The sequence below is a fragment of the Crocodylus siamensis genome, chromosome 5 (genome assembly GCF_052110815.1).
Source record: "Crocodylus siamensis isolate JL-2025a chromosome 5, ASM5211081v1, whole genome shotgun sequence".
NCBI lineage: Eukaryota > Metazoa > Chordata > Crocodylia > Crocodylidae > Crocodylus > Crocodylus siamensis.
Genome location: NC_143399.1, coordinates 197,273,332 through 197,417,510, shown reverse-complemented (window position 1 = coordinate 197,417,510; position 144,179 = coordinate 197,273,332). Strand labels below are relative to the sequence as shown.

Genomic DNA, 144,179 nt, shown 5'->3' with positions numbered 1-144,179 from the left:
GAATGTAGTCGGGGAGAGCATCGAAAGCCTTCAAAATATATTGCAACTATTGCTTCGCTTTAGCCATTAAGCCAGTTACTGTGTCTAGGAAGGACATGTGATAGGTTTGAAGCAATCTCTTTTTGATAAATGAATTTTGACTGTTCCTAGGTTTGAGAGATTTTTTTAAGTCACCTTATTATCTACTAGGTACTGACAAATTAATAAGCTGTTCCAAAATCTTTCTAGGGCTCAAACCTAGGCCAGCCGGTCCACAATTCCTCTTCGGTTTTCCTTTCTCCAGCTAGTACAAATTAAGAACATACCTTTATCCCCTGCTGAAGATAAGGCTTTAGGCTCTGCCAAGGCAACCTTTTTTTACCACAAACTAATGGACTGATTATAAATAGAATTATAAAAAATGAGGGTGAGGAGGGACTTCAGGAAGTCACAACTAGTCCAGCCCCCTGCACAAAGCGGGACCAGCCCCAGCTAGATCGTCCCAGCCAGGGCTTGTCTGTTCTCAGTGGTGACGTGACAGAACAAGGAGCAATGGTCTCAACTTGCAGCAAGAGAAGTTGACACCATCGCCACCACCTCTCTGGGTAACCTGTTCCAGTGCTTTACTACCCTGCGCGTGAGCAAGGTTTCCCTAACATCCAACCTAAACCTCCCTTGCTGCAACTTGAATGCAGGTAAGGGAGCTCACTTCTTTGTCCAGATTAATCTGGATACTCCTCTATGACTTGCTCCTGCGCAAGTAGCTGTCTGCAATAGGGAGTAGGCACTGTAACGGCAGCAGCAGCCATCAGGACACGGAGAGGGTTTGCCATCTCCTCGAAGCAGTCATCCTCGGTCTTCTGGAGCCAGCTGGGAGCCCACTGCTGAAGCCCAGGCAGGTCAGCGCACTGATTGAAGGCAAATGCCTGGTGCCGGTCTTCTTCCTAAGCACAGGGAGGAGCACAGAAATGAAGCTGTGGGCCTTCTGAGTCCTCTGATCCAGAAGCCCCAATTGTGAGGACCTAGACAGATTGGGCAGAGGCACGGCCCAGACCCAGGTGCTGTTCAACGCTGAGAAGCCATCTGCCAAGGTTACTTTGCCAGAGTCAAAAACAAGTGGTTCTCCAATGTTTTATAGGTCCCGCTACCTGCTGGCTTAGAAGCTGCCAGGAAGAGCACGCCAGATGGGGACAACCCCATCGGTGCCCGAGGGAGCCTTACGCAGCGCGGGACACCTGCCCCAAGGTTCACGGAGGTATCAGAGCAGGCGACCTTTTCCATCTAGGCTTCTCATCAGGGGCTCAACCAGTGCAGGCCCCTTGTCCGATGACCCTGAAACGCAGCCTCTAGAGGATACTTTCGGGTCACGCCAACAGCATTGTCAGGGTTGGCGTAGCTGGTCTTCCAGCCTGATGTCCTCGCTGTTTAACACATGCAGCATTCGTGTATCCTTCTGGTTCACAAAGTGTAAAAAGGCTGGTTTGCATCTTACAGCCCCCTCGTGCCGTTTGCACCCTTATCCACATGCTTTCTTCACCCTCACACTCCCAGCCCCCTTCCTGCTGGCTGTCCTTACAGCCAAGCGGGTTGGCATGATGCAGGCATTACTGGCAGATACCCATTCTCACTCCCACAGGTCGGGGGGTGCTGAAGCCTCGTTGTTCACCTGAGCAAAGCCCTGAACTTCCCCAACCAGCACACTCAGATCCCAGAGGAGCCAAGCTTCATGTTTTATATAGCTTCAAGCACACAGGACAGGCTGTGACAGATCAGGCTGTTTCCTCCCAGGGATCACTCAGTGCAGCACACGCTGCGCTCCACGTTGTTCCCATCTTGCATCAGAGACACTCACCACGAGCCCAAGTACCTTCTGCAATTCGCCTAAGAAATGCGATAATTTTGCTCAGAGTTGGCAGGAGCTCGGGCCATGCCTTTACTACGCGTTAGCACTGAAGTTGGCCGCCTGCCCGCTGTGAGCAGGCTGCTCTGAGGTCTCTACTTAGCTGACTGCAGCAGGGTGTCCTCGGGGCCTCCTGCTCTTTGAGGATGACCTTGTTTATCACCAAGTGACTCACAGCAAGCAGAATTTCTTCCTGGCGATGCTGCGGTTCGTCGAGATGTTGCATCTCCTCCCATGCCTGCCCTTATCCCTGCTGCTTTGATGTCTATGGTGGATGGGGCCCCTGAACTGGTGAAAACACCAGTTGGGGAAGAGACCAAGCCAGCAATACACTGGCTCAAAGGCATGATTTGAAGCTGAGTTAGACTTGTGCAAGCTGCAGTGTGGACACTTATTTCTGTTTTAGTTTAGCTTAAACCAGGGCTGTCCAATTTTGGTGCAGCCAGGGCCCACACTTGGCCCCCAGGCTCCTCTCCCCTACCCCCTCTCCCTTGGGGTCTTTCCCTACCCTGGGTCACTGGGGCAGCTTCACTCCCTGTGGCAGGGAGGGTGGGGGCACGATAAGGTGCAGGTGGCAGATGCATCCTCAACAGACTTTGCCAGGCGAAAGCTTCGAGCTCCCATGTAGGAGAAATGAGCTCAGCAGGAGGGAGACCACGGCGCCTGGACTTCTAGCAGAGGCGCAGCTTCTTTGTGGGTCTCATCACTTCTTTACACGTCCATGCCAAGTAATCTCTTGGAGTACTGCAGGTGCAACTTGGAAGAGCGTTTGGCATAAAATCAGCTCCCTTCCTTGGGGCCCTGCACACCGAGTTTGAAGAGCCACCCAGGAGAGGCTTCATCCCCGCAGGCACTGTGGCGGTCAGCTGCTGCCTGGAGACCCCCCTCGCCCCCACCAGCGTGTCCTGCTCCCGGGCCCAGTACTGAGCACAGAGGGGGCCTGGGAGCAAGACACGCTGGTGTGGGCAAGGGTAGCGATGCTTAGGAGTAGGGGCTTTAGAGTAGTCCTTGGCATGGAGGGTCATGGCTGAGGGAGGTTTTCCAAGACCAGGGCCCTCATAAGATACCTGTGACTTTGCTGCAATCCCACCATGCTGAGGGGTGCAACAGGATCGTAGCAGGCCAGATGCCCCAGAAGCTGAGAAGTGGCATGGAGTTTACTAGCCCATCTGCTCAGCATTTAGTAAATGGTTTGCAGTCCCACCTAATAGGGCTGGAAAGGTGAAGGACTGGGCAGAAAGGGACAGCCAGCTGCCCTGGTCCAATCCGGATGTGGAGGGACAGATAAGAGAGCGCTTTGGGCCCATTCTTCCATAGACGGTGGCCTTGTCCTGTACAGTCGAATGAACTGGGCTTTGCCAGCTCCAGCGGGGATCGTCCCGGTGCACCGCAAGCTAGGTTGGGGCAGCCTTTTTTGAAGACCCAAGAAAAAAAAAATAGCTGAACGGGCTGCAGAAGCTGGTACCACGACATGTTTTCTTTCCAGGGAACTGATCCCTTCCCAGGGCCTGAGGAAAAAATCCAAGTGGAGACATGGGACTGCCCCTTGAAGTTTTCGTTTCACCTAATGAGGAAGAATTTGGGACCTGTTAAGCTCCTCCTGCTTCCTCCGTATTTCATTCAGACAAGACGGCAGCTTCTTGAAAGCCATCCAGTTGCTGTAATTAATTCTGGGTGGCCAGTCCGGGAGAACAAGCGTTACTGTTAACAAAGCTTTTTTATGTATTAACTTCCTGGCGCCTTCAGACAATTTGCAGAATGTGGCATTCAGGTCTCTGCAGATTAATGACACACAGCACCAGTGGGGTGGCCAACTGACTACAGCGCTAGGGAAAGTGCGCTTCCCCCGCTACAAATACATCAGAAGAATGGTACTTCTGCATTTCAAAGGCTAATGTTTAACAGACTCCCATTCAAAAGAGCTGCCTGTGGCATGTGAGAAATCAGACTATACCCAGACGGCTGTACACTTGGGCGGGTGGGTGTTGCAGGCAGGAGCTTGCTTCCAGTGAGGACTGATATCATGAAACATCCTTTCTTGTGAGGGAGAGCAAGGGGGAGACGAGGGGGACGTGCACCTGGACTGCTCAGCTGAGGTCAAAGGAGCACTTGTGGCAATACACCGGCTCAAAGGCATGATTTTAAGCTGAGTTACACTTGTGCAAACTGCAGTGTGAACACTTATTGCAGTTTAAGTGAGTTTTAGTTTAACTTAAACCAGGGCTGCCCAACTTCCTGGTTGGTTGTACGGGCAACCAACATGGGTTTCTTTCGAGGCAGGTCCTGTCAGACCAATCTGGTGGCCTTCTGCAATCAGGTCACAAAATCCTTGGACCCAGGTGTCGCGGTGGATGTTGTCTTCCTGGATTTTCAGAAGGCCTTTGACACTGTGTCTCACCCCACTCTCATTAAGAAACTGGGGGGCTGTGGTGTTGACACCCACACAGTCAAATGTGTTGCCAACTGGCTGAAGGGCCGCACCCAGAGGGTGGTGGTGGATGGGTCGTTCTCGACCTGGAGGGACGTGGGCAGTGGGGTCCCCCAGGGCTCGGTCCTCGGGCCCGCGTTGTTCAACATCTTCATCAGTGACTTGGAGGAGGGGGTAAAAAGCACCTGTTCAAATTTGCTGATGACACTAAGATGTGGGGGGATGTGGGCACGCTAGAAGGGAAGATAGGCTGCAATCGGACCTAGACAGGTTACGGGGGTGGGCGGATGAGAATAGGATGGGATTCAACACTGACAAGTGCAGGGTGCTGCACCTGGGGAGGAAGAGCCAGCACCATACCTACCTGTTGGGGAACTCCCTTCTCGTCAGGGCAGAGGCAGAAAAGGATTTTGAAGTCATCATTGCTGCCAAGATGAACATTGACCACCAATGTGGGGACACGGTCAGGAAGGCCAACCGCACCTTGTCCTGCATCCACAGATGCATCTCGAGCAGGTGCAAGGAGGTGATCCTCCCCCTCGATGCGGCACTGGTCAGGCCACAGCTGGAGGACTGCGTCCAGTTCTGGGCGCCGCACTTCAGGAGGGATGCGGACAGCATGGAGAGGGTCCAGAGGAGGCCTCTTGCATGATCGGGGACAGCAGGGCAGGCCCTACGAGGAGAGGCTGCGGGACCTGAACCTGTTCAGCCTTCACAAAAGAAGGCCAAGAGGGGATCTGGTGGCCGACTATAAACTTACCAAGGGGGACCAGCGGGGAGTGGGAGCACTACCCGGAGTAACAAGGAATAATGGCCATAAGTTGTTTGAGAGTAGGTTCTGGCTAGACATCAGGAGACACTACTTTATAGTTTCATAGTAGCTAGGGTCAGGAGGGGCTTGAACATATCGATCATCTAGCCTGGTCCCCTGCCACAGGCAGGAATGAATGCTGGGTTCACAAGACCCCAGACAGGTGATCATCCAACCTCTTTCTGAATTTGCCCAAGGTAGGGGCGAGGACCATGTCCCTGGGAAGTTGGCTCCAGATTTCGGCCACCCTAACTGTAAAATATTGCCTCCTGATCTCTAATCTAAACCTATTCTCCATCAGCTTATTACCATTGTTCCTCATCACCCCAGGTGGTGCTGGGGAGCAAAGGGCTCTTCACAGCCGGGGCGACTAGGAGCTGGAACCAACTTCCAAGGAAAGACCTGGAGGTCTGCAAAAGGAGGCTAGACAGCCACCTAGCTGGGGTCGTTTGACCCCAGCATCCTTTCCTGCCCATGGCAGGGGGTCAGACTTGATCTGCTCAGGTCCCTTCTGACCCTACCAACTATGAAACTATGAAATGATGAAACTCTGGTGCAGCCAGGGCCCACACTTGACCCCCACGCTCCTCTCCCCTACCTCCTCTCCTTACCGTGTGGCAGTGGGAAAGGTGGTTACAGGGCCCCACGGACCATGTTGACTGCTGGCAGGCTGCTAGGTGGATAGTCCTATCTTAAATCAATGCCTAATCAAATCTAAACTGAAATCAGCTTGGTTTAAACTGGCAGAAGATTTTATTCAGCATAATGACATCTGTTTACAAATGGCGTCTGCAGTTAGGCCGGTGCAGCTTTCTGATGTAAACACAGTGTTTGGTCCAAAATCCTGGTCTCTTGCACAGGTGTGCAAAAAGTTAGTCTCACACCATTGTTGGTGCAATGTAACTCTAGTAAGTTTTGTAGCGTTATGTTATAGCCATAGATATGGCCACCATGGTCCCCCTGTTTTAAAATCATAGAAAATGAGGGGTGGCAGGGAGCTCAGGAGGTCACATCTAGTCCAACCCCCTGCTCAAAACAGGACCAGCCCCAACTAGATCATTCCAGCCAAGACTTCAGCCACTTGGGTCTCTAATGATGGAGAGTCCACAGCCTCTCCAGGTAACCTGTTCCAGTGCTTTACTACCCTCCTCATGAAAAAGTTTTTCCTAATATCGGACCTAAACTTCCCTCCCTGCAACTTGAGCCCATTGCTCCTTGTTCTGTCATCTGCCACCACTGAGGACAGTCCAGCTCCATCCTCTTTGTAACCACCGTTCAGGTAGTTGAAGGCTGCTATTAAATCCTCCCTTGGTCTTCTGGTCTCCAGACTAAAGCCCAGTTCCTTCAGCTTTTTCTCACAAGTCATGTGCCCCAACCCCATAACCATTTTCATTGTCCTCTGCTGGACTCTCTCCAATTTGTCCACATCCTTTCTGTGGTGGAGGGGCCCAAAACTGGATACAGTACTCCAAATGTGACCTCCCCAGTGCTGAATAGAGGGAAAGAATCACTTCCCTCAGTTTGCTGGCAATGCTTCTACCAATGCAGCCCAGCATGCCATTAGCCTTCTTCACAAGAAGGCCACACTGCTGGCTCACATTCAGCTTATTGTCCACTGTCACACCCAGGTGCTTTTCTTCAGAGCTGCTGCTTAGCCCATGGGTCCCTGGCGGTGCATGGGATTGTTATACCCTAAGTGCAAGACTTTGCACTTGTCCTTATTGAACTTCTTTTCATCCACTCCTCCAATTTGTCAAATCTCTCTGAATCTTAGCCCTACACTCCAATAAATTTACTCCAGCTTAGTGTCATCTGCAAACTTGCTGACCGTCCACTCCATCCCATCTTCCAGGCCATTGATGAAGATATTGAACAAAAATGGCCCAAGGACATGTCATGTAATACTAGCTGCCAACTAGACATTGATCCATTGACTACTACCCTTTGAGCCCAACAATCCAGCTGGTTTTCTATACACCTTCCAATCCATTCATCCAACCCATACTACCTACATTATGTATACTACTTGTGCTTGCATTAGGGTCGACTGTGTAGTTTTACTGATAGGTGTTAGACAATGGCTTTGCATAAGATGGTTTGGAAACGGTTGATCCCAACTCTGGTGCAGCTAGGTGAGCTCTGGAGGTCCCTTCCAGCCCTACTTCTCTATAATTCTATGAATCAGGCCCAAAGGAGGTCTTCTGGATTGACATGAGTGGAAGTGAGAGCACAGCGTGGCTTTCCAGTGCCCCAGGTGCCCGAGTCTGTCAAGACAGAGCCTACAACACTTGTTCAGAAGGTAACAGGCCATGTGGGTGTTGGGCTCGGACCGTTGTGCTCTGCAGTGTGTGACTGCCTGAAGGGAACCAGTGCAGCTGAGAAATAAGTGAATGCAAATGAGGAAATTTTACTTAGAACACAAGCTATTTTCAGAAATGCCAGCCGTCCTACAAACAGTTTGTTTGGGTGGATGTTGAGCCTCAGATCTCTCTGAACCAAGTGAAAACATAGGGCTAAGAGAGAAAGGACTTGGGAGACATATTCTTCAGTTCCATTAAAGTGAATATAATTGTGAAGCCAGACACCTTCTTATTCAACAGACCAGTTCTGGGTCTGAATTCAGAATCACGTTTGCTGACAAAGATAAAAATGCCACTGCTTTTTCTTCCCACAAAGCCCGGTGTACATCAACGGGTCAAGAGTTGTGGCGGTATTGCAGAAAGAACCCCTCTTGATATTCAGAGCCCAGGTTTTTCTTCGAAGGGGCTGAAAACCTAAAAAAAATCAATCTTTTACTGATTAATTGGGAAAATTTTGAATTGAATTAGGGGGTGAAAGCTTATTTATCCTGCCTTTTCTCAGAGCAGTACCCCATCTTGCAGGTCAGCTTCTGATACAACTTGTAAAACAGGCTGTTGGGAACAAAAGGTACCTGTAACCTTTGGATTGCAACCTTACTCTGGCTCGCGGCGAGGGACCGCGACAACTGCTCTGTTTGAGACACTTTCACCAATAGCACCTAAGGCTGGCATGAGGATGGCCGAAGGGGGATCTAGCCTCTGTGTCTTCCTGCCCTTGGCTTCTCTTCTGAAGCCACCACCAAGAAAATCAGCCCGTCAGAACTAGGATCTGGGGTATTGCCGCTGGAGTTTGGCAAGGCAAACAGTGGATGCTGTAAACGTTGTTGGCTTGGGCTTGAGGCTTCTGGAGCAGAAAACTGACTGCAGGAAAGTAGCTTAAGTTGCTCTTGAAAGATCTTGAACAACTGATTGGGATATAGGAGAGTAACAGGAGGAACATGGTAGGGAAAGATCAGGCTGAGACAATTAAGAAGGCGACGGATTTCTGGTGGGAATGGATGGGAAGGGTGTAGCTATGCAATGTAGATGTGAACTGGAAAGCCTGCTCACGCAGAAGTGATCTTGCTAACGGTTACTTTCCAGGTCTCACCACACAGCAGTTGTGTTATGCTTTCCCATGCATGAGGGAGCCGCTGTGAGCTGAGGTCCCAGATCTGTGCACACCGCTTGCAAATGACTTGCAGTTGGGTGCTTCAACAGTAAATACTGCGGTGTAGCAACGCCTTCTGCTGACCTGCCATCGCCACCGTTTCTGAGAGCCTCACAAGCATTAGTGCCCTTACGCTTACACCTCTGAAAGGTAAGGAACCTCAATCTCCATCTTACAATGGGGGAACTGAGGCACAGAGAAAAGTCTCCATGGCAAGCCCCGCGGCACTGCACACCCTTTCACTCCTGCCCAATAGACTCCAAGCCCAGACTTTGGACAGTGTAGCCTTTTCGGTACAGCCCTGAACACGCACGAGGAGCTACCAGCTTGTGCTTGGTATGTGCTCAGGGCCATAGTAAGCTGGATACCCGGCCTAATTTCACCTGCCCTGAGCAGGTGCATGGGTGGCATGGGCTGGGACATGCTTCCTGGTGAGGCGGAGCAGGCCACACAAGACATTTGTGGTGGAGACAGGAATTAACCCCCCTATGCTCCTAAAACTTGGGCCTGTGCTCTTCCTTGCTGGTGTAGCTGCACAGGCATCCGCTGACACTGGTGTAACAAGCTGACGAGTTGATTTAGGTTTGACTAGAGCTGCACTCGAATCCATGAACAACAGTGAGTGCTGGCTGGTGAGCAGGGGCTTGTTGACATAGGGAAATGACTAGAATAGCTATGGCATAGCAGGCTACTCCACAATCACTAATGTGGAATAGCCTCTGTGCGGACACTGTGTTGTGGCATAAAAGCCACCAGAGTGATGTGTCTCCTCCCACGTCCAGAGTGAAGCATCCGTCGGGGAGCTAGTCCAACCCAGCCCCTCGCGCAGAAAAAATCCAAGGTGTTCCCAGGGCACTCCTGACCCGGGCAGCCCTGCTCCCAAGAAAAGTACATCATCCTAATGCATCATAAGTGCTCAGGACTGTGAGAAGGAGAGGCAATAAAGATGAGAGGTTCTTTCCCCAGGAGGTTTAGAGTTTAAATCAGCCTTAATAGACCAAGGGATGGCACAGCAGAGTAGAGGCAGGAGATCCCAAGCTAGAAACTGCTTTCTGTAACCAGGAGTTGAACCACAGTCATTTCATCTGTGGCTTGGGTACAGAGCAGGATGCAACCCTGATGGGCACGACTGCTCCACTGGAGACCCAGTTCCTGCTAATGAGCGCACTGGACTCAGATGCCACCGGGGTAAAACAAGTTAACGCAGTAGCTTGCAGTGCAAGGAAAGGGCCCATATAAACAAGGCCCGGGGTAGCGATTAAGTAAATACCTTTTCTTTGGCAGTATGCTTTCTGTTGTACTCGGTAGAGGTGCGATAACGAGCAGTACACACAAGCCAGATAGCTGTACATGTTGTCAAACACACGGCTTAACCCTTTCCTGGGACAATTACATAAGCATTTCTTTGGTTTAGTAACCATAGGAACAAGCTGTATTTGCTGATATCGTTACCCTGGTAAAATGCTGGCTGGGTCCCAGCTGAGCTCCAGACATGCCCAGCCCTCTGTTATAAGGATCCTTAAAGATTTTTTTCTTTAAAAATGATGTCCCGTGAAGAAGTCTGCTAACCGCTAACAGATGTGCCTCTGGCCATGCTGCCTTCTCTCCAAATCCAGCATTAGGGACAAAGCAGCAAGTCGAGACAATCCTGGCCCTGCAGCAGGTTGGAAGGAGCACGCCTTAAACCCACATGCAGTGTGCGGAGACTTTGGGGGCAGACCCAAGAGTTGTGGCTTCTGCTGGTGGGACCTAGAAATGCAGTGAGCTCTGAGCAACACCAGGCAGTTTCCCTGGGGGCTAGAGGGCTGGGTGGGAGTCACTGCTGAGAGAAGGGAAACCAGAAGGTCTCTGAATGTGGACCCTCTTACAAGAGCCAAAGAGAACTAGCCACAAGTGTGGGTCTTCTTTGTTTGGTTGGGAGTGAGATGACAGGCCTGGTGGGTGATGACAGGCACTAAGCCAGGTTTTCGGCAAGCATATCCTTGAGAAGTAAAGTGCCCTAGGAGACAAGGGTGCCAGCCGACATCTCAAGAGACCTTGGCTGACATTCGAGCCTCGCCGAAGTCATTGTGTCACTGCTGCTTTCTTTTCCCAGCTTAGCCAGGGCCTGGGCCATCTCCCTACAATTTGTCTGTCTTGCCTACTTAGAAAGTAGCAACAGTCCCTCGTGATATCCACGGTCAGCGCTCGCCGCAAAGAAGTGTGATCGTGGCTGAGGCTCCCAAACTGCCTACCGCTGGCTTCCCTGGACTCAGGGCCGCTGGTATCCAATCTCAAGCTGAGAGGCAGGTGGCTCTGCCCAGGTCATCGTTGGTTTGGATGAAGAGTATGTGTTATACAAGCTCCTCCGATTGTGGGACTTGGCACCATAAAAAAGGAAGGGGTTGCTCTTGATAAATAATGCACGACAAGCCTAATGCAAGGATTCCCTGGGTAGATATTGCGACTGCAATGCTATGCTTGACTTCCTTTCCATTTGAAAGCTTAAGTGAGACTTAAATTGTGCATAGGCCTTTGGGTGCTCTCTCTCTCTTTCTCTTGCTTATTCTCTCTTCCATGGGGTGACTCTCAGCTCAGCTGTAAATTAGGGCTCACTGCAGAAAAGTCATAAACCAGCCCACTACAATGGTTCTAGCTTCCCCAAAGAAGGAAAATTAAGTCTACACTGATCGAGATGACAAGTGGCATTGGGCTGGACTGTAAGTTGTGAGTCTCAGATTTGAACCCTGTGCCAAGAAACCATTGTCTTCAATAAGTGTTTTTAGGAGGTCTCTCAAGCCAGAAGCCCAGCTTCTGGAAGCCAGGCCTACACCCATGGCAGAGCTGTTTCCAGCCCAAGGTGCCTGAGTAGTGTAAATCATAACTGTGGAATATTGAATAACAAGCCAAAGAGCAAATGAAATGCACTTTTCATAATTTTTGCACAGTTTCCAAAAGTGGCTGCATTTTTCAAGGCTGTGATCAACTCCCAGAGCAGAGAAAGAGGTTAACTGTAGTGAATACACTATTTGTTAGGAACGATTTTCTCAGCTGTAAAAGTAATAATAATTTTAAAAAAAAACCAAAAAAACCCTGTAATGACTATTATGTAACACACTGTTAGCTGTGAAGATGGCATGTGTTTCCCCCACACATAAAGCTGTTTAGTCATAATTTTAATTTATGGAGTCTGTGCATATTATTTCCCGTTATGTTAATTGTACTTCAATTGAGAGAAGAATAGAGCCCATTGTATTGATTCATCAGCCATATGAGCTGTGAGTAATGGGTTTAGGTCCTGAAGGGATCGGGAAACTGTAATGATGGCTTTATGCAGCACTGCACATTTTTCTAAGCTGAAAGAGTATGCTGTTCTAGCCACGTCCTTCCGCTGTGCCCATCACCACGGCATCTGAGACCCAACAGCTTCAACCGTGTCCACTCAAGTCAATGGAAAGACTGCCAGCGACTGGAGTGGGTTTTCTATCTCTCCTAATGACAACACTGGCTAAAAGTATAGAGCATAGGCAGACGTCTCCAGCTCTGTGGGTTTGGCTAGTACTGCCTGCCTCTCCCAGTGACTGGGGACTTGCTGTTCCAGCATGAAAGGGTTCGCGGAGCCTGATCTAGCTTGCTTTGCATTAATGGGACGCCTGCCATGTTGTTCAGGGGGCGGCCTCTGGTCCCACCTAAGGGCAGCCACATGGTGGTGTGGGCATGTGATAGGAGAAACAAGCTCAGGACATTGTCTCTCCCTTCTGCACCTCCTTCATTTGCTGAGTCTTCCCGGACAGTGGCAGCAGGAGCTGGCAGCATATAGAATAACAGCCGACTTCATAATAGCCTCTTTGTGCCAAGGAGTTTATGTTTGATTTGAATAGTATGCAAGAGAAGGCCCGGGAGGAATTTCCTTCAGTGATTCAGTATCATATCTCTGCAAGGCCATAACTTTAAAGTGACAAACACTTCATTTTTATAAGACTGACTTGTAAAAGGCCACAAATCTGCCTAGTCTATTTTCTTTTAATTCTATTTCTGATGCCTCAAAACAAAAGGAAAAAAAAAATCAGCGTTCTGGCTCTTAGCCTCCCTAAAATAGCCTACCAGGCTATTCTGGTACTGCCAATTAGTGCCACTAAGCCACTGCAGGTTCTGCCAAGCCAACGGTGCCAGAGTATATTTAACGTGCACCCCCGTGCCCAACAGGCCAGACAGAGTCTGATGTCGGTGCAAAGGCAATGCCATGGAAGCTGGCGGTGCTCTGCCTGATTTAATGTGGAAATAAGAGTGGGATCGGGCCAGTGGGCACACTGCAGGCACCGCTGTGGGCAAATGCAGGGTCACAGTTGGTGGCATCAAGAGGTTCTTGACTCAGTTGCTTGGAAGCGGTGATGGCTGTTCAGTGGATCCTTGCATTGTGTGTTTGTAATCCTGGGCTTGTGCTCCTTTCCAGGTCTTTCTGTTTTGCATGATCTCTGTCAGTCATTTCTTGCTCGGGGCTTTATTAGCTTTCGTTTTTCCTGTGCCAGGCAAACCACATAGGGTTTTCTTTTAATACTTACAGGCAAAGAATGAGTGATTCCTTGCCTGTTTCGTACCCGGTCTGGACCAGCATCTCAATGAAGAGTTAAACTGCACATTGAGCAACCAGTCGAGAGAGGTTTCCCCTGTGGGTCACAGAGCAGGGTTTCAGAAGAACCTAAGACCTTTTATGACCAGGAGTAACTAGTCCCAGGATGCAGCGCTGGGACATCTGCATAGGTAGCATTGGACAAGCAAAATCCTCAACTGTTGTAGATCTGCTGATCTGCAGTGAAGCCAGGTGGAGTTGCCAAGTGAGACTGTGGCATCACAGCAAAAAGTGGTGTGGGGCAGCAGCTCCCAGAGCTTGGCATACAAGGTGATCTGTACAGGGAGACTCTTTCCTTGCATCACCATCATGGATGGTATCGCACAAGCAGCTTATGGGGTATTCCTCTGAAACATCAGGCCCTTCTCACTGCCAGACCTTTCATTACACACTCAACTTCATCTTTATCCAAGTACCTTTGGGCACTGACAGACGTCCAGCCCCTGCCCTAACTCATGGTGCTTTACATAAAGCACCATGAGTTAGAGTGCTCCCCACCACGACACAACAAAGTTCACCTGTTGGGTTGAGGCGGGGAATCAAGCCTGCCTGCAGGAGCCTGCCTGCAGCCTCTCTCTCCTAGCTCTGCCCCCCTCTCCCAGTTCCCGTGCTGTCTGCAGGAAGGGAGGGTGGTTGGGGAAGAAGGAGCAAGCTGCAGGCAGGGGTTTGCCCAGCCTGAGCTGGAGGGGCAGGGCTGGGAGGGGGCCGTGAAGCGTGGGCGCTCCAATCTACCCACTCGGCCTCCAGCTCAGGCTGGGCAAACCCCAGCTGCACCTCGCTTCCCTTCTCCCATTCCCTCTCTCTTCTTGCAGACAGCACCGTGGGCAGGGCTGCATTAGCCCAGCTCAAGCCTAGGGAACACAAGTACCCTAAGGCACTCCAAAGCCGAGCACCTTCATCTGATCCCTCAGCTGATAAGGGCCACTTGGTGCTGCAATCAGCCACTTTAAAAGTGCTGTACAGCATAGCTGTAGAGCGCTTTCAGGGGGCTACTTGCATGGCAAACATAACTTCTGTCTGTGCCCTTAGCGTCCTTTCTTTCTGTAGCTGAACTGCAATCTGCAGGTGAAGAGCTGTCTTTTGGGATATTTTTGACCCTCTCTAATTTGATATGAAACCAGCTCTTTCTTGTCTCACTTCCAGAGATTTATATTCAGAACGCTGGGCTCAGTCCTCATCTCATGTACTTAAGTCAACAAAGGTTTTTCCATTATTCAGAGAGAAAGAGAAAGAGATCCAGACATTTAAGTCATTTTTTCTTAAACATGGGTGCTTGAATTAGGCACTGGTGTACCGGCAGCTCGATTTTCAGAGCTGCAGCTCTCACATAGGTCAAACAAACTTCTGGGTACCTAATGTCTTGCAACATGTAGGGCCCTACATATCAATTTAGGTGACGACATTCACAGCCAGATTCAAATCTACCTATGAGGCACAAGAGAGTATTTAGGCACCTCAGTGTGATTCTGTTTCACCCTGCTTGATCCCCAAGAAATCAGTTAATGCCATAGGTGACCGGCATTAGGTGAGTGCCCTCTGTCTCCTTTGGTGACTCAGTCCTAAGGGGCTGGTGACTGCAAGTTGCACAAATAGATTCATAAATGGCTTTTCATGGACTTGAGCAGGGTACAACAGAACCGCACTTAAGTCTACTTAGATGCCATGTCGTTGGAAGAGACTCCGGTCCTTCAGTTCCCAAAAGGGAATATTTTGGCATTACTATTTTCCCAGTGAAGGATGATTAAGAAAAACACACACCCAACCATGTGTAGGAAAAGGAAATGGTTGCACTTTAAATGATTAATAGGGAAGATTAACTTTTCTCCTTCACAGAGAGCACCTCTTCCTACGACCTTTTTTAATGTGGATGCCTCTATCCCTATTAAAAAGAGTGAGGCAACAGCTCAACAAATAGCAACATCACCACCTAACGGGCAGCACTGGCAGTACTCCCTTGTGCCACTAACCCCTGCAAAAAAGGAGTCCTAGCTTTCTGAGCCCTTCTACTTCGCTGTCCGCTACAGCGCACAACAGACTAGGATGCTGTGGGACGCTCACGGGATCAAATCCAGCTGTGGCGGCTATGAGCTCTCAGCAGATGACGGCTCTTGGATGGAGTGTATGATGTGAGGCCAGCAGTCTCAAGCCAGCGCTCAGTGGTCAATAATGCATGCCACAGACCCACCACAGAGGGGTATGAATTGGCATCCTTGTCTCAAACAAGAGGCAAAGGCCTGACAAAGCCGAAAACCAGAACTGCCTTTTTCACACCCTGCCTTCCCTCTGGGCTGAGATACACGGGTCGGGTAGAAAGCCTGGTACTGCTCCTACTGCTGCATCTGTTTCATGGCTAAACATTGAGGCTGCGTCACTTTGGGGAGCTGGCCCCTTTCACAAGGCCTGAGGCCTACAAAGATCCCAGCCTGGGACACCTGAGTCCATAATGAAGATCCTCCAACCCTAGCTCAGCCAACCTGGAGGCACCGATAGTTTCAACACCAAAGTTGCCTTGGTGCCTAGATGTCTGCTGCTGGGCATCTCCAGAGCCACCTCGCTCCAGACAGGGCTGAGCATCTGGGTGACTGGGGCCCTTCTGGGCTTCACAGAGCATATGGTGTCTTTTCTGCCTCTTGTGCAGGGCCTGCTCTGATGCCAACGGGAAGGCATTACCCCAAATCATGTTGTGCACAAAACACAGCCAGAAGGGATAAGAGGGTAGGTGCTGCCTTACTGAACCCCAACCCCTAGGAGACAGAACTAGAAGTAGGAGATGTAGTTTGAATTCCTTTCTCTATGGGAAGGTTGCAAACACCCATGTCCCACCTGCCTGGAAAGCGCTACAACCACCAGGCTCAAAGCTATTCTGGGAGGTGGGCCGGGGACTGTCTTCTACCAAAGCTTTACAGTAAATGCTGAAATATTTAATTGGAGAATGGACTGCAATCCTGGTCCTTTCCCAAGGTGAGTGCCCTACCAGCAACAATGATGAATAACGTAGCAAGATCTAGATTGCAGATAGGTTGGATCCAATAAGCAGCAGTGCACTGGAGGCTATTAACTGTTACACTTCCTTGGAGGAATAAAGACTAGAGCTTAGTGGTGTTTAAGTGCTTTAATACCTAAAGCATTCAAAGTGCTTTCCAGTAATTAAGGCTGAATAGTTGTCATGAGACAATGGAGTCTATTTTATTCATGCCTCCAAATGCCCATAATTTTTGTCTGCTGGGTCATGGATGGATGAACAAGTGGGTCAAGAGAGGACACAGAGGTGATCAGAGGCTGGGGAGCTAGCTCCAGTGAGGGACTTCAGCACCTAAACCAGGTCCTGGGTGGAACTGAGGCACCTTTGTTCTAACTCATGAGCCAAAAAACCCCTATTAGGGCTTTAATTGTAGGCAGCTCCCAGAGCCCTTAACCCCTGGATTGTCCACATATTAACACCTGAAACTAATTTCCAGCACACTTTAGACAGCTTAAAGTTTTGCCATTCCAGGGTAGGTTTATCTCTGGCCCTTGTTACACGCTGCACTTCGAGCTGCTCAAATGCTGACCAGTCTTAGTGCTTGCTTGAGTTTGGAGCAGTCACACCGTGAGGCTAAAAACCTTCTGACTGTCCCCTGCTTGCACAACTGTGACGTGCCACGAGATGCCTGGTGAGCCAGGACAGGTTTCTATCCCTGCTCTATGGACAGCGGTGTGAGAGATTGTGGGGGGGCAGACTTGAAGCCGGGAGGTGGAGAGTTAATGAGATAGGGGAGGGAAATGAAAGTGGAGGTGGAAAGGAAATGAGTGGGGGGGACGGGTGGTGAAATGAAGGAAGTCAGCCACTGAAGGATAAAATAAAAAGTTAAAAAAAAAAAATCATTTAAACAGAAATAAAGAGGAAGTAAATGAAAGATGGCCTCATGTTTTAATAAATTGGGATTTTGGATTGAGGTGTAGGGGTGCTGGTCATGCTTTCTGGGGTGGCGGGGAGGTGGGAGTGGTAAAGGAAAGTGCTTCTGAGGGAGCTACTGCCCCTGCCCGGGGAAGGAATATTAGGGAGAACCTCACAGAGCTAAATCCTACTTCACCCACTTTGGGTCTGGCATGTAGCCTGATGATCCTGATGTGAGAAAGATGTCCAGTGGTGGCTGTGCAGACACACAGCTCTCCTACTCTTTCAGTGGGGCACAAGTATGGAGCTTACGCACCCCCAGAGGTGACTACTGCCTCCCCCTGCGGGGACACACAGTGCTGGACACAGGTTCCAGCAGCCAGCAGGTTGTTGCCTCTGGCGCTGGGTTTGCAATTAGGGAGATGCGTCAATCTCTATTCGCACCAGTGGGATATTTTAACCCGGGGTAGTGGGCGTCCAGCTGCTCAGAGTCCTGCTTCCCCTCTCCCCCTTTTTGTCTGGACGGCTAGACATCTGTGGCTAGGTACAGACATTCAAAAGCCTGAGGCGGGACCTATTTCACTTGCGCTGTTTTCTGTAAGCGGTGTCGTTTAGGTCGGTAGCAAGCAGAACACACACTTTTCCTTTGTGGGGAGGGAGGGGGTGCAAAACTTGAACTTGGCTCTGCCATTTTTAAACCAGTCTTTTTGTGCCCAACTTCTGTTCTGTTACAGGTATAGACCAGTTTCCAATGACTTATCCTGGTAAAAGTGTAATGTCTGCACCTGACCTACATCAGCATCATAAACACCTTTCTCCCATAGCCTAGTGGTAATAGGGGCCTTGCTCTGGGCATGAGGGCTTCTAGGCCCACTCTGCTTCAGAAGGTTTGGACTCACATCTCAACCTCCCAGCAAAAAACCCTGACTCCCAGGCTGAGAGTCAGATGCTTTAAACAACTCTCCTCATCAAGCTGACTCATTAAGCAGTCAAGAGCTAAGGTGCCAGAAGAAGCAAGCATCAGGGACCAATCTCTGTGCCCAGAGAGGAGGACACTGTCCTGGAAAGCACAAAACCCTGGGCTCTTGCTCTTGCTCCTAGGACTGTTTCTGTATTTTACCCACTGCTTCCTGAACGTTAAGTGCATCACCCGTACCCACGTACGCCTAGATGCGCACCACAGAAGTCACAGCACAGCTCCGCATTGCATCTGAGTAACATCTGGCTCAAGAGAAATGCAGCGGTGCCGGCGGGTGGGGATCCTGGCCTACGGGGCCCTGGGTGCTCTGAAAGCAAATGGCCACCTCTACCTGCCGGTGTGCGCTGGAGGTGTGAGGAGTGGAGAGGGATCACCTGAGCAGTGTGATTTCAGGAGACACTGGACATGGAGAATCAGCACAGGGCAGGGTGAGCTAGTGACAGAGAATTAGAGCTGGCTGAGCTTTGCACACATGTGGGCTCCCTTATTTTCTGAAAGGAAACCTCAAGGTCTCTATAACCAACTCAGCGGGCTTTTAACTCTGGCCAAACACAGGTGCACGCTCCTTCCAGATAGGGGCTCTGACCGAAGAGGTCTTCTGAATGAAGAAATGAGTAGCGTGAAGCAGCCTGGTGCTCAAAGCCTGTGCAGACAGTGCAGTCGGAGCATCCCCCTCCCAGGGAGCAAGTTATGGGCAGCACGGGACAAAGTCTGGTCCTTGCCTGCCATGCCGCCAAGGCAGTTTTCCAAGGCAAAAGCAACAGTGGAATCAGGAGCTCTCTCCCTTCCTGCTAGGGCAGCACCAGGCACAGGCAGGCTCATTTATGCCTGTGGTCCTTCTGTCCCCAAATTTCATCCCCTCTTGGCCGCCCCGACAAGAAGGTGCCCTCAGGCCTTCATGACTTGCTGATTAGGGCAGTGTCTGCAAAGTGAAGAATCAGCGTACAAATCCCCAGGGAAGGGGAGGCTAGGACCTGGGTCCACAGACCTCCCTTTTTGTAGGCAGGCGCTCGAAGCACTAGGATGCCATCGGACGCTTGCTATGGTTTTGGTCATCTCCAGTTCAGAGGCTTATGCTGTACTTCTGTGTTCACAGTGCAGATGAGTTACATTGGACTGTCTCTTCATCTGGCCTGAGTCACCTGTGAGCACCCACAGTAGGGACAAGTGTAGTTGCATAGGACAGAACAGCAGCTACATAAGGCAGGTAGCCAGGTACAAGTGATCCATGAGATTACGTGAGGTGAAGCAGGATGCTGCTGGGTAACTTAAATGCCTAAAAACAACCTAAGTGATGCTTATGTGTCTTAGCAAGAAAACAGAATTGGGGCCTGGAGCAACATCCACACCTCCGACCTCGTCGTGTCCAGAGTTCATCTGGTTCTGCTTCACCCGTCTCCTATTAGACTACTTGACCAGGTACAGACCTTACACTTTTACCAGTATAACTGATTGTAAACTGGTTTACAGCCATAACAGAACATAAGTTCAGCATATGTATGTTGGTTAAAAAATGGTGGAACCTGGGCTAAGATTTCCCACAGGGCGAATGTGTTTCTGTTCACTACCTATCTAAACTACACCACTTCCAGAAAACCACGTCATTCAGACCAGTTCTCTCTCAGGGTTTTGAATGCCTGTCCCTTGCCCATAAGTTAGGACAGGCCCTGCCAGAGGGCCCCAGCTGCAGGAACCATCATGGGAAGACACCAGTCTGAGTCCTCATCTGAGTGAGGAAAGGGAGAGGATTTTGCTGAATGCCGTTCTATGGCTTGTGTGATGCAGGACATTACAATGCCCCCTTCTTGCTTTAATAGCCATGACGGACATGAAACACTTTCTCAAGAGAGTCTTCTCCCACAATCAATGAGGAAATGAAAATCCCATGCTTACAAGGCCATGCTCCTCCAGCTGAGAGCACTGGAGAAAGATCTCTTTGCTCTAAGCTTTTGCTCTCTGTATTTTGCCCAGTTCCTAATAGCACAGATGTAGACAGATGGACTCACCCGGTGAGACTGGAGAGAAGCAGTGGCACCTCAGGTAGAGGAAATAAAGCAATATGTGAAATGGGGTGCGGGCAGAGTCATTTGCAGTCTAGGCAGCCTGATTTAATCACTCAAAGCCTACCAGCTCTGATCCACTCACATTCTCCAGGCTCTAGGGCTAGATGTGGGCAACCCAGTCTCAGGCACAGCATGACATGAGATATCTCATCTCACACAAGCTTGCCTCCATGCCATAGTCCCACCTTGCAACAGGGTGGTGAGGCCCAGTATCCTCAACCTCCCCGGGGCAGCAGAGGCAGCACCAATACTTCCTTGAACAACCAGGCATTGTGAGTTTGGGTGCACAGACCAAGCTCACTGTACTTCTGCTCTTTCTGCCGCACAGGGTCCTGTGCAGGAGCGGTGTTGGCAGAAGCAGCAATTCATGGAGATAGCAAACCACAGAGAGGTCACAGAGCGATTGGTTCAGGTTCTCTGCAGACATAGGCACACATCCGCCGCACCTGACTTACACTTGAGCTCTTGCTTTCTTTTACAAGTAGGAGACCTACAGATGTGTTTTGAAGGACCGCTGAGATTTTGATGGAGTCACATGACTCCAACAGCCTGGGTTTGTAGTGCCGATGCCTTGATCCAGCCCAGCCAGGTTTACGCACTTGAAGAAAGATTTACATGTCTGCTTCCAACACTTTTCCAACATGCTCAGCATAGGTGTCCCAGCTCTTCTACAACAGCCCTCAACAGCAGTGCCAGTCTGCAAACCACGGGAGATGGCAAAAAGCATAACTCCTGGGTGCTGCCATGGGAGAGCCGAGTAGCAGTGTGGAATTCAGGAGGACGCCTAAGCAAAGGATTGAATTGACTCATCAAAGGGACATACCCTCGACTCACCGGCACAGTACAACCACAGGTGCAAGCTCTTTGACATGTTTTCCTCGGCCATCCAGTATAATTTCAATCAGACTTGGGTTCAGCCCCAGTGAACTGTTCTTTGTGTATGAACTGATCTCACTGAGGCACTGGGCTATTTTGCTGGTCGTGCTACAGTCCTGAGTTGTGAAATATGGATAGTATTGAGAACTGGGGACAGGGGTGATTTTACTTTAAGTTAGACATCAGGGGCCAGAAGTCTGGTCAGGGAGCCAAGGCCAGCAGTTCAGAGACATGCCAGAGTCAAGAACCAGAGTCAGGAGCAAAGATCAATGTCAGAAACTGGAACAAGGAGCCAAAAGCAAGAGTCAGGAGTCATGGGCCGAGGTCAAAGCCTGCACTGAGCAGCCAAAGTCTGAGGGGGCTGGGCTGATATCCTGAAGCCCAGCTTCCTGCAGCCAGTCAGGTAACTGGCCTATTGCAAAGAGGGAGCCTATATATGTGACAGGTCATAAAGTAAAAGGATTACTCTCAGTCAGGCATTCTTGCACTTGATGCACCCTTTACCCTAATGTGCAGTGTCACCTGCTCATTGCTGGCATTTGAGTCCATGTCATCTGAGCAATTCACCCAGGTGGCCTGAGGGAGATGGACTGAACTTCGTAGGACTCCACAAGTACAAGGTCCAGTCCTGAAGTCTGCCATCATTACTCATGGGGGGCATCCTTCCAGCGTGGAAATCATTTTACCTTGGATGCTCACCTCTCAAACCAGACAGAGCATCTTATCTGTGACCGTGTTAAATTGTGTAGAGAGGACCAAGAGGATGAGCATGTGCGTCTGCCCTCTAACCTATCCTGACAGCAGGGGAGCATCCATTAGTGCCACTGAAGTGGTTTTAGTTCCAAGTCCCAGCCTGAATCCAGCTTATTCAAGGCCTCAAATACCAACAGCAATCAGAGCATGAAGTTGGCCTGTGGCTACCTTCAGTATGAGCCTGCTCAGGACTGGCAATGTTGGCAGTGTAGGGGAACTGGTTAGGGCCAGTGAGCACAGGCAGGGGAGCTGAGTATGTGGGGGCCTGAGGGCCTGGGCCCTCCTCGGGAAGAGGGCTGTCACCTGAAATGCATAAAACTTTCCACATGTCCATCATCTTAGACCTCCCTCCCTGGCAAAAATAAAAGTCGGCGCATTTGAACACACGGGTGGTTTCGGCAGTGTTAGTTGGACTGGTGTGTGTTTGGAGGAGGCAGTGTCAGTTCCTCATGACTTTTTTACAAGCCAGAAAAAGCCAGGGTCAGATTCACAGGTCTTGGATCAAGACTCCAGTTGGATGTGTAGATTTTCTTGATGAATGAAAGTACAGTGGCTGAGTATGGGAATACCTTCAGCTGTTTGAGAAGCTATTTCAGATATTAGTGATCTTTGCAGCCTTCAGCGTTAGCACCTGCCAGGCTTAGTAGCTTCTCTTCCAATAGCTTTCAGTCTTCAGGAAAGGGCAAGAGTTACAGTGTTCATGAGGGATGAGATGAATCCTTTTACTAGCTGCAACTCAGGTAGGTCCTCTGTTTGCAACAGGTCAAAAAATATGTTAGCAATGATCCAGATAGTCCACGATAACACCAGGTCTGCTGCCCTAGAAGAATGAACTCTTGTTTCTAACAAATAAATAGGACCAAAGGGCAAGAAGTCAGTTGATTTGCAAGAGCCAGCCTTGCTTTCTTGCTGGTTAGCTTGCGTTCCAACTCAGGTTGGAGTCTTAAAGCTGCTGCCTATGAAACCTGTTCCCCCATGGCCAGAACAAGAGTTTGCTTATAGACAATCATAGGGAGGTCAGGTTGAATGGGCCCTTGAGATGCCATCCAGTCCAACCCTCTGCCCGAGGCAGAATCATCTCTGTCCAAACCACCTTATACAAATCCAGTCTTTTATCAAAACTACACAGTCAACCCTGACACAACAGAAGACATAACACCCTAATCTCACGGGTAAAGCAGGGGAACCACAGATCTGCTGCTGCAAAGGTTGTTAAAAAGAAAAGTCCCAGTCCCATCCTCATTAATAGGGTGACAAACAAAGTGGAATGGCTATGGGGAATCAACTGAACTCAAGGGTTAAAATAGCTCTTTTACAGCATCCAGACTTCATGCTGTCTTTCTCAGCACACTCCACTCTGTCTCGGGCATAGCAGTTCCACCAGCCAGGCTGAGAACAGGTGGCTCAATCAACTACTGAGAAAAATCATTTTCTGCAATTTGGCAGGAAGGCTGCCACTATCTAAAGGGAAAGAACAGATGGAGAAACCCAGATTTGCATTTCATAGTGTCGCAGTATATGAGATTGCATGATGTCAGCTGGCAGGACACAACCTTGGACGACCTCACACTGCAGAAACATTGCATGATTACTGTTTCCAAGGGCTTGGGTGCTTGTGCAGATGCAGGATCCCCACACTCTCATGTCAGCACAATGCCCACAGGCACACACGTCATGTAGAATCGTCTCCTTACTAAGCAACTAGACCGCAAACTCTTTAGAGAGTCTCCTCTTTCTCAGTTCCTGCTCTCCGAAGCCCTGTCTTGATCTGGTTACTCAAAGCATGCCTTGCACTCAGCGTAGATCCTCATTCATAAAGACTACACTTTGCACATTTAGTAGCAAATGTATGCATGCAGTTTCCTGATCTGTGCGCATGCATGGCTGAACAGGCATCTATCTAACTTTTGTGTGCATGCAAATCACGTTCTGTTTCTGTATGTGCACAAGAAAAGTAGGCCTGTGTCTGCACCCTCAGAAGAAGGCTTCTATGAACTTCCTGAGCCTATCTTGAGCATCTTTCCCTTCTCCCCACACTATCCTAGCTCTGCTGTATAACACCACTGTTTTCTTTGACTAGGCACTACCTATTGTCTCTTGCCCTGAGCAGGTGGCCGGTACTCAGATGATTTTCTTTAGGAAGAGAAATAGAGGATGGAGTCAAGGATTTATATGGTTCAGTCCTGCTGATTTACAAAGCATGTTCACCAAATCCTACATTCCCTTGTTCCCAGGTGCCAAGTTTGGCTTTCCAACCAGTCTGGTGCCCCAAAGAGCTATGTTTCTGCTTTATCTCAGATTCATGATCGCAACTGCCTCTCTGGCTTGCCCTTCTTTTCTCATTATTTACTGCTGCTAATACATACACATATCAGCACAGCTGCAAAGAGTGTCTCAGCCCTTGTATTCACAGTCAGTCCCCAGGAAAACCTTCTTTATTCCTCCTGAGTTAGCTTTTACTCAGGCCTTCCAGGTGGCCAGTACCTTGGGTGGTGGCTTCTAGTGTTTAACTTTCCTTTATAAAGTTTAATTGCTTTTCCTCCCATGCAACCTTGATCATCAGCTTTACGGAGCTCTGCAATTCTTCATAAATCCAAAGATATCCCTCACCCTCACTGGAAGCAACCAGTTCTTCAAGACCACAGTGCAAACACAGGCACCTTTAAATAGACTGCAGAAGTTAGTGGATGCATGAGAAGCTGGTGTGCTCTAAAAATGTGGCCATATAATATCATCCTGGTGGTCGATGGCATAACACAAGCAGATTTTACTGTGTAGTAAAAACTGGATGCATGATCAGCTCTTTCAAACTGGCTGCCTTCAGTAGGCCCTATTAACAGTGCCTGGCTGCTAGGTGGAAGGGAGTCAGCTTGCATGAAGCCTACAGATTAAATCAACTAGGGGAGTAGATCCGTGACACGTTCTGCATGGTGACTTCCCAGCCAGCAAAGTTACTATGTATTATCCAACAGAGTGTGAATGATTTACTGTGTGGTACGGTTGTGCATCAGCTGCCTGCTCCATTGTGAAGCCAATTTACTCTGTGGTCCACCACGTCCTTCTTCCAGCAAGTCAGCTGGGAGGAGTTCAAGCCTGAGATCAAAGCCAAAAGGAGCCCTTTAAAGGGCAACATTCTTCATAAATAAAAGAAATAGGGGCTGTTGTTTAATTTACCCACATCCAGTACTGTTTGGATTGGCCTCCTTGATTAAACACCATGTCTCTAGTGCTGAAATATCCCGTCATCCAGCTCAGACTGACTGTGTTCACTGTGAGCCATGCATGAGAGCAAGCCATCAGGGCTACAAGTGAATACAAACTTAATTAACACTCAGAGTCCCCTTTGCCCACAGCCGTGCCCAAGGCACTGTAGCAGGCCGCGCTTTGTGGCTCTGGCTGAGAGCAACGGATTGCACCCACCTGTCAAAGGAAACATGATTTAAGACAGTGCTTCTTGCCATAAGACCAGAATAGCATCCTGGGGCGTGGAGCTGCAAAGGATTGTGGCATCTGGTTAACAATTTTTGAGCTATTTGACGAGGGTGGAGTGATGCTTCTGTCCGAGGAGCTGTGAGGGTGGAGGATTGAAGGCCCTGGAGGGGGGGCAGTTTTGGGAGAGGAGGCTCAACCTGCTGTGGTTTGGCTTTGGCAGGGAGAGTAGCTGCTCCTGGTGCAGGGGGACTGCCAGGCTGCCTATCTCCAGTCTGGCGCAGCATCGCTGTGTACCGCTCATGAGCTCTGTGTATGCACTAGAGGGCTAAGAGCACCCCTCAAATCCTTGTAAGGAACAAAACGGTGTAATAATGTAGGGTGAAAAGCCCAGAGCGCACGTGGGGAACATACCGGTTGATTTCCTTATCAGAAGACAGGGTAGATATGCACCTTTGTAGACTAATTAAATGAGGTATATGTATATGTATAGAGAGAGAGAGAGAGCACAAGTTTTTGTGGGCTGAAACTCATGCCATCAGATCAAACAGCAAAGCATGCAGCTTAATCACTGCTGAGCACGACTTGGTGCCAAAATGCTCAGACAAGGGACTCTCAGATCTAATCTTCCCTCTCATTTCTAGTCTGCTTTAGCTCCTGGTGGGGAGGAGGTTAATGCCTGAACCAGTCAAATGTCAAACACTCATCCTGATCAAAATGATGAGAGGAAGCCCTGCGTCCAGCCCCAAGCAGTTCTCACTCCAAGCTGTGCCACTCACAAATTGGGCCAGTCAGCCACAAGTGGAGTCTTGCTGTGTGCATATATGTATATATATGGATATATATACGAATTTATGGATCACGTGCATGCATAAGAGGTCTAATTCACTGCCTGACAAGCAAGCCCAGTTCACGAGTGACACGGCTTGTCAGGTGTTTCACAGATCCGTGTGTTGTCTGAGTTATGTGTGTATGAACGTCTGAGGGGGCCCATGCAGGTGGCATTCTCAGAGCCTAACACACACCAGCCGAGGCAGATACCTCTCCTGCAGTGGTGACTGCTTCCTTTTTTAAAAACGTGGCTGGAGGATGAAAACAAGGTAGTACGTAACAGCACTCACCCAGGATGGAAGACAGCTAGGTACAATACCCAACCCTCTGCCTGAGGGGGCTCAAAGCCACATTTTTTACCCTGGGAGAGAGCCCTCACCACAGTTTTATCAGTTACATGAAGATCCTGCACGAGCTGTGCAAAAAGGGTGCCAGGAGTCACAGAGCTAGAAGAATATACCTGGAGCCTGACCGTGGCAGCCTCCTGGTTAGGGAACCGCCTGGGAGAGGGAGCGTTGGGTTGCAGCTCCTGCTCCATGGACTGCAGATGTATAAGCTGGACAGATGCATAAACAGTTCCTGGCGTCATCACTATTTGCAAGAGCTGGGCAACAGCAATGCCTTCCCCAGTATTTTACAAGAGTTGTCTCTGGCTGGTGTTTGAAAGACAGTGTAGGCAACTACCTTTGGGAGAGAGCCCAGGCTGAGGTCCCCAGTAGATGAAGGCCCATCCCTGTGACCCCGAGTAGGATGGACACAAGACACCCTTCTGTGCTCAGCATTTCCTATTGGTAAGCTCTACGGCAGGGGGTGGCCAACCTGTGGCACAAGCCACCTCTCTGTGTGGCACGTGGGAGATCAGGGAGGGACTGGGGAACACAGCAGTTGATAGGGCAGGGAGCAGAAAGCAGAGCAGTAGATAGGACAGGGAGCAAGGGGCTGGGAGCAGAAAACAGAGCAGTAGATAGGATAGGGAGAAAGGGGCTGGGAGCAGAAAGCAAAGCAGCCGATTGGGTAGGGGAAGGGGGCTGTAATGGCACTTAGGGTGGGCATGCCTACCAAAAAGGTTGATCCCCACTGATCTAGGGAGCTTGCTGCTGAGTGTTTTCCTGCCCAGCTTGCTGAGTGGTGCACACTGACGGTGCTCTCCCTTTGCACTCCCTAACACAGGATTCTGGACACTACCCCAGGGGGCAAGCATCTAAACATTAGGCTTTGAAACTTTTAGACACCTTTGCAATTGTTTGCATCTAGTCCTTGGTGCTGTCTCCAAATATCAGAGCCCTAGAGCCCTGGATATGCATCTTTTCAGCTATTATTTAAATCAAAATGAGGAAATTAAAATATAAAGGGTGAGGCATTTAAGCCTGTCATTTTGCTCAGCTCTCGAGACTGTAGCCTGTTATATTATATAGGACAGTACTTCACCATTTGGATGACTTTTAAAAATCTAGTTTCTTTTGTCAGGTTCAAAATATTTTTACTTGATGCTACAGCAAAAAAAAAATACAGGCATGATGAGATAATGGAGTAAAAAACATTCTGCAATATCAAAAACTGCTAAGGTGAGATACCCAATATTATTTTTTCACCATCAGGAGAAGTCTTTTTGTTAATATATGTGAGCATCTAGAACAGGTAATCAAGGGTAGTCAAATAACTTGGTGATCAGTAGCAATCAGTACAGATACCCAAGTGTATTATTATAACCCTTACAAAAATTATTCACTGATTTCATCTTGGTGTGAACCTCTGATAATATACAAGTTGTATTGGTAAATCAGTAAGGAGATCTTGCTGATAAACTGTACCTGAAAAGCAGTTGTCTTCGATACATTTGTATGTGAATATAAAGGATAACATGGAAAGTTTTCATCCTTAGAACCAAAGTGGCTTTGTGCAGATGGATGCATTAAGTATTTTTTTGATGTGATGGTGCCCTCTTGTGATGAATGTAGTTAATAACAGGCATGGATTCTGTCCTGCTGGAAACGATTCGTTCAGGCGGTTGCTTGCGACTTTTCAGCTCTCGGAAGAAAGACAAGGCAGCACAAAGTCATTAATGAGTTGAAATGGAAATAACAGTAAATTAATCAGGAATTCTACCATTTTAAAGCATTATCTATGTACAGGGGCAGATCCGGAGGGGCTGCAGTGGCACAGCTGCATCCCCTTTAGGATAGGACCATGCTGAGATAGACCTCTGGGGACTTTTTTAAAGTCCCCAGAGCAGGTGAAAATACTCTTTTTTCCCCTCCTGCTCAGAGGCATGACCCTGCCCACAAATTCCCTGCTGCTGCTGTTTTCTGGATGTCTCAGGGGAGAAATGCTTCAGGGCCACTCCTGCCCACTCCAGCCAGGCTGTGCAGGGCCTGTGCTCAGCTGGGACAGTGACAGTAGCAGCAGCAGTGGAGATGTGAGAGATGATTCGCCCTCCCTGTGCCTACTCCTGAGGACAAAGGAAGGTGGGGGAACCCACCCACTGATCACCACTGCTGCTGTCCTGTTATGTTCCCAACTGAGCCCAGCCCCTACGCAACCCTTCCAGAGCAGGCAAAAGTGGTACTTAAGCTTCCCCCACCCCCAGGACAGCTGGAAAAGCAATAGGTGGGGGATGGGGAGCAGGGGTGGGGAGGAGACATGACTGTGACCCGGGAGGGAAGGTGGGGGCAGGACTTTTACCTGGTTTGGGAGCTTAAAAAATTCCCAGACACTCTCCCTGCCTGGTCTGCCTACACCAGTGGGTGATGGTGAGGTTGGGCAGAGGGAGATGCTGTCAGTGTGAGATGGAGCCATCCCTAGAGCATGGCTTACTGCTCCTGTACACCACTTTGCCATATCCTGGATCCACCCCTGTCTATGTGTATGGCATAAGAGGATTTAGCAGGGGAAGTTTTCCCCATATTCTCCTGCAAGATCCACCACCCAAACTATAATTAGCCATACAATGAAACTGTTAGCTGCAGATACCAGTTACACTAGTTTCATAACCTACTATTATTGGTGAATGGTTCTGAATCATCCCCGAAGTAGCTTAAAACAGTCCACAGAAACATTGTATATATTGCTGCTAATCTCCAACTGTCTGGGATGTTGAATTCCAACATCCCCAAACCCCACTGCATGTAAGTCATGATCAGGGAAAAGTAGTAAAAAAGTTTTTACCTTCTATAGCCTTTCATCCAGGCCTGCACTCAACACTCTGTTAGCAATAAGGGCCTAGAAGACATTTATTTCCCTCCATCCCTCATCTCTGTCCTTTTCTTCATATTGCACCATGAAACTCAATGGGTAAGTACACACAGTCAAAAAGCTTGAGGCTTAATCGATTCAATCTTTCCAGGTTAGACTAAGCTGCATAGATTGAACTGATAAACAAGTGAACAGACATTCACTTTTGATTCTGAAAATACAGCCAAGTGCCTGTAGTGGCCCAGGCCAAGAAGCAAAGGGGAAGCTGGGGGGAAGGGGGGCTAGAGCATGCTTCCCTGCTTGGCTGGAGCAGGTAGCTTAGGCCAAGGCTAGTTTGCTCACCCTGTAAGGGGTGCAGGGGGGTTGCAGAAGAGGTGCAAAGTATCCTGGGATGCTGAGGGACTGTGAGTTAATTTGAATCTGAGAGGATCTGAGACAGAAGTTCAATAAACTGATTTAACCTAAATCAGTTAAATCTGATATTACATCCATCCAGGTTTATCTTAAACCAGTTTTGGTCATTTTGAAAGCAGTTTATGCACACTGAACTTCTGTTGTGTTACAGATTTGAACTGGTTTCTGATCACTTATACCAGTTTACATGTAATTTTTGTCCCTAGCCAATGAGTTCTGACCTTCCCTCTTGGTGAGCTGGAATGGATAGAAATGTTCCTCATATAAGGAGTCAGGCCTCCAAGATACTACTTCATTGAAATGCCTCCTAAAAATTCACCTTACACTTCCACCATAAATTTAACAATTAGTTTTTAAAATCCAGTCTAGCTCCTTTTTCTGGGTTCCCCAATGCAAGGTGTTGTCACATTTTCCCTTTGCCTGTCCATGAAAGCTCAGTCTTCCAAGCATTTTACTCATTTATAAGGTAGGTAGGTAAGGTGTGATTCATAGTGTGAAGTTACTCTCACGCTTTAACTTTACCTGTTGAGAGTTGTCTGAGTGAATTCACTGTGGTTACTCCCAGTGCTTAAACTGAAGCCAATGTAAAAATCTTTGCAGAAACAGGGAGTTGGATTGTAAAGTCTTTGGGCTGGGATTAGCTTTGTTTTTCTGCCTTGTACAACCTCATGGGTATTGTCAGAGTGACATAAATACTAATAAGCCTTATCTCAATTGAAAGCTGAACCAAAGACAAATTGATTAGTTCTGCTGTAGATTTTGTACCTGGAGCTGCCCTCTTAATGAACTGAATGTTGCTAAACAAATCATTAATTAAAAGACTTAAATTTTTTCTTCTTAATTAATTATTACCCATTTACTATCTCAGCATCTCACAGTCTTCAATATAGGCATTCTAACAACAAGATACACCTGTGGATGTATCTACATCGTTCAAAGACTGACACCTCAGTGAAACATGACCCTTCACGTCTACACCCTGAAAGGGTGTAATGTTGCTGACTTGCATTTTGAAAACCCAGGAGTTTCTTTCTGTGAAAAAGCTCCAGGAAGGTTATTTGTTCCATAATTTCTGCACTGCGTACAGCGCTATCTAATTGATAGCCCCAAAATCTTCTGTTCATGGATCATTATGCAACTGTCCTGACAATGTGTCTCACTCTTTGGCCTTTCCCTCATCACTAGGGAAGCTTCCATTGTGATATACCACTGCGAGATTCCTTCATGAAAATAGAGCCTCAGATGCCATCTCTCCAACTCAGTCTTCATGGTTCATCCAGTCCTAGGTCCCTCTGCTAAAGCAACCAATTCAGTTGCTCATTAGTGCCAAATGTACTAAAGGACACAATGTACTAAGAACTGAACTGAGGCCAAACTGAGTTGAGACAAAACTACAAAGAAACCATGCTGTTCTTACTACTTTCTGATGGGAGTGGCTTTGAACTGGTGACTTAAAGATGGAAAATACAGCTGTTCACCAACCCTAAGCTGTACCAACTCTCCAAGTTGGGAGCTTGTCTAATAAAGTGTTAGGACTCGTGCCCTACTTGTGTGATGCCCTTGTTAATTAAGTACAACTACACTTTACTCTGCCTGAGCTGTTCTGTTTTACTAGATTGGAAGACACAATAGTATGGGTTTTGAATTCATTGATTCTTTATTATTATTTCAACCAATATATTCTAATGATGATCCACAGAGATGCAATTAGCAGGCATGTCTTTTCATTCTAATGATAGTTCATATCCGTGTATAAGTTGATCCTTCCTTAGTATCCACCATTTTTCTTCATAGTCTGAAAAAAAGAAGTGGATTCAGTGCAGAACAAACTCGACTACCTTTCCCCATTGTTTTTAAATGAATGGAAGATATAAATACTGTTCCAATCTCCAGTTGCACCACAGTCCTACCCTACAGTCCAGAGGAGAGTCACACGTGTGATCAGAGGGCAGGAGAACAGGCCTTATGATGACAGGCTGAGAGCTATGGGACTCTTCAGCCTGAAAGAGCGCAGGCCCAGGGGGGACCTGGTGGCTGCCTATAAGTATATAAGAGGTGAACATCAGGATTTGGGGAAACGTCTGTTCACCAGAGCGCCCCAAGGGATGACAAAGTCAAACGGTCACAAACTCCTCCAAGACCGTTTTAGGCTGGACGTAAGGAAGAACTTCTTTACTGTCTGAGCCCCCAAGGTCTGGAACAGACTGCTGCCAGAGGTGATGCAAGCACCTACTCTGGACTCCTTTAAGAGACATTTGGATATTTATCTTGCTGGGATCCCTTGACCCCAGCTGACTTCCTGCTCCTGGGGCGGGGGGCTGGACTAGATGATCTTCCAAGGTCCCTTCCAGCCCTAATGTCTATGAAATCTATGAATACAGCAAATGTGGCTCCCAGTTTTGCAGATGGATGCTGGGATGTGGGGGGGGGGGAGCTGTGTTCTCTGCTAGAGAATTTGCCTGGAGCCCAGAAGTAGCTGGCCCACTGAGCCAAACTCTCGTGCTGAGATCAAGAGCTCTTTATTCATGTCCAACCCCCAAAACAGATTTGTTTATTTGTGGGTACAGCTTATAACTGAATCTGCTCAGTGGGGAATATGAAACCAGATGAATGCAAGTGGCTGTGGTATATATGCAAAAAGTGCTGTACAGGGGTCCATTTCAAAATGTACTGGGACATTTATGGATGTTAGAAGCAGAAGAAGCCAGTAACATTATCTAGTTCAGGTGTGGCCAACCCGTGGCATGTGTGCCGCAAGTAGCACAGGCTGCTGTGTGTGGCATGTGAGCCCCAGACACTCCGAATGGAGGCAGGAAGCAAAGGGCTCTCTGTACAGCAGAGTGGAGAGAAGATGCTGCTGTAAGAGGAGGTGCCAGGTGCCCCTTCCCAGGCCCTGCAGCTCCTGTCAAATTCAGGGCTTTGCATTCTTGCTTACCACATAAAACTGTGTGGGGTTTGCAGAACCAGGGAAGGAATACCCTGGCCCCTAGCAGTGCCGGTTCCTTTTAGTGTCCTTTTACTACCATGTGGCTGTGGCCTGAGGCTGAAGCCCCCCCTGCCTCCATTCTGGCACCCTATAGTTTCATAGTTTCATAGTAGCTAGAGTCGGAAGGGACCTAGGTAGATCATCTAGTCCGACCCCCTGCCTTAGCAGGAAAGAGCACCGGGGTCAGATGACCCCGGCAAGGTGCTCATCTAACTTCCTTTTAAAAATCCCCAGGCTAGGAGCCTGCACCACTTCCCCTGGAAGCTGGTTCCAGGCCCTAGCCACCCTGACTGTGAAGTAGCGCCTCCTAATATCTAATCTAAACTTACCCTCCGCCAGTTTGTGACCGTTATTCCTGGTCACTCCTGGCAGCGCACGGGGGAACAGGGACTCCCCCAATACCTGCTGATCCCCCCTGACCAGTTTGTAGCAGGCCACAAGGTCCCCCCTTAGCCTTCTCTTGTGGAGGCTAAACAGGTTCAGGTCCCGTAGCCTATCCTCATAAGGCCTGCCCTGCTGACCCCTGATCATATGAGTGGCCCTCCTCTGAACTCTTTCCATATTGTCCACGTCCCTCTTGAAGTGTGGCGCCCAGAACTGGACGCAGTACTCCAGCTGCGGCCTGACCAGTGCCACATAGAGGGGGAGGATCACCTCCCTGGACCTGCTCGAGATGCATCTGTGGATGCATGATAGGGTACGATTGGCCTTCTTGACTGCCTCCCCACACTGCCCTGGGTACAAACTCTCTCAGGTCTGCCTCTGGGGTGGGGATCAGAGCAGCACTTGGGATGGAGGGGAGTCTTAACTGGTGGCGCACCTGCCAAAAGGTTGGTCACTACCAATCTACTCTGATTTCTTGCATAACACAGGGCAGAGAATTGCACTAAGGTTCTGGTACCACATCTATTATTGCAGCAAGTGGCTAAAGCTTGACTAGCCAGACAGATAGCACAGCAGGCAGATAGCCCAGCTGATCTTAGAATTGTCTTGTTTTTCTACTCCATTCTTCATAATGCCATCAATTAATGGGCTTGGGCCAACTTCTCTCTGGCGTAACCCCTTGAGCTTCCTGGGAGTTATACGCCGGATGAAATAAGTCCAGTGACTTGAGAGGCACTTACGTCATAAATCCAATCGATGTAGGCGGATACTCGGGTGAAGACTGTCGGCTTCCTGTAGGTATTACAGTAGGGGACAATGCCAAAGCTAACGATCCCATGGATTTTCCAGCGACCTTCCGTGTGACACTGCAGAGGACCCCCTGAATCACCCTGGAACCAGAGTGAGGGAAAATGACACACTGTTGGTTTGACCCAAATTCTCAGAGTAATTCAGGAATCAAGGCTTGGAAAAGTGGAAACAGTTGATTAGCTGTTGGGGTGACTGAGTTCTTGGAGGTACAGCCCCTGGAAGAGCTAAAAGTGGAGCTATAACTAAAATAGTTTTACAACATCTTGTCTTGCTTCCCAAATGGGGGCCAGCTAAGGACTAATTTGGATGCAGGTGCAAATTGGAGTGGCCTCAGATGCTTGCATAAGAAGTGAGCTGGGCAAGGCACGCATAGTATGCTTGGGGGAGGACCAGGAGAGTAGATGGAGCAAATTGTCTCTCCTAGTGGCTATCTGAAGCTGAAGAAGGAAGGTTAACACCTCCAAAGGTTACATTTCTGCAGCCTTGCTCCTTTGTCATGGAGATATCCCTTTAACAGGGACTCTGGACATTGCCAAAGCTTTGACTGCAGGGCAACAAGGGAATCCTGGACATCCGTAGGAGATGCTAGTGAGAGAGTCAAGCTTCTTTGCTGCCTTCCTCAGAAGAGTTGAGGAGAAATGTGTAAAACAAGAACCTGGGAGCTTCCCTTCCATTAACCTCCTCGTTTCTGTGCACAGGGTGGGAGGAAGGAGGGATTTGGAACAATAGCAAATCAATAGATGATTCTCAGGAGATGTAGTTTGCTTGTCAGAGGGGTTTTGCACTCCTAAGCTGCTGCAGGCTTTGGGAGGAGTGTGTTGTAGGGGATTAACAATTTGTGTGATAATTGGGTTGAACTGGAAAGGAAGGAAGGAAGACATGAGGAAGAGAGAAGGAGTCCCAGGAAATCCCAGAAACTATGGCTCTTACACTGCACCCGGATTTCATGCCGTCTCCACCAGCACAAACCATGGTCACCTTGGCTGCCGAGCCCCACCAGTCACTCTGAGAGCAGATGGCATGGTCGACCACTGGAAGCATCACTTCCTGCAGCGTGGCCGGGATGCTGCCCCCGACTGAAAGGGAAGGAACAGTGTTTAACCACTCTCACTACAATAGACAAAGGTCCAACGCAGCCACCATCAATGATATAGAGCCCAACATTGCTGTGCAGCCAGAGTCACTGAGGGGAGCACAGCTTGGAGTGTCAGAAGCTAGGGTGGGCCCAGAGCAAGAGTAAAATATCCCTTGCTTACCCAGTGGATCTATTCCCCATGTGTATTCAGCCAGACCTGCTGACCTCAGTGACTACAATACCACTTAAAATCATGATGACTGGTTGTGGATGCCAGGATAAACTGTGATCACTGACAGCATTTTAAACACAGCGATTCTGGTTCACATGCTATTTCACATGTCAAAATGTGATGCTGTCCCCCGACACAAGCAATGTCTGCCTTGTAGAAGGTGCTGCTGCTTTAACTACAGTGGCAATGCTACAGTGAACAAGCCCCCTGTTGTGGACAGGAATTTTTTTCTGCTGCCAGGTTTATAATAGCTCCTCTGAATGGCAGCAGCCTTTGGCTGCAAAGCTGAGTCCAAAGCAAGAACTTTGTCAGCAAAGGTGGGGCAGTTATGGGGAGTGATCTTTCCACACCCTTCGCTGGCATAGCTCAACTGTCAGAATTTAATAATGCAGAGATCACACCATCCTCTAGGTCCTGTCACAGCAGGGCTTCAGCAGTGCACAGTGGTGAATTTTTCTCTCTTTCAGAATGTCTTGGCATTCAATTCATTTTGGGGCAGGATTCCCTTCAGTCACTCTTTGCATTGGAGAAGATGCATGTCAGCAGATTTGATTCACACAAGGGCTTGAATCTGGCATGGTCTTTCTAAACTGCAAAACATTTTTTTCCACTTACTAGTAGTTAGTCCCCATCCAGTAATGTAGCATGGATAGTTATTAGGCAAGATGTCTCCTGCGGCTGGAAGCAATCCTATCTCAACAAAGCCGTTATCATAGGCAGAAGCAGAGAGACGCAGCAAGGCAATGTCATTGCTGAAACAGGACACAGATAATAGGCTTTCAGATGCCTGGCTGGAAATTCTAGAGTCAGTCAATAGCCAAAACCTGACATTTCAGTTGGTTTTCACTCACCTCTCTAGATACGTGTATGGCCACCATCACCCATGTGTCTGAGACCTCACACACAATAATGACCCCATGAGACAGGGAATTATTAACCCCACTCTACAGGTGGGGAACTGAGGCACAGAGTTTAGCTACATCTAACATAGGACTTTAGAGACCTAGATCCAAAATTGCCATTCTGAAAACCCCTTCTTAGGTACCATGTAACCCTGGAAGCATCTAAATCCAAAGATGTGACCTAACAGTTCCCCTGTTGCCTGTAAACTCTATTTCTATTCATGCACAGGCCGAAGTCTGACAGAGATCCAGAAACATGGTGTTACTTCGCCCAAGTCCCCTTGCCAGACTCCATCCCATGCATGTTCTCCGAGTATACCATAATGCACCCTAGCAAGACTGGGCTTTCTGCAGGATGCAGTGGTTACTACCACTTTCTTTGAAAACATTGGTAGTGATGGTTCTGTCAAAGCCCTTCTTTTATAGGCTATCCTGGTGGCTACAGATGAGCTATCAAACATACGGCCTGCAAGCCAGATCCAGCCTATGGGGCCCTGTCACGTGGCCCCCAGTGCTACCCCGGCTCTGATCAGGAGGCTGTAGGGGAGGGGGTTTGTGGATAGGAGAGCTGGGTTTAATTCCCTCCCCTGCCTGAGGGTATTGAAATCCACATCGCCCACACCTGCCTCTCACACACTAGGGAGGGAAGAGACATGAAACCCATTCCCTGGTCCCAGACCTGTTTTGTCTAATGACTGTATCAAGAAAAATAGAGAAAGAGGCCTGGGAGCGGGCACCAGAAGCCTCTGCCCTCCTGGGTAAGTGTCCTAACCACTCAGCTACAGAGCAGGGCTCCCTTTTGCCCATGCTCTCTTTCTAGCCTACTGAATCTTGAACAAATCTGCAGCATGTTTGGAGACTGCCTCCAGACAGTCTAGTCCATGAACATTTCCTGGGAAGAAGAAATGGGTTTGAGCCCCCATGGCTAAAGAGGGCACTGAGCCTAGACCTCCCACTTCCTGGTCAGGAGTCCTACCCACCAGGCCATTACAAACAGAGGGTGGCAGCTCGTCCCCCCCAGCAGTTATATCGTAGAACAGAGCGAGCCACACTCCTTCTTGGACAAAAAGAGCACAGGTGCCTCTCTTCCAGAAGTGCCACAGGGCTGTGGCCCTGAGTGGACGGAGTTACCTTGGGGGTATGATTTCAGACCTTCCCTTGACCTTAGCATTCCCCCATTGATTCATGCCAGGCACGTCTACATGTGTCTCTATGGCAATGTTGTTACTGCGCTGTGATTTAGTACTTCCCTTTGAAGGCACTAAATCATGGTGCAGTAACAGCCCATACCGCACCTTACGTGTGATGTATGGTTATTTTCAGCAGCTACTTCACCGTAGCGGCGCACTATACCAAGCAGCGTGTCGCTACAGTGAAGTAGCTGCTGGTCACAGTATTGTTATGCCCTACATGTAGGCTGAGCCTCTGCTCAGCCTGCTGGCTATTTCGGGTCTCTTTGGGAGCCACCTCATTCTCCCCAGGCACTGTGTAGAGATCCCGGAGCTCTGGACACTGGTCTGGATTCCATTTGGGGAGGGGCACCCAAAAGTCAGGCAATGCAGCACCTACTTTTTAGTCTGTCTTTTTATTAAGTCTGTCCCTAAGTGGCTTGCTGAAGGTCATGCAAGAAGCTAGCAGACCAGGAACCCAGGTCCAGGGCTTCCAACTAGACTTTCCTCAGCAGATATTGGAGAGAATCTGGGCAGAGACATTTGTGGGAACAGGCACTAGTATAAATAAGTCATGTGGCAAGGTAGTATTTGAGATTAGTTACCCATTCGCAATGTCAGAGGGGTCCCAACCCTCATGAATGAATATTCCATCAACACCGATAAAATACTCAGTGCCATCAAAGTCAAACAGATTGTGGTCACCCAGAGCCACTCGGTATATTACTTCAGTTGGCCTAAAAATAAATTGCAAAAGAGTTACTGTACAGTATCCCCCTACCTCCACAGAAATAGCTTTGTATCACAGATTCTGTGGCAGTAAACTTCCCTGCCCACCCCCCTCCCATTACAGTCATCTTTGTAGCATTTTCCATCTCAGGATAAGTTTCAGCCAAATATTCTGTTGTATTAGGGACGTATATCTGTATTTTGCTGGTCAGGGAACAAAAGCTGTTCTTTCTGTCCCCTTGTTCAGCTGCCTACAGCATTCTCAAACTAGCAGGAATCTGGAACTGTTCATGTTGCAATTATCGGTCTGTCTAGAATGGGATGATGAGCACGGTATGAGTGCTTTGTTTAATGATGTATTGGCCAACGGCATAAGCAATTAAAAATGTGTTCATTTGTATATAATGCATTGTATATATGGTTTATTATTTATGGCTTATATTATGATCCTATTTATATGGGTATGTTACTCAGCACATAAGCTATGGCTGAGAATGGATGAAGGCAGGGTTTCTCTCTCTCACCCTCAGCCTCTATAAATAATAATACCAATTTAAATGTACTGAAAAACTCAAATTGATGCAATCACATATACCATTATGTAAATATACAATCAACCAATTGCTTTCCAGAAGTCAGCAGTTATATGTAAATATCTTCAGTGAATCTAATAAGAGGTTTTCTATATATCATGAAACTAACTGCGTATTAATACCATCTTGCCTTGACCAGAATGAATGTGCTGAGAACTCGGAGTGTTTGAGTGGCCCAGCAGCGGTCCAGAGTGAGATCTGGGACTTGTACCGAGAGTTAAAAGTCTTTTACTATTGTACTTACATGTTGATGCAGTGGGCAGCTGTCATGACCCATGTAGCACTAATGAGTGTGCCACCACAGACATGGTAAAAATACTCAGGAGCATCTGCATACGCAAGTTGGAGGGACACCTGGATCAAATGGCAAAATACGATATGTCAAAGTTTTGTTCATGACACTGCCATGGTGCTTGTGTGTGCTATTCTGATTAGCGATGTGGCACATTACCTGGCTCCACCTGTGGCTGGCAAAAATAATGAGAGGTTCAGAATGACTGAAAATGCAAACAGACAGACACTTGCTTTTTGTGTGTGCTTTGTTGCCAGTTGCTACTAGTCCAAGCTCAGCATGATACAGAGCAAGGCTGTCTCCAAGGTCTTGCCCGACCTAATTAAAAAGGCCCTTTTTCAGTGGAATTACTTCATTCCAGCTGATGTGACTCAATTGTTCACTAAAAAGCAATATAGACAAGGATTAACACTTCTAAGAGCTATCTGGGTGGAAAGAACCATTTTTTGTTAGCACGGACAAAGGCTGATGAAGTGGTTCAATATAATAACAATATGTATGAACACTCGAGTCTAGTGTGCTACAGAAAGCTACTCCTTTGGGATTCATCTGCAGGTGAAATATTTGAATGTGGAACATCTTTATCATGAATCTCTGAAGAAACCTGTAGGCTTGGGTATAATTCTAAGGTATAAATGAAGCTTTATGGAGTCAGGGAAACACCTGTTTAAGACATGCGATTCTTTGGGACGAGCCGTCAAACAAAAATGACCCATGGGGTGGGCCCACGGCTGGGTGGGGTTTGGGGAGAAGAATTCTGCCAGTGACTGCAGAGAACCATCTGTTCAAATCTCTCTGTGCTTCAGTTTGTCCAGCTCTGACATGGGAATATTACTTAAGAACACCCTTCTCCTAAATAGCTGCATTTGATTAGCACCCAGGTAGCAGTGACTCCTTGAGCTCCCTCTCAGACATCATTCTGCAAGTTAAACTCAAAATTGTTGGTCTCAGCAGAGTCCTTTCCAAGGAGTGCTGCTGATCAGGAGAGAGTTACAAGGTGTCTCTGGTATATCTGCATGACACAATGCCAATGCAACACAGAGAGACGCATGTACTGGCAGCAGTACAAATACAGTAGTTGTGCTATTGTGGATACACTGCTTCCAGTACTTCAGCCAGCTTCTTTAAAGCTAGTTTGGGTTTCTGTGCATGGCACTGCTTTGTGCCATGTAGACAGAGGACAGAACCATCCCTTCAGTGTCATTCTTAAATCAAAGCTGATAAATTCATTTTTTATTTTACAAAGTAGGATTGCCAACAATTAAGGCTATACAACGACTTACTTTTAATGTAAGATTTTTAACGCTAACAGTCTTAACAGATGCTCCTCTACACAAACTGTTTCACGTTATCCAATAGATACAAAAGTAAAATGCTTGCAATTCCAAAGTGCAAAAATATCAAAAGATAGAATATAGAGCAAGTGAAGCATAGCTTAGTAAAGTAAACCAAAGAAATTTAAAAGAATACTCAAGTTAAAGACTCACTAACCTATAGAACCAATGTTCATATGTATTTAACTTTAAGTAATATCAGAACAGTAGGCTGGAAGAAATAATACACAGTAATAACATTAACAAGTAAATATTGTTAGACCCCAATCAATGCGGCGCCCAACGACTAGGGAGACAATGATCCAGATACCTGTGGATCCTGTTACTCATTAGCCAGAGCGAGCAGGGAGCAAGCACCAGCACACATTGCTCGCAACAGCTTTATTCAGAATGGAGACAGCTTCGGACTAGCTCCCAAAAAACCAACAAACCAGACAGCCACGCCGAACAATAGTTCTTTCCACATTTATACACCTTGGTTCATACTTATTAACATTTACCCCGCCTATGTCCCTCCTTTGGTTCCACCCATTTCTCCTCCCATCTCAAGCTCTGCCTCTGTTTACCGTTTGCTTCCTTAGCACGGCATTGCCTATGCATTTCATTCATTTACATGCCTGTCTGCTAAGAGCGCATGCGTAAGACTTTGACCCCCCCGTTTTCTCCCAGTCAGTTGTGGTTTCTTGCTGGTTCTTTCTGGTTTTTTGCTGACTTCAGCACCATCTCCAAGGCCATACTTCTGCTTTGTCCCCTAACGATAGCCATTGGTCTGTACCCTATTTTTATACAACACATGCACTTTGCACCCTATCCGTTTGTTAGGGATCTGCTTACTTAAGCATTAGCAAAGTTACTTTTAATGTAATATCCAGCCTTGTGACCGGCAGCTTTTGCTAAGACACAAGAAAAAGCCTTTATTCAGCTGCACACCCAGTGCTCCCCAAGATCCAAATATTGTCACCCTAATGAATATATCTTGATTTGTATTTTCCTTTCATTTCTTAAGGGAAATTTCTTTATTTGCTTTATAAGAATGGGAATTAAAAGTCTACCTCAACTGCAGCATAATTCACACACTATAACCATCTAAAATGGAATACCCTTTGAGTCACTTAAAACTTTCATTCTGTGATTTTTAAAAGGGGACTTACAATAATTGCTGATGGATTCTTTTAATTGCTCCTAGTTTTGTTATTTTTACCGAGGGCATGTAAAATTGTGGTTTGTATGGTACCACTAAATATTATCAGTGACATCTAGATATGAGAGGTCAGTGAAACTAACCTCATCTTTGTAGTGAGGGTGAATATTATTTGTTAAAAGAAAGTAGATTTGTTAAAAAGTAGTTAAATTCTGAGAAGAGGCTCTGTAAAATTGTCAAGAGGTTCTATGTAACCACGTTAAATCGCTATATCTATGAACAAAAAGTTTTTTTTTTTAAATACAGGGAATATCAACTCACACTGGGAGCTGAAATTCACAGACGTCTTTTGTAGACTCACACATCATTGCTGCTTAAGAGAAAAACTACATTTTTAAACTTGTGTTACCGTATATATTGCAGTGTAGCCCCAGCAAAACATCATGACCAATGGAGGTAATGAAAGGATTTCCCTCCTGTCTCTCACATATCTGAAAAATTTTAATTTCTTTGGCTGTATTAGGATTTTACATACATTAGATACCATGAGTTAAAAATATGCCTTTTCCTTAGTGAAGACCAAGCCTAACTAATAAAAATGGAGAAGTTCAATTAACAATTCTAGTGAAGAAACCTAAACAACACACAGAATCAACCCATCCTGCCATAGCTCTACCAGCAAACTGGTGCTAAACAGGAGTAAACATGTGTTTTTGATGAAAAAAGACACAAATGATTAGAGCTGTACAAGAAACAAACATATATAAGGATGTGCCATTTTTCATCTAATCGATCACTTGTGTAATCCGAATCATACTTTAAACAAGCAGTCTCTCCTAGGAAACTGCAGCCTAGTCAAAACAACTGTCTGTTAGTTTTTTCTGTGGTTTTAGGAGTAATGTTTTTCTAAATTCTTGATCCTGAGCCGTTCCATATAGAGACTCCCTGCAGCTGCAGTTAGGGCCGGGGCGGGCAATTATTTTGGGTAGAGGGCTGCTTACTGAGTTTTAGCAAGCCATCAAGGGCCACATGCCAGGCAGCCAGGGGCAGATATATTAATTTTCCAATTTTTGGGGGGCCGCTCGAGCTGGATAGAATGGCCTGGCGGGCCAGATAGAATGGTCTGGCGGGCTACATCTGGCCAGCGGGCCACATTTTGCCCACTCCTGAGTTAGGGGATGGTTTGTGAATGCCAGCTGCTGTTTCGTATTTGTGTGCTGGATGGACAATAAGTGTTAGTAAGGTTATTGCTTTGCTCTGGCTCGATCCAGTGGAACTCCGGCTACATCTGACATCCTGCATTTTTGATTTGCTGTCATGTTCTCACACTTTCTGTTTTACTGTGCAGATTTCAAATTTAAAAAAATGAAAAAGGCTTTACCTGCCACTTCCAGCTGTTCGGTCGGGCCTCTTGTCCTCCAATTACTCGCTCCGTTAACATCTCATTGTGAACAGCATAGCTCAGGGGATTTCCAGAAATTGCCCCTAACCACAAAGAAATGAGCATAGTTTGCCACACAGCTAATCAATGTCAATCAGCTTGGATTTAAGGTCAGCAGCAAACTTGTGCTGCATCCTGCAACCAACTAAAAGAGTTTGAGAAATCAGGTAACTTTCTCAGTGATGAAAGAAGTTGTGGTTAGCATAGGTGCCAACTTTTATTTTTGACGGGGTGAGGGTGGGGCGGTAAGATGATACCGCCCACCCCATTGCACAGCCACAGCCCAGCTGAGTGGTCCCCACGGGGGGCAGGGGTGCAGCCGGATATAGGCTGACTGCTGCAGGCTCGGAGCTCCCCACCCTGCTGCCCTCTCCCTGGGAACTGCCCCTCAAGCTGCGGACAAGCAAAACTCATCCCTGTGTGTGTTAAGGCGCTGCGGGGTGACAGCTGCAGGGATGGTGGCCCCTGCTGTGGCCACGACGCCTGCCAGCTGTCAAGGAGGTTGGTGCAGCGGGGTTCTGGGGCCCTGCACCCCTCGCTGCTGATAGGCAAATCTCATGCCATGGGTGCTTGTGGGACTGACTGTCTGTCTTGGGGCGTGGGAGACACTACTGCAGGCCTGGATGCTAAGCTACTGTGTTACCAGTTACCAATCAATCATGATTCACTCAGGGACCAGCTCAATACACAGGACCTAGATAATGTAGCCAGTTAACTGCCATCAATTAGCACCTACAAAACCAGACTAAGGAGAGGAAAGAATCAATAATCAACTGCCCCAAGACAGACACAGCACCCCCAGGCCCAGCCCTTGCCCCATTCCCTCCCTCACCGTGGGGGAGGCCTCAATCTGCACCACTCCATAGATTTACCTGTAGGCAGCTGGGTGAGCTGCTCTCCATGGCTACCTGGGGCTGTATTTCTAGCCACATGCATGTGCACCCCTGTGCACATGCCCGTGACACCCCCTGAGTCCTACTTCCTGCAGCCCCTTGCTGGCTGGAACTCTGCCTGCCAGCTTGCAAGGGGGAACCTGCTATTTTCCACATTTTTCCATGTTGAATGGAAAACCTGGAACCCTGCTTGATACTGGGAATCCAGGAAAATGCTGTCCCGGAGTCATGCAGCCCAGGACTGGGACTTGATGTTCCCATTTCAGGACTGCCTTTTCTAGAGGGGGGCCAGGGCCCTCAGGCCTCCATGTACTCAGTGCCTATGGTGATTAGGGAATTAAGAGTTGTTAATGATGGTTAAACAATTAACCAGTGTTAAAGGTGATTAGACACCATGGTACCAGGAGGTTCATAGATTCATAGACGCCAGGGTCAGAAGGGACCTCAACAGATCATTGAGTTTGACCCCCCTGCCTAGGCAGGAAAGAGTGCTGGGGTCAAATGACCCCAGCCAGATGCCCATCCAACCTCCTCTTAAAGACCCCGGAGTTAGATGAGCACCTTGCCGGGGTCATCTGACCCCGGTGCTCTTTCCTGCTAAGGCAGGGGGTCGGACTAGATGATCTACCTAGGTCCCTTCCGACTCTAGCTACTATGAAACTATGAAACTATGAAACCCCCAAGGTAGGGGAGAGCACCACCTCCCTTGGAAGCCCATTGCAAATTTTGGCAACCCTTACAGTAAAAAAGTCTTTCCTGATATCTAGTCTAAATCTGCTCTCTGTCAGTTTGTGACCATTGTTCCTTGTTACCCCAAGAGGGGCCCTAGTGAACAGAGCACCTCTGATCCCCTGCTGCATCCTGCTAATGAATTTGTAGGCGGCCACAAGATCCCCGCTCAGCCTTTTCTTGTGGAGGCTGAAGAGGTCCAGATCCCTCAGTCTCTCCTCATAAGGCTTGTCTTGTAAGCCCCTAACCATATGAGTGGCCTCCTCTGGACCCTCTCAAGTCTATCAACATCCTTCTTGAAGTACGGCGCCCAAAACTAGATGCAGTACTCCAATCGTGGTCTGACCAGGGCTGCATAGAGGGGAAGTATCACCTCCTTGGATCTATTGATCATGCCTCTGCTGATGCATGATAAAGTGCTGTTAGCTTTGCTGATGATTTCATCACACTGACAACTTATGTTCATCCACTATGACTCCAAGATCCCTTTCCACTTTTGTGCTGCTGAGAGGGTCATTTCCCAGCCAGCAGGTGTGCTGGATAGTTTTGCACCCTAGGTGCAGCACTCTGCACTTGTACTTGTTGTACTGCATCCTATTGTGCACTGCCCACTTTTCTAACCTGTCCGGTCTGCCTGCAATTGTTCCCTACCCTCCAGAGTGTGCACTTCACCCCACTATTTAGTATCATCTGCAAACTTAGACAGAGTACACTTCACATCCTCATCCAAGTCACTGGTGAAGATATTGAAGGGTACAGGTCTAAGGACCGAACCCTGCGGAACCCCACTACCTACATCCTTCCAGGTTGATACCTACCCATCTACTACCACTCTGAGTGTGACCGCTAAACCAATTTACCACCCACCAGACTGTGTAAACATGTATGTCACAGACTCTTAATTTATTTATGAGAATGGGATGAGATACTGTATAGAAGGCCTTGCTAAAATCCAAGAAAATGGCATCCACCTCTACTCCTGCATCTAAGTATTTTGTGACCCTGTCATAAAATGAAACCAGATTGGTCAGGCATGATCTACCTGCTATGAAAACATACTGGTTTCCCTGCTGCATTATTTTTCCCACTAGACTCCCACAAATATGATCCTTCACAATCTTTTCAAAGACCTTTCCAAGGATGGAGGTGAGACTGACTGGCCTATAATTACTCAGATCCTCCTTCCTCCCCTTCTTGAAAATAGGGACCACATTGGCCCTTTTCTAGTCCTCCAGAACCTGACCTGAGTGCCATGAGTGCTCAAACAGCCATGCCAGTGGTTCTGCAATGACACTGGCCAATTCCTTCAGTACTCTCAGATGCAGCTCATCTGGGCTTGCTGACTTGAACATATTCAGTCCATCCAAGTGACTCTGCACCAAGTCAGCATTGACAGTTGGTGGGCTGCTATCCCTCTGATGCCCATCTAAGAACCCATTAGGAGACTTATCTTGACCCCTGTTCAGGAAAACCAAGGCAAAAAACTCATTGAATAGCTCAGTCTTGTCCCCCCTGTCTGTCACTAATTGCTCCTTCTTGTTCAGTAGGGGTCCTATGCTGCCCTGCACCTTCCTTTTACTCCCTACATACCTAAAAAAATACTTTTTCTTGTCTTAGTTTGTGTTACCAGCCTCAGCTCTGCAGTTGCTTTGGCCTTTCCAACTGCCTCCCTACAAATGCGGGCCAAGTGGGTATACTCCTTGGTAGCTTCCCCCTGCTTCCACTGACTATATGGTTTCTTTTTTGCCCTTTGACTCCCCTAGATTTCCCTGTTTAGCCAAGGAAGTTTTTTGGCTCCTTTCCCCCTTTTGCCTCATACTTGGATTGTCTCCCTCTGTGCCTGAAGGATTGCCTTCTTTAGGAATGACCACCCTTCCTGGACTCCCATCTTGCCAATACTCTTATCCTGCAGTGTGTCATTGACTAGACTTCTGAGCACACTGAAGTTAGCCTGCCTGAAGTCAAGCATTTCCACCCTACTAGTAATCTTACCCACCCTACACCGTATGGTGAATTCAATTTATTGGTGGTCACTGTCCCCAAGGTGGCCGTGAATCTGCAGCTCCCCTACCAGGTCCTTCCCTGTAGCCAACACCAATTCCAGTAAGGCATTTTTCCTAGGGGGACCGTATACCTCTGTTAGGTGAAGGTCCTGTATGCACGTTAAGAACCTACATGAATGGTTGGATTTGGCTGACTGCTCCTCCCAGCAGATGTCCGAGTAGTTTAGGTCCCCCATGACAACTATGCCCCTAGACCGTACGGCCTCTGAGAGCTGCCTCACGAATTCCAAGTCTAGCTTTTCCTCTTGGTGTGGTGATCTGTAGCAGACCTCCACCACCAAGTGCCTTTCCCCTCAACCTCCATGTATCCTAACCCACAATGCCTCAACTTTCTCCTCCTCTGATCCCATTTTGACTACGGCAGATGTATAATGCTCCTTTACATAGAGAGAACCCCACCCCCTCTCCTCCCTACTCTGTCTTTTCTGTACAACCTGTAGCCCTCAATGTGTACCACCCAATCATGGGTAGGAACCTACCAGGTTTCTGTTAGCCCCGCTAAATCAAAGTTATTATCTACATGTGTGAGTTCTTCCTGCTTGTTCCTCATGCTCCTAGCATTAGTATAGAGGCACTTGAGCCTTCTGAATGGTGCCCTTGGTGCCCCCCTGTTCTGGTGCCCAAAGGGCTCCTTGGTACTTACCTAGGGTGTACTGCTGCATGTCTCGCAGTTTGTATGTTCTGTTCATAGTTTTTCTTTCAAACTCGTATTGTTTTCAAAGTCAAATGGTTATTTTGAAAATGGAAGCTTTATACTGCACCACACAGTTCCCTTTTTATCCCAACTCAGGTCAGCAATACTCGGGCTAGCGAACTATGAGTTCAAGACCCTTGCAATGAATTTGGCATTACCTCACTGAAATGCTAATGGTTGCATAGGCCACTGGTTACAATGGTGGAAAAAATTTATGGTAGCAGTTCTAGCATAAACAGGATCATTGACCTCCCTTAGAAATGAGAAACTGATCTCTCTTCTTCCAATGACTACTAAAGATCCCATTTCACTATCTAAAAGGAGTAGGGTATGTTCCTAGCATTCTGAGTAATTCCTCTTTCAAGAACAACAGATCCAGGATGTTCAAGAGTTTGGACTTGTCTTCCATTAAAACAGGTTGCCAGCATATATATATATATCTATGCATATATATATGCTGGTAGGCCTCAGTCTTACCACTATATATATATATATATATCACTATATATATATATATATATATATATGCACACACACAGACCACTATATATATATATATACACACACACACACACAGGGATATATATATAGTGGTAAGACTGAGGCCTACCAGCGTATCACCCTACTGGAGACCAGTTTTTTGAATGGAATAAGCTATTCTTGCAAAAGGATTTTCTGGTTGGTGTAACTGAGGGTACAAACAGGTGTTACAATGTATACAGTGCTACAAACTCCTTTATAGTGCCACAGAAGTCAAGTGCACAGATGTGCACACTAGGGCTGTGCGAAGCTTCAGTCCTTGATTTGATCTGGTGGAGATTCGGCCCGATTTGGTGGCTGAATTGCTGAATCCAAACTGAATCAGAGAACCCTTGAATCTCTCCAAATCAAATCATAAGCCTCCCAATTGATTTGGCGATTCGGACACAGACACAGATTTAAAAGTTTTTTCTACATACCTCAAGGTACCAGGTGGCTCATCAATGCTGTGATGCTGGGACGGTTGGAGCGTACCACAGGAGCGCGAGGGGCTCCCCAGCACACTTGGCAGCAGACCCAGAAGTGGACCAGAAGCACTTCCAGTCTACTACTGATCCGCTGGGGACTGAACTAGGTCCCCCGACCCACACCCCCTCAGCTCAGTGACTGGTGCCTTCTGGGTCTGGGGTGGCACCCAGGGTCCCCCCGTGGCCATTCACTGAGCTGGGCCCCCCAGCACACTCCCTGGCAGACCCAGAAGTACTTTTAGTCCACTTCCAGGTTTGCTGCTGAGCATGTGGAGGCCCTCCTGCACTCCTGTGGGACACTCCATCCGCCCCAGCATTGCAGTGTTCCCAAGCTGTGCTGGTACTGCAAAGTATGTAGAAAAAACATTTAAAGCTGTGTATATGTCTGAATTGCTAATTCTCCAAATCAGTATCAACTCTTCAGATTTGAATTTGGCTGAATCAAATCAGGGACAATAATCCAAATCAATGAATCGAGCACTGTCTCCGATTCAGGTCAAATCTGAGTTGAATAGGGCCCGCTTTGCTCACCCCTAGTGCGCACTCTTTGTAGCAGCTTGTCGAATGTCTGTCTAGTGCCAAGTAGTGCTACAGGGAATCTCTTGGTGCCTCCACTCCACAGTGCTCTGCTTTCCCCATCAACCCCTGGAAGGGGGCAGGTTGGGGAAGCAGGAGAGCAGTCACTGAGCACAGCCTCAGGGAACTGCAGCTTGCTCTTTTCCCTGTCTATGTGCTCTGCCCCAGGATCAGGCCATCAGTGAACCTGGTCCTGGTCCTCAGCTCACCGACAGCCCATTCCCAGCTGAACTGCTCTGCTTGCTTTGGCCCACCAGGGACAGCAGGCTGTCATAAGCAGGCTTGGAAAGGCTCCCTCCCCCAGTATGTTTGGGGGAGCAGGCCTGAGGAGCCCCTAACAGCCCCTGGCTGGAGGCATACTGAAGCATTCCAGGGTGGATCCAGGGGGGCTGCAGTGGTACAGTCACAATCCCCTGCTATTGCCACCACTATCCCCAGCTGACCCAGGCACAGGGGAATCCCCAAAGCTGTTTCTTTCCTGCTCTAGCTGTAGGGAACAGCTGTGCGGGATCCTGGGCTTGGCTGGGGACAGCAGAAGCAGCGGGACACATGGGGGAGGCAGTGACATCTGGCTGCCACAGTGCTGCCAATGCGATTGAGCAGCTGTGGCAGCATATGCTGGTTTTGTGCCTTCCCCAGTACGTGCCCAGGATTGCTGCCCTGATCACAGTAGTTACACCGGAGTCCTGCAGCTGTCCCATGTCCCTCCTAACAAGGGCCAGGCACTGGAAGGAGGAACCCCTGCTGCCACTGTCATCCCTGGGGTAACCCCCATACTAAGGTCAGCTGGGGACAAGAGCTGCAGTTGGAAGGTCCCCCCTTTATGTGCCTGCTCTCTGCCTGGCTCCCCAGAGGTCCCCGCCAGCTTGGGAGCTCCAGTCAAGCCTTGCCTCCTTCCCCTGTGTTCATTCAGCCACATGAACTCCAAAGTTCTAGTATTTCATTCATTTTTTTTAAATCAATTATGAGAGAACTTACATATCAATGGTACTTCATAAAACCTAGCTTCATTTTTTCCCAAGAAATTCTCCTGTTGCTAACAATTTATGTTGCAGATGTATTTAAATAAGCATGACAAGATTCTCATGCACTTCCAAGTGTGTCTGTAGGGGTACATCTCACTTGGATTTAGTGGTATAAAATAAAACCACCAGAAATACAAAATTAAATTCCCCAGGCCAAAAGATCCCGCTTTTTTCTCAGTACACTGTACACTGTACAGTATAAATGTTGCAGTAGCAACATGCTTATGTCTTAATGTGAAACCTCTGTTTGTTTAAAATTAAATTTTTCTGGTGGTTAATCAGTACTGACAAATTCTGAGGGGATTCTTGTCCATCTCGTCTCAACTAAAGGAGGGTGCTACTAATAGCACATTAGTGCATCTGGAGAAAAAGCAGAGATGCTCTAGGCTCCCTCACATATTCAAAGACTACACCCTCCAACCCGCTCTTTCTGCCACCTGAAGTCTTCTAATTATTACTTACCCAGGCAGCTAAGAAGGACCAGGTAGCAGAGCATTTTCAAAATGAAATGGGATGAATTTTCCAGTGAAACATCTTTTTATACTAATCCATCTGATAAACAGTTTATAAGCTTGTTATTTATATCATTTATCTTTGCTCCCTCACTGTTACCCACTAAAGTGACCAAAGTGGTCTATGTATAGGAAAAACAAATATAATGTGTTAGTGACACAACCCAAGGTTACAAAAATGTTTTCTCACCTGCACAATTCCCAAGGAGCAGAAAAAGCTGAGTAAGATATTTAGTATATACTCAAATTATGAACAGAAGGGAAACCCATGTGAAACATCCCAGCACAGCATATTAATAGGTACCAATGTCTATATGTATAGAGTTACATGTTATGTGTACACACACACACACACACACATATATATATGCGCTATACATATAGCATTTCCTGCAACAGTATCTTTAAATTGTCCTCCCCTAAGCTACACAAATGGAAAACCAATTAAACATAACCCTCTTAAGATGACAGATGTAGCCACAGAGGCTGAATCCAGACGTGCAGGCATATGCAGTCATGAATGACATGTGCCTCCGGTGGCTGGGGGGGTCATGGCGACAGTGGGAGCGCAGCGGTGGGAATGCTGTGGCGGCAAGCGGGAGCTCCCGTAGACCCCGCCAGCACTGTCCGTGGTGGGGGAGAGTAGGGGGGCTGGCAACCATCCGCAGACACCACCAGCAGAGTCAACAGCGGCCAATGGGAATCACTGAATGCCTGTAGACGCCACTGCCAGTGGCATCAGCAACAGGGAAGGAGAGTCATGACTTGCCACAGGCGCCACTGACACTGTCAGTGGTACCTTTTTGTAAGGGGTGCACCGCCACGCTCAAGGGATGCCCAAGTACTCACGTGCACTCCCTACGCATTGCCCCTGCATGTAATTTGTGGTGCCACAAACCTTTTTGTGGCACCACAAACCACACACCCAGGAAAGCAAACAACACACTGGCATGCATTAACCATTGCATCTCATGCAAAACTAAGGAAGTGATACTCCTATTGTACTCTGCAATGGTGAGACGGAAGTTGGAGTACTGCGCCCAGGTCTAGGCGTCACACTTCAACAAGGACGTGGAAAACTTGAGAGAGTTCAGAGAAGAGCCACCCGTATGATCAGGGACTTGCAAGGCAAGCCATACGAGGAAAGGCTGAGGGACTTGGGCCTCTTCAGCCTACAGAAGAGAAGGCTGAGAGGGGACTTGGTAGCAGCGTACTGCCATTTCAGGGGAGTACAACAAAAACTCGGTGAACAGCTGTTTACAAGGGCACCCCTGGGGAAGACCAGGAACAATGGATACAAACTCCTGGAAGGCCGCTTTAGGCTCAATTCCAGGAAAGACTCTTTCACAGTCAGGGTGTCCAGACTATGGTACAAACTCCCTTCAGTGGTAGTGCAGTCCCCTACCCTGGAAATCTTCAAAAGGAGACTGGACAGTCACCTTGCTGGGGTCACTTGTCCCCAGTTGTCTTTTCCTGCCTAGTGCAGAGGGACTGGACCGGATGATCTACAAGGTCCCTTCCAGCCCCACAATCTATGAATTTCCTGTGCTATAGCAGAGAGAAGCAGTGACGGTGGGAGCCTCCCCTGTGTTGTAGTGGTAGCAGCAGGGCTGGGTACAAGCATCTTCCTGCCCATGCTCCTCTGACCTGAACTGGCTCACACCAGTCGGCAACCTAATTATATTGCCAGTCACTGGATTAAGACATAAAAACAGCCATTTATGATCAGACTTGAAGTCCAACTACTGCCATATTAAATTTGCTTCAAAGAAAGGTTCAAGAAACTTTATAACTTACATACCTAGGGAGGTCACTTTCCAAGCCCTGTCAGCTGGTGGTTGTTTTGTGTCTTGGAGCCTGAGGGTTTATAGAGCTTAAATGTTTTTACTGCATGATATAGAAGTGTAACTATTATCATAGAAAAATTCTCTTTCCATTAGAAATTGTAGTGAGGTGGTGACCAAGAAGAATAAAATTACCTGGCTGATGTTATAACTAAAGAGGGGTCAAAAACAAAGTCTCTCCAAACCTTGTCAAATGTCAGTGGCATTCAGATTTGAATTAACGAGGGTCTATTTTTTCCTAGCTCCACCTCAAAGAAGCTGAAATCTCTTGAGAACAGCCGTTTTCACAAAGTTGTACCTTAAGATTGTATCTCTTGGGGCAACCATCAATTGAGATGATACAAATCTTGCAAAGTCATTTGGTCTTATCTAGTCTTCTCTTCAGGACTTGTTATATTTTGATGCCATCAGATTTGAACCTTGGTCCTGACGCAGCCACAACCACAACTGTAGTCTAAACTTGATTCACTCATCTGCTTGATCACACTTTGCCAGATATTTTCCTAATTATAACAGAAAAGATAAGTCTGTCAAATTTATAGTTCCAAACAAGACAGTACTTGTGAGCCTAAACACAGTGAAACCCTAAGACACCACTTAAATGTAAAATAATGCTAGATCATGCCCAGTCCTTGGAAGGAAGGAGAGAGCAAGAGGTTTTTACTCCCTCCAACTTTGCAGATTCCATGCAAAGGAAAATGATAGTTCCTAGACTTGGTGGGAATGCCACAGCTGCTCCGGGCATGCACCTCTTGGGCCACATAGGTTGTGTCTACACATGCATTAAATCTGGGAGCAAACTGCTCCCACTTCCTGGAGCCCTGCAATTAGCCCCTGCCACCACCAGTAGGAGCTCCAGGGGGCCAGGGGCCACCAGGGGGAGCTCTACACACGATGCTTTACTGTGCAGTAGCATAGTTGACTGCACAGTAAGCATGTGCATCTACACATGCCCTCACTCCCCAGTCGTGATGGTGAAACAGGGATTGGGAGATCGTTATGTCCTAACCCCAGCTCTCCGATCACGATCTTAGAGTGGGAGGCTTGGAGCTCCCTGCTGCTGGGCAGGAGGACACAGAGCCTGCCCAGGCTCCGGTGGTGAAGCCACCCTAGCAGCAGGCTGCTCCTGGAGGCAGGGAGTAATCTCCAGGCCCCTGGTGGCCAGCTTACCAAAAGCAGATTTGTGTCTAAAAATTTACTCATATTTAGTGAGATTTACTGTGCAGTAGGTATGTGCATGTATAGACACACACACTTACTACACAGTAAACTATGCTACTGTGCAGTAAAGCGTCTCATGTAGATGCACCTATAGAGTATCAACAGATAGGATGCCTAGCCAATTCTTATCCTTTTGTTCTGGCCCGTGAAAGCAACACTCATATGTGAGCAGTAGCTAAAACATTCCCAATGTACTTTGCAGGGCCTGCAGTGTTACCCCAGAAGCTGGCTTTAGAAGAGGTCCTAACAATGCAACCTAGCCTAGGGGTGGGCAATTATTTTGTCTGGAGGACCACTGGACAAGTTTTGGTGACCTGTTGAGGGCCACACACATAATATCTTTCAGAAGATAGCATTTTAACTAATTATAGTTAAAAAAAAATCATATACTAAAAATCAAACATCTACCCTAACATATTTTAATTTCATTTAAAAAATAATTTTTGTCCTGATTTGTTTTTTGGGTAGTATATAAAGAGCAGGGGCAGGCAGTTATTTTGGGTGGAGGGCTGCTTACTGAGTTTTAGCAAGCCATCGAGAGCCACATGACAGGTAGCCAGGGGCAGATAAATATTAATTTTCTACATTTTTAAGGGCCCCCCTGGGTTGGATATAATGGCCTGGCGGGTCGCATCCAGCCTGTGGGCCGCATTTTGTCCAGCCTGATATAGAGATTGCATAATAGCTCAAAATAAAGTCTACCTCTTTTATATCATGTGTAGGTGTGTGGGGGGTGGGGATGCGGGGTGGGTGTGTATGGGAGGTAGGTGTATACATGTGTGGGGGGTGCTGCCTGGGCATTATGTGCTAGGAGCTGGCCTGGGGTGGGGAGAGAGGGATGGGGAACGGGGAGGGGGGCGGTGCATATAGCAGAGCTTGCTTGGGCGGTGCAGGTGAAGGTGCAGGGACAGGTGTGCTCCACCTGTTCCCCGTCCAGCCCATGGCACCACATACCCAGCCAGGTTGGTGGAAGCAGCTGGGTGGTTCCCGTCCCAGTGCATGGAGTTCCAGCTCCTAGCTGCCTTCCCCTTGGCTGGCTGCATCTTCTCCCCACCTGGCTGGGTGTGGTGCCTGGCATGTGTCCCCACAGTTTTCCCACACTGTCTGCTGCCTGAAGCAGTGCTTCAGGGGCAGTAGGAGGAGAAGGAGCTGCTGGAGGCAGGGGGAGCTCAGCGGTACCTGAACGGCTGAAGCCACACTGGGAACAACCCCTGCAGGGAAACTGTACATGTTGGCTCGGATGGGGGCAGGCAAGAGCATGGCACAAGCTGTTCTGGGTGGAAGCGGGTGGAACTTGCCAGCATGCAGAGTGCTATGGGCTGGATACAATCGATTAGCAGGCACCCATTCACAGACAGGATCCAATCAGTTGGAGGGCCAGATCCAGCCTGTGGGCTGCATTTTGCCCACCTCTCATCCAGGACATAAAGAAGTGCTAATGAAACAAACATTGGAAACAATAGTAAGGAACATACCTATTACTTTATCAGTGGAGTCCAACGATTTGTCTTGTCTTGTCCATACCCTGTCCACAACACTGGCATGACACATTTGTTTCAGAGAAAGCTGTAAGAGGTTTGATGTGACTTTTCAGCGGATGTGACTGATGTTGAAAAGAAAGGATCCCCACCCCCTGAACATGATAATTAATTTTTAGCTTCTTTCTTCCTCAACCAGAGAATGGCCTTCTACCCAAAACAATCTCTTTACTGACTTTCACTGAATTCATCTTTTCTGTTAGCTCTGGCAAGCCTCCATGCTTTCTATGGCTTATTTGTTATTCCAAAGGCTGTTACTTGTTCCCTATGTACAATTTTATTGAAAGACACTGTTGTCTATTTATTCTCATTTTAAACATCTTGCCACTTAGCTTGATTAATTGTTTGTCCATAATCTGTACTCTGCAGTGATATACATGGCACCATACTCATTTTGCAGCTGAATGGTTTTGATGTAGGGTTATGTTGTAAATGCCCAAAGGAGAAATAAATTACATTGAGGATGATGAACTACAGCTGTTTGCGGCAATTCGCTGCTTTAGTCATTGTTTTAAAGTGCAGATCTGGAGGGACTGTCTGATTTCTATTCTGTGCATTGACTGCAAGCCTCGTAAAAGGAAAGTCCTTAGAAGGTATCTGAATGAAAATGGGATGGGGACTGCTGGGTCTAGGAAGCTGCTCCATGCGAGGGGCTGGCATAAATTCCGATCATGAAATTATCAGGTTCACTGTCTCCTGTAAGATTGACAAATCAAGCAACAGGATTGAAATCCTGGACTTCAAAAATGCTGACTATGACAGGCTCAGGGCATTAGTAGGGGAGGCAATGTGGGACCAGGAAGGCGAAGGTTAATGGGGTGCACGAAGAGTGGTCATTGCTCAAAGATATGGTCCTTGAAGCACAAAAGAAAACTGTTCTTGCAAAGAGGAAAGGTAGCAGAAGGGCTGGCAAACCCTCCTGGCTTAACAGGGACATTGCGATCCTCTTAAAAAGAAAAAAGCGGTGTACACATAATGGAAGCTAGGGATGGTCCCCAAGGAGAACTATACAATAGTGGCCAGCACTTGTAGGGAAATGATCAGGAAAGCCGAGGCGATGACTGAGTTTAGGTTAGCCATGGGAGTCAAGGCCAACAAAAAGTCTTTCTTTAGGTATGCAGGCAGTAGAAGGAAAACAAATGGAGGTGTGGGACGCCTGCTTAACACCTCGAGGCAGCTGGTAACTGACATTCAGGAAAAAACTGAACTCCTGAATGCCCATTTTGCTTGGGAATTTCACCAGACCAGGGGGATCTACATAATTAGGGATCTACATAATTGGTGGGGGCTGCCCCCCGATTTTGTGGGGAGATCACAGGTGCAGGCAGCCATTTCACAAGCAGGACACAATGCCCCTGATTGGCTGAGGGGCCCTGGTGGGCCTTCTCCTCACTGCTGACTGGCTGCAGGGGCTGCCTGCCATGTGGCCCCACCCCTCACCACTGATTGGCTGCAAGGGCTGTCCATTATGCAGCCCCACCCCTCACTGCTGATTGGTGGAGAGGGATGGAGCCACATGACAGGTAGTCCCCGCAGCCAACTATCAGTGCAAGACAGGGGTGTAGCTTGCCTGTAGCTCTTCTAGACAGCAACCCTTCCCCCAACCCTGTTTTCCATCCTGCTGGACTGCTGCAGGATGCTGAGGACTGCTGCCTTCCTCCAAGGAGAGAGCAGTTTCTTTTCTGCAAGTTTTTCCCCCCGTGGATTTTGCAAGCATTGCTTGGATTTCATGGACAATACTGGATTTTGCAGAATCTGCAAAATCATGAATTTGGTAGGTCCCTTAAAATAATAGACTATAATAGAAAAGGGCTGGAGGCAATCATTCAGGAACAGGTTCAGTACACTCCTCAGCCAGACAGGGAGATGGCTCCTTGGACCGGAATATCTCCATCTGAATATCCTAACCATTAGAGCAGGGACAGGCAATTATTTCACCTGGAGGGCTGCTTAAAGACTTTTTGGTGAGCTGTTGAGGGCTGCAAGGGCAGCCCCACCCCATGCCAGGTGCCCCACCCCAATTGCCATCTTGGGACCAGAAGTCCCACCCCCTGACTTCTGATAGTTGCCCCTGGAAGCCCTTCGTCTCGCCCCTGGAAATACTCCTTTTGGGAGGGGGTGTTGACATCTTGGAACAGGGAAAAAAAACAAATTATATGCTAGAAATCAAACATTAACTATAACATGCTTTAGAAAAAAACATTTTTGTACTGATTTATCTGTGTTTGCATGGTGTATATACAGGAGGCTGCATAAAGCCTCAAAATAAAGTCTTATTCTTGTATATTGTGTGTATGGGGGGGATGCGGGGTATGGTTGGGAGTGGGTGTAGAATGTGTGTGGGGGGTTGTCAAGGTGTGGGGGTGCGTGGGTGGGTGTGGGGGGTTTGTAAGAGGGTGTGGGATTTGTGGGTGGGTGTTGGGTGGTGTGGGTGTGGAAGCGTGTGGGATTTGTGCAGGGGGTAGGTGTGGGCCCTCCTGCCACATGCCCCCTCTTGTGCACAGCCCCTGCCACTGACGGCACCAGTCCCCCTGCCACACACATCCTCCCGCACACATCCCCCACCAATGGTGGCAACAGAAGCAGGAGGCAGAAGGCTCTCGGAGCAGTCATGGCCATGGCAGGCAGAGCTCTCCAGCAGTGCATGGCTCCAGCTGAGTCCCGGGAGCTGCACATGGAGGTACGGATCCAGCCAGGCACAGCCCACTGGCACGCACCTTCAGACCAGACTGGGTTGGGTCCATGCTAGCATGTGGGGCTTGCAGCACTGCTGGTGGGAGTTGCATGGCATCAGGCCAGGCCCAGCCAGCTCTGTGCCTCTACATGGGGCTTCCAGTACTCTAGCAGTGAGCTGCAAATGGTGGCAGGGAGCCCACCTGGCCTGATGACGCACAACTCTCTGCTGCTCCTGGTTGGAGTGCTGGAAGCCCCATGTGGAGGCATGGAGCTGGCCTGGCCTGATGTGCAGCTCCCACCAGGAGTGCTGATCCCCACATGCTGGAATGGAGCCAGCCCAGTCTGGGTTGAAGGCATGCAGCAGTGGGCTGGGCTGGGCTGGGCTGGGCCAGGCTGGCTCCATGCTGCCACGTGCAGCTCATAGTTTCATAGTAGTTAGGGTCAGGAGGGACCTGAACACATCATCTAGCCTGACCCCCTACCACAGGCAGGAATGAATGCTGGGTTCACAAGACCCCAGACAGGTGATCATCTAACCTCTTTCTGAATTTACCCAAGGTAGGGGCGAGGACCACCTCCCTAGGAAGCTGGTTCCAGATTCTGGCCACCCTAACTGTAAAATATTGCCTTCTATTTAGCTCATATTTTAGTGATTAAAATAACTCCTGGGACTTGGCTGGACCTGGACCTGCACACCGCTAGGGAGCTCTGCCTGCCGTGGACATGAGTGCCCCGTGGGCCAGCCACATACTGTTGCTTCTGGTGGGGGCTGTGCAACATGGTGAGATGCCAGGGGGGGGCCATACCCACCCACATACACCCCCCATGCCCACCCACAAACCCAGCACCACCCTCCCGCTGCAAGCAAGCGCTCTCCTTCCCAGTTTCTGGATAACCTCTCTGACTAAATGGCAGAATGTGCCAATCCCTATCACCACTTGAAAATAAAAGAGTGAAACCTAATATGGAAAAAATGGGTATAGATGAACTCAGAAGAGGTTTTGGGCTCTGGGTCCTGAGTAGATAGAGATTCCTGGCTGAAGCTGATATAAAGCACGTGTGATCTGGAGACGGACAGAATCTGGGACACACCATTTTCTACAGCAGTAACTATTGCCTACCTCTAGGCTCTGGTCATAAGCATGAAAGACTCTGGAGGAGTCTCTGGTGGGGGGCTGCCCTTGCTTTCTCAAGTACAGATAGCGGGCAGGGAGAGGGCATCTGATGAAAAGATTGGGGCACGGCTGGCTGAGGTCCTGTCCCTCCTGCCCTCACCTGGCACATACTAGATCAGTGGTCCTCAATCTTTGTAGCCTTAAGGCACCACTGCATAACTCTTCTGATTTTAGATTCCAACTCAGTGATTTTCAACCAGGGTGCCATTAAATTCTGAAAAATCATGGTGTAGTGCCTTGAAGTTAAAAAGGTTGTGAACCATTGACCTATAAGATAAAACTCTGTCCTTCTTTACCTTTTTACACATTTTTAAAAATAATGCCTCAACAAACAAATAAAAAGTACAATAAATTTAATGAAGCATTGAAAATAAAGTTCAAAACCAGAAACCACAAAATTTCATAGTATAGTACTTGCTCATTTATTTTTAGTGAATAGATTAATACATTTATTTCAAAAAAGATGGTTTAGTCTTATTAACTATAAAATATAGCCCATATTTGCTGGTAAAAGAACTTGAAATATTACATTTAATAAGTCTGTGAGGCCCCAGGAATACTCTAAAGTAGCGGTGTTAAGCAAATAGCCTGCTCCAGTCAGTTTCTCATAAGCCAGACTACCCTCCTTCACAGGTCTGATTTGACTTATGGGCTTGTTGTTATGACTGCCAAAGCCCATGAAGCAGTGACATTAATCCCCAAGGCCCTTGGAACTACTGTTTCAATGCAGCTCTGGAAACCAGGGAGTTAATGCCACTCACTTCCTGCACCCCAATAGCCATTGCTGAAATCAGGGGTTTAGTCATACTTAGTGACTAAAATAGGTAACAGGAAAAATGGGGAGGGCAAGCAGCAATGGTGTTTAGTCTTTGGGTTTTGAAACCATGCTGAAAGTGGGAAGAACGCCATTGCCACTCACAGGTTGTCCAGCCCATGGGAAGCCTGAAGGTCTGGATCTGGCTTGCAGAAAATCTCGTTTAGGATCGAAACAAGTTTGACATCTCTGTTCTAAAGCAATCCTTCAAAACTTTAAACTCTGATATTAGCATTATGCCAAGCCTGAATCTGGTGTACAAGAAAGTCTTTTTATCCCTTCCCAGTAGGATAAAGGAGCTTTCACTTGGATATAAACACAGTCTACTCCTACTGGAAGGCTTCTTCACCTTGCCAGAAAGGGGTCTTAAATAAAAATGAGAATCAGGCCCATTGTTCTCTTTAGAAAGTCTAAAATTCATAATCCTTACTGAAGATACGTTTTTATTTCTAGTATGTGTCATATTTCTATGTCAGAACATTTTATATTAAAAAAGAACTCTATTTTTAGGGTTTGAGACCTCTTTGAGCCTTTTCCAAAATCTCTTCTCTAATTTTGGGGTAACTTGGGCACACCTTCAAGACCTAATAAAAAAGAAAAGATTGTCAGTTATAACTTAACTTAATCACCCTATGTTTCATGATGTAATTAACAGTTTTATGTAGAACTTACATCATGACAAACTTCTATTGCTTCCACATATCTCTTATCTTTTAGGTAGTTAAAAGCAAGTTTGAAACCTGGAAAAAAAAGGGAAACGAACATGCTGTAATTGGAACACAAGCCTATATGTCCACTTAAGTCAACAGATTGTATTAAACAGTGCTTCAGACAAAAAATGATAATTAACTAAAATGAAAATAGGATATACTAAAATTGAACAAAGGATTATGAACTTGTAAATTGTGCTGCAAAAATTTCTCTGTGGATGTTTAATTGGATTAATGTATGTGTTGTGTTTGGTTATTAAAAAACAAGGACACAAAAGAAAAATTGCTAATGGATAAAAAGAAATTACTGTAATATAATTCAGCTTCCCAGGATGTGATGGACATTTTTCAAGATGAAACTATTTCTCCTGGGATGCAAAGGGGCAGTAAATCTATCGTAAAAAGTAACTGGGGATCCTCCTGTGCTCAGATGCTTGATAAATGGTTCCTCTGTGACTAACCTCTCAGGATCAGATCTGGACTGGCAAACTGGTATAGAAGGGGTTGGGTGAAATTTAGATTTTCAATTTGCAAAAAAGTTTCAGAAAATTCCACTCCAGGTGCCACAAAACCCACTCACAGCAACTACATTTTGGGCTGCCACAATGTAGTGTCTAAACATAGGTTTCGACACATGCACAGAAGTGCTCCAGTCTGAGGAAGCAGGCATTTAGCCGCTATCTGCTCTCTGTTGTGACCCAAACGTAGGGGAGACACTCATCCTTTCGGCATGCTGCAAGCACGTCTAGCAAACACAAACAGCATGAGTTCAGTAGGAAGCTTAGCAGCCACCGTCACTTTCACTCAAAATAGAAAAAATGGTGCCTACCTACAGCATAAGAGCCCAGTGGATAGAGCATTTGTCCACAAAGCAGGAAACCGAGCTGTAGGCCCCAGAGTGAAGGGATTCAAACGTATTTCCCAACTCCACGGAGATTGCTCATGCCACCAAGATATACAATAGTCTGAGTGAAGGCTTTCCCTATCTTTTCTACTGAAACCGGATCACTGAGCACTACCATGGGGATAGACGAGCTTGCAGAGAGAGGCTGAGTTCATAGCCTCATGGGTTCCTGCCAGATGTTAAATTAAATCGTGCTATGGGATCTGAAGAGTTTTATCTGGATGCCAAAACGAGTGTGTGCTATGGCAGATGTTCAAGGTCTGGCATGGTAGGATGCATGATTTTGGGGATCTTGGATAACATTCCTCAGATCCTATTGTGCATCTACCAGTGCTCAGGGAACCTAACATCAGGGAACAGCTCCTTGGTGCTGGGCTGCCTGCAAGCCCTTTAAATATAGTTTCATAGTTTCTAGGGTCGGAAGGGACCTGAGCAGATCATCTAGTCCGACCCCCTGCCATGGCAGGAAAGAGTACTGGGGTCAAACGACCCCAGCAAGGTGTACATCTAGCCTCCTCTTAAAACCCCCCAGGGTAGGAGCCTGCACCACTTCTCCTGGAAGTTGGTTCCAGATCCTAGCTGCCCTGACCGTGAAGTCGCGCCTCCTGATATCCAGCCTAAATCTACCCTCTGTCAGCTTGTGACCGTTATTCCTGGTCACTCCTGGCAGTGCTCAGGGGAACAGGGACTCCCCCAGTGCCTGCTGGTCCCCCCTGACTAGTTTATAACAGGCTACTAGATCCCCCCTCAGCCTTCTCTTTTGGAGGCTGAACAGGTTCAGGTCCCGCAGCCTCTCCTTGTAGGGCCTGCCCTGCTGTCCCCTGATCATGCGAGTGGCCTCCTCTGGACCCTTTCCATGTTGTCCACATCCCTCCTGAAGTGCGGCGCCCAGAACTGGACGCAGTACTCCAGCTGTGGCCTGACCAGTGCCACATAGAGGAGGAGGATCACCTCCTTGGACCTGCTCGAGATGTATCTGTGGATGCATGCCAAGGTGCGGTTGGCCTTCCTGACTGCGTCCCCACACTGCCGGCCCATGTTCATCTTGGGGTCAATGATGACTCCAAGATCCTTTTCCGCCTCTGTGCTGACAAGAGGGGAGTTCCCCAACCTGTAGGTATGCTGCTACGTGGGCAGCCCTGGATCATGGAGTGGCCTCCAAGTCCTGGACTCTCTGTGTGCCGGCATGTTCAAAGGGCATGCGTGCAGTTGGGATGCACACATGACTTTTAAAGGAGAAGGCATGCAGGGAGCCTAGGTTTGGAGAGTGGCTCATCAGTCTCAGGGTCTGTGTGCCAGCATGTTCCAGGGGCACTTTAAATGGGTGCATGAGCAGCCCAGCATGGTGGAGCTTGTCTCTGATGAGAGGCTTCCCATGAGATGGTAAGTTTAAATGGTGCAGTGGCAGCCCAGCACCAGGGAGTGGCCAGATGTTAAAACTGATTAAAAAGATTTAATCATGAATTCTCTTAGGTGGATCTGTAAATGTTATTGTGGGTTCATCGTTTTTATTGTGGGATAACTTGCCTGAAGGTCTGGCATGTTTCAAAAAAGTTGCATGAAACTCACTTTTAACCCATAATACATGTAACATCTCGAGGGGGCCACGGTTCTCCCTCAGCTCTGTGAAGATCTGGTTTTCAGTCCTTGTTCTTGGATGGTTTATACATTTTACATTAGTCAGTTATTTGAAAAAAAATCCTGAGTAGGGCCTGGAACTCAGGAATCTTGTCGAAATGTAACTCATCTCTATACAGGACTCTTCTGAATTTAGTCCTCCCTATACATAAAAAGTACCATGTCCCTGGCCAAACAATAACCCTTCACTTTTTGTCCAATATTATTATTAGCTGTCAGTAAACTCTTGGCAGTATTAAACTCTTAGCTGTCATTAAAGTTCTTCTTCCTGTATTTGTTACACCTTTTTTTAACCCCACCAACATCATGTTGATTACATCAGTATAACTGAAGACAGAAATTACCATAGCCCAAGTATTTCTTGCATTTTTAGACCATGTAAAATAAAGTTGCAGGATATTTAATATAATCTTTTACAATGATTCAAGAATGAATATGCTGGCTAATTTTCAAGGAGGATTTAAAATAGAATAAGTTTTTATCAACTCACCAATGGCAGGGTTTGCTTGATTACTATATTTCCAAGCTAATTTGTAATTAGCTGCAGCATCCTTATAGGCCTGTTCTTTCTCCATAATAAAACCCATGTATTCATAAGCTTTTGAACACGACTAAAATGGATTAAAAATTAATATATTTTTACGTCATTTTAGCATTCTCTAGATTGTAAATCAGGATCCTAAATTATATTTTCTATTTAAATACATTAGTAAAACAATACAAAAACACTAGATTTTGTCTATTTTTTCCCTTAAAGGTGTAGCTTGATGCTTTACTGTCTAGCTCATAAATATGTACACTAAAACAGGATATTCAACTTGGCTAATCTAACATTGATTTTACAGCCTTCACTTTTACATTTCCTGATTTTTAGGATTTTAAATGTGAAACCATAACTAACTAGTTAGCTAATTAATTATAAACCACTTCTTGCATTTAGGGTCAAATTCTGCTCCAACCAAAATTAACTGTAAAATTCATGTTTTGGTAGTGTAGGAGTGATGTTGTAGCTGTGATGCTCCAGGAATTATGTGAGAAGCTAGGATTGTTGTGGCTGATATCTTTCACTGGACCAACTACATGGTTGGGATAGACTTAGACAAGCTTTCAGATGTGAAGCATTCCTCTTCAGGTCATATTTAAAAGATTGTCTAAGTCTATCCCAACCATGCAGTTGGTCCAGTGAAAGATGTCACCCACAACAATCCTTGCCTTTTTGTCAAATTCACAAACTGAATGAGATGAGAATCTTAATCATCATGACAATCACATTGATTTTATTCCATTAGTCAATTTTACTGAAATCCAGGTTCCAAACTGTAGCTGGTGTTCAGAGCTTTTACTTTTTGGGCTAACTATCAATGACTCTTAATGAAACCAGTTTTCCCAGCATTGCTTTGGCATTCATACTCCAAGCTAATCAAAACGCATTTTTACTTTTCAAGATCTCCTTGTAAACATCTTTTCTTCTCACCTTGTTGTATTGTAAACAGCGTTTCAGTTGCTCCATTGCAAGATCATACTTTCCACTGTTGCAGTATATATCAGACAGTAAAATCCAACTTTTTTCCAACTCTTCTGCATCTGAGACAGTCCAGTTAGCTTTAGCTAACCGTTTTAGTTGGGTTCTAGCCTTAGGAGTCTGCTTAAGGATCATGTAGGCTTGTGCCATTGCCAAAATGGCTTGAACACTTTCTCTCTAAAAATATATACATATCGTACAGATTAGAAAAATTAACAGTCAAATAAAAATGCCAGTTTGAAGAACAAGCTCTTTCCATGATTTGGAAATATTATGGGTTTCACTGTCTTTTATAAGAATTAGCAATACTGTCAATGGTTTATTAAAATGAATAGGTTTCTCAGTATTTCTGATTGCAGTACTTAATTTGCCATGAGAAGATCAGAGATGCCAATTTAACACATACCAACACTCCTGCTCTAATCTTAGAATCCATCCACATAGTGTCAACTGTATCTGGACGAAAGCTCTATAACAAAGCTAAGTATATAATTGTGACGGGGGCAAGCTTGGGGCTGAATCTCAAATCAGCTCGCCCACCTCTCTATGTAGGGCAGGCTGCCCAGTCTCGCTTGCCACGACTTTGCTATTAAAATACACTGGCGATAAAAGCGGGAGGCTGTCCATTCTATGCCCTGATGCCAGGAGACGCTATCCACATCTCTGTACCTCCCCTATACCATGGCCCATTCCTTGCAGACAGCATCCAAGATGTTATCATACTCCTGGCCACAAGCCGGACCAAACCTAGTCCTCCACCAGGTCTCACCCACACACACACACTCATACTGCCCCTCTCTCACAGGATCCTCTCACACTCCACCCCCTCTCACACGGTCTCTTGCTTGCTGCAGTATACTGTGCCCCCTCCACTCTGCCCTGCTGTCTCCTGGAGCAACCCTTCTGGCCATCAGGCTTATCTGAATCATGCCTTGGCTGGCGACATGCAGTCTCTTGAGCCTCTCCCATGACCCTCACCTGGGTAGTGCCAGCCAGTTCACCAAATGGAAGACGAACTTTGCCTAGCCCCTCACCGGGCTCCTTATACACAACACCATGATCTTGTGGGGGGTTGGCCCTTATGTTGCCCTTCTGGCCTTCCTTCAGCTCTACTCAACACACCCCCTGGGGCTGCCCTTCTGACCATCCCTTCAGCCCTACTCAACCCCAAATTACACGCAGTCCTTCAGGTCTTGAACACGCATCTTACTCTGGGTGGGCCCACTAACACCCCTGCTTTCTCAGGGTCTCTCAACTGCCCCCTTCTCTAGGACTCCACAACTGCCTGCTCCCCAGGGCCTCCAGGGTCTTATATCCCTGTGGGCTCCTGACCCCACTCCTCCTTCTTAGTAACCCACCCAAAGGTGGGGGCTTGGGTTTAGGTGCCTCGACCCACCTTACACGGGGTAGGTTCATGGTCCCTGTATTTAAGTGGGGCTGTCACGCCACTGGCAGTCCCACCAGGCCTCCCTATCTTGGCAGGTTACAGTTTTAGATCATGTCCAGGACCACTGAGGACTCCTCTGTCCCCATAGCCTCACCCTTACCCCCAAGGTGTTCCAGGAGCAGCTCAGCCTGATGTTGTCTCCTTGGCTGCTCAACACAGACTATTGCTGCTCTGGCCTATGTTAAAAAATGGCTGCCCTCATTAGGCACCTGGCGGCTGCCTGCTCTTGCCCTTAAAGTGGCAGGCACCAAAGGTGCACTGCCAGAATAACATTATTAAGTCAACAGGCACAAACCAGGGGCAAGGGATTCATTCAGTAAGCTGCTAAGTGCTCTAGCTTCTGTTTGGCAAAGCATTTAAACATATGGATAACTTTAAACCTACATAATTGTTTGGAAGGGTACTTGTATACTTTCAGCTAAGCATGCCATGAAAAGCTTTGCTAGAACAGGAACACCCTTGAACTGCAGAGTGAAACCCTTGTTCCCCAATATCCATTTGACTGGAATGAAAATTCCTTGAGTTAACCAGAACCTCAATAATGCAAACTTATTGTACACTTCACATGATTAAGGATTTATTAATGAAAAATGATAAAATACTTTTAATCATAATTTAATCAGGGCATTTAAAAATATTCTTGATAAAAAAACCAAACATGCATGGGGCTGTTAGCATGCTACAACAGAACAGAATGCAAAATGCACTGAAGAATTTCTTACCTCGTTTTGGGCCATTTCTATAAATGCACTAAGAGCTTTCTCCACATTACTTTTGTCTTTAGTGGTCATCAGACAGTAGTTCTGTAGCATCTTCAGTTGATTTTGGTCATCTTGGGATCGAGGATAAAACTCCTTCAGTAGTTTCTCAGCTGTACACACCCCATGTTGCTGAGCTTCTTGTTTCTCTTTTAAGTTACTGATAACATTAAACCTCTGATATTTCAAAACGTGTTAAATATAGATGAATGGTAAAAGCAACTGCTGCGCTCATCTTTCACTCTTAATCATACCAGAGCAAGGATGCATTTATAGTTGTACATACACAGAAGCAGATTTTATATATATTCAATATTATTAAATCACAAAACCACTGCGCCCATCCAGAACAGAGCTGAAGCACCTTAAATTGCCATTACTTGTATACCTACTTTGTAACTAAGAACAGGCTATTATGTTTTAGGCTTCTCAGTATAGTAGTTTTCACAACCATTAAATACTTCTCAACATTTTTAAAGACAGGCAGAGGGCAAGGCAGGTAGCACTTTAGAGACTAATTGGTTCAGGAAAGCATAAGTTTTTGTAAGTGACAGCCTACTTTGCAGACTAACATGGTTAACTACCTCTCTCTACTCATGGATGGCAACATTTTTAGAGGGAAAACAAGTATGTCAAAAGTTTCTATTTTGTGCTGGTGAATATAGTGAAGAGGGGGCAGCTGAACTGAAACCCTCTGTCTCTGTACAGAAATGACCAGACCTTGAAAGTTATTCTCAAATAGTTCTTGGGAGATGAACCTGATAGTCTAAGACTTTTCTCTGTTACTAATCATTTCCAGAAGTGCTGGTCTGTTTTCTTACCTGTTCTCTTCATTAAGGCCTTCAAACACGTCTCCTCCTAATATCTCATTATCAGGATTAAGACAAATCTGAATCATACTGCTGATGGCTCTTTGGCCCCACTCACTGTCCTTTCGAGCTTTGTTGAAATACTTCAGTGCTTGATTGGGTTGTCCCATGTGCCTGTTTGAGTAGAATATATCATGTCTAGTTATAACATGTCTGTGAGACTGTCATCAATCTTAATTATAAAGGCATTTCCATATTTATTTACATAAAGTTTTAATAAAATCTAATATTTCTCTTAAGTATATTATGGTTCCACGTACATGAAAAATTAGCTAGGCAAATTACTAAATTAATGCAGTTACATTGTTTCTAGAACCTAAGCTAGTTCATTTAAGAGTACCCTATAAAGATATCTACAGAATAAGGTTTTCTGTTGCTTTTTTTTGTCTTTGAGCACTTTAAAGCCCCTACAGGTGATACTAAATGAGCTGACCCGTGCATTGTATTGTATCGTGTGTTTCGAGAAAACTGTTTATTAAGTTCCAATCAGGTCTACCTGTGCAATCCACTGCTGGCAATCAAGTTTCACAAGTAGCCCTGAATATGCAATTTGAACTCTGTATGGCTTCAGAGCTCAATAATGAGCAATTTAGGCCTGTGGAGTTTTTACTATACATGAGAAGGAAAGAACCTCAGCCTGACTGTCACATCCAAGATGGAGCCTGTAATCTAAAATCTTTCCACTTGTTCTAATCTTATGTATGAATCACTAAAATATAGTATAGAAGTTCGCAGTCATGTTTTAAAGCAGGACCAAACTTTAGGGCTCAATTAAAGTAGGTAATCTTCTACTTTGATTTTCCTGATTGAAAAGGTGTTTTATAAAGAACTATATTTTATTCATTGCAAAACCTTATTTGATAGAATTTAGTGTATTAAACCAAAAGAACTCTGGCAAAAACTTGACCCTACTGAAATCAATGAGAGTTTTGCCAGTGACTTGAAAGGGGCCAAACTTTCACTCCTTGTTGCTGGAGCTGTATACAACCTCAAGTCTCTTGTAATAAACCTTCTGAAGTTGACATACAAGTCAACCAAATGTCTTCTATTTTACTCTGTTCTTTTATTTCATAGATTTCATAGACATTAGGGCTGGAAGGGACCTCGGGAGATCATCGAGTCCAGCTCCCTGCCCAAAGGGCAGGAAGTCAGCTGGGGTCATAGGATCCCAGCAAGAGAAGCATCCAATTTACTCTTGAAGGTGTTCAATGTAGGTGCTTGAACCGCCTCCGATGGCAGGCTGTTCCAGACGTTGGGGGTCGGACAGTAAAGAAATTCTTCCTTATGTCCAGCCTGAAACAGTCTTTAGTAGTTTATGACCGTTCGACCTCGTCATTCCTTGGGGCGCTCTGGTGAACAGATGTTCCCCCAGATCCCGGTGGTCACCCCTGATAAACTTATAGGTGGCCATCAGATCACCCCTGAGCCTGCGCTTTTCCAGGCGAAAGAGTCCCATGGCTCTCAGCCTGTCATCGTAAGATCTGTTTTCCTGACCTCTGATCATGTGCGTGGCTCTCCTCTGGACTCTCTCAAGTTTCTCCACATCCTTTTTGAATTGTGGAGCCCAAAACTGGACGCAGTACTCCAGCTGCGGCCTCCCCAAGGCCGAGTACAAGGGGAGAATGATGTCCCGGGATTTGCTCGAGAAGCATCTATGGATGCACGCCAGCATTTTGGTTGCTTTACTAGCCGCAGCATCGCACTGCAGGCTCATGTTCATCTTGTGGTCAATAATGACCCCCAAGTCCCTTTCATCTGTAGTGCTAACCAACGTAGCACTGCCGAACCTATAAGGGTGCTGCAGGTTTTTCCTCCCAAGGTGGAGAACCTTGCATTTATCGGTGTTAAACACCATGAGGTTCTCGTCTGCCCATTTGCTGAGCTTGTCCAGGTCAGCCTGGATCACCCGCCTATCTTCTGGCATGGATGCTTTGCCCCAAAGTTTGGTGTCATCGGCGAACTTGGCCAGTCCACTCCTGACTCCAATGTCCACATCATTAATGAAGATGTTGAACAGGATGGGTCCCAGGACAGAGCCTTGAGGGACCCCACTGGTCACAGGGCACCATGATGAGTGACTGCCATCAATCACAACCCTCTGGGTCCGACCACAAAGCCAATTTCCCAGCCAGCAGATCGTGGTGGAGCCAAGGCCACAACTGGCCAGTTTGGCCAAGAGGTGATCATGGGATACCAGATCAAAAGCTTTTTTGAAGTCAAGATATATGACATCAATCTCTTCTCCCTTGTCCAGGAGATAGGTCACCTGGTCATAGAAGGAAATGAGATTGGTCAAACAAGACCTACCCGCAAGAAACCCGTGCTGGCTGTCCCTTAGGATGTTAGCCTGGGCCAGTCCCTCAAGGATGGCCTCCTTAATAAACTTTTCTAAGATCTTCCCCAGGATAGAAGTCAGGCTAATGGGCCTGTAGTTAGCCAGATCCACTCTCCTCCCTTTCTTGAAGATCGGCACCACATTGGCCTTCTTCCAGTCTTCGGGCACTACACCAGAGCACCAGGAGTTTTCAAAGATCTGTGCCAGGGGCTGGGCTATGATGCTCGCCAGCTCCTTGAGTACCCTGGGGTGCAGGTTGTCAGGGCCAGCTGACTTGAAGGTATCCAGCTTCTCAAGGTGTTCCTTCACGAGGTCAGCATTGATGGAGGGTAGGGGATCCCCCTTACCCAGATTTCCCTGTCCCATAGCAGGCATGGGCATCCCGTGTGACTGATGAAAGACTGACGCAAAGTACCTATTTAATAGGTTGGCTTTTTCCTGGGCGTCAGTTGTCAGTTGCCCCATCTGGTTTAGCAGGGGTTCAACATTGACCTTGCTTTTCCTCCGGCTCCCCACATATCTGAAAAAGGACTTTTTGTTGTCCTTGATGCCTGAAGCTAGTTGGAGTTCAGTTGCAGCCTTGGCTTTCCTGGTTTGCTCCCTGCAGGACCGGACCAGCGCGGAGTAATCCTCCTTGGAGGTGAATCCCGTCCTCCATCCTTTGTAGGCTTTCCTTTTTAGCAACAGTAGGTCCGCTAGGTCTCTGGAGAGCCAGGGGGGCTGCTGTGCCTTCTTGCTGCCTTTCCTCCATGTTGGAATAGATTTAGCTTGTGCACTGAGGATCGCTTCCTTCAGAAGCAACCACTCTTCTTGAACTCCCCTCTCCCTGGGGTCATGGTCCCTGAGGGCCTGACCGACTAGCCTCTTGAGCTTGTCAATGTCGACTTTTCTGAAGTCAAGGACTTCTGTGTTGCTGACTGACTTGCCAGCTTTACGGCGGATGGTGAAGGTGATCAGCTCATGGTCACTGTCACCCAGCTTCCCATCAATCACTAGGTCACTGATTAGGTCGTCCCCCGTAGCCAGTACCAGGTCAAGCAGCGCTTTGCCTCTCGTTGGCCCATAGACTTCTTGAGTCAGGTAGAGGTCATACCTATGACTGTACTGTATTCATTTGGTCTTTTTCACTATATGATCTAACACACTTCCTATTCCCACACAAAACCTATTTGCTTAAATATGTACTGAATTCAATTTCCAAGCAAACCAATCTGCGAAGAATAGTTCTCATGAACCAAAATGCTTGTTTCAGTTCACCAACTGAACCCTGGAAGTGGAAAAATCGGTAAAGGCAGAATGAGTATTCGTAATATTTACAAGTATTACTTTGTACAATTTACCAGCAGTAAAGTCCTTCGCAGTAGTTATAACCAGGCTCTAAAGGTATTCGAGTTGAATGTTTCCTTGCCATTTCAAAGAAGAATGTAGTTTTATCAAGCTTACCACTTCTTCTTAGCAAATCAATTAATCTTTCCATGACTGAGAAGTTATCTACAAATTACACAACACAACAAAGTAAATGTTATCTTCATATTTAACTAATGCAGATTGTATCAATCTTTTTTAAGGTGTTTTGCTGTTGATAGTTATCAACATATGGTAATGCTGCTTGAAGAATTCAAAGCTGGGAAGAGGCTAAGCCTTCCAATGACGAAACAAAGGAACCTCGAATTCACCAACTTTTTCACGTCTTTAAAAGTGCTAAAGCAGGGCTGTCCAACTTGCAGCATGCAGGGGGTTAATTCATGCCCCCCAGGCTCCCACCCAGCCATTGCTCTCTCCATCATTCTGTCTCTCTCCATCACTCCAGCTGGAGCAAAAGCTGGGGTTTCCAGGCAACTCTTCCCTGCTTTAGCTTCCACTTCTCGCTGTGCTGGGAGAGCCGTGACATGATGCAGCAGAGGAGCCTGGGGTCGGTGAACTGAGAGTGAGATAGGGCACTAGCATGTGTAGTACAGTGTGGGAAGGCATCTGCTTGCATAGTGCAGGGAAAGTAGGGAGGTCCCCACATGTGCTGTGCTATTGTGGGGGGAAAGGGGAAAACCCAGGAAGCACGCAGTCAAGGGGACCCAACAGCTCGAGCTGATGTGACTCGCATGGCAAGTAACCACTAGTGTGGTCCAAAAGGCATGTGCGTCCAGCCACTTAGAATATGGACAGCCTTGTGCTAAACCACAGTCACATTTTAGACTTATTCATCTTGTCCTTTTAAGTGTCATGGCATCACAAAAAATCTTCATATTATAGATGATGGTACTTGGAAGCTTCGTAGATTAAAGAAAATAAGGATATCACATAATTTCCTTAGTTATCCTTTTAAAGTGGGAACCTCCAGAAAAAGAATTTGATTTAATAGTAGATACCTGGTGCTTTATCCAGAACCTTCTGATAAAGGTATATAGCTTGTTCATACTTTTGTTTTCTAAACATAAGATCTGCCATCATCTAACAAAGAACAAAAGTGTTGCATGAAAAGTTGCAATGACATAATTCCTTGCAGTAACCAGAAATTATTCTACTTTTCTTGAAACATGACAAACAGAAAAGGATATATTAAAAATAATGGTGAATGGAAACTAAATGTAAATAATCTGAAATATGCAATACAAAACCTTCTGCAATATCCTTGCTTAATTTACACAAGGGGTGCATCCAGACAAGCATGCACGTGCGTTTCTTTGGAGACAAATAGCAACGGCACATATTTGTTGGGAATGCCCCTGCATGTGTGCTCTGGCACAGGGCAAATTATTCCAGATGGGATATGGGAGGCTGGGGCCAGTACCTGGGCTGGCCCCAGCAGCCTTACCTTAGGTCCTGGGTGGCTCCTGGGGCTGCAGTGATGGTGACCCGGGAGTGCAGAGCTGGGCTGGCAACCAGAGTGTGACTCTGGCTGACTAGGCTTTAGTTCTGGGTGGCACATGCTGCTGCCACATGCGCCGTGCCATTTTCTCTCAGCATGCTTTTTTTTTGATACCAGAATTTCCCAGTATCTAAATTCGGCTCCGTGATGCAAATATGTAGCATGGAGAACCAAATCACATATGCAGGGTGTGTTTTGTGGTGCCTCAAAAGCCTTTGAGGTGCTGCACAGTGCAAGTACATGCTCATGTGAACGCACCGTGGAGTTATTCTGGAATATCTAATTCCAGAATAGTTGTTCTGGAATCACACCAGATAGGGGTGCAAAGATGGCTTTTTTCCCAAATTAACTTAATCAATTTAGGAAACAAATCAAGCTAAACCATAAAAGGGCCCAGTGATCCCAAAACAAGAGTGTTCATATATAAAATTATTCCAAAGTAGCTATTCTGCTACCTTATTCTGGAATAACTGTCATATCTACATGAATCTTTGGATGGACACTTGAATATATATAAGAATACTCCAGCTTCTTGTTTTGGGGCTGAATCTTGTCATATTTCCTTAGGGGGCTGCATGTTTTCTGTGCCTATGGAACATGCCATGAAATTAAGTCCTTGTCAAAGATTTTAAAGCTTTCAAAAAGGTATGAGAATTTTCAGTTTAAATATTTCTCATCATTATGATTACAGTAACCAGAGCCTCAAAACATGAACCAACAGCAAACTTATACAGAACTGTCCATCTGCAGTCAGTCTGCTGACAGACACAGAAGTTGAGAAGCATGAATAGCCCCATTCATTTAAATAGGTTAACTACAAAATGCAGATAAGATGTTTTCATTGTCAAGATTGCTAGCTATTCCAGATAAAAGTGACTATTGCACTGAATGCCACATCTTGTGACTTAAATTGCATTTTATTAATATAGTGTATGTCTAGACTGCAGCCCTTATTGGAAGGACTAGAGATTCAAAGAACAGGCTATCGAGGTTGTGCGGCTAAAGAAATATGATAATGAATATGTAAGAGGAAGAGCAGAATGGATAAAGAGAAGAAGAAGTTAAAAGATTTTTCTGTGTGCTTGTGGCTGGTTTTATTTTAGTAGGCTTGTTTCTTTAAATAACATTGAAGAGCCCTGAATTGGGAAATGGTTTCTTTGACTGTTACATATTGAAAGACATAATATAACAAGTAAAAACATATAAATTTAGCATGTGGAAAACTTCCATGCCATCTACTGGCTCAATCTTAGTTTTATGTTATAGGACACTGATAAGTAGTTTGATGTCACCAAATGATGGTTAAATGCATAACCTGAAAAGGAATTCTTCAGCCCCAACATCTACTTCGTACCGCCTTTAACGACATCCTTCATGAAACTGACCATCCTGCTTCCTAGCATTCTAAAACAGCATTAACAGATCAGGATGGGCCTGTCAACTTCCAGGCTGGTATTGAAGGCCCTCATGAGAAACAAGATGATGAGCCCCCATGAATAGGCTGACCAGTTTGGCCGGAACAATCCTGGATTTTGGAGGCTAGTCTTCGGCCTGTGAAAATTAAAACGAACGTCCCAGGTGCAGGGAGGGGAGACTGAGTGGCATGAGCTGGGAAATAGGAAGCCCTAGCAGACAACAAAACTGCCCTAAAATAGATTAGCTTGATTAGTGGAATGACCATTAAAAAGGGAAGATGATTGTTAATACCTGTGAAGTAAAGAACAAATGGGTCATTAACAGGCCACTGACTTCCTTAGGTGCCTGCATAGTAATGTCAGAGCTGCACCACCCCACCCCATCTTTGCCTGAAGCTGTGTCCCATATGGTTACCCTACCCAAGCTGTTCCTGTAGTTAGTGAGCACTGTTTACCATGAGTTGTGGTAAGTGCATACAGTGGATGACTGCACAGCCTTTTACCCCTCCCTGGCCTATGCACATAAATGGACCACCCTATACAAAATTCATTTCTGGGGTATATACATTTGATTTTCCTCTTTCCACCTATTTTTCCCTAGAATCCTTCCTGTATAACATGTTTTTAGTAATCTCAACCTAGCTTATCCTCTATTTCAACACAGCTGCTTGGGCAGCAAGCATAATATGCCAGTATAAGAGTAACAGTCTTTAGAAGGTTCTGAAAAAATGTCAAAACAATTCTCTGATTGCCAGACTGTCATCTTTTATATACTACCCATTTATACCATTGCTGCAATTTCATTGCTGTTGTCTTCTTGAAGAAGCAGAGCACACTGATGTTCACATGACTCGATGTCGCCATATAGCAAATAAAGATGAGCCAACTGCAATATAACCTGGGAATGCGAGGAAGAATAATTAGTAATGAATAATTTTAATGATTATTGCAATTACTACTAAGAGTCATCTTTGTTTTCTCATTGATTTAGAATTCTAATCACAGAGGTTAGATCCAGCGAAGGTCTATTCAGTCAAAATTACTCCAATGCAATTCTGATTGACTTTTTAGGTTAGATATTAGGAAGAACTACTTTACTGTAAGGGTGGCCAGAGCCTGGAATAGGCTTCCCAGAGAGGTGGTGCTCTCACCTTCCCTGGAAATCTTCAAGAGGAGACTGGATAGGCACCTGGCTGGGGTCTTATGACCCTGCCACCCCCAGTGCTCCTTCCTGCCCATGGCAGGGGGGCGGACTAGATGGTCTGTCTAGGTCCCTTCTGACTCATTGATTCTATGATTCTGTGAAGTTACATTGAAGATAAATTTGTCCTGTTATGAAACCTACTCCATCCTCCTGCCAGTGAAAATTATTCTCTACAATAGGCTCTTCAATGCTTTGTCTAGTCTAGTTTAGTAAACCCAATGATGAGGATGGAATTATTGCTCTTGAAAACAAACAGGCCCAAGTGAATTACAGAAAAGTCTCCCTACATGGTACTTGAATTTTGTACATCAGAATAACATATTGTAGAAAAATATACCTATGGCAGTAGTGCTCTCATCTGACGTTCATCAGAAACTCAGCCTTGTAACATACTGATTGCTACTGGCTCTCAGTGGAGCCAACTGAAGCTGAATGTACATAATATTTTAAAGCTGTATTCACCATGCGGCCTTCATGAAAAAGGAAAGTAAGAATCTGATTTGGGAAAATCCTGTTGAATTCAATGAAATTTTTGTTTGTGCCAAAGGAATTCCTCAGCAGCAGCCACCAGTCATTTGACTGCCACTTTGTATTACCAAGCAGACCTGAGAATCCAGTCAACCAAACATAAAAAGGAGTTTTCTGGGCTCAGTCTTTACTGTTTCAGCAGTCTAAGAAAAATTATCATTTTTTCTTACTTGAAATCAGGATTGTGTTTCATTTATTCTATTCTATGAAATTGTCTTTCTGCTGATTCTGCTTTTTTATATGTGCACATGAATTCTCAGGTCAGCTTGCAGAGGCACTTAAGGCAAGGGATGTAGCTGTCATGGGTGATCTAAATTACCTGGACATCTGCTGGGAGGAGCAGTCAGCCAGGTCTGACCGCTCATGAGGGTTCCTTGCCGAGATACAGGATCTCCACTTAACCCAGTAGGTGCAGTCCCACCAGGGAAAATGCCCTGCTGGACCTGGTCCTAGCCACAGGCGATGACCTGGGGAGGGGACTCCATGTTCTTGACCACCTGGGTGACAGTGATCATCACCTGCTGGAATTCACTATTCAGAGCAGGGTGTCAAGGGCCTGCAGCAAGGCAGTAGCCCTTGACTTCAAGAGGGCCAACTTCAAAGAGTTGAGGAGATTGGTAGGAGAGGCACTGGGGTCCTGGAGAGTAGGGGAACTGGGTGCCCAAGATGAGTGGTCGTTTCTTAAGGAGACAATACTTAGAGCCCAAGGGGTGACAATCCCAATGAGAATCAAAGGGGGCAAGAGTGCTCAAAAGCCCCCCGGTTTACCAACAGCATTTGGGAATGCCTGATTGCAAAAAAGGAGGTAACCCAGTGGAAGGGAAGGGCTATCACCAAAGAGGAGTACACCTCCATCGCTTGGGTGTATAGTGGGGCTGTTAGAAAAGCTAAGGCAGCTACAGAAATAGGGCTTGCATCAAGGACAACAAAAAGTCCTTTTTTAAATACTTAGGGAGTATGAAGAAGGCACTGGGTAATTTGGGGCCCCTGCAGAATACGCTGGGCAATCTGGTGGTTGCACCAGAGGAAAAAGCAGACCTTTTTAACAAATTTTTTGCCTCCAATTTGTTGTGCAGGGACCGGGACTCCCACCACTGAGATTTGGGACGGATTCAGGAGAGACTTCACCAGGCCTAGGGACAGGGAGAACCAAGTTAGAGAACTTCTGGAGGGACTGGACATATTCAGATCAGCAAGTCCAGATGGTTTCCACCCCAGGGTGTTGAGGGAATTGGCAGGGGTTATTGTGGGGCCCCTGCCATGGCTTTACAAGCACTCATGGTACTCTGGCCAGGTGCTGGATGAATGGAAGAGGGCCAATGTTGTCCCCATCTTCAAAAAAGGAAGGAGGGAGGGCTCAGGCAACTATAGGCTCATTAGTTTTACTTTGATCCTGGGGAAGCTCTTTGAGATGATTATCAAGGAGCACATCTGTGAAGGACCAGCAGCGGGGATGATGCTCAGGGGCAACCAGCATGGTTTCATTAAGGGCAGGTCCTGTCAGACCAACCTGATTGCCTTCTACGATCAGGTCACAAAATTACTGGATGCAGGTGTCACAGTGGATGTAGTCTTTCTGGACTTCAGGAAAGGCTTTGACACTGTCGCCCACCCCATTCTCCTTAAAAAGCTAGATGACTGTGGCACTGATGCCTACATGGTCAGATGGGTTGCAAATTGGCTGAGGGCTGCACTCAGAGAGTGGTGGTGGACAGGTCATATTCAACCTGGAGGGACGTGGGCAGTGGAGTCCCCCAGGGCTTGGTCCTTGGGCCTGCATTGTTCAATTTCTTTATTAGTGACTTGGATGAGGGGGTGAAAAGCACCCTGTTTACATTCGTGGACGACACCAAGATTTGGGGGCAGGTGGGCACTCTAGAAGGGAGGGACAGGGTACAGCTGGACCTGGACAGGTTACAGGGGTGGGCAAATGAGAATAGGATGGGATTCAATACTGACAAGTGCAGAGTGCTGCACTTGGGCAGTAAGAACCAGCAGCATATCTATAGGCTGGGAAACTCCCTTCTTGAAAGCACAGTGGCGGAAAGAGATCTTGGAGTCATTACCGATTCCAAGATGAACATGGGCCGCCAATGTGAGGATGTGGTTGGGAAGGCCAACTGCACCTTGTCATGCATCCACAGATGCATCGTAAGCAGGGCCAAGGAGATGATCCTCTCCCTCTACGGGACACTGGTCAGGCCACAGTTGGAGTACTGCATCCAGTTCTGCACGCTGCACTTCAGGAGGGATGTGGACAGCATTGAGAGGGTCCAAAGGAGGACCACTCGCATGATTTGGGGAGAGCAGGGCAGACCCTACGAGGAGAGGCTACAGGACCTTAAACTGTTCAGCCTTCACAAGAGTAGGCTGAGAGGGGACCTGGTGGCCATCTATAAACTTACTAGGGGGGACCATGGGAGAGACCTCCCGAAGTAACACAAAATAATGGCCATAAGTTGTTAGAGAGTAGGTTCAGACTAGACATTAGAAGGCACTACTTCACAGTCAGGGCGGCTAGGATCTGGAACCAACTTCCAAGGGAAGTAGTGCTGGCTCCTACCTTGGGAGTCTTTAAGAGGAGGCTTGACGATTACCTAGCTGGGGTCATTTGAACACAGTTTTCTCTCCTGCCCAGGCAGGGGGGTTGGACTAGAAAATCTGCAAAGTCCCTTCCGACCCTACATCTATGAATCTATGAATCTATATGTTCCCCCTGTTTTTGGATGGATGCATTTTAAAAAATGAATATATTAAAAAAAAACACTTGGAAAAAACTGTTTCCTTTTTTCATATATCTGTTTTTTCTGGGAGTTCTGAAATGCTTGGAATACAAGTTTAAGAATGTACCCATGGTGACCTTACATTTTTGTACTATTCCAAAAAAATATCTTGGAATTAAAAAAAAATACAGCTGGCTAACTGTTCTTCTATCTCAGTGGTTCTCAACCTTTCTAGACTCACGCCACTCCTCCACAACTTTTCTGAATTATGCGGCATCCCATTTCAAATCTAATTTCTTTCTTACAACGCTTACCTTTGCATTCCTCATGGAACGCTTAAAGGATCTCATGGGGTGGCAGAGTATCCCTGAGCATGGTGGGGGTGGCACATATGCTCTGTGCTGCTAGAGGCTGCTTAGTGAGGCAGACTGGAGCGTTAAGGGTGGGTCATTAGGCTCCTGAAGGAGGTAGTGGTCCCTGCAGGAGGTGGAAGAGGTAATAGTGGCCACTGAAAATGCAGAGGCTGGTGCTAGGTAAGGGCAGCAGGGGCAGGACCCTACTGTGCCCCACTATTTCCACTATCTGCCCCCTCCTTGCCCACAGTCTGTACCTGGGGAAGGTGAGCACAGTCCTCAATGCTGTGACTATTGCTTTGGTGATTTGCTCCAGGAGTATGTGAGGAGGAAGTAAAGAAGTTGATCTAAAAATCATGGCTTGATGGCCCTACATCTATCTTCCGTCAGCAGAGTATGCTGCTTGGAGTGTGAGGGTGGTCAGTGCAGGGGTTGGTAAGAGGCAGGGACACGAGACCCCAGAGGAGCAGCTAGCAACAAAGCCAGTTGCCTGCAGGACATTGGTGGGTGCCTGATTGGTGGAGGAGTAAGCACTTACCTCCTTTATACGGGCCTGGTGCCACAGCACCCCTAAAGAAATCTTGTATCCTAGGGTGCTACCACACCCTAGTTGAGAATCACTGTTCTAACTTAAACACACACATAAGTACTGTTAAACAGACTGATTTGGGTTTAAGAAGCTGTTTACTTTACTGTCTGTTGGAGTATAAAATAGTGCCTCTTTGTAGTTCTTAACAGCTTGCATGTAGTCCTTCTTGCTTAGGTAATGATCAGCAAACTGAACACAGATCAGTGATGCACACCGCTTCTGAGAAGGAATCAGTTCAGGTTGTTCCAGAGGTATACGGCTCAGTACCCTCACCTGTATGTCAAAGGCCTTAAGGAATAAACAAATAAACAAAAGCATCATCATTTTCTTGGGCAATAGTATGTTGTAAACTTGCATGGATTATAAATGAGTAAAGATGTTTCAAAAAGGATTTTTTAATTCACTATTTTAAATACATTGGGTGCATCTACACGTCACTGTGCTTTAGTATTTCCTCGTAGAAGTACTACGCTGTGCATGTAGTGTGTGATTAGGTTTCGCTGCTTCGCTGCTGTAGTGGCACACTAAAATGAGGGAGTATGCTGCTACAGCAATGATGCTGCTGATCACATGTAGACCCATATGATCTCTACATCATTGTAGTGCACCATATGGCAACGTAGCACATCGTGTCATGTAGTGGATCGTGTCATCACACATTTTCTATCAAATTCATCAGTTACGTTCATTTGAAGCACATTTAACTCATCCTTATTGTTTTTTGATATATTAAATCTAAGGTCTATTGCTTAAAGCACTCCCCTCCTCCTCGTTTTTTGATGCATGCAACCAGCTACCATAGTGTGCATAAGTTTACAGTCAGGACATTCACCTGGTAGGTGGGAAATTGTTTTCAAATCCTTGCTCTGCCTGGTTTAGAGCAGCAACTTGAACTTAGCCCACTTTGCAAACAAATGTCCTAAACATCAGGCAACTGGACATTCTAGGATGAGTTCCTCTCACACTAACTAGTTACCACAAGGCAAGATAAGATCTGAGCTTGCAGCAAAACAGCTGCTTTGCAATAACTGCAGTAAAGCTGATAGGGCTGGGCTAGCCTATCTAACTTTGACTGCAGAATAAGCTCCCTTGCATTACAACAGCGTAAGGGCATACATGCAGGCATTTACTATGAAGATGCCGATGTGATATGACTTTGTAGTCGCAAGTTCATACCCTCACTTTAGTCTGAAACTCTTCTGCTTTGTATAAAGTAAATTGTAATAAGTAAACTATAATTGAGATAGGGACTTGAACTTGACTGCTCATATTCTTGGTGAGTCCCTTCGCTACTGGCTGTAGAGCACTGGTCTCCTACCTTTTTAAGTAGGAGATCATCTTTGACATTTAAAAGCAACCCAAGATCTACTGTGCACTGCTGCCCCCATGTCCTCCCAACCCAGCAGGTAAGTCTGTGGGGAGGGAAGGGGGGTGTATATCAAGGCAGAGGGAGAAAAAATTATTTGGGGGAGCAACTCCCCAGCAGGTAAGTCCCACCCAGCAGCGGCCCCGCTCAACCTGCCTCTGTGGCACTGTCCCTCACCACGGGGGTGTTGATTTAGCCCCTGGCCCTTCCCTCCCCAGTGGACTGATCTGCTGAGCTGGGGTGTGTGCATGCATGCACGTGGAAACTCAGCCCCAAAATCCCAGCCTTGGATCAACTCCAAGAGGCTCCAAGATCTACCAGTGGATCGAGTGATGTAAAGTTAACCTCAATCTTCACTTCTTCTCTCTGGCCCACTGAATATTTCTTTATAGAAAGTGGGGATAATGGGTGCATCTTTCTCTTCCACACTTCCCTTCTTCCTCTGGTTTTTCATGAGAAAGTTTACTGTAGGGACCTAACTCCATAAATGGGGCTTACAGCCGAGAATCTCAGGCAGAGATAAGTGTGTTTCCCCTTTCCCTACCCCTATCTTTGGCATTTCCTACTGGTTTAGTTAGAAGGTTCCCCATCCTCACATCACTGACTTCTATGAATCTTCCTGTACTATGTGGGAATCTCTGGCACCTCACTTAGAACTATGAATTCCACCAGGCAGCAGAGTGGGAAAAAATTAAGCATTACAAAACTAAGTCTTTTCTTGGATATAGATCTTGGTTCATCTGCTTTTTCCAGTAACAGGTGAACAAGCTCAAGGGATGAAATCCACCACTGTTTAAAGAGGTAACAGAAGCCTAGGGATTTCAGTGGCACTGAAGAGGTGAATATGACTGTGCCAACCCTGGGCAGAGGGATGCTTTTTTCAGGATCTAATATTCTGTTTAACTTTTATGGACACATTTTTCTTTAGCATAATATAACATTTTAATGTGAAACAAGATAATCATTCTTTATAGGTAGTCAAAGAATAATTAATAGAGTCATACATTTTAAACCCCTTGTTGTTCCCAGGTGATGTGGATATCCTGAAGTAATTCACAACCATATTAAAAACACACTACCACTCTGAGAAAAAAGGATAAACAGAGAACGTCATATATAGAAAGATGATGATCAGTAAAATTTTCTAAATATGGGGTAAAAAACACTAAAGCCCGTTTATTTGCTGGTGTAACTCCATTTAAGTCAACGATGGTGTTACAGCAGCTATTTTTTTTATTGTTTGAAAATGAATGGAATCAAAAGGCAAGGAATTCCATAGTATAAGGTCCATGACAGTTATGATTTCTGCTTTTCAAGGATGTGTTTCTTGGAAGTGTAAGGCTATAAATACTAGTTAGAATAAGGCTCAAAAAAGGAGATCATGAATATATTCGAAGCTTATTAGTACTCTTCATATTTATTGCAGTGCATAGTGAAGTATTTAAGCTATGAACTGAGGGAATGGAAAAGCTGAACTCTAATTCTAATCACAGTCATGGAAACTGTATATGTTCAAAGCCTCTGAAAAATTACTCAAACCCTTTATACTTATATATTATTAAGGAAAATGTCTAGCAATATGGAAAGCATATATATATTTTATCAATTACCTTCTTCAAAGTTCCCACCACTTCTTCTTGTTTATTGATTTTGTAAACTTTTGCCAGTAAAATCAGGCTCTTGACATCTTTCATCATAGGAGGCAAGTCATTAACTAAAAGATTAAAAATGACCACATATTATATTTCTAGCCTAATGTTCTTGGCCATCAAGAAAAAGAATGGATGTTTAGAGCCTCTGTTGAAACATTTACACCGTTCTAACGCCCCCCCCCATATGGGAAAGCAAGGCTTTCAAAACAGCTCTCACACAAGATAATTTAAACATTTGTTGAAAGCTTGAGAGTCTAAAATATAAATTGCCGAGAATATTTGTTTATGACAAAGTTCATATAATGCATTGTAAATGGTTCACAGGCTTCAAATGTTACACACAGCAAGTTTAGTATACATGATGAAAACTGTTACCAAAGTCATGGTCCAAAGCCTGATTCAAAACTCTTTCTGCTTTGCTTAACTTCTTGAGTTTGAGGAGGAGTTCAGCAAGATCGTGGCACAAGAAATCCTGCTTACTCATCTTTAGAGCCACTTCATAGTAATTAATAGCCTATACGGAAATTAAAAAGATTCAACAGGTTATCCCAAATGCTGAATTACACTAGGTCAAATTACCATATTCATTTGTGATTTGTCATTTATTCATTTATTAGTTTTCTTTCTTTGTTCTTACGACTTAAAATAGTCAAGAGAAAAAAGAATGTTCAAGACCTTATTATATTGATGCGTTTTCACATATGCTTGTCCAATTTTTCTGGCCAGTGCTGCATCCAAAGGATTCTTCCTTTGAGCTGCTTCATATACTTCCACAGCTTTCTCTGGCTAAGAAAAAAGAACTTGGAGTTATTTTCATATTTAACATGAACTGTTAAAGAAACATTTTGGCAGTGATTCAGTTATATTTGTTATGCTATATGAGTGCTCAGTGTTATCATGGTTAATAATAAATCCAGCTTTCTAGTTAAATGTATCTTTGTTTGAATTTGCTACAGATTTATTGGACAAATTCATGCTAACCTCTTGAATATTCATGTAGGCATCTCCCAAGAGAAGGCTAGTATGAGGACTTGGCAAATGTTCACAAAGTTCACTATAAAAACAGAATTAAGAAGAGAATTTAGAATCAGAGATTAACAAGAAACAAATGTTGCAACCCACTGCATGGAATGTATTTTCATAACTTGATAGACCTTTGGGAAAACAACATCAATTATGTCATATAAAAAGAACCTCAGCTAGTATATATCACAATAACTTATTTGACTTTGGTAATAGCCGTCCCAGAAGGTTGTACAATATGAAAGAAGCTGAAATACAATACATTAATGTTACAAACAAATATAGAGGCCGGAGTGGAAGAATGAAGATACCAGTTGACGTGTCTCCATGAGACATTTATTGTGGAGTAGACTAATTAGCTCTGCAGTAAATGTTGCACATCTGCACGAGTGGCCCTATTAGGCTAGAGTAAAGTAATTAATTGTGCAACGGGATAGTACTATCCTGCTGTGGAGTTTCTGCCTCCACAACGGCATACATGTAGACAGTGCTCCAGCTGTCTGCTAGCTAGCCTTACACTGGAGCACTATCATGCTCCAGCCAGCCCTTCCACAGCACGCAGAGCCAGGTCAGAGCAGCCCCGGGTTCACAGTCTGACCCCCAGAGCCCCGTGCCAGCTGCAGCTGCTCTGACCCAGCTCAATGTCATGCGGTTCTGGGTACACGTTCAAACAGCATGCCTGGGAGCAATACACTCCAGAACCAGAGTTTTTTGCTTTGCATTAATTGCATGCGTAGATGCAGCCAGCGATCAGAATTCCTGGCTATGAAGATTAGGCACAGAAGCTGCAGATTTTGAGTAAGAAGTAATCATTAATAGTGCAGGAGTTAATATTCCAACAATCTGATGGCTCCCCAGTAACTTCAGTCCTCAGCCTAGACCTTGCTGAGATGGGTCCAGAAATGTGTCCCTTAGGTAATATCCAAAGCCTGCCCATAGTAAGGCCTGAATTCAGGCATGGGTGTTTGATTTTACTTCCTGGAGGTAAGTCAGATTGCTCTAACAGCTTCTACAGCCTGCCCCTCACACCTGTTCATCAATCAAGGTTTATCTAGAACTTAAACAGGAGATATGATGTGAGATCACCACTGGTTGCTCAGCAGCGCTAATAGGAAGACCTCAAGGTATGAAAGAAGGCTTTTTGCTTGAAGATCACTAATTTTTTGAAATCAGAGAAGAAACAGTTTCTTTCCTCATACCGGTGGGATCTACTGTATTTACCTTACAGCTACCTACAGCTAAAATGTGGTAGACCCGAAGACTAGAAGTCCAGGATAGCAGCTCTTTGGTCTAGACATTCTTTGAGATTCCAAAACAGGTGTAGGGAAGCTCTGGTACTTTCAATATTTACAAATAAACAGAATAGCAAAATTGTTATTGTACTTCTGAGTAAAGGTATCTCTCTTGCAAGAAAAACCTTGGCTTTTAAAATAAAAATAAGGCTGTACAGCTTTACTAAATATTTTGGACAAATCTACCAGGGTTGGAATGTGTGCACAAATATTATCAACTGCATGCCCAACAAGTCTAAATTATTATGTTTTGGGGGAGCAGGTACACATTTTATTAATAAGTAAGACTGTTGAAATTAAGGAACATTTAAAACTTCCTATAACCAGCACCAGTTATGTTGGCATGTCTTGAGTGCTGGCATGAAGTGTTGAAATGTTTGTACAGCTGTAACAATCTCGTAGCCAGTGCTTAAATACCAGTGGATAACAACTGAGTCCAAGTTGTTATGAGTTGGGAAAATATGCAAAACATTAATGATAGGTAAAGCTGCTGAAGAAATATGCAGCCAAGAATAAAAGCTTTGACTTTTTAGAGGTTTTAATTCTATAAGTAAAACATCTGAGAAAATAACTAGGTCTGCTCAATTAGGAGATTTATATTATTTATCTCGTATGTCTGAAAAAAAAATCCTGATTGACACTACTGTTTTAATAATAATGATTTATTTCTTTACTATAATGTTGGTGGGAAAAACCTATATTTTACCTCTATTTTAACTTCCCCTGTGTTTATTATTATTTTGAAACTGTTGTAAGTAGTTTGTATATGTGAGTATACTTGTACATTACAAAATAATAATAACTAAAATTCTGCTTCTTCACTACATGATGCATAATGGTAAATGGGAGAAACCAAGAGGAATATATATCACTGTACATTTATCCTGTGGTGGAGGCATGGGGGGCATGTGCCCCCTGGATCTCTGTGTGGGGCAGAGGCAGGCTGCCGCTGTGGGCTGGGCTCTGTGACCCGTTGCTGCTACCTCGGGAGCTGCACAATGCCATGTGCCTGCCACTGCCGAGCAGACAGGGGACGCAGCGCAGCCTGGCAGCAGCAGGTACATAACATCACACAGTTCCCAAGGAAGTGGGTCACGGAGCCCCAGCCCACAGTGGCAGCCCACCCCTGCCCCATGCACAAATCTGGGGGGCATGTGTCCCCTGTGCCTCCCCTGGGATGTGCATAGTGGTGGGGAACCATGCCCCCCTCCACCCCCCGGCGCCCCTGGATGAGCTGCCCAGGCTCTGAATGTCCCATGACCCGTCCGGGGCCCATTCACCCCAGCTCCTGCTCCTGCCTCTGCCCCACTCCCTCCCTCACTGTGGAGGCCTCAATCTTCTCCCCTCCCATGCACCTTCCCTCTCCCCACACCCTTTCCCCTCCACAGACGTGCTGGGCTCTGTGTGTGTGTGTGTGTGTGTGTGTGTGTGTGTGTCTGTGCCTGTGTGTGTACTCAGCCCCCCAAATAATATTTTCTCCCTCTAACTATGGTGACTGGGGATACTGGCCAGCTGGCACCACACTGTAGCACCCTTGTGCCCTAGCTAGCCCCTCCTCAGCATGTTGAGATAGGGTGGAGCAGCTTGCGGTTGGCAGGCTAACCCCGCAGGTCCCTTGCCAGCTGTGGCTCCTGCACCCCAGCTCAATGTGCTGTGGTTCCAGGTGCACGTGTTTATTGCTTCCAGGTGTAAATGCAATATGCCGCCTGATGAGGTGGAAGGAATATCTCCTGATGGAGCTGCTGCTCCTGCAACAACTAGGAGGTAAGGGCAGGAGCTTATGGGGATGGCTTGGAGGCTCCTGGTCTTGGGCATGACATAAAACTGCATCCTGCTGGGGATGGGTGGCCTGGTGGGGCTGTTTGTGGCACAACAGCTCCAAGAAATGGAGCCAAGCCAGTTACCACCATGGTGAAAGGTGGGTTGGGGCACCTTAATAACCCCAGCCCCCACAACCGGGTAGGTAACCCTGTAGTAGGGCCCGAGAAGGTGGATCCATGTAAGAGAGTGTGGGCTAGTTGCTCAGAAGCCTGACCTGAGGCACCCTTGACTGGTCAATGCTGGGGCCAGGACTAGAAGGGTTAAAAGGGCCAGGGGCCCACCATAAGGGATGCCCAGAGCCTGTGGCCTGCGGTTCCAACTGGCCTCGGAGGTGAGGCCAGAGCCTGTGTGGCTAAAGGTCCCGGGGGGCCACACCTAAGAGGGAGAAGAGTGCAGGGAGCTTGTCAGCCCAGAATGAAGGTGGAGTAGGCCATCTGATGGGAAGGGATCTAGTTGGGGTCCAGGCTAGAGTGTTATGGGGCCCAGTGTGGGGCCAGAGACGTTAAGGAGACATTAAGAACTGAGATGCCATCTGTGAGGCATGGGACACTTTAAGGTATATTTAAGGTGGTAGGAGCGTGTTCTTTTGGCCCTTAGACATCAGGGCCCTCAAAGGGCAGCCTCCTACCTAATTACCAATTAATTATTTAATGGCAAGGCATGGCAGGAGAGAGAGGCAGGTGGCATGCCCAGAGGCAGTGAGAGACTAGCACTGTGGCTGGTTGGGGACCTCCAACTTCACCACACAAGCCCAAAGCAGTGTGACATCCTCAATCCTACTTTTTCTATATAAAAAAATCTTACTCACAAAAGTCATTCTACTTTTACTTCAGCAGAAATATTTGCTGGAAACAATACATCAAAAAGCAATAATCAATAATGTGAATAAGGGCTGATGCCCAGAGAGGTGTTGAATGTAACATGTTAACTATTAAATCCCATCTTATTTAACATCACAAGGAATGATCTGGAAGAGGAAAAATATTATAGATGACACCAAACTTGAAGATACATGAACATCAGGAAAGCAGAGGAATGATCATAAGTAATATGCATAAGGCGACCGTGCCTTGAAGCTAGTCAGTCTCTCTTCTGCTTGGTGCTGTACAAGCACAGAAAATTACTTTTTTTGCCCAAAAGAGCTTCCTATTCAAAAGGAAGACAACATAGTTGGATAAGAGAGAGAAACTGGTAGGGATGAAAGGTGTAAAGCAATACAATAATAATATATGACAGGTCTTAGCCGATTAGTAACAGTAATCAACACTCTGCATTTGCGTACCTGTATAAAAATTACACAACTAGAGCTCTAGAGAGCTTGGAAATGTATCAGGAAGCAACAAAATGTTAGAATTTGGAAAAGTGTCTGATAATACATCTGAGGGAAAAAATCTTAATTTGAGTAGTTTGTGTAAATACTCACATGTCAGTGAGGAAATAGATGCCAATATCAACAATCAGGTTTTGACAGACAGAAAAATAATATTCAGAATATTATTCAATATATTCCTTAATGCTATTCATTTTTATGGAAACATTATTATTACTACTATATAAAATATTTTTAATTTATAGAAATGCTGGGCTAAAGGTTGTAGACAGGCTGTTATATGAATGATTTGTTGTCAGGAATATGTAAGCATTTAATAGTTTTATCCATATGAAATAGTGTGTTGTTTTTTCTACAATATACTAATTGTTTAGCTGTTCAAAATTAAAACATAATTTAAAGTGTAGTAAAGAGTGACCACGTCTACACAAACAGTGGACTGCACGGTAACCAGCGCTACTGCTCAGTACCATCCCTGCATGTTTCTTCAGTTACTACTATGCAGTAGTAACGAGCTACTGCACAATAGCTTATTTCTACTGCGCATTAGTGGCACGTTACGGTTAGTGTTCACCAACATTCCTGCGCGGTAGCAACGAGCTACTGTGCACCAGCTCATTGCTACTGTACAGTAGTGTCTCTTGTAGATGTGCTCAGTAAGAACAGTCTTATGAGATACACTCTTGTAACAAGTTCTTCTCTTTTATCACTAATGGGCAATATGTTTTACTGTGGAATTTGGAGAAATTGGCGTGGCAGGGGGTCGGACTTGATGATCTGCTCAGGTCCCTTCCGACCCTACAAACTATGAAACTATGAAATTCCACAGTGTTACTGGAGGAACCAGGACCAAAGTCCTGTCTTCTAGCTCAGGATACCAAAAGTGCTCTTCCAAAGGAACAGAAACATTCCAACAGCCAATTCTTAATAATAAAATGTTCACATATTTCATTATAATTATTTGTTTGAATTATTATTTAATTATTAATTATACATCAATAAAATGCATACTTCCTTGTAAAATTATTACAGATCTAAGTTTACTTTTAGAGGAGAAAAAACAATTTGTTACAAATTCTATATTAGTCATTTCCAACCTGCTACGGTTCTCTGACTGAGAAGAAAAGTTGCTAACAGAAAGAAAATTATTGGGTAATTTCTTCCCCCCTTCTGCTGCACAGATCTTCTAATTTATTACTAATTTATTTATTACTGAATCACAGGATCAGAAGGGGGAAGATAAGCAGAGTTTAATTGTTATTGGCATAACAAGCATTTAGGAACTTTGTAATTTGAAGAATGACTTAAGAAACAACCCAAGAGTGCCTTCCTCCCAATGAGCACCTCTGTAGAAGAATGAAATGCTTCTTTGCAAAACTACCTTCAACGAGGTTCTGACATTCTTCTCCAAAGTGTCATTAGGATCCTTAGAGAGGGAGTGTCAACTCCTTTTTAAATAGTTTTCAAGATTCCTGGAATGACAACTAATGCAGAATTGTACCATCTTGCCTGTAGCAACTTTGAAGCCCTAAGACTTTGGCCTTTTAGACAGAATGAGTTGCGAAGAGTAGAGCCATTCTGCCTGCTCTGTATGTTTCAGAAGAGATTTTTACAGCTCTAGAAATACCAGAATGAAGGAGAATTATGTCCCAATAATCATACAATGAATATATTGACATTAGGGGAAAGGCTTCAGAAACTATACAAATATTTTTTCTTTGTGGTAACAGTAGTTACAGTTCTGATCTACAGAAGGGAACTAATTCCAAATATTGCCATACAGCTGGAGATTAAATGAGGTGGAGGTGCCTCCAGTGCTGATATCGATCACAAAAGCAGAGAAATGATCATAATTAAGTAATATGCATAAGGCGACCGTGCCTTGAAGCTAGTCAGTCTCTCTTCTGCTTGGTGCTGGTCAGGTGACTGAACTGGGTTGCTTTTGAGCATGGGTACCAAGCCAAGTTTGGCATCCAAAGACTTTTTTCAGGCCAACATGGAGGCACCAGATTCATATAGCAGGATTCTAAGCAGCTGTATGGCATCTAAGAGGGGATGACTTAGATTGCTTTTTGTGATTTAGGTGCCTAAATACTGCCTGAGTCCTGCTTAGGCTCTTTAGAGGATTAGGCTCTGGCCCTTAATCCAGAAATACTCTTTTTCATTTCTGTGGAGGAAGGCAGAACTCAGCATAAATAAAGATAACAGAATGTGGCCTTAACAATGTAACATGATTGTTTTTGACATAAGATACTCACATTATTTGTTCTATACTTAAATATTTCCTTATTATTTTCAATATTCTCTGTAGTAGGTCTCGTTCTACTGTGCATACAATACTGACATATTTACTGAACCACAGAGAAATAAAATGATTCCATAACCCAGTGGTTAAAAACTTTCTCATTCAGCTTCTGATTCTATTCTTCCCCCAGGTTACTTAGAATGCTTATTATCTTAACACAATTGTTAAACCTTGTGATAAATAAAACATTAAAGTAAATAACTGCTTAGCTCTGAAAACAAATCTATAGCAAAGGTGAAACTGGAATCAAGATCTCTTAATACAGTATCCTAGATTCCAACTCAGTATTTTTAACAAATATGCTTTATTTCCTAAAAGCTCTACAATTATTTTGACTCTATTTTGTTTGGATTTTTGTGAAAATAAAGCCACTTCTTCTAAATATAATATTTGAAAATGAATACATATTTATAGAATCCATTAAAAAAAATATTACCAATAGCATCCAATGTATAGCCTCTTATCCTTTCGTATATGAAGGTATATCTGAGCCATCTTTTCTTTAACCTCAATATAATATGGTTGGCTTGGTGTGATACTTCTCAGCGTGCTTAGTGCTACTTCCACTTCCCCTTTACTCAGAGCCAAATCTATGTTAGCAACAGTGACGCGGATTTCCTCTGGAGTTCCACTGAATTCATTAATGGCATCCTGCATTATCTTAGTAGCTTCATGCTAGAAAATTAAAAGAATACGTAAACTTGTAACTACATTATTATTATTTAGTACAAACTGGCTCATTTGGTACAGTATTTAGCCACCTTTAAAGTACTAAGACATGCTAAACATATTTTAAGCAGTATTCCACTGGAGGTCCAATTTAACCAAGAGCCCTATACAATAAGCAAATACAGTCTGATACTACAGACCAGTTTTTTCTCATTAGCCTGTATTTCCTCTGTCACAGTGTTGTAACTATTCATGTTTCCTTAAGCACAACAGGTAACTATTACAAGGTTTAGAGTTTTTTTTAGCTAATCCCTAATTGAGGAACCTAAACATATTTGTGATTTAATGGGTGCATCTACAGATGCTCATTTACTGTGCAATAACCAAAATTACTGTGCAGTATGGATGTGCATCTACATGTGCATGACCATAATATGCAGTAAATATGGCAAATTACACCAACTTGAGAATACATTTGATATCTACATCATGCAGGTATCAAATTTATACTTGATTAGTTACTGTAGAAAATGGGCATCCAGGGGCCAGTCAGTTGTTGACCCATCCACTTGCTTCTGGACTAACTACCTGCCTTTCTTTCCTGCCATGCCTTGATAATTGATTATAAGATGTCACTAAAGTGGGAGGCTGCCCATTTACTTGCCCTGGACACACGGCTCCAACCATCCCTTACCGTGTCCTATGCCTCACAGATGTTCCTCCAGTGCCTCTCACTAGGACCTGAGCTCCAGTGTCTCACACAGGACTCTCATTCTCCACTGGAACTCACGGTCCCAGTGCCTTCTCATGGGCTCTCTGTTGTTCTTCATTCAAGGCCCCAAGACCTTACCTCAATCTCAATTTTGGGCTCCAAGCCCCTAACAACTCTGAGCTCCACGCCCCATTCCCATTCAGGGCTCCCAACCCTACTCTGGGCCTCCAAGCCCCACTCTGGCATCAGGCCTCCAAGCCCTGTCCCCTGCCCTCCCTGGGCTACAATCCCTTTATCCCTTCACCCCAGAAGCTTCATGCATAGCTCCCCAAAGGCGCAGGGCTCCACACCCTTGAAGACACACCCAGCCTCAGAACTCAACTGAGAGTCTGGGCACTGCCTCAGGTCCCTCCACCTGACCTGGACCTTGCCTCAGCACTCACACTGAGTCTGGGCTCCCCCTGCTTGGTCTTACTATCCATCAGGGATGTGTGTGGGGGGGGCACCCCATACTCACCTTTCACTGGGGAGGGGACTGGCCTGGCATTTCCAGGAACTACCCCACCACAGGCAGCCCCACCAAACCATCCTTCCCTGGCAGGGTGCAGTTTTCTGTCATACCCAGGACAGGAGCCTCCTGCCATCCCCATAGCTCCCGCCCTTACCTCCAAGATGTTCCAAGCAGCAGCTCAGTCAGGTAGTGTTCTTCCAGCTGCAGCAGCAGACTGATGGCTTTGCTGTTCAGGGTCCTGCTCTTATAAGGACCAGCTGAGCCCTGTTCCCAATCAGGCAGCCCTGCTTAATTGGAATGGCAATCAGCTACAGGCTGCTTTGCTGCTACTCATGTCCTTAGGAGTAACAGAGCACACCCTGTGCTCTGTTACAGTTACAGCACAGTAATGCACATATAGATGCCTTACTGTGAAGTAACAATGTGAGCGTGGATTGACTTGGGACTAACTTTAGTCCCAAGTCAGTCCACAAATAGTGTTTATGTGCTTTAACACGTGCACATGTAGATGTCAGCCTATTTCTGCTTGCTGTGCAGTAACCTACTGTGCAGTAAATTAAGGCTAGTGTAAATGCATGTGTAGACATGCTCAATGTGGTTGTATAATAAAATAGTCCCCTAACCATTGGGTTATGGAGTCTTCTCAGCAGATGGGACACCATGGTTCAAATCTCTGCTCTGAGCCAGGCAAAAGGGTATCAGATGAGGACTGCTAGAAAAGGGACTATATTCATTCTTGGGCATAATGGACATTTATACATGTGCCCTGGGAGGGAGGTGTGGGTGCTTTAATTAGAGTGCCTTCAAGAGCAGCTCTAATTAAAGGGACCAGAGCATCTCATGTATCAGTGTCCCTGCACTTCAAAATGGCAGTGGGGGCACTTTATTTAAAGCTCTTTGAACGATATTAAGATAAAGTGCCCTTGCCACCATTTTGAAGTGTGCGGATGCCGTTACACAGGATGCAGAAGTAATTGGCATTTCTTCACATTTCATTTTGATGGTTCTTGATTCTCCCTTATACATCTCCATGTTATATCAGATATGCCCTGTTGACTCTTACATGGAGGATTCCAATCTAAAGCCTACGTTTTAATGCTGCTTGAATCTTTTTTTCTATATATGATGCAATCACTTCCATTTTTATTTTGTTGTTTCTAGCCCTACTGACTGTTTTCTCCTCTTCAATAATGCATCATTTTTCTGACCACCATATATTAAAAGGTTTGATAAAGGCAGCGGTTAATGAAGTCTTAGCATTAGGATCTTAGTAATACTGTCTCCAAGTTTCAGCACCGTACTATCGTTACACTCATGGCAAATTTATGGAGTTTAGTTTGGGGAGGAGTAGGGTTTTGATTTCTCTAAATTGGCTTCAGCATATCTATTTTTTGCTATTCTATCTTCAATGTCTTTGCTTCTTCTGCCTCTTTGCTTGTCATGCTGCTAGGACATGTGAAGTGTTAAATCTCTTCAATGTCAGTCCTCCCAAGCATTACTGACATTTTTTTCTGAATGTCGATTTTCCTGGTTTGAGTTTTTTTCTACATTGATTTTCAACCCAACTAAATGTATGTACATCACTCGTTGTGACTTGCAGATCTCTGAGGAGATGGGACAAAAGGCAGATGGTATCTGAAAAGGCACTGCCCTTCAACTTCTGTGTGGGAGGGAAAACCATCATATTTTCTCTTAGTTGTGTTTAATAATATTTCTCATTACCCAGTCCATAACCAGTAGGAAGTCTGGGTGAAATATGACATCCCTGTCTGATGTATGAATTGACCTCCAATGATTTAGTCTGGTTGCTGATTATATATTACTTAAGTTGTCATATTTTTGCAGTACTTCATAATGATGTTCACAGATCTCTCAGAGATCCCATAGTGGTGTAGGAACTTCCAGAAAATTATTTTGTCACTAATTTAAAAATGTTGGGGTTACTACTTGATCTAGGCATGATTTTTTTTGTCCCTGCATGTTCTTGTCAGAACTTTGACTCTACCACTTCAGTCTGTTTGAGATAATGAAATGGTAGTGTATGAGTGATGTTGTAGCTGGATCTGGCCTGCCAAGAGATTTTATCCAGCCTATAATGAGCCTCTTAGTCCTGCCCAGACCGATGTTGGGGGCAGCCTGGGCTATGGCATGTACAGCTGGTCCCACTGATCCCAGGTGCACAGTGGGACCCACAATACCTCACCAAAACTCCCTAAGTGGTCCTCCAGCACAAATAATTGCCCTCCCCTGTCTTAGTGTAATATCTTTTATTGGACCAACTATATAGTTGGGATAAAAGTTAGGCAAGCTTTCAAATGCTAGACATTCTTGAGACTGGACAGAATCATTTGCATTCAAAAGCTTGTCTAACTCTATTCCTACTACATAGTCATGGGTCCAATAATAAGACAATAAGAGACATCACCCTAAGAAATCCTTGCCTCTCACATAATTCCTGGACCATCATGGGTACAACTTCACTCTACGCTACCATAACATGGAAGATACCAAAATCTGCCACTTACAATGGAAAATCCACAACTGAGACATGAGGAATCACAGAATTGTAGAAAATAAATGCTGGAAGGGACCTCAAAAGATCGAGTCTGACCCCCCTGCTTTGGGCAGGAATACTGCTGAGATCAAATGAACTCAGCAAGGTGTCTGTCCAGTCTCTTCTTGATGATTTCCAAGGTTGCGGACTGCACCACCTTCTTGGGAAGTCTATCCCAGATTCTGGTCACCCTTACTGTAAATAAGTTCTTCCTTACATCCAACCTGAAACCATTCTCTAACAGTTTATGGCCATTGCTCCTTGTCCTCCCATGGGGCACCCTAGTGAACAGTTTTTATCCCAGCACCTGATATTCACTCCTTATATACTTATAGACAGCCACCAAGTCCCCCCTCGGTCTTCTCTTCCCTCTGCTGAACAGTTCCAGATCCCTTAGTCTTTCCTCATAAGGCTTGTCCTCTAGGCCCTTAATCATTCTTGTGGTCCTTTTCTGGACCCTTTCAAAATTTTCCATGTCTTGAAATGCGGCTCCCAGAACTGGATACAGTACTCCAGCTGGGGTCTCACCAGTGCTGAGTAGAGAGGCAGTATCATTTCCTTAGCCCTGCTCGCAATGCATCGCCTAATGCATCCCAGTATGCTATTAGCTCTGTTGACTATTGTATTGCACTGGTGGCTCATGTTCATCCCATGATCAACCATAACCCCAAGGTCCCTTTTAACCATCATGCTGGTCAGGACATCTCCTTCTAACCTATATTCATGTCATCATTACTTCTCCCCTGATGAAGCTCTCTACATTTATCCTTATTGAGCTGCATCCAGTTCTACTCCACCCACCTTTCTAGCTTGTCCAGGTCTGCTTGGATCCACATCCTATCCCCTAGTATGACCCCTTTTCCCCATAACTTAGTATCGTCCACAAACTTGGTCAGAGTGCTTTTCACATCCTCATCTAAATTGTTAATAAAGATGTTGAACAGCATGGGGCCAAGAACTGAACCCTGTGGGACATCACTGGCCACCTCCTGCCAAGACAATACAGACCCATCCTTTAACACTCTCTAGGTTTGACCCCCTTAGCCAGTTCCCAACCTACCTGACCATGGAAATTGCCAGTCCACAATTCCCCAGTTTTCTTATAATAGCATCATGGAAGACCATATCAAAGGCCTTTTTAAAATTCAAGTATATGACATCAGCTCCATCTCCCACATCTAAGTGGTTCATTACTTGATCACAGAAGAAGATGAGGTTGCTCAGACATGACCTGCCAGCAACGAACCATGTTGGCTATCCTTCAGCATCATGCCTTCTGCCAGTCTCTCACAAATGGACTTCTTGATAATTTTCTCCAAAATTTTACCTGGTATTGAGGTCAAGCTGATGAGCTGATAGTTGCAAGGATCCTCCCTCCTCCCCTTCTTAAAGACTGGCACCACATTGGCCCTTTTTCAGTCCCCCAACTTGCATTCCTGTCTGTACACCCATCCCCCAATGCATCTAGTTTAAAGCCCTCTCCAGCAAGTCAGCCATCCTGGATGAAAACAACTTTTCCCCACTTGACATGAGGTGGATACCATCTCTTCCCAACAAGCCTCTATCCCAGAACAGCGTTCCAGGATCATAAAATCTGAAACCTGAGCCTCCAGTTGACCTCCTCAATACAACTGTCCCTCCAGGGGCCCTGACCCCTGACTGGGAGTGGGAGGATAGAAGAGAAAACCACCTGTGCTCCCAACCCCTTGAGCCCAGCCTGCAGAACCCTGTACTTGTGACTTGCCCAGGGTTGTTCCAGGTCATGTCATTCGTGCCCACATGGATGAACAGCATTAGTGCTCAGAGGACTAGATGAGTTTTGTCATCCTCTCTGTCACATCCTGGATACAGGCTCTCAGAAGGCAGCAGACCTCCTGTGTGGAGTGATGCAGCCAGCAGATGGCACCCTCCAACTCCCTCAGGAGTGAGTCGCCCACTGCCACCACCCTACATCTCCACTTCTGGACAGCAGCTTCCTTCCTTTCCTCCCCTAAAGCAAGTGCCTCCGGTCCTTCTTCACCAGTCCTTCCTCCACCAGTGGTGCAAGGGTCCCATACCTGTTGCACAGCTGAACCAGAAAAGTTTCCCTTATAGTATGTGGCCTGGAGCCTGAAGCGACCACCTTCCACTCGACTCCATTCAAGTCTTCCCATTTTATCTTGTCCTCATTCTTTTGCTGGAAAGCCTTGCTGTACAACTCATCTATCTCCTGCTCATCAGCCCTGATGCTGTACAACCTGCTCATCTCTGCCTGGAGCTTCTTCACCCAGGTCTCTAGAGAATCCACCAGACCAGAGCACACCCCCAACAAATGGGGCTATCCCTATCCCTGCTCCCACCAACTGGAAGCCATGCTAGGCACCCCGCACAGTCTGGGACCTGGGCTGAAGTGATTAAGCGAAGTGTCCTCACCATATCTAAGTCCATCCTTGCAAACCTCTTTCCTCTGAGAAAGTTTAAGACCCCACTTTAAAGAGTGGGGTGGCAAACTGATCTGTAAAATGCTAGCAAACTGCCCTGTTTGCTCTTCCCTGTTCCCTCACTCCCTGGGCATGTGGAAAGCCTGCTTTTAGACGACCCTTCTGGGCTGAACTGCCTGCAATTGGCTAGGCCACGTCCTTAGAACTTGATGCTCCTACCCACCACCAATCACTAGCAATCAGCCATCAATTCAGCCAACAATGAGGTCTCTCAGAGCACAGGCCCTGACCCACTGCCACACAGACACAGACACACAGTCAGAAACACACACAGCAGCTCACCTGACTAACTCAGTTTCCCAGACCTAGATCTGGCCTTGTTGTCTGGTCCCATCCTCCTCTTGCTCCCTGCAAACAACTGCCCTGTTTGGTCTTCCGTTTGCTTGCTCATTGGCTAAAGGAAGTATATCTTGCATTTTAAAGCTTGTCTAACTTGATACCAGCTACACAGTTGAGTCAATAAAAAATATTACCCAAAGAAATCCATACCTCTTGCATAAGATGATGGCAGTAATTTACATGGGAAGCAGAGTATCTGAATGCTCCTTCAGTTTTTGCACTGATTGTGATAACCCTTTTTGGCAACTTTGCTACATGACATTTTCTATTCATTTGGCGTTTTTATTTCTTTGCCTATTTTTGTAAGAGCTTCTGTTAAAGTGTTCATTGTATTCTATAAAGCTAACTTCAGGACTTTCACTGGTAAGCTGTGCAGATCTGAGGCCTTTCCAGTTTATAATCATTTAACTGTCTTCTCTCCTTCACTTTACTGAAATGTCCTAGTTCAATGTCCAGATCTTCTTCTTCTGTGTTTGGGAGCCTGCTCACTGTCTTTCCATTTAGTAGCTAAAAAAAGGTATTTCTGCTATAAAATGTAATCGTTTTAATGTCATTATTATTAAGCTGCTTTTATTGTCCTTAGTTGATTGGCTGGTATTTGTTTTAGTTCCTGACAACTATCTATTTGCACATTCCTGTTAATAATTAGTGGAACTCTGGTATTTTCTTGTAACAATGGAAATGAAGCAGCAATATCAAGTTAAATTTATCACATACAATTTAATATACATCACAGAGAAAAATAAAAACTCTACCAAAAAGACCTCACATTTTAATGATCTAATTCCAAGAATACTTAACATTCAAAACTGTTATTGACACATCCCAGAATCAGAGTAGACTAGGGCACAGAGATGATATACAAACAGACTATATAAGATTTCATAAATTTCATAGGCATTAGGGCTGGAAAGGACCTCAGAAGATCATCTAGTCCAGCCCCCCGCCCCAGGCTTAGTTTAAAGCCTGATCGAGCAGGTCAAAAAGCCCAATCGAGCAGGTCAAACTAGGTAACATTAATAGCACAATTCTTTTAGAATTTAGTGGGGTTAGGATTTCACTCAGTACTATTAGGGGAAACCACTAACATGTTGGTATTTTGTAGAAAAACATTTTCAGCTTAATTACTATTAAGAGGGCAAATTATTACCGATAATTTACAACACAAATTTTTGCTTTTCAGAAATCATTACCATTTTGTTATTAACTGATTAAACCTTAAGTGCCCTAGAATTTACAAACTATAGTTATATCTTATAAAATGAATGCAGAGTTTGGTGTAACAAACGGACTGTAAACGAAAACAATTTTTTTTCTGAACAATGGTTTCTATCACAGTTGGGTTCAAAAGCCCTACAGTTCCTCTTGGAACATGTCTATGTACTGATATAACAATTGTATCAGTATCAAAGGATACTGATACAAGCTATCTGAATGCAACTGTTGTGTCTGTGTGATTCTGTAGAGATATAAGTGTAGCAAAACCACCCCAACATTAACCTGCTTTATTCAGGGTCAGAGTTAGGATGATTGAGAGAAGGTGTATCCCAAAGGTGGCCAAACTTTTTAGAGGACTGCCCTAAGTTACGTCCCTGGGTGTCGCTCTGATCCCTGTTCCCTAAAGGTGTACCTGACAGAGTTTGCACCCTGAGGTGCCGGAATGGAGGTAGGGGCCTGCAAGCCTACAGTTCCACAAAGCAAAGAGGAAGTTGGACTTTGCTGCAAGAGAAGTGTCAGTGCCAGGAACTAAATTAACCATTCCTTGGCCCTGCAGCTGCTGAAGTTTTATATGGTGAGCACGGACCCAAAGTGCTCAAGTTGGTGGTGACTGCATAGCAAGGGAAGGGTAAACCTTGCTCTTACCTCACTTCACAACAGCATCCTGCTCCTGGTCTGCTTCATGTGAATGGAGGCTGGAGCTCCCCTGTCTCTATTCCAGAGCCTCTGTTCATTGAGCACCTGGGAATCTGGTGCCACAGACAGCAGCTGCCCAAGCTGCTTCTGGCATGCTTGCTGCATGTTGGCCACCCCTCTTGTATCACAACAGATCATTAAGACATAACAGTTAGCTCACAGCAGCTGCTATATATTCTGAAGCAGCAGCTTCACCTCCCTTTTTAAAGCAGCTAAACTATCCATTTGTCCATATCCAATGACTTTTTTGCTAGGCCGAAAGCGTATAGCTCCTGTGTTCTTGCTTTGTTACATATGCTGTTTGAGAACTGTAACAGAGCACAGGGTGCTGTGTTACTATCAGGGGCCTGAGCAGCAGCCAGGAAGCTACAGCTGGCTGCAAGTCTAATCAAGCCAAGCTGGGCTCTGCATTGCAAAAGCCGGAGGGTCAGCACCAGCTGAGTTCCTGCTCAGCACCATTCGGAAGTAAGGGAGGAGTTATGGGGGTGGCTGGAGACTCCTGATCCTGGGCAGGACCTGAAACTGCACCTGCCGGGGAAGGGTGGGTTGGTGGAGCTACCTGTGGCAGGGTAGCTTCCCAGAAATACCAGGCCAGCTACCTCCCCAGTGAAAGGTGGATAGGGGCACCTGAAAATCCCAGCCCGCATATCCCTGGTGGGTTGTCATCTGAGACAGGGGGAGCCCAGGCTCACAGGACAGCCTGAGCGTGTTAGGGAGCCAGGAATTAGGATCCAGGGGGGTGGAGCCCTGAGCCTTTGGGAGCCATTAGGGAAGCTCCCAGAAGAAGGGAGAGAGAATGTAGTGGGATGAGGCTTGGAGCCATAGTCTTGCTGTGAGGGGCTTGGAGCCTGTACTAAGGTGGTCTGGAGCCCAGAAACACAGAGAGCAGTGTGATGTCCAGGGACACGGCTTAGAGCCCGAGGATGAGGCTTAGAGCTGGGAGAAGCTTATGGCCCAGGGACAGGGCTTGGAGCCTGAGGACAAGGCCTAGAGCCCAGGGAAGGGGCTGGTAGGCCCAGGGAAGGGGCTGGGAGCCCAATTACTAGTGAGATAATGATAGGGCTGGAAGTTAGGTCAGGAAACATCTCTGAGGCATGGGACACATTAAGGGAAGGTTGGAATGTATATAGAGGCCCTTGTGATCAGGGAAGCCTCCTGCCTGATTAAGATCAATCAAACAATCAGGAACATCAAGGCATGGCAGAAGAGATGGGTGGGTGGTTTGCCCAGAAGCAAGTGGGCAGGCATACATTGAGAGCAGCCCCAGGATGCCAATATGTTACAGACCCCAAAAGAGAAATGCTGAATCATTCTCTTTATTTCTTATTCTTCTACAAGGTCAGGCATAGATTGCACCCCATAAGAAATTCCTATCAGTCAACATGGTAGCAGTCTGCAAATTTGAAAATTATGAATGTCTCACAGTACTTTCAATCCTACTTTCAAAAGTCATTTTAACACCAAAATTCAATCATGTTGTTTTCTATTAATTTTTGCCTAGTTTGGTTTCCCAATGGAATTTTGTTTAGATTTTCCTAATGAGAATGGCTCCTGACTTTTTAATTAAAATCTTTGTTAAAAAATATGGAATATATATATAATATCTATATATATAATATCTTACCAACTCTCCATTTAGTCGAAGAGCTTCTGCAAGTTCTAGGTATATGGATACCTGTTCACTGGTTGTCACACGGGTACCATGGACTTTTTTACTTTCACCTTTCTTCATAAAAGGTAAATTGATAATCATTTTTAAAATTTTGATGGCTTCTGGATGATCTCCTGCTTTATTATGTGCTCTAGCCTTGATGAAGTGATACAGTGGATAATCACGAACCTGCAAAAAGTAGTAAGGCCGTGTTTTTATGATGAACGGAGAAATTCAGATACTTCACTACTAGAACACGTTCCTAAAATAACTACTTAATCAAATATTAAAACTCAATTCTCAATTGCTTTTTGATATGAAACCATTACTGTGGAATTTTCAAAGTGCATTGGAATAGTGAGCAGTTTCTTCAGATACAGAAAAATTGCTCTGAAATAAAAAAAATATTAAATTTGAAAGTAAAGCAAAGAAGGTATCTCCAGACCAAAAATGTTTTAAACATGACTACTAGAATGATACTCATTCTTCCAGAGGGAAAAGGGCATCACCAGAAAAACCAGGAGTAATGGCTTCAAACTCCTGGAAGATCAATTCAGGCTCAACATTAAGAAACTATGAATCTATGAAAAAATGACCACTCCCAGGGCATAAGACTATATTCCTTATAATATCTCCTATCTTACCTCTAGTGTGGTGACAATAGACCCGCAAAACAAATTGCTGTTTTGGGAATATCAGCTTTTCTGAGAGCATAATCTTTCATCAGTCACACGGGATGCCCATGCCTACTATGGGACAGGGAAATCTGGGTGAGGGGGATCCCCTACCCTCCAACAATGCTGACCTCGTGAAGGAACACCTTGAGAAGCTGGATACCTTCAAGTCAGCTGGCCCTGACAACCTGCACCCCAGGGTACTCAAGGAGCTGGCGAGCGTCATAGCCCAGCCCCTGGCACGGATCTTTGAAAACTCCTGGCGCTCTGGTGTAGTGCCCGAAGACTGGAAGAAGGCCAATGTGGTGCCGATCTTCAAGAAAGGGAGGAGAGTGGATCCGGCTAACTACAGGTCCATTAGCCCGACTTCTATCCTGGGGAAGATCTTAGAAAAGTTTATCAAGGAGGCCATCCTTGAGGGACTGGCCCAGGCTAACATCCTAAGGGACAGCCAGCACGGGTTTGTTGCGGGTAGGTCTTGTTTGACCAATCTCATTTCCTTCTATGACCAGGTGACCTATCACCTGGACAAGGGAGAAGAGATTGATGTCATATATCTTGACTTCAAAAAAGCTTTTGATCTGGTATCCCATGATCACCTCTTGGCCAAACTGCCCAGTTGTGGCCTTGGCTCCACCACGATCCGCTGGCTGGGAAATTGGCTTCGTGGTCGGACCCAGAGGGTTGTGATTGATGGCAGTCACTCATCATGGTGCCCTGTGACCAGTGGGGTCCCTCAAGGCTCTGTCCTGGGACCCATCCTGTTCAACATCTTCATTAATGATGTGGACATTGGAGTCAGGAGTGGACTGGCCAAGTTCGCCAATGACACCAAACTTTGTGGCAAAGCATCCATGCCAGAGGACAGGTGGGTGATCCAGGCTGACCTGGACAAGCTCAGCAAATGGGCGGATGAGAACCTCATGGTGTTTAACACCGATAAATGCAAGGTTCCCCACCTTGGGAGGAAAAACCTGCAGCACCCTTATAGGCTCGGCAGTGCTACGTTGGTTAGCACTACAGAAGAAAGAGACTTGGGGGTCATCATTGACCACAAGATGAACATGAGCCTGCAATGCGATGCTGCGGCTAGTAAAGCAACCAAAATGCTGGCTTGCATCCATAGATGCTTCTCGAGCAAATCCCGGGACGTCATTCTCCCCTTGTACTCGGCCTTGGGGAGGCCGCAGCTGGAGTACTGCGTCCAGTTTTGGGCTCCACAATTCAAAAAGGATGTGGAGAAGCTTGAGAGAGTCCAGAGGAGAGCCACGCGTATGATCCAAGGTCAGGAAAACAGATCTTACGATGACAGGCTGAGAGCCATGGGACTCTTTCGCCTGGAAAAGCGCAGGCTCAGGGGTGATCTGATGGCCACCTATAAGTTTATCAGGGGTGACCACCAGGATCTGGGGGAATGTCTGTTCACCAGAGCGCCCCAAGGGATGATGAGGTCGAACGGTCACAAACTCCTGCAAGACCGTTTCAGGCTGGACATAAGGAAGAATTTCTTTACTGTCCGAGCCCCCAAGGTCTGGAACAGTCTGCCAGCGGAGGTGGTTCAAGCACCTACACTGAACACCTTCAAGAGTAAATTGGATGCTTATCTTGCTGGGATCCTATGACCCCAGCTGACTTCCTGCCCTTTGGGCAGGGAGCTGGACTCGATGATCTCCCGAGGTCCCTTCCAGCCCTAATGTCTATGAAATCTATGAAATCATAAATATACATGCAAAAGTAAAAAAACAGGAAGAAGATGTATCTGTGTGTGTCGGTGCCTAGTGCCAGTATCGGTTTTTATGCATTTTCACTTCTGCTGCATGTAAATGACTTGACTGTACTGCAAAAAGGCCAGATCCAATTTGGTAAAAGAGACTTCTGCACTTAATTGTTTTGCCCAAGAACCATAATCCCAAATGACCAGGTGCACGTGCCTGGAATCCCTGGAATATAGTCAATGGTGAGGCTTAGATGCTTCTGAAAACAGATTTTGTGAGCTGGAAGTTGTCTAGGACTATTACATAGGAAATGTAAGCTAAGCTATAGTTAAGCTAAGGCTCTGAAAAGGTGCTTGGGAAGAGCAGGCTTCACTGGCCACTGAATGGTTTTACAGGTTTCCCTCGCCAACCACTGGGATTAGGTTCCTGAAAGTTCCCATGGTTGGCAAAACCGTGGTTGGTAAGACAAAAGGCTTATGGGAAAATGGCAGGTGGTGGGCTGATGGGCAGCCACAGAAAACCATGATTACTCAGAACTGTATATCATGGTAGCCAAAATGGTATATAGAATATTAAGTGTGGATACACAAAACTGTGGTTGGCAAAACTGTGGTTGGCAAGGGAAACCTGCATAAGAAAGGTAACAAATAAAAGCACACTAATGAGCAAAGGAGGAGATCCAAAGAAGACAGTAGCTAAATGATTTGAGAAGTAGTGTAAAAAGTAAGAACCCATTAATAAGATAGAATCTATTCTGAGAAGGAAGAAGCAGGCAAAAATAAATTAAGGCAAAAATAAAAAGAACCTTAGGTGCATATGTGTGAACATGACAAAACAGGCAAGCAGAAATGGACATCACAAGAAAAAGATTAATAAACACTGGCACAAGACTAGGGCACTTTGGGTATAAATACAGGAGCTGCGATCTTTGTTTTTCATAGCATCCTAAGGGAGCATAATTGATGAACTGTGTTGCTACTTGTCATGGGCAAGTTTCACAAGGTGGGTGTACTGTCCAAGTGAAAATAAATCTCTAAGCTTTCTCCACTGAATATAAACGTAAATTGCTCTTAGTGAATTGCATCCCAGGCTTCAGGAGGATGCTTGAAGACAACAGCTTCTTAAAGCACACAAATCCCAGCAACCTAAATACGGAAAGTGACAATAAGCAAAGTCCCATCCAAACAGCCCCATGCCTCAAAATTCCACTGGTGACCCCAATGTGATTCGAACGTACACCTTTTAAAGAACCCAGACCCCAGCAGCATAAACACCAAAAGTGACAGTAAGCAAGAGGCTACCCAAACACCACAACAGAGAACACTATACAAAGGGGCTTATATGAATTCCCACTCCATTCCAGAGTTTAGTTAAGCCTGTTAAGCTGCACATTAAGTGCTGGCATTCATTTGAAATCTAGAATACCCAACTCACAGGGTAGAAAACTAACTGACTGGTAGCAGCAGCAGCAGCAGCAATATCCACTGTTTCTACACTAGTTTGGTGGTCAGACCACTTGCCCAGGAAATAAGACTTAGGTTCAAGATCCTCTTTGGGAAGGGAGTGTGTGGCAAATTGGGGCTTCCTGCCTAGCCACAGTGCTAGGTTTCTCACTTGCCTTTGGGCACGCCACCCACCTGACTCACTTGCCACACCTTGTTCTTAATTAATTAAGATGTTAATTATGGTGGGAAGCTGCCCATTCTTGCCCCAATGCCAGAGCGGGCTATCTGCAGCTCCGTACCTTCCCTACACTGCAGCCCATGCCTTGCAGATTGCATCCAGCTGTTGATCTCACCAGCCCCACACTGGGACCCAGAATCCTCCAATCAGGACCCCTCTGTGATCCCTCCATTCAGGCCCACTTTCATTTGGGCTGTCTGGCTCCCTGAAACCATTTCCCTTCTTGGGTGTCATCCCCCTGGGACCTTTGGCCACGCAGGCCCTGGCCAAGGCCAGTCGGGACCCCAGGCCCTCAGCTCTGGACACTCTTCACAGTGGGCCCCTGGCCCTTTTGACTTTTCTTGTTCTGGCCCCAGCACTGACCGGTCGAGGGTATTCTACCTCTGGCCTCTGCCACTAGCCCCTTCACTCTCTTGGGTCTGCCTTCTGACCCCTACTAGGGATAACTCCCAGGTTGTGGGAGCTGGGGTGACTCACACCACAGCTGGTGTTTCAGGGTCTCATGGGGACTCTCACTCCCTTCCTGGAGCAGCATGTCATTGTGCTCGCTCTATATAAACATATTGGGCTCTCAGCCCTCTGGTTTTTCACCCCTTCACTGGGGTTCCATGTCTCTACCCCCTCACTTGGGGCTCCACAGAGTCAAACCCATATCTCACTTGCCATGGCTACAGAATAGGCTGGGTAGGGAACCATCCATCCCTTTTGTTGAAGAAAGGCTAGAGCAATGCACAACAGGCACCTGAAATCACTGCTGTCAGTATGAGTTAGATATGCCTAAAATGTTAGATCTACCTGTAATAGCAGGGATGAAGGCAGAGGTTAGGTGCCTCCTAAACGCTAATCTGGAACACAATATCAGACAGGAGGTAGTGATCAAACGGGACTGCTTCTGAGCATAGACAAAAGCTTAAATCTAGGTGCTTAGATTACTCCATAGTGAAAAATGGAGGATCTAATGAAAACAGGCACCAAAATGTGATTTATGCTTGCTGGAACAGGGTTTATCCTGATTACTTTCTGGGATTAAATACCTAAATTCTGCCTAAATCCTGAGTAGGTGCCTACGGAACCAATTCTGGATCTGAAACTAAGGGAATGTTTTGTGTAACATACGCGATTAACAGACATCGTGATTGTATATTGTGAACAAGTACTTTCAATATAATGTTTTTTTTATTCATTAATAGTTCTCACCTGAAAATTGTGACTAACCCCCACCTCCAGTGAATATGAACATTCTTTAAAGTTTCCGTGAGATAGATAGATCTGGGCCATTAGAAGATGGACGTCTGCTGAGGTAGGATCTAAATCCAGACAGCGCTGCAGTGTACCTTGTGCATTTTCTAATTCTCCTGCAAAACAAATGACCATTTTAATTGTCCTTGACTTGCATATCTTAAGGACAGTCTCAAATAAGCAACACAAATATTCTAGTAATGTAGACATATGTGTTGTGATGCTGTCAGTGTTTGGTATGTGAAAAGGCCACAGCCTATAAACCTAAAAAGTATGTAACTCCTAAGAATGACAGATTAAAATAAAAACAATGTGATGTACAGAAAATGTTCAAAGTGTCACCTTGTCAGATGTATTCTGTAGGACTCTTCAGCATTCTGATTGTAGTTTTTACTGAATATACAGACATGGCAAGTACTTCCCTCCTCTGTTTTGTTCTCAGATTGGTAGGGGGTCATCAGTCAGACAAGCCCTCTCATCCAAAGAAAAGAGAAGTTAATTGCTAAAAATTAGAGTCCTTCACAACTTCACAACAAGTGAATTGCAAAAATGCCCAAGGCTCTTGATTGAAGACTTTAGCCTTTATTAGTATATGTAAAGCACACTTAAAGCTCTTCTTTTTCTTTTGCCCCATACTAAGGGAAGAAAAGATGGTGTAGTTTCTGTTCTTCGGTTTTAGATATTGCTTGTAATTCAAACAAAGGGTGGGATGAAGATGTGTGTATGGACAATACATCTTGAAAAACTTCAATTCCTGGTAACTTCTCTTTTTCCCTTGCAGTGATTGCCTATATATGCATCCCTACAGTGGCTGCCATGACATTCGTGCATACATACTGGGATCTTGGCATTTCACAGGGGAAATTAAAATTATCACAGGCAGATAAATAGCCCTAAGAAAGGGCAAGGATATTTAAGTTCAGAAGGCACGAGGCTTGGAAAAGAACATGTTTTTTTCTGGCTAAAGGTGGAAAGCAGTAGCCACTTCTGGCAAAACTTTGAATTAATCTTTATGACAACTTGTCTGGGTAAAAGACTGTATAGGCAGGATGATGGTTTGGATCTCACCTATCTTTCTTACCAAATTGTCAAGTAAGTTATTCCCTTGGAAAGGCAAAACAGAGAACATGTTGCCATGGGCTCAAAACAGTGACTATTATGTTTTCTCATTAAGGAATCTTGAGATTGCTGAGTGAAAGCAACAAGTGCCAGGGGTCTTTACACCAAAAGAGGCAAAACTGGACTAGGTGGGGGATCTTCTCTCTTGCTTATTGGATGTTTTCCCAGGCTATATATAGTTTGCAACCAGAACTGCATACATCTCAAATGAAGTCTGGCATGCCCTGTCATAAAAGTAGGCATAAGCATAAGCAACAGGCAGGGATTTCTTTGGATGATATCTTTTATTGGACCAACGGCATAGTTTGGATAGAGTTAGACAAGCTTCCAAATACAAGAAGACATTCTTCATAAGGTTTTCCTTGTGGACTTAAGGAAATATGCATCTTCTAATCAAGGGGGGCAAACTAGCCCCCTTCCTGCTGAAATGGTATGATAGCTACTACGATTACCATCTTGAACTTAAGATAGCAACTGAAGGCACTGAACTGTCTATGCCTGAGATACTCCTGCTATTTTAGCTTTCTCTTTGGAACTGGTTAATAAAATCTGAGGAAGTGTAAGGTAGTTCTGTCAGTTCTTATGCTGAACAGTTCTCAGCTCTCAAACAGAAGGTCTTAACACATTCTGGACTCCAGACTCCTTTCGGAAAGCCAAACCTCATAACCAGGAAAATTTGCATATCACTGCTGTAGCCATGGATCCTGAGGCAGTGTTGATGACATTCAAGACTGTTTCTAGGCAAGTCTAAGTGACCAACTGCCCCTCAACTAAGGATGGGAGGTTTTTCCCATTTTGAATAGGACACATTTGCAGATGTGGAAGGCATATCTGGTGAGGAGAGCTTGATACTTCACTATGCTAAACAGGAACTTAATAGAAGAGTGACTTTCTTAGTAGAAGAATGACTTTCTTCTGATTAAGTCCAAAATATTAGGTTTCTTTTGGGGTTGACCTCAGCTTGCTCATGAGCAGTAGTCACCACCAAGGGAAGATGATACATGGTAGGGATACAAATACTTTGCCCCTTTAGATGATCATTTTTGCCCATCCTTTTAGCAGTTGAAGGAAAAGTAGCCAGCATCTCCCAAACTGTTTTGTCGGAATCCATGATAGCCTCATAGCTTGGGCTGCAGTGATGCGTGATGTCAGCTAGTCTGTGTGCAAGCTCACTGATTTGAAGCAACTGTGACACTTGGCCCACTGATTCTTGAAAGTTCTGAAAAACATCTGTGTAATGGAGCTACTGGAGGACACAATTCTTATCTGGGACCTGTGCCAACAGGATCAATGGGCATCTAGTTGAGAATGAAGCAGCAATCTTTTTACTAGATCCAAAAGTTTCTTTTCTGTTTTGAGAAGTAACAATGACTAGTTTGATCCCAATAATGTTAATATTCTCCATCACTGTGTTTCTTCCCTGCCAGTTTCATCATTGGCCCATGGCTAGTTTCAAAGATATAGTTTTCTAAACAATTTGCTATTTGTGTCTTGAAAACCAACACTTGCATAAACAAATGTAAAAAAATCTATGTTTTAAAATTGTTGGTTTAATGCAATTTCATTGAATAAACTGAAGGACATAAAGAAAACCAACAATTAACAATTATTTTTAAAAGAGCAATATGAAATCTTAATTTCAAAAAGAAATAACTGTTGAATCTGAATTTCTGAAAGTGTTTATACTGTTAATTCATTAGAATTTCCTTTTTCATTGTATTTGAGAGTATGACCCTGACTTACCTGATAAATATTTAACTTGAGCCATTAGATAGAGAGGCTCCATCATGCCAGGGACAGCTTTAACCACTGAATTCAAAATTATAGATGCTTGCTTAAGAATAGGAGATATAATTTGACCAGGTGACCGAGGCTATGAAAAATTAAGAATAAAATGTCCTTATTACTTATTTCCAGAACTGTATTATACAGCCCACACTTTCAAAAGGAAAATCAATTAGTGTCTAACCCCCCTCTGTTTCTACATATGCACCCCAGTAAAAGCAAGAGAAGTTATGCAAGAGAAATGTAATATGGAGAGATTTAATATTTAGATTTGTAACTGACAACACCAGTATTAAATATAAAGCAGGAAGAAATGAACACTAAATATTTAATCTAAAATATTCCCTACCTGTTTGGGACAGAAGACCAAATACTCCTTTACAATTTCAATCAAAAACATGGGATTTAATTTTTCATAATATTCCATACTCAAAGGAAGGCCGTGCAAGGCAGAAAAATGAAGTTCTGCAGCTTCATTCAAAAGAGCAATGGCAACCTGTTCATTCTTGTTTTTCTTTGAAGCAATAACTGCCTGAAGATAAATTAGGACCTGTAAGAGGGATAATTCTATATTTTAGAATTTAGGGTGAGCAAACTGGGTGAAATTCTGCCTGAAGACTGCACACAGCTCCAGATTTCAGTGCTAGTACAGTGATCATCTGAAGGTAGCTGTATGCCACTTATGTCTTGTGAATATCAAATTATATGTTTCGTATATGGATCTCTCTCAGCACTCGTCTATATGTGGCCCAATTCTTCACTTCCCCCATAACCTGCATAAACATTGGCGCTTCTGAAAATAAAAATAAAGTGTAAAACACTGCTAAATCAGAAGTTAAAAGCACTTAAGTAATTTGCTAGACCCAATGTGATCAGTGACCTGTACAATCGTGAGATTTTACCTCCAAACTATTCAGAAACGGTAGCTAGAGCAGAATGTGGTCCTCTTGTTAAGCAGCAAGTCCAATTTTATAAATGTATTTGTGTAATTTCTGGATATTAATTGCTTAAGACTAGGTTGGTACTAATAAACCCCTGGTTAAATTGGAGGAATTTGGAGTAGTTTCCATTAGTGGTCCTTGACTCTGGAATTTTTTTTCTTACTTCAGTCTGCCAGAGTCAAGATTCAGTAAACTCCAGAGGATCCTTTAAGATACAGAAGATTTTCCTGTTTTACTTCAGAAAAATGATATGGTGGGGAAGATTTTGAGGATGTTTGGCTATGAAGATTCAATTAATCTATTTTTAAAGAGTTTGGGGGAATGATTTTGAAGTCAATGAATTCACTGATTTGATATCAACATAGGTGAGCAGAACTGCTCCAGTATTTTTAATAATAGTGATGTTCAATCTGCTTGAAGTGTGTAGAAATGAAAAACACAAATAATTAAAATAAGAAATCGCATTTATATATCTTACTGCAGTTCTTTCAATAGACTTCTGAATTTCTTTCAGAAATTCCAGCTGGTGCTCTGCTTCTTCAAACTTCCCTTCCAAAACCTGGCACCAAATAATTCCTGTAATTCAATGAAACTAATACAGTCATGCATAAAGTGCAAAGACAACAAAAAATAAATGTAGGCTCAATCACTACTTACTTTATAGTTAATATGATAGTTTAAGCTGTTTTATTCACATATATCCAATTAAGCATGATCTTAGATTCTGTTGATTAGCAATGTTGGTTGGGGGCATGCGTTTATCCTACATGTTCTCAGTCCTCTAATCCAGTGGTGCTTAACCTTTTCTTCCTGAGGGTCAAATGGACAGTACCCCATCTGCCATTGGGCTGGATTTGGCTGGTGATCTTCATCCAGCACCCGGGGCAGGCATGGTGGGCACCATTTGGCCAGACAGAGGAGTGTAGGGAACAGCCTGGCCTCAAGCCAGCCCTGCAGGGGAAGGGGCATGGGTTGGACCTGTGTAGGAAAGGGGGTGTGGCCAGTCCCAACCTGGCCCTGGGGGGAAGGGAGTGGCCCAGCCCCAACCTGGCTCCACAGGGAGCAAGAGGGAAGAAGAGGCTGTGGCCCAACCCAGAGGAGGTGTAGAAGCATAGCCCAGCCCCAACCACTCCTACATGCGGTGGGAAAGAGGGGACGGGAAGGGGGCATGGCCCGGCCCTGATCTAGATGTGAAGGGAGGGTGTGTGGCCCAGTCCCATGGTGGGAAGGGGGTGTATTCTGGCTCTCATGGGCTGTGTGATGCTGGAGAGCACAGCCTGGGGACAAGGCAGCAGAATGCAGATGCATCCTTGCATGTGTTCTCGTGACTTCACCCTTGGTGTTTACCACGATGCTGGGACCTGTGGCTGATCTAGAGAGCCTGGAGTAGCACCTTAAAAATCTTTTTTTTTTTTTAAACCATTTCCTCACACATCTCCTGGCATGCCAATGAAAATGCCAGGAAAATGTCTCTGCATGCCACTAATTGGCATGTGTTTGGGTTTGCCTATCTCTGTTCTAGCAGTTTTTTATGTTTGGAAACTGCTAGAACAGAGATAGGCAACCCCCTAAGTGCTTAAAATTTTCACTTATCTTAAAAAAAAAGAACAGAAAATGCACCTGTTAATGCATCTACACTGCTTTCATCCAGCTGTATAGATTTTCCATACCACACAGAAGCATCTTTCCATTTCCCTTGAAGGATCAGTTGATATCCCAGCTCATTGGCAAAATCAGCCTCTGGCATTATTAATTTCATAGCTGAATGTTCAACGAATCGATATATTTTCTGTAAGATACGTTGATTTTTGCCACACTGAAAGCAACAAAATTCACAATGGATAGATTACTAAGCAAAGCAGTATACAGAAAAGAAACATTAATTTCACATTTATATATACAGGTGAGGACCCATGGGGTTGTGGTGGTGGCATGGTTGCACCCCACTCTGGTTGTGTGATGCATGTGCAGTGAGCTCTCTGACCACACCAGCATGTCAGTGCACCTCCTGCCAGAACTATGTCAGTCTCTGCTGCCAGAGCTATTTATGCATTTTACATTAGATCAGGGATGGGTGATTATTTTGGCTGGGGGGCCACTTTTGGAATTTCGGTAAGCTGTTGCGGGCTGGGAGGGAGTGGGGTGTGGAGAAGGGGAGTGCTGAGCTGGCCTGGCAAGCTGGTGGCAATTGATGCTATCTGGTAGGTGTGAAGCAGACAGGCCAGGGTGCCTGGGCAGTGGGCCAGGTCTGGCAGTGATGGTGACACTATCAGCAGCAGCCAGGAGCTGATGCAAAAGCTGCCAGAAAGTGGAGTCCGACTGCTGTGCCACCCTTGCCCCACCACATACCTGGGGATAGTGGGACCAGCTGCACAAACCACAGCCCATGCTGTCTCCCATGTCTGGGCCAGACGGGGCCAAAGGGCATGCTGTGGGTCATAGTTTCATAGTAGCTAGAGTCGGAAGGGACCTAGGTAGATCATCTAGTCCGACCCCCTGCCTTGGCAGGAAAGAGCACCGGGTCAGATAAAATCCCTTGGTGTGTCAGATCGGGCCTGCAGGCCATATTTTGCCCACCCCTGCATTAGATAGCTGTTTGTTAAAAAACAGAAAATAACCCTACCAGAAGGAACTGAAACTGAGGACTCTGCCCAGTGCTTCTGAGAGTGTCATGAACACTAAATTATAAAGGGATTGCCCCTCGTTTCCTGTGCTTTTGGCCACCTTAATTTTTACATTACTGGTTTCCCAATGGCCCAGCATGAGCAGCTGTAAATATTCTGAATTCAAAGTTGAATGGCTGTGGTAGGTGCCTACATCAGAAAGAGGACTAGGCAGAATGGATTCAAGGAGAATGCAGGTGACTGAGCTCCTGAGAGGGACAGGAAGTTCAAACATACCCCTCTGCTTAGCATTGCCCTCTGGCTACTTTAGGTGCCTCTGAACTTCCTAGGCTATTTTCCAGCTTTCCTTGTTGACTGTAGATAATATTCGGTTGCCTATGGTCAGTCAATTTTGATCGTTCTCCTGGCTTAGTGCCCAGATTTTAGTCACTGAGATATCTAAATGTAAGTACTTCTGAAATCAAATTGGATCACACCCATAACTTTCATCAGTTCTTACACAATATGCTTACCAATCTACTGACCACACAGATTTTCTGAAAGTGAAGGTCTGTATTTTGAGGTTCATTAGTTTCCAAAGAATGAATCAGCTTTCCAAGCTGAGATGATGCCTGCAGAACAAATTTAATATACTACTTATTTCAAAATGATACACACTAGTTCCGATACCATTGTTTCTTACACAACACTCAACTGAATACTATTTATTCATGGGGGTAAAATTCATGGTTGCCAAACAAAGTCCAAGTACAAGGAACTAAGTTAGTTTGGGGATGTGATACAGACTCTTATGATCTAATTAGCAAGAATACAGGCCAGCTGCACAATCTCTCAGTCACTGCTACCCAACCACATGGACTTCATAGTCACGGATCCACTGGCCTTTTCTCATGAACTCTTTCTCTGTGATGGCCTGTACAATGCTATGTAATTTTAAATGTGGAATCATGCTTGACATGCTGTGCAACAGAATTATAAATATTTCCTTACCCTTAGGACCTTTTATCACCACGGTACTACTGGATGAATTCCACATTAGCTGTAAAAATTACTTAGCTATGTAAATCAGCATTGGTATTTGCAATATATATTAATAACATGCTGGCAGTAGTTTAGGCTATTACTGGCTTGTGTAGCTTCTAGACTGGGGTGGGTGGGGCAGATCCAACCCATCAACTGACTGGATCTGGCCTATGGGTAGGTGCCTGCCAATTGACTATATCTGGCCTGTGACTGCCCCCCCAGCACTCTGAATGGGGCCAAGTCCTACTGGCTTCCACCCAGAGCAGCCCATACCATACTCCTGCTGACAGCCTCAGCCCTGGCCAGCATGCACAACTTCCTAGCAGAGATGCTCCCAGTATGGCTACAGCCACCCAAGTACTGCCCAGCTGCCTCTGCCTCCAGCGGTTCCTTCTCTTCCTGCCCCTGCTGCACTTCTCTGGGCAGTAGGTAGTGGTAGGAGGCAGTGGCGGTGGCCATGGGACACATGAGAGGCACCACCCACCTAGCCAGGTGTGGGGTAGCTGCAGCCGGGTGGCTCCTGCCCCAGCACACAGGGGTCCAGCTACAGGCTACCTTCCACCCACTCAGCTGCCCACAGGTGGCTGACTATCGCACCAGGTTGCTGAGTGAGTGGAAGGTGGCCAGGAACTGGAGCTGAAGTCCCTTGCACTGGGCCAGGAGCTGCTCAGGTGCAGCTTCCCTCCACCTGGCTGGGCATGTGGTACCCAACACATGTCCCCATGGCCACTTCCCTTTCTTGTACTATCTGCTGCTTGAAGTGGCACAGCAGGGGCAGTAAGAGAAGGAGGAGCCACTGGAGACAAGGGGGAGCCCTGCAGTACCTGAGTGGCTGCAGCAGCAGCCTTGCTGGGAAGTTGCACACACTGGCCAGAACTAGGGCTAGGGCGGTGCTTTCTGGTTGATATGGGGTGGGTGCAGGCTACCCCAGGCAGAAGCAGGCAGGGCTTGGCCCCATGCGGAGTGCCATGGGGCAGCCAATGGACTAGATGTGGGGGGGCAGACTGTATCTGCACCATACCACCTGGCTGAGAATTGCTGCATGCACCCCCGCTCCCTCCTTCTCACCCCCCTGGCTGGCTCCAAAGACCTGGCATGTAGGCAGCCCCTACACAGATGCGCACCCCTCCACACACACCCCCACATACTCACTCTCCCACACACCCTCTCCACACCCACACCACCTCCTAAACCCCTCCTCATAGACTATACAAAACTAAGACTTTATTTTCAGCTATTATGCAATCACCTCTATATACAGTATAGCGGGGCACTAAGGTGCCTGCTACTTGAAAAGCAGCAGTATGGGCTCAGGTGCTGGTTGCTAGGGGGAACCAAGAGGAGCTAAGGGCCCAAACCTGGTGAGTCAGCTGACCGGAAGGGGCAGGGCTGACTACTATAAAACACAGACTGGAGGCTGCGAGAGTCTCTGTAAGCTGGCAGCCAAGAAGAAGGAGTACTGCCTGACTAAGCAAGAGAGAAAGGCCTGAATGCGAACAGTTGCTTGTACTAACGAAGGATGGAGCACACGCGGAGGGCGACTCAAAGGCGGTTAGCCGAGCGGTTTGGCTTTGTACTATAGCCCAGGGGCTTGTGTTATTGTTTTTGTTGTTGTAAGACTGGAGGCCTCATAGGGGCTCCACAGTAGCGTGGGGACTCCAGCACCAGAGAAGGTGCAGCATTCAGGGGTGCACTGACTCCAGCCCTGAAAAGGGGAGCAAAGAATCAGAGGTCAGGTAAGGCTGAGGCCGCCTGAGCCCTGCAGGGGGTTCGAGACCCTGAGGAGGAGATTTGGGGCCAGGCATGGCTATGGCCACCTCAGCCCCAAGGTGGCGGCAGCCCCAACGAGGGGGCAGCATGAGAAGCCCCAGAAAAAAAGGGGACAAGCCAGAGAGTGCCAGTGGGGCACAGGATGCGGGACAAGCCAGAGAGTGCCAGTGGGGCGCAGGCTGCGGGACAAGCCAGAGAGTGCCAGTGGGGCGCAGGCTGCGGGACAAGCCAGAGAGCGCCAGCGGGGTGCGGAGAGTGAAATCAACCAAATAACGTCTGGTACATCTGCGAGGCTTGGGGCGTGGTACAGGGGTGGCTGGAGCCATGCATAGCCCATAAGGCTTGGGTGCACTGAGTCACCCAAAATAGAACAGGGACCAAGAAACACCAGAGCACCGTGTCAGAGGGGACAAAAGGCAGCCTCCCTTATACATGGTTGACATCAAAGACGTGGTGGGCAAGATGTGAGGGTGCTGTAACACCACCTTGGCACAGCAGGGGGCACTAGGGGAGATCACGGCCACCCCTAGGACTCCGCGCTGTTACATACAGTACTCAGAAACACACAAACCATGACAAAATGATTTTTTAAATAAAATTAACATATGTTACAATAGATGTTCAATTTTTAGTATATGGTTAATTTCTTATCTATAATTTGTTAAAATGGTATCTTTTGAAAGATTTATGTAACAGCTCACCAAAACTTGTTAAGGGGCCCTCCAGCCAAAATAATTGCCCACTGCTGTTCTAGACAAGGACATGTCATTTCACTACTCTTAGAATCACTGAAACTCGTGGAAAGAACATCTAGGATATCATTTAATCAGGAGTGGCTGACCTGTGGCCCGAATGCCACAGCTGGTACAGGCAGCTTCTGTGCATGTCATGTGGCAAATCAGGAAAGGGACAGGCAGCACAGTGGCAGATAGGGCAGGGAGCAGAAACCAAAGCAGCAAATTGGGCAGGGAGCAAAAGGGGAGCAAGCAGAAAGCAGAGGGGTAGATTATGCTGGGAGGGCTGGGAGCAGAAAACAGAGCAGCTGATTAGGCAGGGGAAGGGAATTGGAATCGCATTGGGAAAGGAATGTGGGACTAAATTGTGGCATGTCTGCTAAACAGGTTGGGGCTGCTTATTTAGATCATCCAAGGCACTTCAGAAATCTGGAGGTAGTGCTGAAGTTGGGGTTCATGCAGGTGAATTTCTCAGCCTACACACCCATACCAAATGTACATGAAAAAAAAATAGTAACACTGGAGATCAATTGAAATATATCCTGATGATAAAAGAGGAAGGTTTTGTATTCAAGTACTGGAATGTGTTCTGTGATAATCCGATGCTGCGGCTAGTAAAGCGACCAAAATGCTGGCGTGCATCCATAGATGCTTCTCGAGCAAATCCCGGGACGTCATTCTCCGCTTGTACTCGGCCTCGGTGAGGCCGCAGCTGGAGTACTGCGTCCAGTTTTGGGCTCCACAATTCAAAAAGGATGTGGAGAAGCTTGAGAGAGTCCAGAGGAGAGCCACGCGCATGATCAGAGGTCAGGAAAACAGACCTTACGATGACAGGCTGAGAGCCATGGGACTCTTTAGCCTGGAAAAGCGTAGGCTCCGGGGTGATCTGATGGCCACCTATAAGTTTATCAGGGGTGACCACCGGGATCTGGGGGAACGTCTGTTCACCAGAGCGCCCCAAGGGATGATGAGGTCGAACGGTCACAAACTCCTGCAAGACTGGTTCAGGCTGGACATAAGGAAGAATTTCTTTACTGTCCGAGCCCCCAAGGTCTGGAACAGTCTGCCACCGGAGGTGGTTCAAGCACCTACATTGAACACCTTCAAAAGCAAATTGGATGCTTATCTTGCTGGGATCCTATGACCCGGCTGACTTCCTGCCCTTTGGGCAGGGGGCTGGACTCGATGATCTCCCGAGGTCCCTTCCAGCCCTAATGTCTATGAAATCTATGAAATCTATAAGATCATTCTTATACCACTCCTCTGGATAGAGTGGAATGAGGTTTTTCGGTATCACAAAAGGTCATGGCCTCAACAGGAAGTCTAACATACTAGTGATTCTATGATAATACTTACCTCATCATAATTTCCAGTCCTTGAAAGCTCATTTACAATAACAGCTTGAAGTCCATCTATATTGGTCTCATCTTTGCTCAGGATTCTTAAATGATAATTATATGTCAGTTGCATAAAACTTTACAAAGCAAAACAGATTAAAGTTAAGATAAATTTAATCTTTTAAGAGTCTGCATCTTCTCTCACACTGTAAAGACTAGCTACTGACAGAAAGACAAGACGGACTTCCATTTGTTGAAAACAAGGTGTAATGGTAGGAGAGAAAGTGACTCTAAAGGAAACTACAACATGAAAAAGAAAGAAGCCAAACTCAACAGTGACAAATATTTTCTAAGCCTTTGCAAGAAACACAACTTCATTCCCTGAGGACTAAACATCTACAATCCTCTGACTACTACACACAACTCCAAATATGCTTCACAGCTATGCAGAACTTCAGAGGAAATTAGAAATCATCTGTTTCACCTAATCTACTACAAAAGAGACCAACTCAGGAAGCAAATCACCACATACTACAACAACTCAAAAGACAGAAATCCAATCATCTTCCCTAATAATATACAATGGATTCAAAGAGACTACGAAAACCTTTCTACAACATTCATCCTACATAACAAGTTCCCCAGTCACAAAACAACCATCAGAGGAACAACACCAACACCTTACAACATTCCAACCTCAGACTTGATAAAACTGAAAGCAACAACCAACCCACAAATATTATCAATCTCTCCACACACACGTTTACCAAAACTGAAAATCTGTCCTTTCTAAAGGGCTAAATTTCTGTCCAGCAAAATACCCTAATAAAATACTTCAGTGTGGAGAACTAGAAGAATTCTTCTGACACCTCTGCCTCAAGAAATATTTCCACGACCAAACTGAACCCACTCCCAACAACAACTCATTCTCTGACAACATTCAGGAAAAGATCAACACCAAAACCCCCAAAAACCCATCAGATTGGACACCTCACAGTGGACAAAACCCTAACCTTGACCGCTACATTGACTGCTTCAGGGAAAGAATGAACAATGAAATAACCAGCAACACACACCACCATAACAATCTCTCTCTACCAGAGAAAAAGGCCATAAAATCTCTAAGATCTAACCACCAAACAGTAATAAAACCAGCAGATAAAGGAGGAGCCACAGTCATCCTAAACCATGAAGACTACATAAAGGAAGCCAATGGACAGCTCTTTGACACCTACTACAAAGAACTACGAGAAGATCCTACTCCACTTTTCACCAAGAAACCCAACAATGCCATCAAATCACTTGCATCAAGACTACAAGAAAAACTACAGACCTTGATCCCCGCCCCCCTGCTACCTAACCTGGGGACTTTTTATATGCTCCCTAAAATCCACAAACAAGGGAACCCTGGCAGACCTATCACATCCAACCATGGGACCCTAACTGAGGAAATATCAGGTTTCATTGAATCAATCCTAAAACCACTCATCACCCACAGAGCAAGTTTTGTACAAGACACTACAGACTTTCTACGGAAAACATAGACCACCTTCACAGCAGCACCCTCCTAGCCACCATGGACATTACCAGCCTATATACCAACATCCCACACCAGAATGGCATCCAAGCCTGCCTCACATATCTACAGGAACAAGATTACAACTCCGAATACAGACCCAAAGATATTACTGACCTTGTAAACTTCATCCTCACACACAGCAATTTCACTTTTAATAACCAACACTTCCTCCAGATGATGGGAACAGCAATGGGCACCAAAATGGCCCCACAGTATGCCAACCTTTTTATAAGCCACCTGGAAGAAGACTTCCTCAAGAACTGCACCATCAAACTCTTGTTATATTTAAGATATATCGATGACATCTTCATCATTTGGACTGAAAACCTACAATCTCTGATTTAGTTCCATCAGAAATTCGACAATCACCCTCCCTCCATCCAACTTTCTCTAAAATACTCCAGCACCAACACCTCCTTTTTAGACATGATGATCAGTATCCAGAATGATGAAATAAGAAACCCATGGACCAACATACATATCTGCACAAAACCAGCAATCACCCTAAACTCACCAAAAAAACTGTGATATACAGCCAAGCCCTCAGATACCACTGAATTTGCACTGAAGAGAACACCTGAGATTGCCACCTCACCAATCTTAAAAAGGCTTTCACCCAACAAGAACACTCCTCCAGAGAGATTGCACATTTGAAAGAACCACCCAGATACCATGTAAAGAACTGGTGCAGTACAGAAGAAACCCCCCCACAAATCACACACTGCTGGTTATGACATATCACCCCTCCCTCAAACCCATATGGAAAATCCTCAAACAATTGCAACCCATACAAGAAAGAGACCCTATTCTTCAAAAGAACTTCCCAGAGCCACCCAATCCTAGCCTTCAAACAAGCACTGAACTTCACTAATCTCATCACCAGAAGCAAACTTCCTCAGGCCCAGAACACACCAAACGGACCCAGACCATACCATGACAAGAAATGCAAAACCTGCCAACACATCTCCACCACCCCCACAATCACTACACCCCACAACAGAGCCATCAGCATTCTCAGGTCTTTCAGCTGCACGTCCAGAAATGTAATATATCTCATCCAATGCACCAAATGCCCTGATGGAAAATATGTAGCAGAGACCAAACAACAACTGCACACCAGAATGAACGCACACCGGACATCTATCAAAGACAGGAACACCCAATGACCTGTGGGGGCACATTTCTCCCAAGAAAACCACTCTCTCTCCAATCTCTCAGTCCTAATCCTCAAAGGAAACTTACACAACACTTCCCAGAGATGCGCCTATGAACTCCTCTTCATCAACCTCCTGGATACTAAAAATCATAGACTGAATATAGACATTGGATTTATGACACATTATAACCTGCCTGACAGCTAACTTCCCAGGTACTTCTCCACTATTCATCCCCCTTCTCTCTTCTCCCCCCCACACCCCAGCCTGTCTCACCCATTGACTCCTCAATCTACATTTTCACTGACTGCCTGTCTTGTGTGCAGACCAGCCCAGCCTCTGGCTGCTTTACTTTTCCTTCCATCCAGGAAGAGCACACACTAACTGCAGAAACTTCCTTAGCCTGATGAAGGGTTTTTGAACCTGAAAGCTTGCTTAATAATTGGTTTTCAATTATTTTAGTTGGTCTAATAAAAGACATCAGATTCACACAAAGAACCTCGTCTGTCTAAAGGATCTGAGAATTTACACTACCTGACATAAAATGGAGCACGAACTGTTGACACAACACTCATGACATTTTCTTTAATGCTAGAAAAAAAAATTAGACACTTTGGAAGAAAACCATTTAAAATATTTTAAGTTCAGAAACTTGCTCCAAATCAATGAACTTGGATAAAACCATGACTATATCTACATAGTTTAACCTAGTGATAAGCACAAGAGGATTAAACAGATAAGTAGTAACACTTTGGTTTATATTTTTTATCAACGCCTACCTTTGTGCAGTCTCTAAAGTTTGCTCCCAGTTTTGCTGAGCTAAATATAGCCTCATCTTTAGGATTAATGCTGGCATGAAACTGGGGTAAGTGACTATTATTTGATTAACAACTTCCAGAGCAGCTGAATAATTCTGTTGCATCATGAAATATCTTATCTATGGAGAAAAAAAAGGAAAACTATCCTGCTGTTTCAGGAAAAATGGCGTATTTTACTGATGTGTTAATTAACTATTATTAAATTGGTAGCAAATTATCATCTGTTGAATTAACTGAACTGGAAAAGGATTCAGACTAAATGTTATTACAGCAGTAGGAGTCAACAGCAGAGTGGGGTTAAGGTAGGCCCTCAGCCTTCTCCACATAGTCATTACAAGGCTCACCAGTAGCTACTGTTGACAACTGAGTCCCTACAGTTGCCTCTCCTATCCACATGCATTGTCAGGATTAGCAAGGGAGGAGCCTGAAGTCAGGGAGAGTTAGGCACTTTGTCTCCCTAGGTACCTTGGAAAATCACACTGGGTACTTAACTGAATATTTAGACACCTAAAAGGCCTTTGAAAAACTGGTCTTTGTTGCAGGGCAGTAAGGTGCGTGCTCCTTTAAGAACAGAAACAGCCTAGGGAGCAGGCCCTAAGAGCCAGATAGAAACCCCACAGGTGCAAATTGCTATGGCAGCCAGCTAATGAGAGAATTAGCTGGCATCTGCAGCTGGTCAGGTGACCAGAAGAGGCAGGGCCCTGGGTATATATAAACCCCAGGGCCAGGACTAGAGGTTGAGTTCTCTGTCTGCAGCCAAGGGGGAAGGAGTTCTTAGAAGAAGCTCACCAGAGAGGATGAACTGTCTGTTCTACCTCTGGTAGGATTAAGGGGCTTCAGGAGCTCACCAGATACCTTGGCCTACAAGGTACTTAGTACTGGGGGGAAGTTTGACTTTTTTAAAGGGACAGAGCACACCTTGAACTCCTTGTATTATGTTATAGCCCAGGAGCTCATATTTTAGTTGCTGTTTATAAACTGGTGGATTGGGCTGAGGCTACTGGGGGAGAAGGAGGCCTCATTCGGAGCCCACTACAGTGAGTGGACCTCAGTGCCAGGGGTGTGGTGACAAAGGGGATGAGCGGATCCCAGTGCCAGGGTCTGCAGAGAGAGAGAGGCAGGGCTGCAGAGAGCCCTGCGATGATTGGAGGCCCAGTTAAACTAAGACCTCAGAGGGACAATGTCTAAATGTTATCTGCAAGGCTTGGGGCGTGGTAAAGGGGCAGTTTTGGAGCCATGCATCTACCCCATAAGGCTTAGGGTATCCCATGAGGTATCCATGTTGAGCGGGACCCAGAAAGGGGCCAAGAACCCATGGGGGTCAGCAGGGTCCAGCAGGACTGTGTCCAGACAAAAAGATCGAGGGCAGCCTCTCTATATTACAATTACCAGCAAGACGTGGCAGGAGAGGAAAAGGGTGTCCGCTGGGCAAGATTGGCAGATCATGGAGCCCTAAGGGCATCACGGCCATCCCTGGGGACCCCATCCTGTCACAGTCTTATATTCTCAGAAAACAATATGGGGTAATCAATGCAATGGGTGATCACAGGAAGAGGAAGGTGTCCTGTGTCCTGTCAGCCAAAGTCTGGCACAAGTAGAAATATAAGAAAGAAAGTATAAAAGAGTTATAGAAAAATTTAAGAATCAACAGTCATACCTTTCCCATCATCCCAAATATATCAGTAGTGTCTTGTGTCCCTTCATCTAGGTATTTGATAGATTTCTTGACAGCATTTGGTTTGTCAGAGGTGGAGTACACCCATCCTTTAAGCACAAGGCCCTGTAAAAATTCAGATAAACTGTACTTTGGGCACATCATATCAGGCAAATGAATGACTTAATTTGTTTAAAGTACATTCACTTGTTGTTTATGTTATAATGAATTAAATATTAAAAGGATGCTGATCACAAATTCTAAATAGCTTGGAAATTATTTAAAGCAATGGAGCAAGCTGCAGAATCTTTTGCCATATAAGCAATATTTGATAGAGTTTAATAGGCATGTCATCTTACTTAAAATGTATGCCTCAATTGACTTGCATCAACAAAAAGGAGCATAGATTTTAGCCCACCATGTTATACTTATGAAATAGTTGTTCCACTTTCATGGCACTATAATGAAGCAGTTTATCTATTTCTTTCAAACCAGCAAGAGTATACAATACACACTATTGTTTTGCTTAAGCGTGTAGAGTGAAAATTGCTTACTCAGTTTTTACAGCATATATAATTAGACACAATAATAAATCAGTGAATATAGCCAGTTTCATTTTTTACTGCAGAAAGTCAGCATAATTATTTTTCTTTGCAAAAAACCCCATGTTTGCACTATAAAGATTTTGTATGAAACAGGGCATGGAAATCCAACTTTAGATACAGTACATATTTATGTATTGCTGGCTAGTATTTTATTATATAACTGAAATGTGATGTTCACATTTTAATTTTTAAATCTCAAGAACTTCTGCCATTGTTTTGTCTTATAAGTAAAAAATCTAAGATATCTACCTCTCTAGATCCATTAGACATTTTCAGCATTCTGTCAATGTATTCAACTGCTTTATCATTTTTACCCATTAGCCATAGAAACATTCCTGCATAGTACAGTGCATTAATCCCTGTATTCTTCCGAGTTTCCTTGAATTTGTTCTCCAGCTCCAAAACAGCCTCACGATCTGAAAGCAAATATTCAAACCAATAATGTTTAAAGTACATCAAGAACTTCTGTATTGCCAAAAGTTGCCAAATGAACCAAAGGCCCAATCCTTCAAATACTTATGCACATGGATAACTGTGCAGATGGGTAGGCCTACTGAATTCAAGGTTATTTATGCATAGAAGAGTTTGCAAAAAAAGGACATTAAAATGTTCAGGTTTTCCCTCTCGTAGGGGATTTAGATGCAATCCTGGGAAGTGTTGTGCACTCAGTATTTCCGATTACTCTAACAGGACTTGAAAGTTGGGTCTTCTAAGATCAAAAACTTTTTGCACACAACTTCATTTATCTCCTGTTTGTCTCTTTCTGGTATTGTGAAATGCTCTTGTGTATAAGATACCAAATACCATATCACAGATACAGAGTTCCTGGAATCACCCGAACAATAAAAGAGCTTTCATAGTAAAGGTCTTGACTTATAAAATCCTAAATGACCTAGGACCTACATAGCTAACACACCACCTCGTCCTTACATTCCATCATATTACCTGAAGTCAGCCAAAAGCAGCCTCCTGCAAGTACTAAAAGTACACAAGTTTGCTTGGCAAAACTATGAAAGAAGTTGTTTCTGTTAGTTGCTCCTCAGCTCTGGAAATTACTCCCCTCTGAGGGCCATCAGAAGCAGATCTAGACATCTCTAGGAAGCACTGTAAGACCTTTATTTGAGTAGGTTTTTTGGATTGAGGGTACTGTTCAGGGGATTTGTTGCTTATTACATATTTATTCTATTTTAATGTTTTAGCTGTTTTTTACAACTTATCTTTTATTGTAATCCACCCTGAGTCTTTCTCAGGAGGGAAGCATATAAATCTAATAAAGGAAGAAATTTTATAATCTAGACATTTTTACCATGTCTCCTTTTCCTCTTGCTATTCAATAGTCTTCTGATAAACACACTTTGTTCCCTCTACATAACTTCTTTCTTTCCCAATTTCTCTCATATATCCTCTATCTCCTCCTTCATTTCTCTCCTTTTTAACAATTATGTGATGATGCTAATGTCAAGCTATACTGCTTGTACTCATCTTGCTGTTTGAAGTTAACATTAGGAGAATAAAATCTTGCTAATGTGCCCTATAGACTTGGCCACTCATGGGAAATTACAGGAAACAACTGTGAAAACAACCAATTTTAAAAACATCTAGTTTACTGCATGATACATTATATTTTGCCCATTTTTAAATAAATGTAGTTTAATTCTTTATAATACAGTATCAAAAATGTTCCACAATATATTTTATAATGTAATGTTGCTGTAGAAATAGCACAGTTTATAGCATTCTGCTATGAAATCTCTGTTGATAATTCAGGTGAAATTGCTGAGTTTAGGATAACTGTCATTTTTGCAGATTAGTACGATAAGATCCCAGTAGTTCATTAAATATATACGTACATACAGGAATCATACAGCCTTCCTCTGAGGTCAGAGGGCAGTTTCTAGACAGACAGCCAATATACAGCATACTGTACCAAAGTTGAAAGAATTTTAATTAAAAGAATACTTGCTTTGGTAAGTGCCATGTGGTATAATGCCTGAAACAACAGTTATGATGGGTTTTAAGACTGCATCCAAAATATCTGCTTACTGTAACTTGCAAGGAACTTACTTCATTTGCAAAGGTAAATGTCACAGTCAAGTTGGTCAAGATTTAAAATAAGGGGGTTTAAGGGGTTTCCTGGTTCTATAGAAGTCTTGTTAGATCAATCGCCAATGCTTATACCGCTAAACTATCCTGCTCTCCAGGGATCTGGGTTTTTCATTTCCCATGGAAAAAAAAGAGGATTTCCCCCTTTACCCGAGGAAGAATATGGATTTCTCATTTTAGTGGAGAAACGTGGATTTTGCACTGCAAAGAGCTCTCTGCAGGCTGGCAGAGTTCCAGCCTGCAAGGGGCTGGGGGGAGCAGGAGGAGGGCAGTCAGGCAGGGGATGCCATGTATGTACATGAACATGCCCACCAGGCAGCCTGGAGAGCAGCTCCTGCAGGTAAGTCTGGTGGGGTTGGAGAGGAGGGACTAAGACCCCCCATAGGTAAGAAGGGGAGGGTTGTGCAGGGCTGACGCTGGGGGGTGGGGGCCAGCTCCCCAATGCTGTGTGCACTCCTGGGAGCTGGGGGCAGAGGGACCCATGCCCCCCAGATCTGTGTGTGGGGTGAGGGCAGGTGCAGGCTGCCTACTGTGGGCTTGGGCTTCCTGCCCTGGTGCCTTTCCCCTGAGGCCTCTGAAGCCCGGCGGGTGGGACCCGGTGCCGCAGGTCAGAGTGGGGCTAGGTGGGGAAGCTCCTTCCTGCTGCAAGCGCCGCGCTGCCCTGGCAAGGTGTCACCTGTGCACCCTGCAACAGCATGGGTGGTGGCATAAGGTTGCGTCCCTCTCTGCTGCGGAGGAGGGCAGGGGGCGCATTACCAGAGTAGCGTGGGGTTTGCAGCAGCAAGGAGCTTCCCCACCCAGCCTTGCTCTGCCCTGCCATGCTGGGTCCTACCCACTGGGCTGTGGAGGCCCAGGGGAGGGCAGCGGGGCAGGAAGCTTAGGCCCACTGTGAGCAGTCCACACCTGACCCCACCCCATGCACAGATCTGTGGGGCACGGGTTCCCTGCCCCACCAGTAGTGCTCACAATGGCAGGGAGCTGGTCCGCTTCCTGCCCAAGCCTGCCCCTGCCCCCACATGAGCTCCACGTCGGCTGTGCTGCCTAGGAAGGAGGGGGAGCTGGGCTCCACACTCTGCTTTGCTGCAGCAGCTGCTATCTCCCACAGGCAGCAGCTGGGGTTTGGGCACTGGAGCAGGGGGCTGTGGACTCGGGTCCTGGCCCCATAGTCCTGGCAGCTGAGGGCCCCTCTGGCAGGGCTGGGAGGGCAAGGGGCTGTGGGTGGGGAATGAGGGATACCAGCAGGGCCCAGGGGGCTGTGGTTGGGGAGTGAGGGGCACCAGCCGGTCTGGGGGTCTGTGAGTGTGGAGTAAGGGGCACCAGCAGGGCTGGGAGCTATGGCTTGGGAGTGAGAGGCTTGGTCTTGTGCTTTGTAAGGTCAGGGGGCAGGGGGAGCTCTGATTTTCCGTGATAAAAAAACCTGAAATCAAACACCAAAATGCATAGGTATTTCACATTTATTTTATTACAGTGATTGAGGCACTAACAGGCTTCTAAATTGCTTTAAAATTGTAAATATATCAATAAGACATTGTGTTCAATTAATACCTATATATAGTAATGTTTCATTTTATTCGCAGATTTGGAGATTTTAATCAGAGAATTTGTGATTTTTTTTTTTTGATTTTTTTTTTTTTTTTTTAAGCAGGGAAAACCAGGATCCCTTCAGTGAGAGACATGGGACTCTTTAGCCTGGAAAAGCGTAGGCTCAGGGGTGATCTGATGGCCACCTATAAGTTTATCGGGGTGACCACCAGGATCTGGGGGAATGTTTGTTCACCAGAGCGCCCCAAGGGATGACTAGGTCGAACGGTCACAAACTCCTGCAAGACTGCTTTAGGCTGGACATAAGGAAGAATTTCTTTACTGTCCAAGCCCCCAAGGTCTGGAACAGCCTGCCAGTGAAGGTGGTTCAAGCACCTACACTGAACACCTTCAAGAGTAAATTGGATGCTTATCTTGCTGGGATCCTATGACCCCAGCTGACTTCCTGCCCTTTAGGCAGGGGGCTGGACTTGATGATCTCCCAAGGTCCCTTCCAGCCCTGATGTCTATGAAATCTATGAAATCTCATAACATTAGTCCCCAAAACTTTGCTTCATAAGATAACTGACCCAAGACTGATATCTCATCATAAAAACCTAGTGAATACAAGTTATAGTAGATTTACTGCAAAAGAGCTGGTTAAGATGAACTCATGGGGTACGTCGCCATGAGTGGAAACGTGTGTTTTCCTGGAGACAAGTAGCAGCAGCAGTGTGCTGCTATATGTCCCCAAGGAATACCCATGCCACGTATGCTCTGGAGCGTGGCATGTTGCCCCAAGTTGAGTAGGGGAAGCTGGGGCCAGCAATTGTGCTGGCCCCAGCAGCCTTACCTTATCTGGGGTCCTGCAGGAGGTTCAGCCACAGCATTCCTCCAGCAGGCAGCTCGGCCAGGAGCCAGAGTGTGCCTCCAACTGGCCAAACTCCAACTTCAGGCAGCGTGCGCTGCTGCCACATGAGCCACCCCACTTTTTTTAGGCACAGTTTTTTTTGACCCTGGGATCTCCCAGAGTCAACCCCACCCCCCGACAGTGCGGGGAATATCTATGTGTGTGGTGTGTGCAGTACTGCATACTGCATGTTCATGCTCATGTGGATGCACCCATTGTGTATTCTAAGGTTTATGTCAAACAGTTGTATGAGGTTAAAACTACAATTTTTTTTAACTAGGATTTTTACAATGAGATATCTCTTATAACATACACCTTATTGACTGGTGAAAGCTCTAAGCTTCCTGATACTTAGCATGTATGTAAATTCACAAGTTCAAAGTGCTGTACACTGGACCAAAAGCTTACAAGCTTTTGGGAACAAATATTAACACATTTAATTATCAGAACAACAGAGAAGCAGGTTACTGAGCAGTCGAGCAGATTTTCCTTTTCAACGATTTTTTTTTTTTTTTTATTATTATTAATGCAGCAGTAGTTTTTGGGCTATTCTATCCATCAGACAGTGTACTCTTATTTAACACGTCTGGTAAAGAACATGTAATTCTGTAAAATAATCCGCATTTTTATCTAGTGTCTATATCTTAGTTTAATGTGCAGACGTAGCAAAAGATTACTGAGCTTGCAGGTTCATGATGAAGTACACACAACAGACAAGAAAAACTCACCAATGGCTTCACATCTTTTGTGTGCATAAATGAGCGCCAAAAGGCAACACAATGACATATCGGTGTGACACTTTCTGGCATCCTCCAGCCACAAAATAGCATCTTGTATTTGATCTGAAAGACATGACAGAGGACTCATTCTTATCGTTTTAGCAACCATTTAATTAGTTGTAGACGGTAGCTATGTGTTTTATTGATGTGCTGAGTCACAGGAGTTAGCTAGTTTCTAAATGTGTATTTGTTTGTATGTTGTCCTTGCAGAATGTTTGCCACACCAAAGTGTTATGGAAGCACACAAATGTGATCAAGCCTGTAGTTCATCATCATTGGCTTAGCTGCCTATTACAGCAGAAGAAATAAGAACTGCTTGGAGATGAGTTGTTCCCTTCTTTCTGTTTCTTTCTAAAAATGGAAAATAAGATAGCATACAGACTTATGTGTTCAGGGAGGCATGAGCTTTTGTAAGTGACAACCTATGGCATCATATATGCTATACCATCAGATGCAGTAGGCTGTCACCTATAGAAAGCTCATGCCTCTCTGAATAAGCCAGCCTCTAAGGGTGCCTGTAGACTTGCAGGGACACTGCTTCAACACTGTAATTAAAGCGTGTTGGAACAGATTTGATTAATTGCATCTGCTGCAGTGTGCTAATAAGCGTGCTCTTGTGTGTGCTTCTGCAGCCTCCACATCTTGTGCATTCAGCATCCCCACGCTTCAAAATAGTGGCTGGAGCACTTTAACCAAAACTTGTGGAACAAGCTTTAGTTAAAGGGCCCCTTCCAACATTTTGAAGTGTGGATACACGAGACCCTGCAGGCACTAATTAAAGCACTCCCACCCACCACTGGAGAACATGTAAAGATGCATCCTGCTCTGTATAATTATACTGATACCATTTCTCACATGGACAAGCCCTGCATTCACTGTGTCATCTGTCCCTTCCCTTAGCAAGTTTGCAGAGGACACCAAGCTGGGGGGTGTAGTAGATATGCTAGAGGGTAGGGCTAGGATTCAGAGAGACCTAGACAAATTGGAGGATTGGGCCAAAATAAATCTCATGACAAGGACAAGTGCAAAGTCCTGCACTTAGGACAGAACAATCCCATGTACCGGTACAGGCTGGGGGCTGAATGCCTGGGCATCAGCTCTGCGGAAAAGGGGGTTACAGTGCACAATATGCTGAATATAAGCCAGCAGTGTGCCATTGTTGCCAAGAAAGCTCATGGCATACTGGGTGGCATTGGTAGGAGAGTAGCCAGCAGATCAAAGGAAGTGATTCTTCCCCTCTGCTATTCAGCACGGGTGAGGCCACATCTGGAGGGCTGTGTTCAGTTTTGGGCCCCTCACTACAGAAAGGATGTAGACAAATTGGAGAGAGTCCAGCGGAGGGCAACAAAAATAGTGAGCGGGACTGGGAGGCATGACTTGTGAGGAGAGGCTGAGGCACCTGGGCTTATTTAGTTTAGAGAAGAGGAGACTGAGAGGGGTTTTAACAGCAGCCTTCAACTACCTGCAGGGGGTTCAAAAGAGGATGGAGCTGGACTGTTTTCAGTGGTGGCAGATGACAGAGAAAAGAACAATGGGCTCAAGTTGAAGCAAGGGAGGTTTAGGTTAGATATTAGGAGGAATTTTCTCACTAGGAGGATAGTAAAGCACTGGAACAGGTGACCCACAGAGGTTGTGGACTCTCCATCCTTGGAGGTTTTTAAGACCTGGGTGGACAAAGCCTTGGCTGGGATGATGTAGCTGGGGTTGGCCCTGCTTTGGGCAGGGGGTTGAACCAGATGTGACCTCCTGAGGTCCCTGCCAACCCTCCCGTTCTACAGTTCCACGAACACGTCCTCTACTGAAACTGAAAATACAGAAATGACATGAGACCCCCCCCAAAAAAAGAAGAAACCAAAGAAGCACTGCTCCTCTTTCCCACCGCAGTCCATCCTTCGCATTTACCTAAATGTAATGCTGCATACGCCTTGAAAAACAGCCACATGGGACCGCCGGAGCGCTCGTCCAGTTCGAAACTTGCCGTACGCATCGCGCGGTTGAAATATTTTTCCTGTGCATAAAATATTACACAAGCCTAGAGGAAAAAAGACCAAGAAAACTCATCTTATGTTATTATTATTATTGTTAATGTGCCACCCCCGTGAGGAGACCCTTGCCGGAGGAGGAGTGCTGCTGCCGGTGATTTCTGGCAGGCCGCACGGCTTCATTCACCCGCCCGCGCGGCGCACGCAAGGGAGCCTCTGGGGCAGGAGCGAGGGAGGTTCCCGAGAGAAGGACAACACCCGGCCAAAACACCCCCCGGCCGTCTGCATGAGGCTGGCACACCGCCCGGGCCGCCTCGCGGCCCAGTACCAGGGCCTGGGGGTCGGGGCCCGTCATAGCGGCGGCCCCGTGCTGCGGGGAACACGGCCCCCGCCGCCGCGTCCCAGCAACCAGCGGCTCCGCCCCGTTGCTAGGCGCGTCACCATCACGTGGGGGCGTGGAGCCTATCAGGGAGCAGTCAGGCTAGAGCCGCAGTCGGGGTCGGCGCTCGCTAGCTCAGGCCTGCGGCGGTGCAGCGCTAGGGGGCGGGGCCGCCGCCGCCGCCGCCGCCGCCACTGCAGCCGCGCCATGGGGCTGAGCTCCAGCTCGGAGCTGCCGGCCGGGGGCAGCGAGGGCTTCCACGTGCACGGGGTAGGGGCACCCCCTCCCCCAAGGTTGAGCAGGGGGCGACGGTTGGTGGCAGTTGTGGGGAAGCCCCCCCCCCCTTCCCCAGGCTGAGCAGGGGGCGGCGGTTGGTGACGGTTGGGGGAGCTGCGCCCGTGACAGCCGTGACGCGCTCCGCGGCGCTCGGAGCCGACACACATTGGCGCCGCGCCGCGGGGGCCTGGGAGCGCTGCGCTCTGCCCCCGGCACCGCGGCCCTCGGGCTGGAGCAGGGCCAGGCCTCGCTCCGAGCTGCCAGCCGCGCTGTTTGCTTTAGGGCTGGGCTGGTTTAACGTGGCCGCCCCAGGGTGTGTCGGGTACTTCTCGGTTGTCTTGGCCCTCGGTTTTGCAGTTCAAATGCTTGAGATTTCTTTGGAGCAGCGAGCTTCTTATTCTTACAAAATTGGCTATATAAGCTCAGCATTGCGAAGCGGGGTTAGTTACCCTCGTTGCAGAATGCTCACTGAAGTAAATTGCATGAAGGCCCCGGGGGCCCTCGGTTTTACAGCTCAAATTCCTGAGATTTCTTTGGAGCAGTGACATTCTCGTTATTCTTCAGAAGAAAGGTGACGCTTTGATTTCTGGGCCTTGATGCCTGATGCCCTCCTGAATTTTAGGAGCCTTTTTGTGAATCTCTAAATGGGACTGGAGAGTTGTTGTTCCTATGAATTTGGTGGGACCCAGGTATAGGGCGGTCGTTTGATCCCTTGCCGACACGTTTGTTTGCTGGCAAGGTGAACGGGGGTGGTCTTTGGCTGTAGGGGCCTCTGTGTCTTGAGGGTGTTTCTGCTTCCTTGTCTGGGCTGCAGGCTGAGAAGTGTCTGGGAAGTAGGGGCATCCTGTGGTGGGACGAAAACTGAGTGGCGGCAGTGTGTTGTGCAAAATTATGGCTGCCATGGGGCGGGGGGTTTAGGCCTGGAATTTGTGAGCGGTTTTATGGCCATGGAAGCTGCTTTTGTCCTCTGGACATACCAGAGTTCAGCGCAGAGTGACAGCAATGATCAGGGGCCTGGGAAGCGTGACTTGTGAGGAAAGGCTGAAAGAGCGGGGGGTTATTTAGTCCGGAGAAGGGAAGACAGGGTGGGATTTGATAGCAGCCTTCTGGTACCTGAAGGGCAGTATGGAGAGGACACAGATGGGTTTGCTCTGTGGCTGGAGGGGACGGGCTTAGGAGCAGTGGCCTCAAGATGCAGCAGAGGAAATGAAGGTTGCAGGTTAGGAGGAACTTTCTGACAAAAAGGGTGATCAGGTGGTAGAACAGTACCCCTAGAGAGGTTGTGGGATCTCCATCCTTAGATGTTTTCAAGAGTAAGTTAGACAGACACTTGGCTGGGATGGTTTAGTTGGGTTGATGCTTCCTTGGTCAGGGGGCTGGATTGGATGAGTTTGTGAATTCCCTTTCAGCCCTACTTTCCTATGATTTGTTCCTAACCTAATAAACTATAAACTACAAGATGTCCAAGACAAAGTGTACAGAGTAATGTTATCCAGTTCTCTGCATCTGGTGTATCTTCAGATTCCTTTCGTTTAATAGTGTGGTATAGAAAAATGCTGCCAGAAAATATCCAAACTTTGTTAGCCACACAGGAGTCATAATTATAGATCCCGCATTCTTTGTTTTGATTTCTGCAATTGATTCAGTAGCTTTCTGTTTAGTGTGACCGTTCAAGAAATCCTTCCACAGATGTCTCGTAATGAGTTTCACTCATTTGGTTCAATCCAAATTCCGATACTAGATCTGCAGACCACATCAAGTACTGTTGGTGCATGATGTATATTAACTATTATAGGTTGCTTGTATAGTACTGTAAACTGAAACTGTACAATTTTATAGGTTCAAGAGAACTCTCCAGCTCAGCAGGCCGGGTTGGAGCCTTTCTTTGATTTTATCATCGCAATAGGACACACCAGACTAGTAAGTATTGGAAGAAACTCATCCTTAAAATGTATGTTACATTTTTGTGCCCATGTAGGGTACTGATTTGTCAGTACTGGAGACTGAAGCTCTCCTAATCCCAGTGGCAGCATTGCAAGCATCCTTATTATTTTCTACCAGTGTGCCTGAATCATGACCTGGAGGGCCCACTGTGGAGAAAGATAGAGTTTCCTTTAATCTGTGGCCTTTCTGCTCGGATTGCAAATAGCTTAGATATGTTTATGATGCAAACTGGCAATTGGAGGCTGGCTAAGCACTAACCTCCTTTCTTTCAAATTCCTTAGTTTTTTTCTTGACTAGAAAATTAATCTTAGAATATTCTCAAATGTTGGTGTTCAGCCTCTCAAAGTGTTGTCTCAAGGTATGATCTGTGGCTATCTTGGACCTCATGCATGCCACCTTGGTACATGTTATGGCTGCTCAAAACTTGGTTGCAGCAGGGAAGGAACCCAGGCCTCCCCCTGTTCAAGTGAAGGGTTCCTGTGAAAGGAGACTGTGAAGTCTTTTTGCTTTTGAGAAGGAAACGGATGTTACTCATGCTGAAGGACTTGCCGCTGTCCCTCAGTTGAAGCAGACTTCACTGATACAGGGAAGAAACTGGTAACGATTTGTCTGTACAGCCCCAGGCTGTATCATGCAGATATAGACTCCCTGCTGGCTCTGGAACCAGAAGCATTCAGCAAAGTCTACTAGGCTGCGTATACCAGTAAAGCTGTACTAGTAAAGCTACACTGCATCCAGTTCTGGAGCTGATAGTGGGTATGTCTGTGCCATACAGCAGTACCCTGAGAGTGAAGTTTGTGCCAGGCTGTTTTTATAAAAACCTTATTTTTTTAGAAACTTGTAGGAAAAACTACAGAAAGCAAAACTAGACATGACCCAAGATGTGGTCTGGTTTCTATTAAAATTAGTAGGACCTGGGTCAGGCTGTCAAAAATTTGTACAGCAAAAAGGAAAGCAGTGTTTGGGACCTCCTATACCTCTTTCCTTGTGGTGCTTTTTGACTCCATGCTGGGCTGCCTTGGTGTCTCGCTGGGTTCTTCCAGCTTGTGGTTTTTGGGGTGGAGTTGTGGTGCAGTGTCCTCGGAGATAAAGAAGTCAGTACTACTGTCTTTCTCCCTTGGTGAACTCTGTTAACTGGTCCTGGGTTTTAATCTGAACCTGGACTGGTATTAAAATAATGTTTAGAAAATCTTTCACTGATGACCTGCTTGGTACTTCCACAGTCCCTAGGTCTATTTGGCCCGTTTTCTAGGCCTCATGACTCCCTGGTGGACTAAAGGACTAATCCTTTAGCATTCTTTCCAGCTGTTTTTTCTGCTGTAGGCTAAATATCACTTATTTGCAGGTGGTTGGATCTCAACACTTGTTTAAACTATTTATTTTAACACTTGGATAAACATGAGAGATAATCATTAACAAGCAGGCAGCTGCCATGTCACCAGTCTGAACACTAGTTGTAGAGAATGCAATCCATATCTGCATTTCTTATGAAAGAAAAAAACTCTTAGGTGTCATAGGCCAAATTCTTTCTTTTTTTACTCTTTGATCAACACAAAATAAATCCTCACAACTGTGAAGATCTGCCTTGTGCCACTGAGAGGGAAACTAAATTCCTTTGGCCTTCCTTGCTTGCATGAGCCTGGATATCTTGTTGGAAATTGCAATATAATACAATGAGGGACCAGTCACTCCATTAACTGGATGGAAATAGTGATAGCTATAAGGAACTTTATAACTAAGTTATAACCAGTTACTACTAACTTTTATAAGATACCTGTTTTCAAAGTTGTTGCGTTGCAGGGGAAAGGAAAGGATCAAAGACATCATACAAAGCATGGTGCTCAATCTTCTGGCCCTACACTACAGGCTGGATGAATGGCATGGGCTGAGTTTGCAGGTTTTCACATTGGCCTGGCCCCCTTGTACCAGCATAGGGTCACATAATCTAGCCAGGGGCTCCCCACGGATCTGGAAATTTGGCAGCAGGGGAGTGGCAGTTAATGTTGGCACCATTCATGCCAAATACTGGACCTGTGGGAAGACCCATGGGCTGGGTGACATGGCCTTGCAAGCCATAGGTTGAGCACCACTGATAAATAGCACTGTCTCTTGATATGCATGCATACTCCGAGTCTCCTGTAATTGACTGAAGCTGTTCTGTTTGCATGACAAGAAAGTGAAGATGGAGGAGTGATAGTAATGGGATTGAGCAGTAGTGAATAACCTTGCTCAGGATTAGACTCTGTTACCTTGTACATCTAATGGAAATGGTTTTGTTGTGGGGGGCAGCAGCAAAGCCCCAGGTGTTGCAATGCTGCTTCTCTGAAGCCTGATGTTTTTACATGTCTGATTCCATCTAGAAAGGAGTATTTATTTTTCCTTAGAATAAAGAAAACAACATGTTGAAAGACCTGCTGAAAGCGAATGTTGAGAAGGCCGTGAAGCTGGAGGTCTATAATACAAAAATGATGAGAGTGCGTGAGGTGGAGGTGATCCCCAGCAACATGTGGGGAGGGCAAGGGCTTCTCGGAGCCAGCGTGAGGTTCTGCAGTTTCCAAGGGGCCAATGAGCACGTGTGGCATGTTCTGGTGAGCAAAAATAAAGTCTGCGGCTTTTGGTATATATATAATACTCGCTGTGTAAACTCAGCATCTCAAAGCATAATTAGTTACCCTCCTTGCAAAATTATCAGTGAAGTAAATTGCATGAAGTCATGGGAGCCCTTGGTTTCTCAGTTCAAATTCCTGAGATTTCTTTGGAACAGCAATATTCTCATTATCCTTCAGAAGAAAGGTGACATTTTGATTTCTGGCCCTTTGTGCCTGATGCCCTTGCAAATTTTTAGGAGCCTTTTCATGAGTCTCTGAATTGGAATGGGAATTTTTGTTTCTCGTGATTTGGTGGGACCCTGTGACCCTAAGAATATTCTTAGGAGAATGAAGCTTTGGTGGTGCTGGAGAGCCTGCTTAGTGGCTTGCTGCTCTTAATACGCAGAGCCTTTCAATGCTACTTTCAGTTCACATTTACTTGCTAAAGTACCAAGACTATTGAAATTGGAGGAAGGGAAGAACAGGAGCTTTTTTAAGTTGCTTCAGCCAGTGGGAGGAGCTCCTTTGGAATTGGGGAATGAAAACCTGGGAAATGAATAGTATCAACACCACCCCTCTTCCAGAATATCTATCACTTTTTTTGTTTTCTAATTTGCATTTTATTAGCATGTGAAGAATTGTTAGCAAAACACAAGCATTCCAATTGAATTGGCTTCTTTAGAATGGCTGAACTTTATTTAAAAACCAGATAAAAGCATGCAGAAAACCTTTATTGTTAAAGTTAAAATCAGTATTAGCTTTGTGGAAAACCAGAAGATTCTGGGAAGTGTCTCTAGCAAAAACTGACTCCTCTTGTGACTGCTTTCTTCTCTTGCTGATGTGTATATTGAGGTTTAGGAAGAGATTGCACTTTGATTTTGTATTGACTTTTTAACTGGTTGAATTTTAATGAACCTTGACAGCCAGGTACTGCTTCTAGATGTATCTTGTTCTGAAAATTCTAATCTATTTAAAGAGAAATCTTCTTCCTTTCTCACTCTTATATTTTTCACTTTCTGCTATTTTACCCAACTGCAAAGGAAAGTGACCTGTAATTGTTTTCCAGGATGTAGAGCCAGCTTCTCCTGCAGCTCTGGCTGGCCTGCTACCCCACACGGACTACATTGTTGGATCAGATCAGATTTTGCAGGAGGTAGGGCATGGTCTTAATCACTGATGTATTTTGTGCATTTAAAACATGGTAAGAGTTGCGGCTGCTTTGAGTAGTAGTGACAGCTCTCTTTATATGACCCCTTTATACTAGATCAGTGGTGCTCAACCTTTCCGTCTGGCAGGCTGGATGGGCAGTGCCTGATCCCTCCATGGACCAGATCTGGCTGATTGACCCAGTGTGGCACCTGAGGCAGGTGCCTGGCCACTCAGAGTGGGGAGGAGGACAGCCCGTAGGCTGTCGCTGATTTTGAGTCAGCAGAGATTTGGCCCGCTTTGGTGGCCGAATCTCCAAATCCAAATTGAATCAGGAGACCCATTAATCTCTCCAGATCGAATCAGAAGCCTCTGATTTGATTTGGAGAAATTCGAGGATTCGGACATAGTTTTATAAGTTTGTTCTTCTTTCTCATACCTCAAGGTACCAGGTGACTCATGAATGCTGAGATCGTGGGGCGGATGGAGTGTCCCACGGGAACACTGTCGGGGGGTAGGGGGGTCCCCATGATGCTCAGCTGTGGACCTGGAAGTGGACCAGAAGCACTTAGGGGTGTGTGAAAGGAGTTCCCTGCACTCCTATGGGACACTTCATGCGCCCCACCATCTCAATGTTCATGAGCCATGCCTGGTACCTCGAGGTATGTAGAAGAAACATGTAAAGCTGTGTCTGTGGTAGAATCTCCAATTCTCTGAATTGGAATTGAATCTTTGGATTTGGCCAAATTGAATCAGGACAGTGATCCAAATCATTGTCCCCCCGAATGAGGCTGAATCTGAATCAAATACGGCCTGCTTTGCACACCCCTAACACCTGTGCCCCTGATCTAGCTGTGGTTGCGGGGGGAGCCTGTCCCTGAACCAGTTGCACAGGGGGAGGGGGCATGTCCTAGTATAAGCTATCACTATTGCCTCACTGCCAAACTGCCTGTTCTGTGGGGAGCCATGCAAGGCCAGATTCCAAGGCTTCGGAGGTTGCATTTGGCCTGTGGGCCAGAGGTTTAGCACCCATGTATTAGATTATGAATCTAGTTGCCTTTGAGATCAGATATCTGTGATTTCTTAAAGGGAGGAATTAATAGGAAGTAGTGAGTATGGTCTTTCCCTTTTAAAAATGGCTCTTTGAAGTGGGGAGTTGGTGATAAAATGTTGTGAGAGTTAACTAAGTGTGTTTTGTGTCTTATCAGTCAGAGGATTTTTTCTCCCTAATTGATTCCCATGAAGGGAAGCCACTGAAGCTGATGGTCTACAATACTGAAACAGATTCCTGTCGAGAGGTAGTTGTAACACCCAATGGAGCCTGGGGTGGAGAAGGAAGGTACTGATAAGTTGCATTTTGTAAATAAATTCTTGTTTTTACGTGGCAATTTCAATTTGTTGTTTTTGGCTAAGCCTTTTTCTCCTTAACTCCCATAAACTGCTCTCCTCTAATGTTTAAACAATGGAAAACAATTGAGAAGTGTGAATTTGGCATATCGTGGGTCTAATCCTTTGCCTGTTGAAACCAGTAGCAAAACTCTGACTTAAATAATAGAAGGCTTGGGCTTTATATACCCTGCAGTCATGTCTTGTTTGGAATAGATTTGTGGGAGGCTAAAAGCAGAAAAACACCACTGTAATAAGGATGATGGAAATTAAGATGTTTCCACTTTTGAGTCTTGTTTGTCTAAAGCCAAAGCGCAAAGAAATTCTGGGGCATTGCTGTTGCTTCTGTTTAATAGCAGCTGCCCTACCTGCAGCAGTAATATTGCCTCTGTGCGCTAAGAAGTTTGAAAGTTTTCTGTGCTTTCTATTTCAGCATTCCTAACTGAAACCATTTGTCTAATCAGCTGGAGCAAAAGTGCATGTTTAGTCTCTCCAGGTTCTTTTATTCTGCTCTTCTCATGTAGTTTAGGATGTGGCATTGGATATGGCTATCTGCACAGAATTCCAACACAACCTGCTCTGCCAAAGAAAAAGCAAGAAAGCATACCACCTTCACCCTTGCCCTCAGAAGATGGAGCTCCTGTACCACCTGTACCCTCCATCAATGGCTACATGGAGGTAAGAAGTTTATGCATCTCTTTAGAGTGCTCTGTGAAGTTATATCTGGGCATTTATGAATGTATAACAGGCTAGCTAGTATGGAAGTGAGCTGAGTGAAAGCTGAGTCCAAGGTATAAGGCAATGAGAGAGGGGAAGGTCAGTGAGAGATGAACCCCCAGATGTCTGGGACTACTACAAGTACTCTTTCATTTATAATCGAGGACATGGTTATAATTCCTCTATACCCTAGATTCAGCAAGATTTATGTGTCTTTATCCTATAATTTGGGTTAAGTGCTGCATATGGATCTAACCTTTGAAGACCATTCTTGTATAAGTCTGGGCTCCCTAAGCAGTGTTTCATGCATGGTATATTTTAGCCTGTTTAACTGCTTGATATTGATTCTGTAGTAACCATATGGGATTGAGGTGTGTTAGTCTCTATCTCATCCTGCAGTTGAATCTAAAGAGATGCATCTTGGGGGGAGGGGATCTCAAGCTGACAGCCCTATAACTTTTATATTTGAGAATAGGGGGCAGAGCGTTCATTTATGGGTCTTTTTAGATGTCAAGAAAAAGATGTGTTGTGTTTTCCCCCTGTTGTGTTTAGGCTCCGCTGTTAGCACCTAACACAGAACATGACAACTTTGAAAATATTATGAACTTGGAGCCATCTACAGATGAAGAAATGAGTGGTTTTTCAAGGGAAAGCTCCCTTTCTCCTCCTCCTCCTGTCCAAAGAGTTATGGATCCAGGTAGGATCTTTGTATTAATGCCTATTTTGAATATATACCTCCTTAATTCTCACTTCTCTCTGGACTCCAATCCATCATTATTTAAATATAGAAGACGTTTGATCTCATATTTTTGTTTAAAAATCAAGGGAATGAGCTACAGAGTTGTAATAGGATTGGAGTGGTGGTGTTCCCATGATGGTCTGGGATATATACAAGAGGCAAGGATTTTTAGTGGTATCTCTTATTGGTCCAGCTATATAGTTCAGAGGGCTGTTGGACAACCTTCCAGGCATCAAGTGCCCTTCAGGTCTAAGGTCTGATGCCTGAAAGCTTGTCCAACAGCTCTCCAGATAGCTGGTCCAATAAAAATCCTTGTCCTTGTTCCAGAATGGTGACATTCACATGTTTGATTATCACCTGGATCCAAAGTTCACTGTAATCAGTGGAAACTTTTTTTACTGGCTTTGGCTCAGGCCCTTACAAATTGAAGAAGGGTACTTTGCATGACTGATTTTCTGGGACACCGTCTTTGTGCTGCAACCAGAAATGCTGCTGTGAAATGTGTGCTGCCCATGTGGCCCAATTCATCATGCTGCACTCCTCAAAACAAGGTCATGCAGCTGCTTAGTGCCCCATAGTATAGTCTCTGGCTTGCACCTGCTTATGGCTTCTATAAAAATGACTGCTTGACTTTTTGGGGGATTTAGTGCACATAGAGTGGGAGTGAGTAGCTGGGGTATTTATTTGGGTATGGCACAGAGGCAGCAGGAGCAAACCTTGGTGTTCCAGCAACTTTAGCTTGTGCCTTTTTTCCAAGGGAAAATTTCACTGACTAGGAGTCCAGATATGAAATTTTATACCCAGAAAAATACTTATAGCTGAGTTTAAAGCTAAATCCTACCTTGTTCTTACTTGTTTAGGTTTTCTAGATATGTCTGGAACTTCATTTCCTGAACTTATGGACTTAACAAAAATGCCAAATACATCTCCATCTATTCCCTTCAACTTGTCAACAGAAGACTCTTTGTCAGAAAATGAAAGGCTAATGAATAGTGGAACAGCTGCTTATTTTGGTAAGCGTGTATAAAATGGTCAGACTGTTTAGTTCACTTGGTTCCACGCAGGAGACCCTTGTTCTCAAGAAGCAGAGTTATGCTTCTTGAGAACATGTACAATTTATTTATTTTGGGCAGAGACTCTCAACTGCAAAACCTTACAAGAAATGCAACTAAAACCAAAGGCGGGGAAATAAAATGAGCAGGTTGATTTAGCCAAAGGCCTCCAAATCTGATGGGGAAGTGTGGGTTGTAAGTGTGTGGGTTTTGTATTCGGAAACCTTATATTTAGGGTTTCCTAAAAGTGAGGATTCATATTTAAAATGTCTGGGTGTTAAGGTGCAAAAATTTAATATCCAGATCTTGTAACTCTTTATTGCAATGAGACTTTTTTGTTAGATTCCAAGTAGTTGAATAACAGACTGTAGTGAAACTGTATTCTTTTAACACTTCATATCTATGTTTTCTTTCATAAAGATTTTCATTCTTTTGATTCTCTCCCTGTTTCAGAAAAGAACAGATCATGATTTTAGCTTGAAAACAATTTTTCCCCTCTTTCAAAGAGACTGAAACATCAGAAATACAAACCATCCTAAAATGTATATTTCAGGATTTTAAGATTACCCCAGTTCAGAACTGAGCAGTTGGTTCATTTGTTTAATGGATAACAGGCTTGAAATCAGTGAACAAGGAGTCTTTAATTTCTGAAAGAGGGGGTAGAACTTTGCTTAAGTCAGGAGTGTCCAGCCTCGGTGCAGGCAGGGGCCACATCTTGCACTAGTCACAGGCCCAGGGCCACACATACCACTCAGTTAAGGTGTGAGTGTAAGTTTGCATTGCTACTTCCCAGTCTGCCTATTTGATGCATTTTTTTGATTTAGGAATTCTTTTTTTTTCTTAGAACATGTCAAAATGTCAGTCCCCGAAGAATTAGCCACCAGTTTTGATGGTGCAGTTCCACAGTCTGAGATGGACCATTTGATGCCTTCAGTTTCCCCATTACCATCCTTTGTTCTTCCTAATGACATTACTTCAACAACAACACTAAGAACAAATTCCAGTGCTCAAGAAACAGAATTACTTTTGGACAGTGCTGACAGCCCATCAGCCACTAACCTGCTGGACCCTGAGAGCAACGAACAGGCACAGGAACCCAAAGAAGCAGTGACACAAGATGAGCACTAGAAAGGATGCCTCCTTCTGCCATCAGTCTGCCACATGCTGTCCTACTACAACTCAAACATTTGCTGTTTTATCCCTTGATAATTGCAGCTGTTCTATTTTGTTAGACTATAAGCAGTGCTGTAAAAATATACTGGGAAAGCATAGAGCCCCTTTCCTCCCCCTCCCCCGACAGTACCTGTCCTATTGTTCTTGCTTCTCAGCAGTATGCAATACATTGAACTTCATTTAACTATTATTCAAATACAAATCAGAAAATGGAATAATCTGCCAGTGATAGGAAGACTTGTATTTTTCCACTGTCAGTACGTATAATGAGGTTTATGTTTGCTTTTAATTTGTTCTTTCTAATATGTAAAATACTGTAGTTGCCTTTGCTTGAAACAGCTTTTAATTACCACTTTTCCTAGTATCTTTTATAGCATTGGAGAAAATGCTTCTCAGTATTTTGACTTGCTGAAAAATAACTTTTACAATTCAGGCCTGTTCCTTCCAAAAGCATCCTTTCCCATTTTTAGACTATCACTACAGATTTTTTTTATCTATGGTTTGTGTGATGAAAAATTTAAAAGAGTTTTTTATTTAGCTTGTTTGGGAACTGGAGGACAGTTCCTTGCACCTGCCTCTTGGGGATGTGTAGAGAGAGACTACCTGGCTGTCACAACATTGTTTTCGCAGGAAATGAAGGGAGTGGCTTAAGTTAAAACTGTAAGCGGTTGTGATCTGGCATTCATTTCACTGTGAGACATGGTGCTGTCTTGCAAAGACTATTTTACTGAAGAAGTTGCAAAGGGAATGTTCTGGTGCATGTTGGACATTGAATTTGATTTCAGCTTGATAAATTAAAAGCGGTAGCTCTAAGGTGCATATGGAATTGATTATGGGATCATTTTTAAATAGAAAATTGATATTCTAATAGACTTTGAAGCAGTGAATGGATTTGTAACTTAACTTTTATTAATCTCTTCTGTTTTTCCCAGCTCCTAACTATTTTTGGTACAAAGCAGTAGGGTAAAGACACTGGAATAAACATTCTGTGCAACAGTCTGCACTGCTTTTATAAAGTTGAGGACTTATTGTTTCTATAAGTCTGTGCCTTTTGTATCTGTAAATGTTTGCTTTACCCATGTAACTTGGTTACTATTCAGCCAATTTCATAGCTCAGGTACCATCCTTCTGGGAATTTTTAAACATAATAGACCCAATTCTCTTTTTGTATGGGCATTGATCACAGATGCAATCACTGTTATCACTGTTCTAAAAATAAAGAAAATTGGGTCTAGTGTTGTACATGTAAAATTGAAAATGCAGCCTACTTGAAGTACTGTGCATGGCAAGAAACATGTTTTTTCCATTCAGGGGTACTTTACTGAGACCCAGCATTACTTATCTATCAATCTCCAGAGAAGGATTGGTTTCATTTGGCAGATTGATATCAACACTTAAGATGACTGGGGGTCTGCCTGTCTTGGTGAATAGCTCTTTGGTTCTGGTTGTAGGTGAAGTCATAATACAAGGGCTTAACACTGTCAACTGGTGGAAGTTCTCATGGCATAAAGAATTTCCTGAAACTTCTTTAAATTCTTCTAAAATCTAGGAAGCACAACACCAGTACAGAGTATCTGAGGGCGAAAGGATTTCAGCCACCCTGCTCATACAGCAAGGTGTATTGTAAGTACTAAGTATAGGGCATTCTGCTTTTGAAATATTTTCAATCTATCTATAACTTCATTATATAATCCTTAAATTGCTTCGCAGAACAGTAGCAAAAAACTATTTTTTCTAGATGTGAATTTACATATGTGATGCTTAACATGGATGAAATAAAAGTCCTGTAACATAAGCTATTGGTCATGCATTTCTGTGTTCAGTTTTGCTGGTTTCAGAGCATGCTCAAAACTTTCCTTCTCCAGGTAAATGATGACTAAGGTAAGGATAGTCTAATTCAAAATTTGAATGTAAAAGCAGCTCAATTTTAAGGAGCATTAAGGACTTAAGCTAGCCTAGTTAGATGTTTGTCACTCTAGCTGTAGCTGCAAGCACCACTTTAGCACTGGCATTCCCCATTCTGGAATTTCTAATCTAAAATTGCAAA

At 45.5% G+C, this 144,179-nt stretch overlaps 3 protein-coding genes across 4 annotated transcripts; 1 reads left to right on the top strand and 2 right to left on the bottom strand.

Moving 5' to 3' along the window:
• Positions 1 to 701: 701 nt before the first annotated feature.
• On the bottom strand, positions 702 to 38,873 carry LOC149865107 (elastase-1-like). The gene is made up of 6 exons (XM_090049819.1): positions 38,776 to 38,873; positions 37,815 to 37,946; positions 35,754 to 35,890; positions 34,762 to 34,907; positions 33,762 to 33,911; positions 702 to 923 (listed from the first exon to the last, which is right to left on the bottom strand). The coding sequence occupies exons 1-6, from the start codon at positions 38,799 to 38,801 to the stop codon at positions 702 to 704; spliced, it is 813 nt and encodes a 270-aa protein (XP_089905945.1). The 5' UTR covers positions 38,802 to 38,873.
• Positions 38,874 to 59,097: 20,224 nt separating this feature from the next.
• Positions 59,098 to 131,118, bottom strand: TTC21A (tetratricopeptide repeat domain 21A). Its single transcript, XM_090047779.1, has 29 exons — positions 131,061 to 131,118; positions 130,653 to 130,782; positions 128,700 to 128,813; positions 123,687 to 123,853; positions 122,836 to 122,958; positions 121,140 to 121,297; positions 117,647 to 117,731; positions 113,276 to 113,374; positions 111,760 to 111,955; positions 110,618 to 110,715; positions 109,548 to 109,748; positions 109,157 to 109,286; positions 106,253 to 106,410; positions 100,957 to 101,172; positions 90,590 to 90,828; positions 83,364 to 83,436; positions 83,058 to 83,168; positions 82,758 to 82,896; positions 82,341 to 82,444; positions 79,464 to 79,652; positions 74,755 to 74,865; positions 72,053 to 72,134; positions 71,030 to 71,180; positions 67,307 to 67,468; positions 66,450 to 66,645; positions 64,233 to 64,457; positions 63,249 to 63,369; positions 60,179 to 60,246; positions 59,098 to 60,090 (listed from the first exon to the last, which is right to left on the bottom strand). The coding sequence occupies exons 1-29, from the start codon at positions 131,085 to 131,087 to the stop codon at positions 60,013 to 60,015; spliced, it is 3,951 nt and encodes a 1,316-aa protein (XP_089903905.1). The 5' UTR covers positions 131,088 to 131,118; the 3' UTR covers positions 59,098 to 60,012.
• A 106-nt stretch (positions 131,119 to 131,224) lies between these two features.
• Positions 131,225 to 143,950, top strand: GORASP1 (golgi reassembly stacking protein 1). Of its 2 annotated transcripts, none has more exons than XM_090047776.1 (9): positions 131,225 to 131,381; positions 133,227 to 133,307; positions 135,716 to 135,919; positions 136,986 to 137,072; positions 138,274 to 138,404; positions 138,976 to 139,129; positions 139,721 to 139,865; positions 140,768 to 140,920; positions 141,804 to 143,950. In XM_090047776.1, the coding sequence occupies exons 1-9, from the start codon at positions 131,319 to 131,321 to the stop codon at positions 142,085 to 142,087; spliced, it is 1,302 nt and encodes a 433-aa protein (XP_089903902.1). In that variant the 5' UTR covers positions 131,225 to 131,318; the 3' UTR covers positions 142,088 to 143,950. The 2 variants fall into 2 exon arrangements, with proteins under 2 accessions (XP_089903902.1, XP_089903903.1); XM_090047777.1 differs by lacking the exon at positions 131,225 to 131,381 and adding an exon at positions 131,534 to 131,958.
• The last annotated feature ends 229 nt before the right edge of the window (positions 143,951 to 144,179 follow it).

Bases quoted from the DNA above. Each gene is read 5' to 3' on its own strand.
- LOC149865107 (XM_090049819.1), bottom strand. From the start codon at position 38,801: ATGACAGCTGCCCACTGCATCAACAT. The intron at 34,908-35,753 runs GTAAGTGGAAAA...CTTCCCTTTCAG, and splicing joins TGGATGGGGACTAACTACTA to TCGGGGGCAGCATCCCGGCC. The intron at 33,912-34,761 runs GTAAGAGCCATA...CTCTGGTTCCAG, and splicing joins GCATGAAATCCGGGTGCAGT to GGTGATTCAGGGGGTCCTCT.
- GORASP1 (XM_090047776.1), top strand. From the start codon at position 131,319: ATGGGGCTGAGCTCCAGCTCGGAGCTGCCGGCCGGGGGCAGCGAGGGC. The intron at 138,405-138,975 runs GTACTGATAAGT...CTTCTCATGTAG, and splicing joins GCCTGGGGTGGAGAAGGAAG to TTTAGGATGTGGCATTGGAT. The intron at 139,130-139,720 runs GTAAGAAGTTTA...TGTTGTGTTTAG, and splicing joins CCATCAATGGCTACATGGAG to GCTCCGCTGTTAGCACCTAA.
- TTC21A (XM_090047779.1), bottom strand. From the start codon at position 131,087: ATGACGGGCCCCGACCCCCAGGCCCTG. The intron at 71,181-72,052 runs GTATCTACTATT...TGTAATTTGTAG, and splicing joins GGTTCTGGATAAAGCACCAG to ATAACTTCTCAGTCATGGAA. The intron at 60,247-63,248 runs GTGAGTTGATAA...TTTTTTTTCCAG, and splicing joins TCAAGCAAACCCTGCCATTG to GTTTCAAACTTGCTTTTAAC.